The sequence below is a fragment of the Trichogramma pretiosum genome, unplaced genomic scaffold (assembly GCF_000599845.2).
Source record: "Trichogramma pretiosum strain Unisexual culture from Peru unplaced genomic scaffold, Tpre_2.0 scaffold79, whole genome shotgun sequence".
In the NCBI taxonomy this organism is placed as follows: Eukaryota; Metazoa; Arthropoda; class Insecta; order Hymenoptera; family Trichogrammatidae; genus Trichogramma; species Trichogramma pretiosum.
Window position 1 is genome coordinate 582,067 of NW_019641700.1, and position 128,744 is coordinate 710,810.

The 128,744-nt window shown below is 35.0% G+C and overlaps 2 protein-coding genes across 4 annotated transcripts; both read right to left on the minus strand.

Moving 5' to 3' along the window:
- Window positions 1-13,956: 13,956 nt before the first annotated feature.
- LOC106652780 lies at window positions 13,957-99,138 on the minus strand. Of its 3 annotated transcripts, none has more exons than XM_014371918.2 (17): window positions 99,072-99,138; window positions 91,614-91,959; window positions 86,061-86,637; window positions 79,084-79,326; window positions 74,430-74,541; window positions 64,537-64,853; window positions 57,853-58,664; window positions 47,350-47,533; window positions 45,382-45,656; window positions 37,990-38,391; window positions 37,533-37,779; window positions 35,803-36,168; window positions 33,427-33,582; window positions 25,317-25,491; window positions 17,633-17,814; window positions 15,095-15,556; window positions 13,957-14,456 (listed from the first exon to the last, which is right to left on the minus strand). In XM_014371918.2, exons 2-17 carry the CDS (start codon window positions 91,851-91,853, stop codon window positions 14,398-14,400), a joined length of 4,809 nt encoding a protein of 1,602 aa, XP_014227404.1. In that variant the 5' UTR covers window positions 91,854-91,959; window positions 99,072-99,138; the 3' UTR covers window positions 13,957-14,397. The 3 variants fall into 3 exon arrangements, with proteins under 3 accessions (XP_014227404.1, XP_014227403.1, XP_014227406.1); XM_014371917.2 differs by having other exon boundaries at window positions 98,534-99,101; XM_014371920.2 differs by lacking the exons at window positions 13,957-14,456; window positions 17,633-17,814 and having other exon boundaries at window positions 15,410-15,556; window positions 98,534-99,102.
- An 8,142-nt stretch (window positions 99,139-107,280) lies between these two features.
- Window positions 107,281-109,772, minus strand: LOC106652769 (small glutamine-rich tetratricopeptide repeat-containing protein alpha; the record flags this gene model as incomplete). Its single annotated transcript, XM_023462617.1, has 2 exons — window positions 107,281-107,629; window positions 109,294-109,772. Coding segments are annotated over 2 exons (597 nt in total), but the record flags the coding sequence as incomplete, so codon positions are not given.
- Between the last annotated feature and the right edge of the window lie 18,972 nt (window positions 109,773-128,744).

A 128,744-nucleotide genomic window follows, 5' to 3' on the forward strand; every position in this document is an offset into this window, starting at 1 on the left:
CCCCCCACTCGCGTCAACGTCACTTTCACTTTGACAATCTTCGCACAATGTGTTGTTGACCATTACAAGCAGCGCCGAGCAAAATCTTGCCGATGTAGATAGCGTAGTGGGAGATGCGCCGAGCGACGTCGTTTGGAGGTGAAAATTCTGCGCAGATCATGAGATAGGCGGCCGATCGAAGAAAATTTCCTAACCTCGTATTGGTGAAAGCAGGAGTCTTTTATCACAAAAAAGAGCGTATGCAAGGGCGATGCGGCAGTGAGAGTGCGGCAGCGGCCTTGCAAAAAATAGCGAGCAAGATTGAACTGAAAAAATAACTGAAAAATAAGAGAGAGAGAGAGAGAGAGAGAATAAAAACCGAATTATGCAATTTTTTATAGTAACAAAGAAACAAAGATAATCGACACTCGCATTTGATTCCATTCTCTAATTTCGATTGAGACATGGAGCGAGGGAGAGAGAGAGAGACAAAGAGAACGAGAGAGAGTGAGAGAGAATAAAACCTGACATTTTTATTTTTTTGATTAAAACAAAAAGATGATGATGGAAAGAGCCAAAAAGAAATGTTTAAAAAATTACTTACATGTGGTAGCCATGCCGCGACGTCGATTGATGACCATTGCAATATAAATATATGCCCTTATTTTCCTGTTTCTGATATAATAATCAGTGAGAGAAGAGTCGTATAAATAACGACGCGTCGATACTAATCGTGCAACATGAATTGAAAAATGGTCCATTGTGCTGGCTCCGGAGTAACGATGGAGTTGGAGGTTTGCGACGAAGTGCCGCTCAGAGTCAATCGGTGAAGCGACGCGCGAGCAACGCGGCCGCCGCGATCAGTAGAGAGCAAGCGTTTCCGCAGAATTTCCCGTGTCTCGGCCAATCATGAGGCGGGCAGTGCGATTTGATTGGTCGAGAATTCAATGAACGACGATTATGCGAACTCGACGATCTATGCGAATCTTTGCGAAAAGTCAACGTCTGGCCGAGCTGCTATGTTATCCCGTGACAATTAACTGCAGACTCGACGGTGAAATTTTGATCGCGCAACATCGCTGAATATTTTTTTTTTTTTTTTTCGCAACTTCTTTATTATGGCGGATGAATTTGTAGTTCCTCGAGAACCTTTCACGCCGTCCGACAATAATTTAGGCGCTCTGAGAGGTTTCATGGAGATGGGCCTCGACAATTTCGCGATCGCTGAACGTCTCCAGTGTTCCGTTCAAACAGTGCGCAAGTGGAGACGACGTCTAACATTGGGAGTTCTAATGGAAGATGCACGTAGGCATAATGTTGGACGAAATAAACTTTCGGATCAACAAGTTGCCGAAGTGGTTGAAACTTTGAGGACGAATCCCTTTTCGTCAGTCAAGTCTTACCATGAAAATGCTAACATGAATTGCTGCTATCGAACTGCTTTGAATAGCATAAAATCTAGGACTGACATTCGTTTTCGTCGACCAGCAAAAGTGCCTGAACTCCGGGCGATTGATTATTTTCGACGTCTCCAATATGGGCAAGAAAATGTCGGTCGCATGGCGGAGCAGTGGAACCGGACAGTCTTTATGGATGAAAAGACATTTTCTTCCACCAAAGATGGTACGAATAGTATAATACTGCCCTAGGCTGGTATGCTATTTTACATGACCGATGGCCCGAAAGCAATATTCCGTTTAGAGCAGCGGCAGGAAAATGCATTCGGGGCGCTGGTATGTAAATATATTTTTTTGCTCGAGTCTGTCTTTTCGCTCAAAATTGAAGTATTCACTTTCTGAAAACAATTAAATCGTATATATTAATTATGAAGCAAAAATACAGATGTGAGCAAAAATATCGAGACGGTGATTGATAGAGAGTCCCAATTCTGATGTTTTCCAATAAAATTCATTTTCTAGGCCGACTTGGGGTTTGGCGCCCGATAGGTGCTCGATTAGAAGCCGACTACGTGAAAGAAACGTGTGCGAGTGGTCGGCACTCCATTGCATTTTTTGGCTTCATGACAGGAATAGCTGGAGGATCGGGGCTTTACGAAATTGATAGAAAGCTGACATCTCGTGATTATATATCGATCTTAGATACGTTCTTCTTACCAGCTATCAACGAGCTCTTTACCGACGATGACGAAGTGTTTTTCGTCGAGGACAACAGTCCAATTCATACCGCAGGAATCGTCAGGGAATGGTTCGATGATCAGCCGTTTTTGACTCGTTTGAATCACTGTCCGAGATCCCCAGACCTCAACGCAATCGAGCTTTTATGGAGTCAATTAACGAGAGATTGGCTACCAACGGATCTTAGGACAGCTGATAATATGCGTGCCAAACTGAACCAGTCGTGGAGCGAACTCATAATCGACGTGGACAATTTTCAAACTCTAGCCACGTCGATGACGAGAAGATTACAAGCAGTAATCCACAGTAACGTTGGACACACAAAATATTAGAATACCAAGCCATGTGTCAAATATGTTAATAAAAAGTTAATTCCAAGTCAAATTATATGATCGTGCTTCAAACTTCCCTCGTTCCTTTCTTTCCATTATTTCCTGCACCACGGCGCGACTCCGTTTTCGCGGTAAATATTTGTCTGAAAAATCGGCTGCTAGCGGAGCGCAGAGCAGCTTCCGCCATAACCTGCTTCTTCAGTAAATAAACAATCTTTGAACAGAGAGAACTTCAACTCGTCGTGTGCTGAAATTTCTATTCTCTTAATACTCCTCCATATTTACCTAATGTTGTTGAAAACCTATTAACGAGAAAAACTTTGGGCGAGAATGCCAGACAACATCTTGGACATCGTTATGATCTTAATAATGTGTATGGAATTAGTCAAGCAATTGTTGTTAATAGATATGAATCTTATTTTGATAAATGACCAACATTATTTTACTGAATAGGAAATTTTTTTTGATTATGATAAGTATTTCATTTTCCAGTGCGTTAAAACAAATAAGAAATAAAAGACCATTCATTATTTCTGGATCTACTTGGGTAGGTCATGGATCTTAAGCAGAGCATTGGACTGGCGATATTCATTCTTCATGGTAAATATCTAATTTTTAACATAAAAAAAAGATCTCATCACTCAACAATTTCTTTTATTGATTTTTAAATTTCAGGCATGATTTGATAATGAGTATTCCAGAAATATTAGCCTGCAGCTTGTTTCGAATACCAATGGTTGCAGAAGATATCTGTGGTTTTGATGGTAATGTTACTGAAGCTCTTTTTAACCGATGGATGCAGTTAGGAGCATTTTACCCTTTCTCTTGCAACCACAATTCAGATGACACAACTGTAAATAATCTATTGTTGCAGTAATTGAGAAATCGATCAACAGTTGTAATTGGTATGTTCAAATTGACCAATTGTATGTAAAATTATACACCAAGTATTTGTCGCTTGCTGGAATTAGTCGCTCATAAGTTTGCACAAACAATGAAAATGAACAATGAAATTTCAGTTAAATATTGATATTGAGATATAAATATGTGATTTTCAAGTTTTGACTGTAATGCGTTACCTCGCATGCGTAGATTACATTTATATGCTATCGGTACAGATTTTGATTGGTTAGACCACCTTATTTTATCTCTTGAAAAGTTGAAATTATTTTTATTTCATGCTTATGTTTGTTTTTTCTTTTTCAAATCACAATTGTCATTAACTTTTTTAACAAATATAACATGTCATTATATGTGTATGAATTTATTATACTTGATTTGTAATAAAATAAATCAAGTGTACTGATTATAATGATAAATGTATTACTAAAAAAACTTGCAACTTAATAAGTGTATTTTAGGTGATAGTGATACATTAAGTATAAATGATGATAATTTATACGGTTGCTACAAATTTTATATTATTTCAGAAAATTTGACAATCACTTATGCAGATGCAATCTTCATGGGTGTTCAAGCTGGGAGAACATTTATTACATACTAATGCAAGAATTGTCAGGTGGGTTGCATTGTTTATAATTTCTGTATGTAGATTATTATGTAATTCTATAGGGTCAGTTTCTTTTAATAAATTTATTCATGAAATTTTTATGATTACAGGGACTCATGGCTGACATTTTGTGCAATTTCAGCAAAGAAAATGGAGTTATACCTGTGAATAAAAATATGATGTCATTATCATTTGTAATCTGTTCATCAAGCTTTGTCCCATGAACCAACTGGTTGATTGAGATATTTCTAATGAAGCCCCAGAGGAGGCTCCTGATCCTGCAATTGATGCAATCGACGATCATCAATTACAGCAGTAGACTTGATGCGTCTGCATCGTTCGCATGCAAACTGTTGAACAACGAGTGACCAAGATTCTCACACTCAGTCTTTACAAACAATCAGAAATATTGTTAGAGGTATGGTTTTTTAATTTATTTACACATATTTGCAAAATTTTGTGACAAATGCCAATGCTTTGTTGTTGTTGTTTTTTTTTTCTTTTAGTATACGCTAGAAATTTTGGAGATGATGGTCATGTCAAGTGGCTAGACTTTTACTTTACTTGTCTTTAACAAGATTTCCCATGTGCTGTAAACTTCTTTTATTAACAATTAGAGTAAGTATAAACTGTTTGGAATTCATGCGATCAAGTAAAAATTAGTAGTAACATAGCAAATTCATCAACAGGAAAATTCATCTTGGCCTGGATGAAATCATCATATGGCTTGATTTTTATGCATTTATTTTGATGCAAATAGACTGGCCTCAAGAATAGTGCCATGATATCATTATTGCACGATAGAGATTTCGAATGAAAGGTCATTTCATTATGTAGCATGTAGTTACAATAAAGTCGTGCGCGCGAGGCAGCGGCGCGAGGGCTGGCACGAGAGTCAGTCTAGCGAAAGCAGTCGAGCCGAAGCCCAAGCCACGAGTAGTCAGTAAAAGTGCATCATTCGTTTCATTAATTGTTTACCCTTTATTACCCCGAAGCTTGGATGCTACAATTGGCGACGAGGTGAATCATTTGAAACTTCAAGAAACAATAGAAAAGTATAGGTAAGGGAATTATGCTAAACTGAGGAAAACTGAGTGGTGTCTGGCACCACATAACCTCAAACAGCAAAACCAGAGAGCATGGGTAGTTGAGTAATACCGCGAGATTAATGGATGATGAATGGGCAGATGAAAGTGAGCATTGCTCAATTTATCATCAGTGCCTAAATAAATAAATAAATAAAAAAAAAAAAAAAGGAAAAAAAAGCGCATTAAATTGCAAGTCATCACATGGAAATAGCGAAACGTCTGAATAGTACTATGGGTAAACTGTTTATCGACAGTAGGTACCACTAACTACAGGCAGTTCGGCAAATGAACGGTGCCTAGAGAAAAAATTACAGGCAGTTCAGCAAATGAACGGTGCCTAGGAAAAAAAAACTACAGGCAGTTCGGTAAACGAACGGTGCCTAGAGAAAAAAAAAACAGAAAAAAATTAAAATCAATTTTGAACTGTTATGTACAGGAATGGCTCAAATTCCCTCACTGGAAGCGTTTGACTGCGATGGAGATATTGCGTCGGTGGGTTTACGCTGGGAAAAATGGAAACGAGCACTTGGAATGTACCTTGTCGCAGCAAACATTGTGGATCCCGAGAGACAAAGAGCAACGTTGCTACATATGGGTGGTCTATCGCTGCAAGAGATTTTCTACAACACACCAGGAGCTGAAGTGACTGGTGCTGAGCTTTACAAAACAGCGCTTGAAAAGCTGGATGAATACTTCACTCCAAAGCAGAGTAAAGTGTATGAGAGACATTTGTTTAAATCTATAAAGCAAGAAACGGACGAGAAATTTAAAAAATTTGTTGTGAGACTGCGTCACCAAGCAGCTAAGTGTAAGTTCAACAAAATTGAAGATGATCTGATAGATCAAATTGTGGAAAAATGTGCGTCAAACGATTTGAGAAAAAAGATTTTAACAATGGGAGATGACTTGACACTTTAAAAAATTATAGCAGAAGCTAACGCATGGGAAGCTGTTCAGAGGCAGCTCATGAATTATGATCCAAATAAACTGTCATAAACAGCGGTCTTGGTAAACCGAATTGAAACTAAAGATAAAAGAACAAATTTAAAAACATGTACTCGTTGTGGAAGTTTAAAGCATCAAAGCGACTATGAAATGTGTGCTGCTAGAGATAAAAAGTGTTTGAAGTGTGGATTTTTAGGGCATTTTCGTTCACAATGCCGAACCAAAGCAACAAAAAGGAAATCTGATGTACCATCCTACAATGATAAAAGAAAACAATTTAAAACTAAGGATCAAGAAAGTGTAGACTATATATTCAATATAAATGACGATGATGAAGTCATAATCTGTAACATTGGAGGTGTAAACACCGAAATGATAATTGACTCAGGAAGCAAATGCATTATTTTTAGCGATACAGCGTGGGAAAATCTTAAACAAAACAAAGTTAAAGTATTGTGTCAAACAAAAACTCCAGATAGGAAATTCATGGCATATGCAGGCCAGAAAGCACTGACTATACTTGGCTCATTTGAAGCAATCATTGAAGTTAACAATGTATCGAGTAAAGCGACATTCTACGTAGCAAAAGATGGACCAAGAAATCTATTGGGTAAGGTGACAGCAAAGAATATGGGAGTACTCCGTGTAGGGTTGAATGCAACTGCCAACGACAGAGTAGCAACACCTGTAAATGAAATCAAGGAATATGATGGAAAAGTCTTCCCAAAAATAAAAGGTGTCAAACTTATTATACCTATCGACTCATCAATAAAGCCTATAAATCAGTCATATCGCAGAATACCCATACCTTTAGAAAAAAAGTGAATGAAAAAAATCAAAGAGTTGAAAGAAGCTGACATAATTGAAGCTTTAGACAAACCATCCGATTGGGTTTCGCCGATGGTACCAGTTCANCTCATTGCGCTTTTACAGGCACGCGCTGAATCGTCAGCTAAGAGCGAGGCTCGCAGTGGCCCTGGTCTTGCCTCATCTTGACTACGCGGCCGCTGTCTACAATGACATATCGGCCACGTCCGATCTCAAATTGCAGCGTCTTCAAAATGCGTGTGTTCGCTTTGTTTTTGCCTCCATACCAGCTCGTGAACACGTGACACCTTATCGCTTGGCCCTTGGTTGGCTATCGGTCAAAAGACGTCGCCAATACCTGCTCGTCCTGCTCGCACTCAACATACTGCGGAGCGGTGAACCTAGCCCACTTCGCAATCTCTTCAAGCTCTCCTCTGATCGTCAGGTTCGCCATTCATCGCGTAGGCAGGCACCGCTGCTATCTTACAAGACCCCTCGCACATCATCGCTTCATAACTCATTTTTCATCACAGCCTCACGAATTATCAATTCACTCCCATTTCGAATCAACCTCACCAACACATCGATTGATTATCGGGCGCTTCTCTACAATCACTTGTATTGTCTCGACAAGGCGGACTGGATTACTCGCTGCCACTTCGAGAACATTGCCCCGATTCCACCTCCGCTAGTGAACGAGCTAGTTCTTTGGCCATAGTGAGAGAGTGCTTTGTACGACCATCGTGCAATCACTGTTCTTCACTGTTATTTGCTATCGCATTTTGTATATTCACAGCTTATGTAACTGCTATCATACTATACTCTGCTCATTGCTGTATTTTTTAATTGTAAATGTTTTTAAAACATTGATATATGTATTCTACGATCTACCTGGGCCTCATGGGGTACTACCCCGCGGTCCAAATAAATTTAAACTTCAAACTCAAACTCAAACTCTCTCTCTCTCTCTCTCTCTTTCTCTCTCTCTCTCTCTCTCTCTCTCTCTCTCTCTCTCTATGTCTCAATCGAAATTCGAAAATGGAATCAAATTCGATTGCGATTATATTTGTTTCTTTGTTTCGATCAAAAATGGCGAAATTCTATAGGGCGATTCTATAGGGCGATTCTATAGGCGATTATTATGTAATTCTATAGGGTCAGTTTCTTTTAATAAATTTATTCATGAAATTTTTATGATTACAGGGACTCATGGCTGACATTTTGTGCAATTTCAGCAAAGAAAATGGAGTTATACCTGTGAATAAAAATATGATGTCATTATCATTTGTAATCTGTTCATCAAGCTTTGTCCCATGAATCAACTGGTTGATTGAGATATTTCTAATGAAGCCCCAGAGGAGGCTCCTGATCCTGCAATTGATGCAATCGACGATCATCAATTACAGCAGTAGACTTGATGCGTCTGCATCGTTCGCATGCAAACTGTTGAACAACGAGTGACCAAGATTCTCACACTCAGTCTTTACAAACAATCAGAAATATTGTTAGAGGTATGGTTTTTTAATTTATTTACACTGTGACGGGATATGCGACTCTCGCCACACGTCGAACGTACACACTCACGTATCGGCTCGAACACGCGTAACAGACACACACAAACACACACATCTACACAAACACAGACATACACGAAGAGGCAAGACGAGACAGCGGCAACACAGCAACGACAGCGGCAACGCAGGCAAGAAACACGCGTATCGGGGAACGAGAAGGAGAGATCTAACGATCAACAAAGCTCGATCGATACCGAAAAGTTAGAGCTTACCGACAGCAACTTGCAACGCGTGCGCGTGAGATGAAAGGCAAAAGCGGAAATACGAGCGAGAGACACTCTCGTTTTTGCTCGCGACAAGTGAAAGTCCGCGAGTGAAATAACCAAGTGCCCGGTGTGCAAAATCGAAATTGTCGCTGAGACATCGGCGGACGACCTCGAAAAGTCTTCTCGAGAAGCCGCCATCAACGCACCCGAGGACACCCACAGTCGAAATCGATAATTTGAGATCTTGTCGGAGTGACCCAGGCTCGAAGGATCATCCGACAGATCGTGACTGGAGTAACTACTCCGAAGTGCCGCCTGCCACCATTGCCACGTCGACTCCAATCCACAACGAGAGGACCCACGGATCCGACGACACTGAAGAGGCCGGCCGGCGATAAATATAAGTACACACACCCACACCTACACACACACTATCGAGCTGTCGCGTCGCGTATTTCGAAGATTAATTATTATTACTTATTATCACTCAGTGGAACTCGCGCCCTGGGATAGAAAATTGAGTCTGCATGCTTCTCATGCAGTGGCGCCCTGGGCAACATTGTACTTAATTGATTATCAAATCTACAATACATTTCTTCCTATTATTTAACTATTACATGATTGTGTCATCATTATTTATTTCGACCCTCCACCAAAATCCCTCACAACACATATTCGCAAAATTTTGTGACAAATGCCAATGCTTTGTTGTTGTTGTTGTTTTTTTTTTCTTTTAGTATACGCTAGAAATTTTGGAGATGATGGTCATGTCAAGTGGCGAGACTTTTACTTTACTTGTCTTTAACAAGATTTCCCATGTGCTGTAAACTTCTTTTATTAACAATTAGAGTAAGTATAAACTGTTTGGAATTCATGCGATCAAGTAAAAATTAGTAGTAACATAGCAAATTCATCAACAGGAAAATTCATCTTGGCCTGGATGAAATCATCATATGGCTTGATTTTTATGCATTTATTTTGATGCAAATAGACTGGCCTCAAGAATAGTGCCATTATATCATTATTGCACGATAGAGATTTCGAATGAAAGGTCATTTCATTATTCAGCTTTTCAGGTTTATCTTATCAATGTAGTAGATATTTTGCAAGAATTTACATATTTATGGACAGAGCATGAAGAAAATGCACACTTAAATGTTGGTGGAGGTATTGAGAGCGTATAGAGTAGGTTTATTATTATTTATTATTTGGTATACTTTGAGCAACAAATCAGAATATGTTTTTTCTAAAATAAAGATGATAAAGGTTCATCAAACATAAATTTTGTAACATAAACTTTTTGTTACATAAATAGTAATGAACTGAAAATATTATTCATCTTTCACCCTCTATTTATAGGCTTTGACATTTTCATAATCATAATAATAATAAGTAACAGTAATTGTATTATAAATGTTTCATACTCCAAAATTGTATAAAATACCTGATTAGATATATATTTATAATAAGCTTTTATGTATTATCAAGATTACACTGATGAATAACAACGGTACGTCACAAACAAACCAATGTTCAATAATTAATAACTTTTCCTTCCTATTGAAATTGTTGCTTATCGCTTTATTTTACCATCTAATCTTTATAACACTAATCCTACCAAATACTTTTGTTTTTTTCATTTTTATGTTATTTGTTTTTGTTAATATTCTTTGCAACAAAAAATTAAATCTGGAAACAAAATTAGTAGTGGTTCATTCAGTAATTAAAGTTGCACAAATTATAAATGTAACAAAAAAAATACACGCACAAAGTTATCTTGAAATAACAATTTTTATTAAAATGAGTAAACATTCCATTATATAAAATTAAGATTTTTTTTATGATTTTAATGCAGCAAACCTGAAAAAAATTTACGCACTAAATTAATCTTTCTTACCGACAGATCTCGATATTTCACTAGTTTTTTGTAACCGCGCATCACAACTTGCGCAGGCAACCTCATTACGCTATATTTGCGTTTTTTTTTTGGGAAACGAATCGTTTTACACATAGTGTACATGAAAAAATAGTCCTGACTACGGGAAGTTAAGCTCCGATAACGATAGTAGCCTTCAGAATCAACATGGACGTCTATTTTTTATTTTTACGTAGTAAAATAATCGTCACCTTTCAAATTAATGTCGTAGAAATAAAGCGGTAATATAGGCGATGCCAATGTCAATTAAATAAAAATTTACGGTGCATGGAAGTTAATAAACACACACTTCCATTACCTAGTCAACGTTTCGCCGAACATCTTGGTCAGCTTCTTCAGGACTGATGTGCTGACTATTACAGCTCGTGTACATAAGTAGTTCTTTATAAATATATCAAGAATAAATAACAAAAACCGCTGCCAATTTATTGTCAAGGAGCTTCCTCCAAAGATGGTTTTTAGTTACTGTTAAAAATTTTAAAAATTAAATTTTTTTTTCTGCCTTGAAATTGAGTAAGAGCAAAGATTACTTTTAGGAATTGAGAAAACGGCTTGTTTCTTGATTTTGTTATGGTCTTAGGACCGTAAAATAATTGTTAGAAAATTTTTTTTTTAACTTGAAAAAAAAAATAAAAAAAAATGAAAAAAGAAAGAAAAAAAGTGTGTAAAATACTTTATTAATTTGTCAAAGAGAAATTCAGCCAGGTATTCTTGAGAGTTTAAGCAATTCGGAAATACAACAACAAAAAAATTGATTTTTAGACCGAGCTTGATGAGAACCTCCCCTTAATCGAGAAAATTTTATACATTCGACAATAAATGTAATTTAATTCAACACGATTCACCGTACCGTTTTCCTGATAATGCTTTACACATGTTACACACACAAACACACACATATTTTTTGAATCATCGAAAGTGAGCTTCTTGATAGATGTATGGAAAATTATCATTGTTGTTAAAAAATATCCTTTCAAGCTCTCTTGCCGCATAATACATAGACGTCCGATACTAGAGGCTATGAACTAATTTAACAGCCCGGCTTCTCGACTTTTTTCCATGTATTATATATATAAAGCATACAACAATTTCAGGAAAATCCGTGAACCTCATCTGCAGATTTATTTTATAAAATCTGAATTTGACCCACGTATGATTAAATCTCATGAAATTTTAATTTTTTTTCTATCGAAAACCAAAATTTTTTTTTTGGAGCTAACTTCTTTAGATTTTTTTCAGAGACTTACAAGTGATTCAGAAACAAAAAAGGAGTGCTCATCGAATGCAAGTGAGGGCCTTCGAAGATTTAAAAAAGTAAATGTTAAAGCTGAAGCTGATGAAACATATTTTTAAGACAATATAAGCTCCTAAATTTGGTGAAAATATTAATTTTTCGTCATTGAAAGCAAAACTATTGACGTGCAATGCAAAAATTTGATGAAAATGCAATCAAAATAAACAGCGGGCGAGAACAAAGCTCATGTTTATATCATGCATAACTTTTTTAAAAAAAACACGCCTTCCACAAATAGATATACCACTTAACTCTACCATTCAATAACTATTTTTTCCCATAATTTGATGATAATTTGTAGTGGGGCCTTTTGGGATGATAAGATTTTATAAAAAAATCGTTAAAATACGAAAAATCGAGTTGAATTTTGAGCGTAGAAGGCTCGGATACCATTCAGTAATATTTTTCTCAAAAGTACAGTTTCTAAACATTGTTTATTAATGATTTAGATAAAAAGTTGAAAATTTAATTTAAATATTACCAGGAATGGCAATTTTTAAGTTTCTGAGCGTGAAATAAGTTTTGAACTCATTTGATTAATAATAATTATCATTAAATAGTAAAGTAATGTTCAGATATTGTTTGTATTTTACATAAATAATTTCATCATCTTAGGTATCATCTTAGGTTTTTGGATCATTGAAATTTAGAGAACTTACATTATGGAATGGAACTGCTTTTTTGCCTTACCTGATAACTATAAGCGAGAGTTTATACTATATTTTATGGGATCATATTATTTCAGATGCATTTTCAAGTTTAGTGAAACAATGTGAGGGAGTGTGAAAGTAAATCCGTTATAAGTATGTGGCATTTCACGTCAACTCTCCCAGTGCCGCGCGGCGCGGCAGAATTAAGCCAAATCACTAAATTTGTGAATCGCTGTAAAAGTACTAAAATGCACCTATAGAAAAAAACGAACCCATGATTTCGATGGGAAGTCGTCTCGTCTTTCCGATGGTGAGGTTAGATTTTCCGAGATTTACCGCTTTACCCAGGAAAATCTCTGGGAAAACTTTGAAGTAGATTATCTCAAAAACTTCATTTTTAAGATTTTTTTAAATAGTCTAGATCGAAAGATCAAGAAATTTTCCATCGATAGAGACCTTTGCGAGAGAGGCATTTTTTGATTTTAGCGAGATATAGCGAGAGAAAGAAGAAAAAACGTGGTTTTTTGTTAGATTGGTGATGTCCGACCGCCCGCGCGCGCGCGAGAAAACCACGTTTTTTCTTCTTTCTCTCGCTATATCTCGCTAAAATCAAAAAACGCCTCTCTGGAAAAGGTCTATATCGATGGAAAATTTCCTGATCTTTCGATCTAGACTATTTTAAAAAATCTTAAAAATCAAGTTTTTGACTTCAAAATTTTCCCAGCGATTTTCCCGGGTAAAGCGGAAAATTTCGGAAAATCTGACCTCGCCATCGGAAAGCTGAGGCGATTTCCCGAATCATCGAAATCATGGGTTCGTTTTTTCTCTAGGTGCATTTTAGTACTTTTACAGCGATTCACAAATTTAGTGATTTGACTTAATTCTAACGCACCGCGCGGCACTGGGAGAGATGACGTGAAATTCCACGTATATTCTCATAACAAATTAGGGGAGAACCAGGTATTTCGTCATGAAGATGAATTGGCCAAACGATCATAAAAAATTCTAAATTTATTGAATTTTCGCAATATTGGGGTATATTAAAATAGCCGTATCTTCGTGTAAAATACATGTAGGAACAATTTTAGTTACACATTTTTAGAAGTCTAGCGAAAATCTACAAATCAGTAGGCTTATAATGTTTCTACAACCTCTTTAACTAAAATAACAAGAGAAATAGTCAAGACAAGAAGAACCAATATTTCCGATTAGTTAATTGCTGATAATGATAATTTTATATAATTTTAAAGTGCTCACCAAGAAATTTTGAATGGTGCTTTCGAAATTTCGATCCAACCTTTCTAGACTTAGCTAAGACGCTTTGAAGTTTACACATTTTTCGCCAAGGTATGGCATGAGCAATTAACGGACAGTGCACATACACACAAAATTAAACAATGTATTTTTAAGATTTTACTGTTAATACTATAAATATGAAAATTAAAAAAACTAAGTTAGTTTGTAATATTTTTTTCTGTTTTGGAAATAAAAAGGCACATCAGAGTGTAATCAATATTATTTTACTTACAATTGTACAATTTTGACGCAAACATATAATATAAAGTATTCATATAGATAAAATACAGTCTTGACTCACTTTAACAGTGAGCATCATCAACATTGTTATGGTTACATTGAAAATTGAATGAAAATGCAAAAAATTAAATTAAAAAGTATATACTAGTCATCAATAAATGATAAAGTATTTTCTAATTTTTACACCAACTCTAATAAAATTATAAAATTTTAATTTGTTTTGTCAACTATAAGTATGCTAATGAGATCTTTGAATCTCATAAATTTATAATTATAACGTATATCTTTCCAACTCCATTTCTAATCTTTCTGTCAACCAATATTCACCATGAGCTTTACGTAAAATTTTTTCCATTGTGATTAATTTTCAGGCTATAAATTCCATAATCATTATCACAGTCAAAATTACTTATTGATTTGAAATTTATTTTGTATCTTGTTAGAAGCATCACTGCCTATGCATTCTGAAAATAAATTATTCATTATTGAAACAATTTGTAATAAAATGTGATTGAATAGAAAAATTGAAACTGTAATCTTTTTAATTAAAGTAGCAAAATTGTTCTGGCATTTATGCTATAAAATGTGACATGCAACTTGTGTGAATAAGCTTTTTCAGCAAAACTCGTTACAACACTTGCCTTCGGCTCGTGCTGCAATCCCTCATTTTGCAGAAAAAGTATATCCACACTCGTCGCATGAAGTACAATATCAATGTTCTTTTTGAAAGTACATAATTAATTTGGACTCCACTTGGTTTGCTTATGCATTTCATGAAATTCAAACTTATATAAATAAAAAAATTTTTCTAAAATAATTTTTTTTCTTTTGATTTTTGACGTTTATTAAAAATTAAAAATATAACTCATTAATTGAACGCTCATTTTTATCTATCTCTTGAAAATAAATACCACTCAATAAAGAATAATTTCATCGGTACCATTAGTGTCCACTATTGAGATGTTTAAATGTATTAGGGATTTTCTGCCAATAAAAAAACCGAAGGTGTCATAGAGCAAATTAAAATTTTTCCTTAAGAACTAAAATTTTCTTCCACAATTTAAAATATAGTAAAAATTATTTTTGAGTTAATAGTACTTACTTTCTTCAATATGAGCTCCTTCATGTGCTAGAACAGGGCTTATCAAGTTACTTCCACTGATTGGAGTAGAATTTGCTTTGAGTTTTTGGCGAACCTCACGAATTTTCAGTTGTAAGCTCGTTTTGTTAGGAAATATATCAGCGTGCTTTGATTGAAAAACCGATGTAGCCTGAGTAGATGGAAAATATCCATGCTCTTGAAATAACTGCATTACAAGTAATCTTCTATGTTCTAGGACTTTTTTATGTCCACGTTCATGATCTTTGGAAAAACATGACACACTAGTAGATGGCGTTTTGGGAGTTATAGGAGAATTATTTTCAGTTTCAGCATTCGATTCAAGGTGGCATTGATATTCATCTGCGTTGAAATCAGGCCCAAAAAATGTATTCCCAGTTAATTTTATTTCTGCACTGTTATTGCATCCATTTATAGTACAAGCATCGGATTCTAATTTGTTTCCTATGCATAAAACATTACGTAGGGTATTAATAGAGAAATAAATAATTAATATAGAAATAAAATAGTCGAGTTATTTTTTATTTAAAAAATCTAAAAAATCTTTGATTGTATTTCACAAAAGATTCAGGGCTTATGAAACAACTATTAAAAATTACAAACAATTATCAGCGATGTTCTGATTTGAAATGCATAGCTATGCTTTCAAATTAATAACGAAAGTTTAAATCACCTTAAATCGTTTATAGCACTGTGTGGCATAAGTTCACATTCTTGGCACGCTTTTCTGTGGCATAAGTCGCTCATTCTGGCACTGCTGCGTTCGCATCGCAATCGCATACGCTCGTGCGCTAACCTCACTTCGCGCTACCAGAAAGTGCGACTCATGACTCGGAAAAGGGGAAATAAATGTGAAATTAGCACAGTGCTATAAAATGTTGTTCGATACTCGTGCCATGGGGACACTTTTTGGCACAAAAAGTGTTACTTATGGCACTTGTATCGTAAAGTACTAATATTTACTAAAACGCTTCAAGTATATTTTCAAATTGCAATGAAAATAAAAAAAATCGTTTGGTTATTTTTGATGATGGCCCTTGACTCTATGGACCCGGCATTGACCGTGAAAAGAAAAAATTCACGTGTTCACTAGACTCACATTGAAAAAAATTTTTTATTATAAATTTTCTCGTATAATACGAGAAAGCAACTTTTCCATTTAATTTAATGTTAATCAACTCCCATCTTGTGGCACGGGTTTTTTTTAAACCGTATGAGCTGAAATTTGGTAGAGCTCATTTTTTTCGGATTGAAACTTTTGAGGGCACGTCCCGTCGATATAAAAAAAATTTTTTTTTATTGTCGGTCTAATACCCGTCTTGTGGCACGGGTTTTTTTCAACCATATGAGCTGAAATTTGGTAAAGGTCATTTTTTTTGGGGTTTGATACTATTGAGAGGGCATCCCGTTTAAGAAATAAAAAAGTATTGTCAGTCTAATATGCACATTGCAGCTACGAAGGGGAACATGTATCGCAAAAGTTCGTGTTAATTAGGTGTACAGTTTACATCTTTAGCTATTAAATGTCCTACCAGCAATTGCAAGTGAAACGAATTAAGAATGAGAAAACCGTTTTGATAGAGAGACTATATTTATTTTTATTGAGTCTGTTTGAGTTCGTTTTTGGTCTTGCTATCTGCGAATAGATTTCAATCAGATGATTTACTATTTTGTAAATACAAGCTCTGTATTTAATGTATGAGTAAGATGATTTCAGAGCTATTCTGTATTTTCTTTGATCTTATACTTCATCGGCTGGAAGAACAAATTGATAGGCTTCGTTATTGGGGTAATGATGTACCGCGTAGAGAAATAATAAGAGATTAATAATTAGATGGGTGATTTAACCAAGAATTCAATTTAGACTGCTTTGATCAAACCATGATTTGACTCACAGTTAAATTAAAATCAAAACTAACTCATACTCGTGATGCCCTATTTCGAGAAGTGACAGGCGACTATGACGCGAAGAGTTTGCGGTCGTGAGAAAGAGTCGAGTGATTGATACCTGATGGTTGCCATTTCTACTAAACATTACGATATATCATCAGAACAACGGGCGAGAGAGACAAAACTATATTTTTTTTATGGGGCAAGGTGACGTAATACGACATAAAACTTGAAGCGGCTAAATGATCATACAGTGCCTGATTTAATCAAATTTGAGCATAAATCTTGCATCTAGCTATTCCAAGTATTATGTAACGTTTTGTTACTCTCAACCGTGAATATATAGTTCATGTTTATTTTTAAACATTCTACGACGTGCCTCAATGTAAAACCGTATACCAACATGGTTTTTCTGAAAGATGAGGGATTGTAATAGTAGCCGCAGGTAAGAGTTGTAGAGAATTTTGTCAAAAAGTATTTGACACGAGTTGCATGCAATGTTTCAAAAAGAAGCGGAAAAGTTGTAATTAAATTAAAGAGCTATAACTATTATGATATATGATGGTTTCCTGAGTATTAAAAAAATATTTAATTATAAGTTAGATTTAAATATTAATAATTATTCGTTACCAATTACTGGTGATTCTTGAATTTTTTTTTTCTTCATTTTTCTCAAACTGCAGGTATCATTCGATAGATTTTTCAATTTATTCTGAGATTGTGCGCTTGAGCTGCAAGGACTTTGGTTTTCTTCGGGGTTGAATTCCGGTAAAGATGAAAACTTTTCTCTGAAGTTCACTTGTTCCAGAACTCTGATCATAAAAATATATTATTAATTCAAAAGATTGTATAGTTATTAATCTTTTAAGCTTTGCAAATAATATAAAGATATTGCGATAAAAAAACCTTTAAATCTCCATAACTTATTGTTATGAATATATTTTGGGTATTTGAACATTGCAACGCCTGTTATATTAATTGTCAAAGACTGTATTATAGATTGATCACGGTATCAAAAAATAAAACATATTTACAAAGGGAGCCAAAGCTATATATTGCAGCTCTTAAATTTATAAGAGTCTCCTAGAATTCATATAAATGTTCACTTCTCATCAGTACCAAATCTGAGCGTAGTTATGTTGAGCTAGACAAAGTCCTTCGATTATCAAAGCAATGTGACTTTAACCGATAGCATTCAAATATTGATGGAATCTTTTTGTTGATTCACAGATGTGCATAAAATTTTGTGATACAATTTTTTATCGATTTTTTAAAAATGTTTATTTAGTGATTCTGACTAAATTATAAATTACGCCTCAGAAAATTTTGATGAAAAATATAGCGGCACAGTATCAGGAGTGAATTTTTCTTGAAGATTATCGATAAAGGATTCCAAAAATAACTTTGGGCTTTATTTTCCTCCATAGTCCATTGGGGAAACACGATTTGAATATAGGTCAAAATAAAACTTCTTTTAATTTTCGAATGACACTGATCTAGACGCGCTTTTGATATGTTATAGTACTTGGTAAAAAAATCCTAAAGCCAAAATTTTAGACTCCATCTCCCCTCCTACCCCCTCCTTCCCTATAAACGTCCTTTTTCTATTTATATTCATTCTGAAGCCCTGAAGTAATTGAAAAATCTGAAAAAATTCACAATAGTACATATCAAAAAAACTAATCACCTTGAATTTTTTCAGATTTGTCGAGTGCTTCAGGCCTTCAGATAAAATAATTAAAAATTTGGAAAATTTTATATACGGCGATACGAGCCTATACCAAACTCGAAAATTTTTTTCTCTGTTTTATCGCATTGAAAAACGTGACCTTAAATTACTTTGGATGTTTTTAAATTGCTTTATGCACCGTTTGAAGCGAAAAAACCTCTTTTTTAACGAAAATAGGTTGTAGAAGCCAGAGCTTCGAATGCAAGAATTTTGAAAATCGTTTTGCTTCCTCATAGAGAAAGCTTTGTGATGGGCTCCATTTCGGCTTTTTTATAGAGTAATCGTAGGGTATATTTAATGATATTTCTATATACTAGATCGAATTTCTGACACATGTTGGTATGTATGTGTGTGTGTGTGTGTGTGTGTGTGTGTGTGTGTGTGTGTGTGTGTGTGTGTGTGTGTGTGTNTTTTTTTCGATTTTTAAAAATTTTTTTTTACGGGAAAAATTTTTTTTGCGGGAAATTGTCGTTTTCTTCCTTTTGCTCCCTCATATAGGAAGTTTTGTGATGGGATACATTTAGGCTTTCGTATATAATTATCGTAGGATATATTTAATGATATTTCTATATACTAGATCGAATTTTTGACACATTTTGGAATGTATGTGGGTGTATGCGGCTGTATGGCTGTGTAGAGTGATTCCTTGATAACGGTAGCACGTATCGTGACGGGGGAGGGCTTATTTTTTTCGTTATGACATAGGGACGAAGCCAGAAAAATTCATTTATCGATAAACGTAACGTTTTTTTTTCTATTTAAGAAAAAAATTTTTTTTTTTGCATTGTTTGTTTGAGATACCCGATAAAGCTGAGAGGCGCTTTCGTTTCGCTTTCGTAATTAGAAAGATGATATTAATATTTTCAAATTATTTTTAAGTTAAAAAAAAAGTATGAGGAAGCTACTTGCCAATACATTGGCAGCGGTTTTTATATTTCTTGATGAACATTTTAAAACTTTTTAGTAATTTTTTGTTTTGTTCTTCCTAGTCTATTGGGGAACATGATTTGAATTCATAAAAAACACATAGTTTACATTTATTACTCAAAATAGCGCAACCTTTGAATAGACATAGTTTTACTTATCGGGCATCTGCAGACCTGCGATAAGTCGCATTTTGGAGGTCGTCAAATCAACTTTCATGTGACATTACTTATATCATGCCACGCAGAGCCGAAAAATTATATTAAAAATTGAGTTGTAAATCAATTATTTAAATAAAAAAAGAAAGTGTATGAAAAAAATTATTTGTTGAATAATTTATTTATTCATAATAAAAAAAAATTTTTTCATGCAAAATAAATTGTTTATGAAAATTTTTTATAAAATTTATTCACGAAAAAAAATTATATGAAAATCATCATTTATAAAAATTTCATGAAAAAAAAATTTCTTTCAAAAATTTTCAAGTGATTAACGCAGGCTCATCCCGATGTTCAATCTAGCTTAGAATTCTCATTACATAAGGAACAGAGTTCTGGTTGGGCTCATTTTGTTCATCTTTTCAAGCCCTTTTTTAAAAAGGTATATAGGTATAAAAAAAAACAATAGTCCATTGTCAATAATGGAAATATATAGAAAAAAGTCCAAATAATCCAGTACGCGCGGAAAACCTTCTGAGAAATTTCTCATTTAGGAGGAACAAGTTCGGGACAACAATTTTTTTAAAGATTGTGAATAAAGGAAGGTAACATGAAAATTTCAGATCATTTGTTAAATAGTCTATTTTTTAAGAAGCTATCGAAAATTTATTTCACTCGTAGTACGTTTTTTGACTCAAGAGTAAAATCGATTTTCAAACGTGCTATACAAAAAAGACTTGCCACCAAAACGCTCAAAAATAAAAGTGTAGATCTCTCAAGTCTTCTTAAATACCCTGATAAAATTTCAAAACTGTGCATTGTAAATTAGCTGACTTACACATCAGTACGTGCAATTTTAAAAGTTAGTCAGAATTACTCTTATGAAAGCGATACTTCGTGAATTTATGTTTTTTATATGAGAGCGTAATTATTATTATTATTATTATTATTATTCTTTTAAACAATTTCATACGACCTTCCTTTTTAATTTTAATGCAATTATGATGTAGTTGTTCCACATTTTGCTAGTGCAGATATTTTAGTTTTTTTTATATTTGTACTGTGGCATATTTTTCAATGCATATTTACTTTTGACCATGCATCTACATAGGAAAGGCTCAGAATTCTTTAAATGATCGTGCACTGGCGGTTTACGGATTTTCCCGAAAGTTCGGTATATTATAATACACGGATAAAGAGTCCTCAAACCAAGATTCTAGTTTCTTAGGTCCCTTGCATTCGACACTCTGCATAGGCGTCTTTTTTCTATTTTTAATAATTTTAAACTCACAATTGATTTAAAAAATCTGAAAAATTCATAAAAATACATTTTAATAATAATATAAATAACCTTAAATTGTTCTGAATTTTCAGATACTTTAGGGCTTTAGAAATAATTACACAAGCATACAAAAAATAATCTTCAGTTCCAGAGACCGGAATCAGTAGACTTTATGTATTTTGGCTCCTATACAGGTTTTTGAGGATGTTGAATTTAATATTTTTTCTCCCTCTCTTTTACTCCCTGAGAAGTCCTGCAGGACGCTACACGGCAGCCCGTGCGCAGGCGAGATTTTTATTTGCCCAGCCCCGAGGACTTGTTGAGTAAGGGAAACCTGGGGGTATACGTATGCACTACACACTCCTCCTCCATCCTCTAGGAAAAACCCGCCTCGAGACAGCCAGAGCACATTGGGTTTTCATCCCACTGAATGGAAATCGGAAAAATCCGAATGCCCTCACTAGGATTCGAACCCACGGCTCCTCGAACGGACGCTGATTCGATGCCTAGCACGCTACTCACCGAGCCAACGACAGCTCTTTAAAGCAAGATGACCTGTATTATCTCACTTTCAAGGTCATTTGAAGGTTGAAATGAATCACAGAAGCAATAAAAGCAAAATTTGAATATCAACCGTGATCAAATATTTCGGCAAAATGGAGTGTAATATGTCTTATAAACTGTATTCCCTGCATAACTATACAGATCAGTTCCTAGAAAATTGTAGATTTTAGCGACGAGCAAGGAGAATAGATCCATCAAGTCATAAAACATATGGAGCAGTGATATTAAGATAGATGAGATTTGCGATGATTGCTGATTACTGGATGTTGAAGAGAGAGAGAGAGAGACAGAGACAACACAGAGAAATTAAACGCAAACGGTAACCTTTACGCCAATGGTTTGAAGAAAAAAAGGTGCGTTGTGCAAAAAAAAAAGAGTAAAAAGGCATGCAAAATTCTCGCATTCTTGAAATTCTGCTACGCTTAAGTGGAAGAGAATTTAATTAAAAAACTTTTGAGACCTAAAGAAATACAATTGAATAATTGTTGCATTCAAAATCATGTAGTCAAGGACTTAAAAATCACAAGTCAATATATATGAATCCTGGATGAATTTCAATAATAAAAGGAACTACAGACATATTTTTTGTTGTAAAAGGACCTGTAAAAAGATATTTTAACATAAGAAACAAAAAATTTTAATATTAAACCTCAAGTTTTATGTTTTTGCATTTATAGGCATAAACACAGGTGTGTCCCCTTAAATGACCTTCAAATGACCTTAAATCGATCTGATTTTGAAAAACCGACGCCGAATTTCGGATTCAGCGACCTAAAAAACATTGAGTCCACTAGGTCCGGTCTCTGGAACTGAAGATTTTTTTGTGTGCCTGTGTTATCGATAGTAGATAACGTTGTCTAATGCTTTTTTTTTATTCAACTTAAAAATGAGCTCTTATATTTTGACTGCAGTGCCTGAAAAAAGTAAGTTTCAGGTAGAGTAGAACATAAAATATTTTACAATTTTAACGCTACTTTTCAAAACAGACCCTGAAATTTTCCTGACTTTTGACATCCAAAAAAATAATCCAAAATTTTTTAGATTTTCTCTTAGAGGGTGCTGATGTCTAGAGTTAAACACCAAAAGTCGGAGCTTTCAATAAAAAATGTTGAAAATGTATGTTTCTATTATTAAAAAATTTTAAAAACATTATTTTTTTACATTTTTTTATTTTTAGATTTTCTTTTTATTCTACAAAATCAAACGCAATTCTCTTAAAAGACATTTAAAGAACAATTGAAAAATACTATAATTGTTTTATAAAGGGGTTTTTGGCTCTAAACTTCAGTGTCAGTGATAAACAAAATTTTAGGCATTTTTTTAATCGTATCACCATATATGAAGTTTGAAAATTTTTAATCATTATTTTTGAGTTTTTAGAGCATCTACAAAATTTTGAAAAATTCAAAGTTGTTTGCATTGTTGAGGTTAAAACTGAGAATTTAGGTTAAAACTAGGGCTTAGTTTAATAAACGCACAGGCAATTTTCTGTTTGTTGTAGTCAAGTTAGGTACGTTAAATTATATGAGGTTCATTAATAATTATGTCAGACTATTCCCAACGCTCCTCTCTATAATTTGTATTACATTCTTTCAAGACTTTTCGTTTTCATCATGAACTTTGTCTTTATCCATTACAAAAGCTGTAAAAAATTTCAGATAAAAATATTGAAAATTGTAGATTTTCCATCAGTTTTCCTCGGTCATCCTGTTGTCCTGCGGTAGGCAGGATGTTTCCTGACAGGATCATCAAAGACCAAAAATTCGACATATTTCTCAAAGTTTATATCCTTTAGTAGTGATTGAATAAAAGAAAAGTAAAAAAAATAAAAATTGATAATTTAGCACGAGTTTTAATGATTTTTTTATCTATATCGAGTAGAAATACGTACATATTCGGCAAAAAACGTGTTTTTTTCATGTCCAACCGGCGCAGCTCGCACAATATCTATTTCGATGGGAAATTTCCTTAGCTTTCAGTTTAAACTATTATAAAAAATATCAAAATTACTATTTTTCAGATATTTAATGTTGAAAATTAATTATTTAGATTTTTCAAAGAAAATACGAATTTTCGAAAAATCTGAGCACAGTACCAGAAAGCTGGGATAATTTCCGATCGAAAACATATTTTTTTCAAGTAGGGTCAGAGGGTTTTCTAGCGAGTTAGAAATTAGAAATTCATGCACGGTTTTTTACTCTACACACAGGGCTACGAGCGGTGAGTAAATTTACGGCTTCTGCTGTTAGCAAGACGTGGGGCCAATATACTGTTGTCCGTTATTTCGTATTTTCGTAACCAAAAATTAACGGTGGCTGAAAATGCTTATTATCCGATTTGAAATAAAGCTCCGACATGTTCTGGGTTGAACCCAAATACCTGATTTTCATTGATTGAGAAACGGGTTAGCCACTCTACCTGAATAAGTAAGTTCATTGCTTACTATTCAAACAGACGGCTAAAGAGAAGAGATACCTGTGAGCTTCAACGATCTACAGAAGGTAGCGATCAAAAGCCACTTCTACCAGACGATCAAACTTTCAGGCTTAAGACACCTGCAAAGGCACCGCTACCATGTCAGATTCACGATTCCTCATCATCGCACCGACGTGGTCCACCGAATCACCGCTACCTTACGAGACTTTATCTCGTAATTGTTATCCATCCGATAACAACATAGTAAACCCATTTAAAGTCCTATTGAAAGTATTACAGTCTAAAAGAGCATAAAATTGCCTTTAATTTGATAGTACCAAAACCTATCTACATTCATTAGAACCAAAGTTGCAGGTGTTCAAAGGTTCTCTGAAAATTCAAATATCGAATTCGCTTTGAACGGTTCACAGATTTTGATACTTGATTTTTCAATAAACCTCAAATACCTATAACTTTGATTCTAATGAACGTAGATAGGTTTTAGTACTATTAAATTAAAGGTCTTGATTTTTAATTTACGCTGTTATATCTAAAATAATCGTTTACGCTCGTCTTTGCTATAAAACATCGAATAACAATGCTAATATGCATTTTTTCCCCCATTTTTTATCAAATTCCATTCGGAAGGTTCTAATGAGTATTGGTTACTCATAGTGGGAAGTAAAAACCAACGCTAAACCCAAGGTTTAGCGCTTTTAAGTAGTTTAAAACTAGAATTTGCCATTTTTAAAAATTTTCCCATGTTATTTAAATGGGAAAAAGCTGACGCGTGTGGCACTATCTAGAGTTAGCTTATAGAGATTGGACAGTGATTTTCTTTCAATATAACCCAAAAGATGAGCTTTCAAGGGGTGAAAGCGAGGATTTGAACAATTCGGGAAATAACGGGCAATCTAATTTACATCCAGTATCGGTTTGGTATGGGCACAGCACAATTTTCAGCACGTATCAGCACGTGATTTAATTACTTTTATAGGATTTTTGTGCCGTATATACTATGAAATAAGGCATTTATTTATTGACGACCACTTCTTTCAAATAAGGGATTCATGCTTTTTTATTTTTTTATAAAAGTAGGAGAAAGCTCTTTGTCAATGAATTGGCTGTTATTTTTCAAATATTCACGATATCTCATCTCAAAAGAAACGTCTATAAGAAAAAAATGCAACGATAAAAAAAATTGGAAAAATATTTGAACAATTCCTAAGTAAAAAAACTTACTTATCCATTCCATCTTCGATTGACTTCTTGAAAAAAGGACTTTTTTTATTTGGAATCATGTCAATTGTTTGATTATTTGAATTATCCTGCTTTTGATGCATCTCTGAATATACGATGATTTTAGGAGAAGAGACTTCAAATGAGTTGGTTGATTGGTCAATCGTATGTTGAGATCCTACAGAGAATAATAATAAATAGAAAATTTTTCACAATATTAATTTTGAAATGAAATTTATTCAAAATTTATTCAAAATTTATTCAATTATAATTATATAGAATTATATAGAATATATATTTTTAATTTAGTCATTATTCACTGAATTTACCAATTCAATGATACGAGAATCATGAAAAATATTTCAATTTTGCCATAATCTTATATTTTTTGTACACAATTCATACGCGTGTGTAGCGACTGACTTCACGATAGTCGCATTAGTATAATTTAATTAATTGCGGTTGTTAATGGTTAACCGTTTGTTTATCGTAGCGTTGGAGATAAACATATCAATCACGGAAGATCAGTTTAGCTGCTGCCTCCCAGATAAACTGATCTCAATAATAAAACCTCTTCACTAAATAAAATAGTCTGTTTATTCTTTATGATCAATTCGGTAATGTGACGTTGTATCTAACCTAAATGCAGGATCATTATATTTTATTCTCCTGGAAAACTTGCGAAAAATTATTTTTACTATACCTAATTGAATAAGAGCATCTAAACGATTATTTCCATATTCAATTATAATATTTATTAATTTAATTATTGTACACCGAACGAAAAATATGGACTCAGGCTAGAATCGAACCGACGACATTTCGCCTTTAGCCGGCGAGTGCTCTATAATGACCTCTTCTTTATGATAATATCACTCGCCGGCTAAAGGCGAAGTGTCATCGGTTCGACTCCGGCCTAAGTCGATATTTTTCGTTCGGTGTTAAATAATTAAATTAATAAATATTATGATTGAATATGGAAATCGTCGTTTAGATGCTCCTATTCAATTATGTACAGGAGTCCCTCGTTATACGCGGGTTTATTATCCGCGGAATTCGTTATCCGCGGTTAGTCGATTTGCGCCCATCCCTTCGTATCCGCGGGTCGAGTCTTGTTATCCGCGGATCGAAGATCGTGATTTTTTTCTCGGACGTATCTATATTCAGTTTGAATTTGGTTAGTGTAGACGCGTAAATCGAAATTGTCAATTAACCTAAATTTGTTGAAAATTTATAAATTTATTTAAGTATGGCTTCATCTAAAACTCCGTCGAAAACTGCCTCAAAAAACACTGGCAGATCAGACTGATGATGCACCTGATTCATATATTTGATTTTTGATTCAAAACTGATTGTCGAAGTTATGGATCTAGTTATTCGAGCAGGTGAATTAGCAATGACTGATGATCCAATAATGACGCGTAGCTCGACTTTCAAACACTACTGTGATTTAGCTGCACAAATTTATGAAGAAATGCACAAAGATATTTTGAGACGAGCAAAGCAGAAAAAATTAACCGATTACTTTAAAAATTAAACATAGAATTGCATATTTGTATTGTAAATATAAATAAACATATATAAATAGATAAACAACTCAACAAATACGTTTATTTGTAGGTAAAATGTACAATATAAACTGTGCTTTCTCGAGGTTGAGGAACGTAACTCTCTCTTTCCCATAAGAGTAAGGTCTTATTATCCACGGTTTTGTTATACACGGTACTTTTTAGGAACGTAACCCCCGCGTATAACGAGGGACTCCTGTATAATAAAAATAATGATCCTGCATGTAGGTCTCGCCTGTATAGGTATCAATTTAAGGGTACAGCGTCACATTACCGAATTGATCATAAAGAATAAATTGATATTTCGGACGTGTAAAGGTAAAAAATTGAGATTAAAATAGTCTCTGAAGACCTTTAATAGTTCCTACAAATTGGTGACTCACAATATTCATCATAGTTATGGACCGCGATGATGGATATCGTCGACCTGCACTGCAGCAGCAACCTCAGCAACAAATCGAGTAACATCAGATCGAACAAACACGTTTCGAGCAACAGCGTCTGAAGCAACAGCATCTGGAGCAACAGCGAGCATTCGAGGATACAGTGGCTGAAGGATTAGTGGCACCTCAACAACCACAAAATGTCGTGCAGGACAATTTTGGCATCACCGGCTTTCGAACTCCTTAAGTCCATCACTTTGCTGTTTCTCTACCGACTTTTAGGTTGGATAAACCAGCCCTGTGTTTTGCGCAAGCTGAAGCTCAATTTGCCCTCGTCGGAATTACCACCGAACATACTAAGTATTATCATGTAATTTATCAACTCGATGATCGTGCAGCTGCCAAAGTTGAAGATATAATCTTCAACTCTCCTGCTGTATTACCTTATATATCTTTGCGAAGAGTATTGATAGAAAAACACTCCACTTCAGAAGAACAGTGTGTTCGTCAGCTTTTGAACGAATTGTGACCGTAAACCGTCACAATTCCTACGATATTTAACATTATTAGCCGGTCCAACTTACTTCGTCATCTTGAATGTGTTAATTGTGCTTAACGTTTCACATGTATATGACAAGAATAATACTTCTAGCGTTCGCTAGAAAATCTGTTTAGGCAATAATAATTTAAATAACAACTTTTTTGTGGCAATCGACACAATTTTTGTGTGAATTGGGCCAATAAACAGACAAATGACAAGTTATCCTTGTTGATTGACTCAAAAAAGTTATTTTTTAACGTGTTATTGGCTAAACAGATTGTCTAGCGAGCGCTGAATGTATTATTCTTGCAATTTACTTCATCATCTTTATCAACGACGTCTATCTACGCATGCACAAACGATTTTGACAGCTTTGTCTGAACTCTCTGTCAAGCGACTCTCTGTTTTGACCGACAAAATCTCCAAGATTTCTGCGATATCTGCAGTACACGCTGTTACTAGCCCACCGGATCAGATAATTCCTCTTGCTTCCAATGACATTTTGAATGATGTTCAAAACTTGATTCTCGAAGTTAGGGGAGAGCGGAGTGTGTTGGCATGTGAGGTAAGTTGGCAAAAATGCATATTTCTCTATATCCCTAACTTGTATAGAGATAATACTATCAGTAGTGCTAGCACCATAATATGCATTATTTTTATGTAATGGCACCATCTCGGTTCAAGTCATTGATAAAGAGAAATATGCCATTTTGCTAATTTACATCACATGCCAACACACCCCGCTCTTCCCTACTGAGTTACGACAATCTCATTAAAATTGGATATAGCAACGATCGATAAACCGCAATCGATCGAAATTGACAAGTCGTATTCAAGATAACGACAAACCATGCTGGTATTGTCGTCATTCGGACAAAGATGCGAAAAAACAAATCTCACCTTGAAAGAGAAACGGCAAAGATAGTCAGTAGCGCCGACATACTGTCTCTCATCAAACAGCCACCTGTTCGTGACGGATCAATCGACCAAACACCGACTCCTCGTCAACACCGGCCGGTTTTCTGTTTTCCACGACGTCTACTACGTGAGCATTGAACGCCTACAGATTTTCGACTTCATGCCGACAACAGCAGCGCAATCAAGATGTACGGTTTACTTGGATTGACTCTCGACTTAGGTCTTCGTCGATGTTTCCTTAGGTGTTTCATCGTTGCGGATGTGTCTCAGCCGATTATAGGCTCCGATTTCTTCGTACATTACAACTTGCTACCAGATTGTCAACGAAAGCTCTTGATTGACGCATCTACAAATTTCTACACTCCTGCCTCGATGCAATTTTCTTCGTAATGCAGCGTCAAGACTGTTGCAGCCAGCGACGAGTACTCTTTTAGCTTGATGAAAGTCAATAAGCATTTAGCTGTACATCACATACATGCGACTCCTGGCCCGCCGCTGTCATACCGTCTTCAACATTTAGTTCACGAGAAATTTCAAGTTGCAAAGGCCGAGTTTGATCAAATACTGCAAGCTGGTGTGTAACATCCTTCCGAGAGCCAGTGGTCATCGCCATTGCACCTCGCGCGTGAGGGTGAGAATGACTGGCGACTTTGTGGCGATTATTGTGGGCTCAACAGCTGAATATTATTCTCGATTTTGACTTCAAAGAGTAAAAACGCAAGATTTAGAGAAGAGTCAGCCTAGCTGCACCTCTGCCGAGGCATACGGTCAGCTAGTACCTTGTTATCCGGAGACAGCCGACCCGTGTAGAGCTTGTGCAAGTGTCGAAATCTCAGAGTCTTACGAAGATCTAAGTCCAATCCAAAAGTTATTCAGAAGTACTAGAATCATCTTTAAAAGTTAAAGTGTAAATAGTTTTTGGGAATTAAACTCTTTGCTACGCGAGGTGCTCAAGTGGTTCCAGCTTCTCCTCTGAAGATCATTGATTCTCTATCATCCGGGGCAGCATACGAGAGGGGCTTCATCGAGCCAAGAGGAAGCCAGCCTTTTAGTGTGTTTCAAAGTCGAGTTAAATAAATTAATGTAAGTCATTTTAAAAATTATAAAAAATGTTCAACGTCTTATTATTTTAACCCAATCCTAACCACTTCTGTGAGAAAGAATTTAATGTAAAAAACTATGTAATATTCGTTGATTCGGATGTTACAATTGTTTGTTTATCGTAGCGTTAAAGATAAAGTTATAAATCACTGAAGATCAGGAACTATATTAGTTTCTACATGTGTACAGTTATGGCATTTCTGCTAAATCTATCAAACAATCGTATTATATCATATCTTATACATGTACATGCAAATTGCTCCAGATCAAAAAACGATAAGTAATCGAATTTAATTACTTTTTCTTTCAGGGCCTTATTCGATGGCAGTTTCTCGGGAGAGTCGAATCTTCTTGAAAATGATATTACACAATATATATATTCAGACATCAAAATGTGTCATAGAAAATTCAATCAAGATCATGCGATGTTAGTGTATGCTGCGAAGTAGTGGTCTATACAAGTCGCACGCTATGATTTTTCGTACTTTAGTCTGAGATTCATTAAAAAAGCATGATTTTTTTGTTCAGCAGACTTTTCTGTAGCAGGTGCTGAATTAAATTTATGTTCCTATGACTATGTGTATCAATGAATGAGCGGTCATCATATGAATGTAGCGGTAATTTCTTTTTAACTTGAAAAAAACACGTATGACTTTGTTAACGTTTGATTTCATGATTTCTCATATTTCTTCTTTCTAGAGTAAGCTTAGTGAAAGACTAAAGGTTTTTGAAGCGGACGTGGTAAATAATTTGATTCATATATTCTTAAACTACATTAAATTTTTAACAAATGTCTGTATGTGGATGTGTGCGAGTTTGAAAGTCTGTAGGTATTGAATCGGCAAATAAAAAACATAAATATACATTAGATAAATTGATTTAATAAGCATAATCGATTTATTAGTTTTAGAGTTACGATGTACATCGACTCAAAATACGTTTTTTAAGGAAGCGCGTTCAAAGTTTTTGATGTAAACATGTGAATTTTATCATTTATATTTTCAATGTCAATGCATGTACATGGGTCATATCCGAAATGAGTTGATGGGTCCAAAAATGAGCTATCAACTAAATGCATTTCTTAAAAGTACATGAAAAAACAAAACTTTTCATGTGTTTAAAAAGTGCCATGGTTCCTTCCTTCAAAATCTACAGCTGCTCAAAGTTAGAATCTGAAAACTAACTTTTTTCTCCATAGGCCCAATGTAGCTCTGTAAAATAAATTAAACATAGTATTTTTATGTATTTTTTGATAAGGAATTCATTGGTGATATGTAAAAAGTGATTCAGATACTTTTACACCATTAAAAATCAAAAAAATGCATTTTAGGCCCAAAATAGATGTGTTCGTCCTCTTGAATTTGCCTGAAATTAATAGAGTATCATTACAACATCAAATTAAAGTCCTCTACCAAGTGGCATTATCGGTTGGCCAATATCGAGGAAGATATACTATGAAATGTGGCCATCTTTCACTTTTACATCATGATAGACTGAATGTCGACTATCAATACTGCCTAGAGCAATGAACTGCATTAAAAGCAAGCTAGAAACAATAATGTTATTTTTTAAAGTTTAAATTTAATACCACTGTGAATGAAACAAACACCTTATTCTTATGTAATCAATTAATAACTTCATTTATGTTAGATAAGTAATACTAGTATGCACTGTTTGGATTAAATATTACTTTAGCGTTTGTTTCATTCACAGTGGTATTAAATATGAACTCTGTGCAGAAAGTACTTGTGATTGAACTTTTAAAAGATAAATTAGTGTTTCTAGCTTGCTTTTAATGCAGTTCATTGCTCTAGGCAGTATTGATAGTCGACATTCAGTCTATCATGATGTAAAAGTGAAAGATGGCCACATTTCATAGTATATCTTCCTCGATATTGGCCAACCGATAATGCCACTTGGTAGAGGACTTTAATTTGATGTTGTAATGATACTCTATTAATTTCAGGCAAATCCAAGAGGACGAACACATCTATTTTGGGCCTAAAATGCATTTTTTTGATTTTTAATGGTGTAAGAGTATCTGAATCACTTTTTACATATCACCAATGAATTTCTTATCAAAAAATACATAAAAATACTATGTTTGATTTATTTTACAGAGCTACATTGGGCCTATGGAGAAAAAAGTTAGTTTTTAGATTCTAACTTTGAGCAGCTGTAGATTTTGAAGGAAGGAACCATGGCACTTTTTAAACACATGAAAAGTTTTGTTTTTTCATGTACTTTTAAGAAATGCATTTAGTTGATAGCTCATTTTCGGACCTATCAACTCATTTCTGATATGACCCACATATTCTGAATGTCTTCGAAAGGGATAATATTCGCAAAGTTCTGCGAAGGTACAGATTACATATTTTTTAAGCTTGGCCAACTCAGTCAGTAATATCATTGATCATTTTTATCATATGATGTGACAAAAAAAGTTCGAAAAGTGAATTATGTTACGTTCCTATTTATCTCAATGCAAAAGCAAAAGTCGATTTTTAAAAATCTCCATGGCAACGAGAGGTAAATCGCAGCGTTGGTAACAAGGATAAGGAAGATCTTGATTGTTTGAACATCACAAATGTTTTTAATTGGCAATAAATATTTTCTAAAAGAATTTTGGAGTTCATTTACTTCTTTTTAAATACCGAAACTCGAAAATGCTGAAAAATTCGGATTAAGCCGATTGTTTTCAGGTAGAAAAAACATGAAAATTTTATTATAAAAAATAATAGTCGAGGTCTGAAAGTAATGGCGATTTCACTCGTGTAAGAAAACCATCATTGACAAGAAGTTTAAGTATCAACTAGACCCAATACATTTTTGGCAAGTTTTAGCCATTTAACCACATTCTTTCCGTATCATTCACAAGTAAACTCTTCCGTTAAGATGAAATGTTTTTCCTAATATGTTTTTAATCATAGAGTTAAAACAAAAGCAAAAAAACTTGCTCGAAAAACTCGGGTGCCCCAGCCCGTCCCAAACTCTACGGGTCATATAAAAATTTTGGGTAACTTGAATTTTTGGGTAACTACATAACCCAATTTTTAGCTGTCTAAATTAACTTAACGCTACGTAAAGATTTATTTAATTAATTCTAAACCTAACTCATATTGAAGATACTCTATTCTATAAATTAGCATATATTAGTGTTATAGTATATGATAATAAAGAAACACTAGCACATTCCAAAATGTCCCATTTTAAATTATGCTAAAACTAGCTAAAGTAGGGGAGCGGGGTGTGTTGGCATGGGAGATAAATTAGCAAAATGGCATATTTCTCTTTATCAATGACTTGAACCGAGATAGTGCCATTACATGAAAATAATACATATTATGGTGCTAGCACTACTGATAGTATTATCTCTATACAAGTTAGTGATGTGGAGAAATATGCATTTTTGCCAACTTACCTCACACGCCAACACCCCTGCTCTTCCCTAATATAAACGTATAAACTGTAGGAGGGTGGTATGTAAAATTTTCTTTAAAAGACGTTAAGTGCATGAATTATTTTATAACGAGTAAACACTCAAAAATGAAATAAGTTTAAATTGATGGCACTATTAACTATTATTCAATTCATTAACTTACCCATTGATTGTCTTTTTTGAAGAGGAGCTTTTCCGAGTTGTGCAGGTGTTGGAGCAAGAATAAATGGACTTTTGTCTGGTATTTCGAGAGCATCGCAAGTATTTATTGACTTATTATTCATTCCGTCATGATCAAATTTTTCGACTTTTTCTGTACCTGTATGCATTTATAAATGATCAATGAAAAATCAAATAAGATTTTATTAATTAATATTCTAATGAATAAACAATAATTAATAATGTCTTAACAATAAATTTACAATGAAATATACTTTTTATGATCGATTCCTTGAAAATATAAGATTCAAGTATTTACTTATTCAACGTGTGCCAGCGCAGGTTATTAATAGTTGAGCATCGTTTTCTTTAATATATAATGTGTTTCTTTATTTTCACTCAAGGGAAGAGAAAAAAAGACAAACAAGAAAAAAGATGAATGACAGTGTTGTTTGCAAAAAGTGAAGAAAAATCTCGCAATTTAATCTTTACTAACAAGGAGACCTTCTCACCTTCGGGTCATGGATTTGGCCCAAACTTTTTCTGATGATTCAGGACAGTTAGAAAACATACCCTGTTATGTTCGCTTATGTGAATATGCCACAGAAGCCTTAGATAAAAAGTAAAGGGCCAAATAATAAAAATAAGCGTATAAAGTGCAATTAATATTCATTTCCTATCCACAAACTATTATAGTCACTTATTTTAGACACTTGGTACTTGAAAACATTACATTTCATTGTTAAGAAGTTGTTGGATCTCACTCATGACCCAAAACATTGCAATATTGTTCAATTATGACATTATAAAGCGTTCAATTTCAATACGTATGGCCTTAAACGCTTCAAATAATTATTATTTTAATACAAGCAATGGAGATCCAACAAGTTCTTAACAATGAAATGTAATGTTTTCAAGTACCAAGTGTCTAAAATAAGTGACTATAATAGTTTGTAGATAGGAAATGGATATTAATTGCACTTTATACTTTATTTTATTTTTATTATTTGGCCCTTTATTTTTTATCTAAGGCTTCTGGGGCATATTCACATAAGCGAACATAACAGGGCATGTTCTCTAACTGTCCTGAATCACCAGAAAAAGTTTGGGCCAAATCCATGACCCGAAGGTGAGAAGGTCTCCTTGTAAGCGGTTGAATTTAATAAATCACTAAAAAATTATTTACTACGATGAAAAAGTGCCAATAATTTACGCTGAATGTGTATCTGTAACTTTAAGGACTAAAAAAATTGATTCCATTATTCTTCAAGGGCATCATCAATATCACCATGTTACCCTCTAATGATATTTATGTGCACAGTACAGTATGCGACCCCGGCCTACTCTTCTTCCCCTGCTTATGCATGCGCACGATGAATAGAGGATTTTGCGATCGTGCCTGGCTTCAACACACGATGAGTCAGGATTCACAGCAAAACCTCAAGTTCAACTAATAAAAAGACCACTTCATCTATAGGCAACGAATCTTTCCGAAAAAATTTTTATGGTCTCCTGGTAAATAAATATGATGCTTATCACACTTTGTTTGATTGCAAGAGCCTCGAGGCCCATTGGATCAAACGAACAATTTAAAGCATCGGAATCTTTATCATTATGTACCAGGAAACCTCAAAAAATTTGGGAAAGCGCAACTCGCACACTTACCGGAGAGCATATAATTTCTTGGATTGCTACAGAACTTGACCAATCAACGAGTTGTATGTAATTTTTGACTTGGCGAGGGACTTTTTGACTCAATAATATACATACGCTTACCACGCAAGAATTGTCTTGCAAGAATCCGGGTCAAGTTACTTTTTAAAGATTCGCTCGATGCAAAAAACGCCGATTTTTTTTTTATGCAACTTATTTTCCGTGACTGGTCGCTTTAATTATAACCAAATATGGGTTAAATATTGTGGAATATGTGTCTGAATACGTTTCAAAAATTTATTTAAGTACTGATTTATTATGTAGGAATTTATTGAGTACTGTTTGTTGCTGGAAACAATTTTTTACGATTATTTCGAATGAATTTTTTTCGTGGCTGGTGGCTTTAATTAAGTCTAAATGTTCAACTTTTCTTAGATTCAATGATATTTTATACTTAAAACGTAAAAAATCATATTTTTAGAAGGAGGCATTTTGCCATTGGCAACGTTTTTTCAACATTGCTTGCTTAGTACACAATAAAAACAATGAAGTATTTTTTTTTTGTTATAAAGTTTAAGTTTAAGTTTAAGTTTAAGTTTGAATTTTATGTTTCCGTGGTAATGATACGGTTAGAGTTACATTTTAACTTTCCACCACGGCTATACTGTTCTCTCAGTATATAAATTAAAATAAAAAATTATTAGTTTTGATATTATTGAGAACTTACGTGAACTGTTTGAGGATGATGATGTCCGGGCTCCTGTGGGCAAATGATACGTTTCATCTTCATAAAATGATTCCATTTTTGAAATGTCATCATTAGTACCTCGGTTTTCTCTCATGACGTTATCATCATTCAAACCAGTAAGTTCTTCATTTTTTTCTGTATCAAGACATCTTAATGATCCTTTATTTATCATTTTTTCAGACATTGGAACTGTTATCAAAGCTCCACATTTTGGTTGAAATTTTGATAAGTTACTAGGATTTACAGGACAGAAATAAGAATAACTAGGAGAGTGATTTATACTCTCTTTATCGTCTATAAGGTGTTCAACTTGAGTGCTATCTTCGTCGATCGAGTTTCGGTAACCTAAAAATAATTGAAACATATCGTTTTTATGCACGTAATCTTTAACTTAACTTATATTATTGACCCTAAAACTTATAAATAAATTCATTATAGAACAAATTTAAGTAAAATGTTTCAAATGATTTTCTAGTTTTTGATTGAACAGGCAATGAAAATCAAACTTCCATCTTTGCAAAACCTGCTGCACGTAAGTACAGAAGGCTACTTTTTTAAACATTTTGAGTTCTCACGAATGAAAGTTGATGAAAACTCACTTCAGTATTATTTGACAAGTAAATTCATATCTCAATACGAAGTATTCAAAAAATGTAATATAATTGGTATATTGAAATTAAAGTAAGACATTTTTTGGTCAATCAATTCAATTTAAACTTATTTTCATATCATAAAAACTTGGACTATTATGATTAATATGGAAATTTTTAAATTGAAGCTCAAAACAAAAGTCCATCTCCTTTAATTGGATATTTTTAATTTTTAGAACAGGATCCAGATTTGACAATAAGAAAGGCTCAATCATAATGGCGTTAAAATCATGATCAGCAACTCCCGGGTAAATAGCAGATATAATAAATTAAAAAGATTGGATAAATCATATTAATTAAGTTATAACAACAATAACCTAAAATGATCAGATTTTCGTAGCGGAAACAAATTCTTTTCCACATTGTGTGCATTAAAGCGATGAAGTTGTGAATTGAGCCCAAATCATAGCTCAAAGGAAATTAATTTTTTTCTAATAAAATATTTTCTGCTTAGAGTTTGACAATTCTGTGATCAGCCAACTACAAGTACTAAGGGTTTCTCAGTGAAACGAGAAATTTTTTGTGAAAAACTTTACTACAAATCCCTTTAGCACAAGCAAATTAAAACTAAAGCCTGAATTATCATGAGTCGACCGCACTGTTATACAATATAGTATGGACGGGACAAATTGTAGCGAGTCTGTGAGGTTTTGCAGAGATTCGCCAACATCATGGATGTCTAGTCAGTCTTAGCTAAGAGTAGCCTGACAGTCACGAGACACACGAGTGACGAGTGACCCGAATGGTCGATATTGCCTTTTATTCTACAAAGTTTTGCAACTCTACGTTTAGTAAGTTAACTGACTTAGGATGACCGACTTGAGACCATCAACCAGAGCTGATTGACTTTGCCCGAGAGGCACTTATACTAGTACGTGCCGTGGCGTTGCACCAACTGGCGGCAGTGCACGACTGTATAAACCAATAATAAGCTGCATTTTCATGAGACCCCCAAACGATTATGAAATAATTATTAATTTGAAATAAAAATATCGTGTATTTGTTTTGTATACAAATATAAATAATAAACTTATAAATTGATCATGAATATAATTTTACCTTTAATATGGCTTTTACTACCCATTTCTTTGCTTGGAGTAAAATCATTTAATTTATGTTCTTCAACATTAGGTAATGTTTCTACAGAACTATTGACAGAAGTTTTTGAGTATATTTTATCCGTAGAATTCAGAGACATCATACTTGATTTAGGCACTTCTGCGTCTATTGCACTTTTTAAATTTAAAATAACTTGCCGCACAGGATGCTGGATTTTACTTTTGAAATCATCATTGATCGAAAATACCTTGAAAAAAAATATGCATAAGAACTAATATTATCTATATATGAGCGTGCGATTGTGCTTAATAAGATATCTCCTAGCTAATACAATCAGCTAAAGATAAATTAATTTGATATTATAACAATTGTATGATGAACTTCTCGACTATTTTATCTTTATTTCCGTGATTCTTGTTCTTATAAATACATTTAATAATAAAGAAAATATTCTTACATTTGATGGTTCTTTTGAATTTTCAGGAGAGAAATGTGAATCTGATGTCAATTTGGGAACCACTTTAGTATTTGAAGAATTTTCAGTTTTAACAGCACTAGTTTCATCTGCACTATTTGATTTGGTTCGGATATCATTATCTCTCATTAATTGAGAAACTTTTTTCTTGTCTTTATTGCACCATTTCCAGTCTGGGTGAGCTTTAAAATGAGCTTCTTTTACCTCAGAAGCTAAATTATGATATTTTTGTTTTTCTTCTGCTCCCAAAGCATACCACCATTCACCAAGAATTTTAGAAACAGTACGATTATCTTGATTTGGATGTCTTTGGTGAACTACAGCACGATGTCGTTTTGAAAATATCATAAACGCATTCATTGGACGTCGAATTTTATCTTTCATCTGAAATATTATTCGAAAAAATGAGTGATTACTTTTATCAATGGTATTATATTGAAATGTATGTGACAAATTTTCAATGTTTTATGAATCAGAATTGTTTTCGTTTAGTAGAAATAATTCAATGGTGATTATGAAAATAATGTCAGTTCAAAATATGCGGAGAAAAACATACCGATTTAGAATATATAATTTGTGAAACGCATAATGCAAAAGACTTGATTTTATTCAGGAGATACATTATTCTAAAATAAGTGAAATTAAACTTAATCATATCAGTTCAACAGTAGTCTAAGACTAAGACTTATCGCACTCTAACAATCATGAAAAACTCATAAAGGGTCGACCTGACGCGATTCGAGAATAATCTAGTATTTTATCAGAGTATTAATTTTGCGATTCCAGTACAAAAGGGTCAAATTAAAAAAATCAGACCATAAGGTTCGAACCCCTGGAAGATCAAATACCAACAAATTTTAAAGCCTAGAAGGTTAAAAAATTAAAAAAGCACTCAATTATAAAAAATGAGGATTATTTGACGGCGAGTCGTTTAAGGATGCATGTAAAGGCCAAAATCCTTCAGGTATTTCAGAGTGTTGTTTTCTTCAACGTATTCTTCGTACCGTCTCACGATGTTCAAAATCCTATCTTCGACTTCTTGAAACTTTTCTTTCAAGCCCAAATCGATTTGATGCAACATTGTCTTGGCATTGCCTTCTGTCCACCTGTCAGATGCGTTGTTTGTTGATGCCGTGCGCTCTTCTGCCTCTTGCTTTTCTGCTGCTAATCATTTAAGAACGGAACAAGAAAGCGTTCGAGAACAGCTAGGATAAATGGTATAATACTAACCACGAAACTAAATAAATGAAGTTATGTAGCAGATACAGTATGTACTGAACTGTATATTTTTAACATTTTTTTTATATTAACCTTTTGAGTATTTAACTTATCTACAGTGCTGACCTTTTTGTCTTTGACCTTATAATAGTTTTGACACTTTTGCCCGGGTACCAATTTTACTCAACACATATAATAATAATAATAATAATAATAATAATAATATATTTGCCAATTACTCCTTCTCAGTACAAAAATCATACAGAACAGGACCTACAGAGAGCGAGAACGCCCGTACATAGGATTGGTCCAAACAATAAATAGAAATAATGAAGTATAATAAAAAAAAATAATAATGAAAAATAATCGGAATAAAATACAAAAATCCGGAGATTAATTCAAAAGAAAAATAAAAAACAACATAATCACAGTCAAATTGAAAGTATGTAACCTTATAGTGTTACTATATCACAGTACAAAAAAATAAAAGAAAAGAAAAGGAAAGTCATTATAGCTCACTCGGACTATATAGTTATTTTTAAAGTTTTAATGTAATTTTTCACTTTCGCTTTCACTGCACTATCACTTGTTAGGTTCTTTAGAGAGTTTGGAAGTAAATTAAAAAACTTGGCAGCCTGGTACACGTAGCTTCTCTGTCCAATCGTAAGCCTCTGTCTTGGTAGTGTTAAATTCTTGTATCTTGTATTGACCTGTTTATTTATAAATTCATAACTGTGCTGTCGGTACTGTTTTACTATTGCTTTTGTAACGAAAGCCTGCCGCAGATTGGGTGGTTTTAATGGATCAGAATCATTTATTTTGATTATTCTCATTATCCTTGCTTGCAATCCTTGTAGTTTTCTCAATGCAGTCTCGTAGACTCCTCCCCAACCAATAATGCCATAAGTAGCTATAGTAGTAGCTATATAGAATTACTGTTTTTTATTACTCATACGTTTTAAGCAACCTCGACAAGTTAAAGCTATTAGATCGATAGATGATGACAGATTTTGCATAATGATTGAATTGAAACGATTAGATTGAAAAAATACTCATACAAAATGAATATTTTTTCACTTTACATTAATTTTTTACTTAAAATTATTAGCTCACAGTAATGCCTAAAATTCTTTAGGCATTGCGGGTTTTGTCTAAAAAATTGTAGGCATTGCGGGCAATGCCTAAGATTTAGGAAGTTTATATATTTTTGCGGGTATGTCCTAAAATCTTAGGCATTTCTGTTTTTGCCTAGGAAAAAGTCACTTTTCCCTAAAAGCGGGTTGGCCGGTAACATGTACATAGTTACATTGTAATAGCAATAATCAATGTATTTCAGTGGTTATGGGTAAAAATAGTATTTTTTTAAATTTTCGTCCGCACGTATATCACTGATCTTGACACGCTTTTGGTATGTTATAGTACATGATAAAAAAGTGCCAAAACCAACCTTTCGGACCCCCCCCCCCTCCTGCCCCACCCCTTCCTCCCCTATAAACGTCCATTTTCTATCTATATTTTTTCTGAAGCCCTGAAGCAATTGAAAAATCTGAAAATTCCCAAAAACACTTTCTAATAAACTAAACAACCTTGAACTTTTTCAGATTTTTCGAGTGCTTCAGGCCTTCAGAAAAAATCATTGAAAATTTTAAAAATTCGTATAAGGCGTTAGAATGCAATAACCTTTTCGAAAAATTTTTCACTTTTTTTATTTCATTGAAAAAAGTAACCTCAAATTTTTTCAAATTTTTTCAGAGATTCGAACGCACCTTTTGAAGCCATAAACCCCTTTTTGTGACGAAAATAATTTTTTTAAAACGATACGGAGACTCGAAAAATCTGGAAAATTTTTTTTCTTGTTTTATTCATCAAAATTCATAACCTCGAATTTTTTCAAATTTTTTAATTGAAGGCGATAGCTTCTAGAGCCGAAAAATACTATTTTTAACAAAAAAGGGTTCCTAGAATCCTATGGTTCCTATATATTTTGGGTCACGAGTGAGATCCAACAACTTCTTAAAAATGAAATGTAATGTTTTCAAGGTCCAGGTGTTTAAAATAAGTAACCAAAATAGTTTGAGTATAGGAAATGAATATTTATCGCGTTTTATTTGCTTAATTTTATTATTTCAACGTGTTTTTTTTACCTAAGGCTTCTAGGGCATATTCACACAACCTTATATAACAGGGCATGTTTTCTAACTGTCCTGAATTACCAGAAAAAGTTTGGGCCAAATCCATGATCCGAAGGTGAGAAGGTCTCCTTGTTAGTCGAGAAAAAAAATTACGATCTATAGAAAATTTGGTTGATCCTTTGAGAAATCAGCTCAAGAGTGTCTTATGCAAAAAAGCAACGGTTTTCGAAAGTTCAGAACTTTTGTTCATACATTTTTTTTTTTCAGATTTTTTTGCAAAAAACTCTCATCAAACAGAATTAACATCACTTTTTCATCTTTTGGCGCTACCATGCATGGGTTCGATTCTCGTCGAGGTCACTTAATTATTCTCTATGTTCAAATTGACAGTTTTGGGACAGATGGTTTCTGAGTGATGCCTTCGTATTGGGTCACAATATTTTATCACGAAAATAAAACGGAAATACTAAAACCGGAGAATTTTAAATAACATCGATGTTATTTCAATTCAGAACGTTACGTTAAACGATGAATTACTGTGTTTAACCAATTATACTTAATGTACAACTTTGCAGTATAGGGATCCTTAACATACCCACTGCTTGTTTCAACTGCATACTTTCCTTCTTTCTTAGTTGCCATGGTAACTTCTTCTTTTATCACAGGATTGCATCGAAATACACAGTAGAAATTATTTTTTTTATGTTTCGCTCCTCGATTTAATTCAGACGGATAAATATTTACTTTCATTAAACGAAACTTTAGACAAATTGTTTTTAAGAAAAAATTTTTAACAAATATATTAATACATTTTTCTTATGACCCTTAAACTTCAAGTCCTACTTTAAAAATTTAGTGTGTATTATAACATGTAGTTATGGAGAGTCATACACCAATTCACTCCTTTTTGGCATTATTGTGATATAAATCACAGTTTAATGTCAATCATCATTTTCAACATAAAATTGACATCTTTGAGCTATAAAAAACGTGGAAAAAGTTGTAGAATAGATCTTTGCAACTAAAAATAGCTCATTTTTGGTATTGTAGCATTTTGGCACTGTGCGTAAGGTACAGGTCAGAGTTTTATAGGTGGAGACTTCTAGTACGAAGCAAAATCTTCAGGAGAATGCTCTCTATGGATTGAGTTTTGTGGAATTATATCGTGGAAGTTTATATACTATTATATAGATAGATAGATTTTTATGGCAACCGCTTCAGCCTACTTGACCTGGAAGCCGGGGCCACCCACTCACCACCTATGTGTGGGGGTGTATTGCCACACCATTTTCCTACCTCAATTTTTCCTGCGTGCACTGAGTAAACGTCTCCGGTGCTAACCGTGTCAATAAGGCTGACACTCCCTGCGCCTACTGGCGCATCCGTGCATAGTTCACTCCGTACAGTCTCTTCCCGGATATGTCGCCCTGTACACTGGCGAGAATCCTCGCCGGTTAAGCCGACGCTCTCTGCCGCAGCATCGAGTTGAGGCATTTAGCTTCACCGAGCGGCACCATGGGGTCAGCTCTGCGCCGGTAAGGCCGAAGTTCCCTGCCAATGGCATCGGGTCCTCTAATCCGCTAGCTACCTCCTCTTTACTCCCTACCTTCTACTGTCTCGCATTTGCCCAGGTCCAAAGACCTGTGGTGCAAGGAAAAACCTGGATGTGTATACCAGTGGGTTCGCACTAGAGGTATACCCAGGGAAAAACCCGCCCCGAGACAGCCGGATCTCATAAGGTCCTTATCCCGCCGCATGACACTCGAAAAGAAACCGACTGCCCGCACCGGGATTCGAACCCAAGGCTCCTCGAGCGGCTTATTGTTTCCGAGGCTAGCACGCTAACCACTGAGCCAACGACCGCTCCAATTTTATATACTATTATTGTGGACGTATATTCACACAGTTCGAAAATAAATAATTTACTCTAGATCATTTGAAATGATTTAAAAAAAAAAAAACAAAATGCATAATTCAACGTGAAATTTCCCGCTCTTTTCAAATCTGCAATAAAAATGGGAGGTTACGGTGTGAAAAATTAATTTTGGTTCACATTAGCTTTGAGGTTACGTTCAAGGTCAAATTCAAGGTCACTTTTCGATTTTTTATCAAAAAATACGTCGGATAGGAGGTTTTCGATTTTTTTAAGCACCTCTTGTGAGTGATTCTACTTTCTTTAAAATTTCAAACTTACCTATGCGAGGGTCTCTGGTTAATAAACAATTTTTTTTCTGACATCAAATTAAAGGTCTAGATGTCATCTTTCAACCCAATGTATAAGAGTTAATTTTAAGAGTTAATTTTAAGTTAATTTTAGAAAATTCAAAAATCGCCTTGAGGCAAGAATTAAAATTTTTTAAATGAGCCAAAATTTTAGGGGAAGTATTTTTTTGATACCTTGAAACTTTTAAAGGGGCGCCCCGGATAATTATTTTTCCTTTTTTCGATCTTAAAACTACTTATGTACAATCAATACCTGTAATGATAAAAGAAACAACATTTTATGTCTCTACCACGATGTTTCTCGTCTGATATACTTTCACTAACTGTTCCCTTAATCTATCTTATAACTATACTATTTACAACGTTCTCATCCCCACTGAAGACTCTATATAATATTAAAAAAAAAGTATACGAGCGTAGAATTTGTTTTACATATATACTGGGAGAATCGCGATAGATGCCCCAGCGGTGTGCACGAGCGCGCAAAACAGCCAAATCGCGCAGTTTTTGATTCGCTGAACGGACTTCATATTCTATCTACAAAAATACACGGGTAAGTGATTTCGATGTGTTTTTTTCTCAACTTTCCAGTCGTGAGGTCAAAAATGCCAAAACCAACCACCATAACAACAAAAAATGGACTTGAACTTGAAACACGCTGTATCTTATTTGCCTCCAGGTTTAGAGTTTTTTTGAGGGTCAAGATCGAAAAATCTCGCGACTTTTCTTAAGAATCAGTAATAAAAAAAGGGACATTTTTTTATAAAGGCCACCAGTGAAGAAAAGAAGAGCGCGCGGTCGGCCGTTTTCGAGCGCGGCGGACTGTTTTTTCGCTACATTTTACGTTTCTTTACCTTTCACGCGTTAGGCTTTCGCCATCTAAATAAACAAATACATGTTTTTTGTGTATTTTTTTCTCATCTTTCCAATGGTGCAATTAGTTTTTGGAAAATTGGCTTTTTTGATGTGGCTGTTTTGCGCACTTGAACATACTGCTGGGGCATGTATCGCTATTCTCCCCATATGTGGCGACTACATTCAAGAGTGACTTCAATTGTTATTCTTATTAATTCGAGAAGTCAACTACGTAAATGTAATTAGTTACCGACCGACCTCCATAGTTATCGCATCGTCTCTGGACATTTTCAATAAACGATTCGTTCCTTTTACTTGTGACTAATAATTAATATTTATAAACAATTCATTATATTTATCCCATATATATGGCTTGAAACTAGAAAAAATTTCCTATAAAACTAAAAATAATCGTCTCGATACGATCAAAATGGAAAGAGATAGAATCACTTAAAAATTGACAAAAAGTGACAGCATGAACAGTATCCGAGTAATTGAATCAAATGGCGGCTGGTGACAAAGTAAATCAATGGGGAAATTGTGAGTAAGTACAATTTTTTAAATCCTATTTTAAATTCTGATTGATACTCATCATCAACTGCAGAATCTAGAATAATATTCTTCTTTTTTTAGTTAATAATTTCAAAATTCTTAGACCAACTTCAGTTACAATCTTATAAGATACTCTAAGTTAAGTTATAATACACAGTTCGGGACAAAAACACCGTTCCACTATAACTATAGCATGAAGCTATAACTATACAATATTGCATATAAAACGTTTTTCGGAATTTTTATTTCAAAAATCTTCAAAGAAAACAAGCATGATTTCTTGTAATTTTTCGAAATATATCCACCATTTTATTAATCTTGCAATAACCAAAAATCGCTCTAAAAATATGTAATAATTTTTAGTTGTGAGATGAATAAAAATTAAATAACCTACTTTCATGTGACTCGATGGTTCGTCTATCTGTAGAGCACTTAGAGAATGACAGCGTCTTTTACTTGTAGACATGTCCGAGTTCGAAAGAGATGAAATGTCTGACTCAAAAACATCGTCATCATATTCATCATCTGGAACTTCCGTTGAAGTCTTTAAAAATTGATCATTAGATCCACAACTAAATATTGTTGGAACCGGAGGTGCACTCAAAGGTGGACTCAAACTAGAAAATGTTATTTTTGAGTCTAAATTGTTAGTTGTGAGAGTAGAACTACCTGCAAATAAAATTAAAGGTTTAGAATACACCCTATGATTTTAAATAATAATAGTTCTGTAAAAGTTATCCCTTAATCACTCTAATAAATACTGGCAGTTAAAATAAAATAAAAAATATATCAAAAATTATTTTTAATCATTGTCGTCGACGTTGCTTTTTCCGGTATTTTTAAGGGTAGATTCGTTTTTGTTATTTGACAAAAATGGGTGCAGACAATTTTGAAAATAGAAGTGGAGACAATTGAAGTGTATTACGCACCAAATAAGACCAAAAAATCATTTATTTTATGTTTAATTTTGATTCTTGAAAATGTGAGAATTTCCTGACGTTTTAGACCGTAACCCATTAACGAGGGAGGACACGATTTTGATAATCAACTTTGCGTTCTTACAATGTCTAAATCGACACGAAAAAAATAATGAAAACAACTGTATCTTATAGTTTTCAGGGCGTCTTTCGAACCGTGGTGTTTAAAATAGCGTAAATTAACAATTTATAATTAAAAATTTCATATTTACACAAGAAACGTGTTTTTAGGTAAATTTTTTTTCATTTCAATTTTTAAACAACATATCATTGTTACACGGGAGTAAAATACATACAGAACGTGCTTTTGAGTTCTTTCATTTGAGAAACCATGGTTAGTTTTGTCAAACAATATTTATTTCTAAACAAAGAGTCGGCTTGAATGAAAAAATGGACTTTCAAATTTCATTATTTTTTTTCTCATACACTATTGAGTTTAGCAAAAAAAGTTTATGCAACAAAAACATCTTAGAATTGATCAAGAAATATACTTAAATTTTTGCAGTATTTTCGGAAGTGACTTTGGGAAACCGGACTTCCCAAATTTTCCAGAAATTGAAAAATCGACTCGGAAGAACGCCCTCAAAACTATAAAATATAGTAATATTCATAATTTTTCTCGTATCAATTGAGACATGGTAAGAGTGCAAAGTTGAATGTCAAAATCGTGTCTTCCCGGCATTCATGAGTAAATAGTATATTACGTGCCTAGGGAGCGAAAAACTGGAAAGCCTCAGAGCAGGTGTAATTATCGCCCGAGGCGAAGCCGAGGCCTAGATTTAGTGAATGTGCCTTAAGGCCCACTTTAAAAGGGTTTTCTATTTTATTTAAAAAGCTTTAAGATTTTCTGTATCAAGATAGGAGCACTTAAACAAAAAAATTCACCGATCAAAAAATTGGAAATTTTTCAAAGAATCTGTCTGAATTTTTTCAGAATTTTTCAAATCGTCCATTACCCTTTTTCAAAGAAGCTAATTTGAAGTTTTTCTTGCGTAATTCAGAAACCGCAAAAAAATTTTGGTAAAGATCGATGACCCAAAGGTGAGAAAGTCTCCTTATTAGTTTCACCTTTTCAAGTTTGATTATTTTTTGAGTTATTTTGGGATAATATGTCATACAAGGATGAAAAAGATGTAATTTTGAATAGTAAAAGATCAATGTCAAAAGAAGTAAATGGAAAGAGATTTATTACAATGAATAAAAAGTCAGAACAAATAATATAGTTTTCCAGAATTTACGCTCATTTTTTAATAATATTAGCTATGCTCGATCATGTGATTTTACGAAACATTGAGTTTTTTTCTTTCGGCACCTCTTGCATTTTCAAATTATAAAAGTTTACTCGGAACTAAATTTTTACATGATATAGCAGATTTTATACTTACTTGAATATTTATTTTCCATTGACAGGACCTCATTTGGTTTGCCAGAAAGCTGATTATCAGGAAATTTACTCAAGTTATCGGAAAGGTGCACACGGTTAGAATCTCCTGATAATTGAATTGTATTTATGTAGTCAGAATTTATCTGTTTTCCTTTGCTTCTTATAGGTGCATAGGGCTGCATTTCCTTCGGAAAATAAAATTATTCCAAATTACAAAAGTGAAAATTACGCTTCATCGTATGAAATGTTTCATAAAAAATAAAGTATAAAATGAAAGATTTTTAAATTATTGTCATATGAATTTTTGGTAAATTAAGAAAATTTTTTTAGTATTAAGCAGTTTCGAGTCTCAAAGGAATATAGGTCATATTTTGAAAATAAGGCGCAATTTTCAACATAATTTTTTATCAATATGTAAACAAGATTTAATGTTAATTGAATCAGTACAGTCGTGGAATCAAAAACCAATCTTGCAGCATTTTGCAAAGAAAAGCGTTTAGAATACTGATTAGTGCAAAAATGCAGCTATCTAGCTATCAGAGCAGAATATGGACATCACAAGGATGACGGTTTACCAGTTAATGAATAAAATAAGTCATGTTCCAAAAATAAGGCGTATGCATTTTGAAAAAAAAAAAAAAACATTTAAGGCATGGCATATTTTTGGTAGATCACGGTATTTTATTCGGCCTTAAGGAGGCTCTACACCAATCATAATAATAGAACAGCGAGGCATCTGTCTGTCTCTTTCTCGCATTAGGCAGACAACCGCTTGCACTATTCGAAATCAATGATTTTACGCACATTTTCGCACAAATCTGAAAAAATTCATACGCTTTCCTTGACAAATTCTAAGACTTTTTTGTTCTTTTAAAATTTTTCGTAGAGTTCATGCTTATTGAGATAAAAAATCGCAAAGATTCATTGCTTGAAATTGTTTAAATTTGAATCATTTATAGCTCGTTAACAATAGATTTTAGAGAAAATTTGCAAGAGCACTTTTTTGTTTAAAATGACCCTAAAAACCTTAAAAAGTGGGTTTCAGGTCAAAAAATTTTTACTTTTGCAATGTTTTTACATTAACTTTTCTCAAAAACCGTTTGGTTAAGTTTTTCCAGTTTTTGAGCTATGTTTTAGTACATACTGAACAATCATCTCCTAGTTTTTGAAAAGAATTTATCGATGCGTTTTTTTATAATCACACAAAAAAGCGTCTTTTCGATACGCTAGCATAGGGATCTCATGTTAAAGTACCGAACTTTGATTAATTATATTTCGGAAATTGTTTGGTTAAATTTCCTGAAATTTCTCACACATATGAAAAGCACTGTCAATAATATGTGGTTAAAATTTCAAGACCCTTTATCGATAGTCATTTTTTTGAGGGAACTACCTTAATTACTCATCAGTTAGTTCGTTAAGGGGTATTTTTTAAAATACCAATCGAAAGCTTGGAACTTTTTATTTCAGAAAATATATTTTTTATTAAGATGGTTGATCTTTTAAATTAGTTATAAACAATAAAAGACCGCGTCCCAGAAGAGCCCGTGTTAAAATCGCCATTTTCAAACTTGTTTATCTCGAAAGTTTGATCGTCAACCATATGTTTTTTTTTTGGAATCTCATTTTGAAGATCTAACCAATCAATTGACATAAATTTTATCTTGTTGGATGATCTTTTGTATTTTGTGTAGAGCCTCCTTAAGGGGACCCTGCCGGGCTCAAGTGGCAGTGTGACAAATACAATGAAAAATTAGAATGATATGCCATAATAAGCATTAATGTAGCAGTAATTTAGTAATAAAGTAATAATAGTTTAGCAGTAATATAGCAATAATATAGCAATAGTGTAGCATTAAAATATTACCAATAGAAACAAAATCATTATTTCTAAAAAAGGCATACATGACAAAAATTATTCTAGACAGCAGAATAAAGCATAAAATGAAGGCTTGATGAATATACATGATTGGATGAAGCGAAGATGGTGCTAATGATTAGGTGTACATTGAGCAGGATCTCTGTGAGTATAATTAAAGAATAGGTATTACGTGATAGAAGGTAGATCAATTTTAAGGTCATTTTCTGAAAGAATGGCCATGAGTTGGGAGTTGGGTAGCTTTCGAATGAATACGGTGAGGTTACGAACAAATGGTTTGGCATAGCTTAATTCGCAAATCACTGAGAGTGCTTTGGTATACAGCAAATGTATTTGCTTTGGCCAAAGTGGGCGCATAGAGAGTTTTCCCTCACCATCCGTGTTGAAAAGTTTGATTACGACTGCTTGACAGCCTATGAGAGCGCGAGACGATTGTGAAGTTGTGTAGTAAAGTAGACGATGCTGGCGTTTTTATAGTGCATAGTTTAGCAGTGAAGAGAAAGAGTAAGTGAAATATCGTCAGGTATTGCGATTTAAAAGATGAGTGAGAGCTTCTTCTGTTCTTATTGTTATTAGTTCAGAATGTGTAGTCTTACGTATGAAAACTAAAAGATAACGGATAACTGTTCAAGCAAAATATATTTGTTGTGATATGGCGTTGGCTTAACTGAGAAGAATATGCACTTCTTTGAGACACAATAGGCGTAAAGATAGCTTAGTATTACTACCATAGCTGCAAAGGGTTGAAGAATTAATTGTAGAAAATTTGTGTGACTGAGAAATAAAGTGATCGCGAATATTTCGTGAGGAGCATTTAAAAACTAGAAATCTAGTTTTACGCTTATTATTGATGTTGGTGGGGATTGGCTTTTTGAGGGACCATTTTCTTGTTTTTGCGATAAAGTGTGTGTGATTTTTGAGGCCAATCGCGGAAAAGGCTCTGTTGAGTTTCTCCTTGTCGGGGAGATCGAGGATGGCCGATAGACCTGACAACAACACCTCGCAGTCATCTCTTTAATGTGAAGTACCATCCTGAATGTGTATGATACGTGGGTAAGTCGTTACATGAGGGGAAAGGGGAAAAGAAAAAAATAATAATACAAGAATTGACTGCTGTTTGATTGCAGGAGATCGAAAAAAGGTATTGTATGTTCATGATAAAGCGGACTTTATAAGATCAAATTAAAAATAGTTAGCGGCACATAAATTGTATGTGAATTACACTAAATTAAAGGAAAACGTATGAATTTTACGATGGTGTACTGATATAAGCGATTAAAGATAAAAATTTGAAATTGTAAAGGTGAGAAATATAGAGAGAACATTTTTTTTTGGAATTTAGGTTGAAAATTAATCATATCATAAAGTTACTTTTTTTCAACGATGATTTGACTCTAGAAATGAATGAAAAATCGTAAAATTGGTCGATAATAAATTTTTTTCGCTCACTTGGAAAAAAAGATTTTATGCTACAGCGCGAAGAAGAAGACACCCTTAGCAACGGCTTCCAACAATTGACTAATTGCCGTCCGAACGAAATATTTCTTTTCCAAACGTTAAAATTCGGATAGTATAATTTTCATTACAAATTCGTGAAATTCAGCAAAAACAGTAAATCAATTCGCCGTTGATTGAGTATTTGAATAAATCCAAAAAATTACAAGTTTATCAACCAACGACATGAGAGATAAATAAATCTTAATAAAGTAGATTTGTCAACATGTGATCTAATTTGTGTCTGTTACGATAGTATCACGCGACTCAGCTGACTATATAGATCCAATCGCTGTTGATTGAGATTATTAATAAATCCACAACATTTTTTGATTATCTGCCGTCGAATAAACAAGATAAACAGAGTCATCTCCTTCGCGAGTCGATTTGAAAGCGCGTACGCCATTTTCAGCCTGCAATGTCGATTTCGCAAGATTCGGCCCTCTATATAAATTAAATCGTCCTTGAATGAGTTTTTTAGTACATTCACCCAAAAGCAAAATTAATACAGCAACACATTATCGGGAAAAATAAAAAATCTCGGTCTTGATAGTCGATATTTGCAGGTGCCCGTCACGAAGGTTTCACGCGATAAAACCCTTTCGATCGATCAAATCATTGTTGATTGAGTTTTTGAATTAATCGACAAAATTACAACTTTATCCGTCATAGACTTAAAGAAATAAATAAAATTTCTGTCTTTATGGGGTGGATTTGTTAACGCGTATGCTAATTCTTTCCTGCTATGATGGTTTCACGCGATTCAGTAGGATCAAATCGCCGTTAATTAAGATTTTCAGTAAAATTACAACTTATCTATGTGGCATATGCTTGCATAAATCGACTCGCTGTCAATATGAACTTTAACGAGAGAGCGCACACATATGCAAGTGCTGCTCGATGTAAGTAAGATGATACCGACTAAATATTGTTTTTCGGCATGCGCATATAATATGTGGAAAATAAATTGGGAAAAATTATGCTTACGTGAAAAAGCATTATACTAAAAGGTAGACGCAACAATTGTAATAAACATATAAATATATAATGACGCATAGAAATGCATTCTGTAATTCAACAGGAGTTGCAAGTATTAATACGTGTAAGAACAGTATATAAGCTGGGCAAAAATTGTTTGGCTGATCAGATATTACAGTCGAGTAAGGCGAAGCTTTGCCAGTCTGATCCTCAAATCATTAAAATACGACAAACCCTTTTAATTTGTTGATTGCACTTGAACTTATACAAAGTTATATAAATTACTATAAAAATATTTATTACAAAACACTTCCAACCGTTACCACCGGTGAGATTCTGTCCGTTCAGCGATTTAAATTGTACTATACGAATAAAACCAAAGTCCACTTGAGTGTGTTCAAGTGTCACAACAGATTGTGTGGAACTGGGATTTCCAATAAACGAGACATCAGGCCGACATTACCCAAAGTACCTTCATGAATTTTGACAAATTTTTTTGGGCTAAAATGGCGTTATAATCGATACATATAGAAAATAGACGTTTATAGAGGGAAAGGGGGAAGGGGTCTAAAATACTGACTATAGGACTCTTTTACTTCGCAATATAACACACCTAAAGCGTGTTAAAATCGAAGACAAGCATGTAGAATAAAATTTGAAAAAGTATTAATTTGACCCATCTACTTATAAAAAAGAGATGGATCTCAAAGTGAAGCCCCATAAAACGGTCTCTGATTGGCTGACACAGATGGCAAATGTCAACAGACAGTTAGTACCCAAGTAACCCAAGGTTGTATAAAATCCATGGAGAGAGATGGCGCAGCTGTCGAATAACAATGCACATGTATTACTATATATATTATTTTTCGACGGCTGCGCCATCCCCCTCCATGGATTTTACACAACTCGGAAGTAACCTCAAAACACGAGTGAAAAATTTGACGCGCACGAGGAGCGTTTGAAACATACTAGTATACTAATTAATTATGTAATATGAGTTATATAGTAGGAAAGATCGAAACATGAATGCTTTCGAAAATCACTTATTAATAGTAATCAAAGTTATTATTGTGGTATCAAAACAGAGTACCTGCAACTTGGACCCAATCATATCACTATTTCTACTCTGACCTGACGATAGAATCTACTTATCGCTGATATTCGGTAATTTTATTTTTTTGTTTTAATTATTGATTTAATTATTTTTTAAAATTTTTTCTAGCCGTAAAAAGTCTTGAGAAATATCCGAAAAATTTTATTTTAACCGTTACAGAGTTAAAATTTCAATAATAAAAAATTTTTCGATGGGTTTTATCTCGTTTTTTTACTTATCTTTATTAATATAACTATACATTTGAAACAACTGACACAAAGCCATTTTAGAGTCAATTGACAATTGTTGCACATTTTTTTACTTGTGTCAAGGGTATCTTTTGAATGAAGTTTAAATCTTGGAATTTCAAAACTCAGAAAAAATTTTTCACAAGGTACAAATGTGGTCAAATATAAGTCATATTTTCACGTAAATACGGCTACTTGCTCAATTTCTAAATGTCACTGTAAAAGTATTAAAATACTCTTAGAAAAATTAACTAATTAATGGATTCAATAGAAATTTTTTCAGCTCTCCGATGGTGATATCAAATTTTCCGAAATATTCAATTTTCATTGATAAAATCGCCATCAAACATTCAGAGCTAAATATCTCGAAAAACTCAATATGGCAATAGTGACTTAATAGGTTTATTTAGATATAAGAGAAAATAATGAACTAACAAACAATTCCTGAGTTATTGTGCGTTAATTCGGTGGACTCAAAATGATCGGTATATAAAGGCCAACGAAACGAAATAATTTTTTAACGACAACTATTCACGTTACACTTTTCTTCAAGTGTTTAGCGACATTCTCAGTGTTCCTCGGCTCGCTAAAATTGATACTCGCTCGTATAGCATTGTAATTCGACTGAAAAAATAAATGAAAACGTGGTTCCTATATTAAGAGGTGAAAAGTACTTAAAATCTCAAAAATAAAAAATTTTTTTATTGATTTTTTTGATAGGATTCATTGTCAAATAAGTAATAAATATGAGTTAATTGGTTCAATTTCTAATGTGAAATTTTACATATTCATGTGAAAAGTGAGTTTGATCATCAAGTTAGTCACCAGTAGACTACCATTATACAGTCAAGACTAGCGCATACGCGTAGTAGATAAAATAAAGCCCGTTTAAATAAAGCAACAATGGACCTTAAAACAATTCTTCGTGAAAATGCAAATGCAAAAATCAAAAACTATTTACAAAATCTCTCACTCACGGAAGCTATAGACTACTCTTTATGGAAAGCTACAAAATTTTTAAAACGTCCAAAACGTTTCATACGACCCATCAAGACAGGAAATAACTGGTCAAGAAGTGAAAAGGAAAACGCTAAAGTTTTTGCTGATCATTTAAGCAGAGTCTTCGAAACTCCACATAGACAAATAACAGTAATAGAAGAAGAAATATTCCTACAAGCAAACATAGCCACTGAAAATGAGGGAGAATTGAAAAGTGCTACATTACACGAAATTAAAACTCTAATCAAGGAACAAAAAAACAGGAAAGCGCATGGCTACGACGGTATAAATAGCAAAACACTGAAAGAACTTCCCTTAAAAGCGGTGCGATTCATCACCATAATAGTAAATGCATGCCTACGGTTTAAATTCTTCTGCAGCTAGTGAAAAGTTGCTCAAATCATACTGATAGAAAAGCCTGGAAAACCATCCGATCTAGTAACGTTATACAGGCCTATCAGTCTTCTACGGTTACGTTCTAAAATCTTCGAAAAAGTTATACTAAGCCGACTGAAGTCGCTGCCAGAAGAAAGACGCATAATTCCAGAGCACCAATTTGGGTTCCGTGTGTGCCACTCCATCATTGAACAAGTGAATAGAATAGTTGTTGAAATACGTAATTCGTTTGAGAGGAAACATTACTGCTCGGCCGCTTTTCTGGACGTGGCTCAAGCCCTTGACAAGGTATGGCACACAGGCTTACTCCACAAAATCAGACTGAAATTTCCGAACAGTTTTTACCTGCTGCTCAAGTCATATCTCGAAAACCACACATTTCAAGTGAAAGTGAATAAAGAAATCACCAAATTGCACTACATCCATGCAGGAGTTCCGCAAGGGAGTACTCGGACCCACTCATCTACTAACTGTATCTCATTTATACATCAGACATTCCACTAGCTGAAAATGTCACCACAGCGACGTACGCAGACGATACCTCCTTGATAAGCTCACACCCGGACCCAACCATCGCCTCAAACAATCTACAAGAACATTTAACAGCAGTTCAAAAATGGTTCAAAAGCTGGAGAATCAAAATAAACGAAAATAAGTCAGCTCATATCACCTTCACACTCCGCAAGGACTCGTGCCCAACAGTGCTACTCAACGGAACTCCTGTGCGCCAGTGCGACGAAGTCAAGTATCTTGGAATACATCTTGATCGACGTCTTACCTTGAGACCGCATATTTGGACAAAAAAAACAGTTAGGCCCGAAGTCGAGTAAACTCTATTAGCTGCTAGGGAGAAATTCCGTACTCTTACTGGATAAGAAGCTGCTGCTCTACAAAAGTTTAATTAAACCAATATGGACGTATGGAATCCAGCTGTGGGGTGCAGCATCGAAATTCAACATCAACATCATAGAAAGATACTAATCGAAAGTTCTCCGAATATGAGTAAATGCCCCATGGTACTTCTGTTACCGATCAGAGAGAAAGATGAACGCATAAATTTAATACAAGGCATTCGGCAAGACGAAGACAATGAAAGCGAGCTTCAGCTACCCCAAAAAATTGAAGCAGAGCTTACTTTTCCTTTTTTACGTACAATCTTCTTTTTTTTGAAGATCAGAATTAGATATATTTCAGCAACAATTTTTGAATCGAAGAGATGTGCCGACTTCGGAAATTTTGTCTGTTAGAACAATAGCAGCGAAACAATCAACTTCTGGGGGCCAAGGCTTCTTCAAATGTACTGGTAAAAAACTGTTCTACCAGAATTTGCATTTGTTAAAAAAAATAATGTGCTTTGTAACTCAAAATGCCACAATAGCACAACTTGTCTAAATAAGTAATGAATTATCAATAATATGATATTGGCAATAATTGCCTCAAGGTTAGAACTTAACTTTAAATTAGTTTTATGCTAATAAATTGATAATTGATAATAAATTCACGACTTATTATTATTCATTGTTTATAATATATCATTTCAAGAAAATTCGTACAGTCGTAAAGAAAGAATTAGTATTTATGTTCATAATATCACGACCGACCGACGTCTCCGATGGGGATACACGAAAATGCCTAAATTCGGTTAGGCATTACTTGTTTTGCCTGAAAATGTTCAGTCATTTCGGGATTTGCCTAAATTGTTTAGGAATTTTCTATAATTTGATTTCGGTTTTCGGCATTTCGGTTATGTCCGAAAATCATAGGCATTTCTACTTTTGCCTAACCAAATCGGGTTTTGCCTGTAACAATATATGGCCGATTCTCCGTGAAGTCGAATGGTAAAAAAATATTTTTTTTTGCAAATATGAAAAAATTGTTGTATTCGATGTTAGGTTTGTCTGAAAAAAATTTTAGAAAAATTGGGGCCTTCTACGACACTTTTTCGGAGACCCAAAGTTGGCTATTTTAGCGTTTTTCGAAATTCATGAAAAATCACAAATATTCAAATAATTCCTAGATTAAAGTAGAATGAATCAAAAGTAAAAGTGCTCATGAGCTGTTTTGTTAGAAATGGTACAAATTTTCAGAAAAAAATCATTCCAAAGTGATTGGAGCCACCTAAAGACGTATAGAGTGGAGAAGACTTGAAAAAAAAAAACAAAAAATAAGAAATCTAATCGAGTTCGAACCTGATTTTCATTCCCAAAACTATGTAAAAAGCTTCCTAAAGATGTCAACTACTGCCTGATGAAGTTTTGTAATGGGTCTTACAGTGTAACGCAATGTAGACAACGATGTGTGTCGAAAAACGTGCAAAAAAGGTCTGAAAATGGGTGTTTTTGGCGATTTTAGGCATTTTGGACCTATGTATGACCCTTTTTGCACATTTTTCGACACACATTGTTGTCTACATTGCGTTACACTGTAAGACCCATTACAAAACTTTATCAGGCAGTAGTTGACATCTTTAGGAAGCTTTTTACATAGTTTTGGGAATGAAAATCAGGTTCGAACTCGATTAGATTTCTTATTTTTTGTTTTTTTTTTCAAGTCTTTTCCACTCTATACGTCTTTATGTGGCTCCAATCACTTTGGAATGATTTTTTTCTGAAAATTTGGACAATTGTCAACAAAAAAGCTCATAGTCACTTTTTCGTTTAAATCATTCTACTTTAATCTAGGAATTATTTGAATATTTGTGATTTTTCATGAATTTCGAAAAACGCTAAAATAGCCAACTTTGGGTCTCTGAAAAAGTGTCGTAGAAGTCCCCAATTTTTCTAAAATTTTTTTGAGACAAATCTGACACCAAATACAACAAGTTTTTTATATTTGCAAAAAAAAAATATTTTTTTACCATTCGACTTCACAAAGAATTGGCCAAATATTATCTGTCAAATTGTTTATGATTAATGAGGACATCTGGAAATGCGTGCGTTTGTAGCCATACATCTAATGAACGAAATGACACCCCTGTGACCAAGATTATATATATCATCAGTTCTAGCTGGGTTCTACGACACAGGTGTAAAACTCTGGGCTTGATTTTATGAGATAATTTCCATAGAAATAAATTTTATTATTGAAATTTTGACTCTGTAACAGTTAAAATAACATCTTTCGGGTATTTTTCAAGACTCTTTATGGTTTGAAAAAATAATAAAGACATTTGCACGGTATAAACATCAAAAAACGATAAAATTACCGAAAATAAGCGATAAATGGACACTATCGTAAGGTCAGAGTAGAAATAGTGATTTGATCGGGTCCAGGTTGCAGGTATTCTCTTTAGATACCACAAGAATAACTTTCATTACTATTAATAAGTGATTTTCGAAATCATTCATGTTTCGATCTACCCTCAAAGTTTTTGTAATTGATTTATTGAAAATTAAATTTTTGGTAATGATTACAAACCTGTTCGACAATGTCCAACGATGTAGTTTCAATTTCATCTGGAGTATTAGATAATAAAACTTTGCATGGAGGTGGTGGTTGAGTATTTTGCGGCTTTGTTATTAAATAAGGAGTTCTTTTAGTCGTTAAAATATGATTGGTGATGGATGTCATAGATAATTGATTGTTTTCCGAAGGTATCGAAGTCGGTCTTGATATGTGATTGTTCACAAGTGGAGTTGTGTCTTGAATGCATTCTGAAAAATGATCTGGTAAATCTTTTTCTTTAATATCATCTGAGAGTGTACATTTTTTCGATACATCAGCTTTGTTGGGTAAGTTAAAGTTTCCACGAAGACAGGAGCTAGAAACTGCTTGGATCTCTGGACATTGAATAGTAGACGTTTTTTCATAGGTCTTGAAAATAATATTTCTGTTTAATTCTACAGCTTCAGTATTTTTATCTGAACATATTTTTTGTGTCTTTATTGGTGACATCCGAATGACACTCACTGGTGGATTGTTAGTGAAATTATTAATTCCTTGCGGTGACAACCTGTGAGTTTGTTGAATTCTACTGGGTTCAGGCTTAACTACTGGCCCTGTGTTATATTGAATTAAAAATTTTGTATTAATTTGGGACTGTTTCCACTCGTGGGCATATTGTAACACTTGTGATTCATTTTGTTCTGGATTAGCTATAGGCATGAAGACATTTTTTTGACAAACCCCAAATGATGGTATAGGCGAAACATCAACTTGCGGGCTCGCTGAGCCATGTGCAGAAGGCGAAGAAAATGCTGGCGTAGCAGAACGTGAACTTCCCAGAGATACTAAAAAAAGTTTTCATTGTTTAAATGATAATGAAGTAGAAAGTATGAATAAAAAACTACACATTTAATGACTTCAATAAACTTATTTTTAATTTATATCATTAACTATCCAAAACCTTTTTTATTTACTAATTATTATCATTTCACAACACCTATTATAAGTAAATAAAAAATTATTTGAATCTTCATATTGTAACAAACTGGTTTTTATAATTAAATTTCAACGACTATGTGAAGGTTAAGCTCAATGCTTACGGATACTACCACGGTCGAGGCGACCCACATTGCTCTGCATGAACAGTCAAGCACATAACTTTATTCATTTTTGCCTAAATTTGAATCATAAAAAAACTGTTTGTATTGAGAGTGACCTTTAAGGTCAATTGTCTCACCCGTGGTAGTGGCTGTAAGCATTGATGTTCTGAAGAAGTGTACGGGACCCTGATGCTAAAGCTCCATAGGTACTCTCTGAAAGTTACAAAAGATGACCGAAAACACTATTTGCCAGAAAACGCAAAAAAAAGAAAAATTTTAACGGTGTACGAAAAATAAGGTATACGAAAAAGGCTCAGGGAACCATTTGTATTTTAGTGCAAAATCAAAATTTTGAACTTTCGAAACGTGCAATGAAAAGGGGAAGAAAAGCCCCACTCAAAAATTTAATAAAATAGTATAACGTGCCTAGGTAGCAAAAAGATGGAAAGCCTCAGAGTATATGTAATTATCGGCCGTGGCTGATAAACATGTGTTCTGAGGCTTTCTTTTTCGCTTGATAGGTGCGTATACTATTTTTCATGAATCCCTCAGCAGAAATGAACTTTTTCGTTTTGGTTGCCGATATGAAAAAAATTAGTTTCGGCTGGGGTAGCATGAAAAAATTTTGATTGTATATATAAGCCCTTCAACGTGTGAAAACCTGAAGCAACTAGCTTTTATAGAATCAATAGTTTCAATAAAACTGAAATGGTTAAATTTTTCAACAACCTATATAACATGACGTCAGGATAAGTTTATTCGTAGTAGAATCTTTAATATGGATAAAACTGGAATCCAAAAGGTCAAAAAAAAGTGGGACATGGGATCTATTATACAAGGTGTCACAAAAGTATGGAAACCTCCTAAAAGCGGGCTAAATATGCAGAGAAAAAAAACTAAAACCTCATATCCGACGTATTTTTTGATGGGGAATCCAATGGTAACCTTGGATTTGACCTGGAACATGACCTCAAAGCTACAGCGACCCAATAATCGATTTTTCAAATGGAAACCCCTATTTTTTATTGCAAATTTGAAAAGAGCGGAAAATTTTACGTTGAAAAATGTATTTCTTTTTTTTTCAAGGCCACTTCAAGGGCGCTACAGGCTCGAATAAAACCCCGATTTAACCTAAAATTAAGCTCAAGTAAGAACTTCATTTTCTAACTGTAGCGCCCCCAAAATTACCTTGAACAAAAAATAAAATGCGTATTCGAACGTAAAATTTTTTGGAGCAATGAAGACTTATTCTTCAAATACTTAAAATCACTTGTAGCACGCTTGCACCCAACTCCGGGAGATCAGCAAGACAATATTAACAAATGATCACATGCCAACTAAAAATCATATACTACAACCTGCATTGCTGTTAATACACTCGGCAGCAAAATTATCGCAACAAAAAAATTCATCGAAATTTTGTCGATTTTCAAATGCTTCTATCTTGGGCTAGATTTATCGTATCGACACGCTTTTTTTTTAATTTCTTGGAAATTTTGTCCTCTTTAAATCCATATAAATTAAGATAAGATTTGAGTTAATGTTGAGTTACAAGTAGTATTTGAGCGTGACCCTAAAAATTACTGAAAAAAAAATGACTCTTTGAACGTGTACCAGTACCACAGTGATTTTTTTATCGAAATCTAACATACACCATCGCAAAGTGCTCTTTTTAACGAGTAATTTAGAAAAAATGACCTCTCTACGATTTTTTTAACGCTCTGTAGGTCGTTTTGAAGATACCATTTAAAGTACGTAAAATCCCCCGTTTAGCTGAAATCAAGACGATTTTCTGGGCATTTTGCGTACATAAACCGTACCTTCAAATCGACCTACAGAGCGTTAAAAAAATCGTAGAGAGGTCCTTTTTTTTAAATTACTCGTTAAAAAGAGCACTTTGCGATGGTGTATGTTAGATTTCGATAAAAAAATCACTGTGGTACTGGTACACGTTCAAACAGTCATTTTTTCTCAGTAATTTTTAGGGTCACGCTCAGATACTACTGGTAACTCAACATTAACTCAAATCTTATCTTAATTTATATGAATTTAAAGAGGACAAAATGTCCAAGAAATTAAAAAAAAAGCGTGTCGATACGATAAATTTAGCCCAAGATAGAAGCATTTGAAAATCGACAAAATTTCGATGAATTTTTTTGTTGCGATAATTTGGTTGCCGAGTGTAGATAATTACGATAGTCATCACGCTCTTTGGAACTTATAGATTTGTTCAAGATACATAGAATTCACACACTGACACTTCCTCCACATACTTCTCATTGCACACAGCCTTTGGACACTTTTTTGAGCCGTTAGAAAAAAAGTTCTACGAAGTGTGCGACCGATCGTGCAGGAGGATACACCGGGCAAAGCGTGTTTTCAAATTCTTGAAATTCAGAATCGCAATCTGCTGAAAATTGCTCTTCTACCTGCGTGCGAAAATTCAACCAGTAACCCAATCGTATTTTACTGCTGCATCAACAACTTACTTTCGCTTTTCATCGTTCATAATCCTGATGGTCATGAATTTAATTTGGTTTTTTTAATAAAATACCCCTGCCAGATTTGGATAAAAAAAAGCTTCTGCATCGGAAATCAACACTAATCAAGATTCGGGAACACCACTGCCGATTGTTGAAGGGGAAGTTAAACAGATTGAGTCTAAGGAATCGTCAACGATACGTGAAGTAGCTGCAATTATTTAATTGTAATAAATTCTTTTGCTTTTATTGTATGCATTGTACTTTAAAAACAATCTTTTAAATTAAAAATAATTTTTTTCCAGTAAACATCAATGCCGCCGTGAAAATCGGATTTGGACACACGTGACCAAAATTAGTGATAAAATAAAATGTAATCACTGCCAAAAAGATAACAATCTGAGATTCCAACCAAAAAAAAGCAGATCTGCAGAAATTCCTAACAAGTTATATTTTATTTATTAATAATTTGAGCTTTATAAAAATATTTTAAATAAGTTGTGCATGAATAGCTAGATCCAAAACTTTTTTTTAAATTAATATATTTAATAATTTTTTCAGGAAATATCTGCTTCATCATTTAAAGATACCGAGAGCATAAACACCGCCTTCAAGAAAATGCAATCTTTTAAAGGTATGTATTATAACTAGTTACATTTTGAAATTAACAAGAAAATATTTTTTATTAATTCTCATTGTTTTTTCAGATGGAGGTACTCAATGTGACAAAATAAATAATGCCATTTTGTTTTTTATTTCAAAAAATCGTCAGACTATCTCAGTCCTAAAGAATAAACGATTTAAAACATTGATTAAGATTGTAACCCCTTTATACAAAGTGCCATCTGCTAAAACCAAAATCCATTAACATGAAGCAAGATAGAAAGTCATCAAAACTAATTTCATAAAAGAAATTAAGTCCTTATTATATCATTGCTTCACCTGCGACGTATGCACAGATAACACTAATTCAAGTTACATGGGTATAACTATTCATTATACTAAAACTTCTATCTATCTATGGATCGTCACACAGCTAAAAATGTATCTTAACAATTCCGAAGAATAATGAAAAAAATTAACAGCTATAATCTCTGATGGAGCTAGTAATGTTAAGAAATTTTTCCAAGAGTTAGATGAAAAAAAAAACATTTAGTCTGTGTAGCACACACGCTCTCTCACATTATACCAGATGCTTTAAACACCAAGAAGGTGTTTTTTTCCACTAGCGGTAACAATTAACAAGATTTCAAATGTTCACCGAACAGAATCACAATGCATAGATAGTTTGAATAGTATTTTAAGCTGATTGAGAGCTGTTTTAGTACTTATTTTATTGCCAGATAAACTTCGGTCAACACAAGAAAATGCTAATCCAATAGGGTTGGACCTAGAAGGCTGAAACGTTCAGGACTTTCACATTCCAACGTATTCGTTAAAAGTACATGATTAAAGAAAAAAAAATTTTCTGGCCATCATGCTAACTATGGGTTAGCCCATATGTATATCTTATTTTTTATTGTGAATGTAAGGATAATATTCTCAAATCGCCCTAATTTACTGTGTGTATGCTTTAATAGTACATTATAAAACTAATGGCATCTTTCATTGCAAATAGTTAAGTGAAGTTTTATTTCTGAAGTTTTCCAGATGTATAGTATTTACTAAATAACCACGGAACAATTATTCATGAACTAAAACAGAAATACATTTATTATCAAATAATAAATATCATTCATCGAATTTTTAATTCATTTTTTTCGTGTTTCGTCATTTTGTGTGTTCAAACATTAATTTTTTCAAACGGAACACCGCTAACTGTTTGTTTAGGTATCAAGGACGCGATGTTTGCACGAATTCCAAGAGATTTCAAATGGTTTCCATTTGGAAAATTGAAAAATAAAAAAATTTTTTTTTCAAAATCACGTTTTTTTTTTGGATAAAATCAAGTTCACTTTTCGACCTGATCATTTTTTCGAAAATAATTTTTAATCGTGTTCACGATTCTGTCGATTTATACCGATAAACAATTGATTTTTTTTGGAATTATACGAATGATCAGTTTAAGCAGTAATTCAAACTCACAAATTTATGATTATTGATTCTCCACGTTATAATTTAAAATCCGTGAAATTTTTCTACGCTAATTTCAAATCTCTGGAGCTGAAAACATCTAAAGATGACTATATTATCAAAGCCACAATGCAATTTACATCGTACACGAATGAAAAAATTCAACCTCGAACAGGAGTCGAACCTGGAACTCTTAAATCATCATAAGTCTTGAAATCTTCGTCTTATCTTATCTAACGTGGAGAATCAATACTCATAAATTTGTGATTTTGAATTACTGCCAAAACTGATTGTTTGGAGAATTCCAAAAAAATCAGTTGTTCATTTTTTAGAAAATCTGAGATCAGATTCTGAAAGGTCATTAAATTTAACATTAGAATTGGTTACTCTCATATTTTTTACCCCAATTTCACCAAAAATAATGTAGTCAAATAAAGTGTAGAAAAAACGTCCTCTTGAGACTTGATGGGTTAATATTACACTATAAAACAACTAATAAAAATTGGTGTCAGTGTCTGGTAGTAAGGATTGCTTCAATACCATTGTTTCGTCGAGAATTCAGATTAATTCGATTCGATGTGATCGTGGTGGTAGTCAAGGCTAGACTGAATAGTGTGCAGCTCAGAGCCACCGAACGACAGTATCTTAACGACACTGGGAATCACGCACACATATGGCCGTGAGATGGAAGGTGTTAGCGCGCGTACAGTGTATGCCGTACACGTTACGACGCGGGAATCAAGTTAGCGGTTGTAAAAACAAACTACATCGCGTGCCGGCCGGCGTGTCGAATTTTATGCGTAAAATCTTTATGCTAGATAATTCAATAACGCGAAAACAAAATACGCGCGTCTCATTAGCTGCTGCTATTGCCATGTATGTGTAAGTGTTTTGTACATGCTCGGTGAGAACTGAACAACCCTTACAGGGGCTTCATTAAAACTTTGGCAAGACTATAATTAATAGAATATTGTCTTAGAGTCTTCTATACTTTTGATACGAAGAATGACTCGTAGATATAATTAAAATATATGATCAGAAAGCATTCAAATGGTTTTACTTACCTAACATATTTGCTGCTTCCGTTTCTTCTGGATCAAATCGTCCAGTAATACGTCCACTGGCAATACCCGGAGAATCATTTGAATCCCTCGATGTATCTTCACTATCCAATTTAGTATTATTTCGACTGAGAGAGCGCAAACTAGAACCTTTAAGACTCAAATGTCTCGAACAAAAGCCTCGCCTCTGGCTTTCTTTGGTACATGGATCCTTACTGCATAAACGTCGCCATTGTTTACCATTAAATTTTTTGCGGATTCCATTAGGAGTTATTATAACATCTCCTTTCTTGTACTTATGAGGAGTCGCAGTTTGAGACCTTTAAAATATATTAAAAATAATTCATGAATGTACTTCGTAGTAGCTACTATTTCAAGTCTATGTTTAAAATTTATGGTAGGCTTGAAGAGGATATAACATTTAAAGATCTTTAATTATTTTATCGCATTTATGAGATTTGATTTTCTAATGACCTTCTAATGATCTTTGCATGGCCGGATATAGTCAAAATGACCTTTGATCCAGATTCAGCGACCTCCAAAATTTAATGGTGATTTTTTTAGAATTTCATATCGAGTTCTCTTAGTTTAATCTTCAGATAACCTTGAAGGTAAGTTCGCAGAGAACATATGACTTAAGATTTGGATTGAGCATCCTCAAATGACCTTGAAAATGACCCAACCAAGAAAAACTGACATCGGATCCGGATTCAGCAGCCCCGAAAATATAGTGTCCAGTGGGTTTGGTCTCTGGACACCAACTCTTTTTTAGTATGGCTGTGTAATTAATCACTTAGGTGTAATCATTATTTCACCTTTTTTCAAATATCGTGTTTTGGTTCTAGTAGTGCTTGCGACTTTAAGGGGACAAGATGGTGTTTCGAGCTGATATTTAAAAATGTCCATATAAATCGAAGTAGTCGAAGTATATTTTTTTGGACAGTAAAATATGTTTATCTACCTCTGATTGAATGAAAAAACTTCTACCTTCACTCAAAATTTCAATTACATTTCTTTTTTCATAATACTAAATATTGTGATCGGATTGACTCATTACGCGAATATTGATCTATGGGGTCTTAAAATCTTCAGAAAAGTACCACGTTTTATCAAAACGGAGCAGAATGAACAAAAATTGTGTAAAATTCAATGTGCACATCAAAATACGAGAAATTTTAAGAAAATAAATATTTTATCAACGCTAAATTGCAAAGCTTTTGGATCAATTTTTTTTCAAAATTCCACTCTGCTTAGGTGTGAGTGTACTTTTCTAAAAATTTTGAGATCCCATTTATATTAATGAACTCACATCAGAATCGCGAGATTAGTCATTCTAATCACAAAAATGTAGTATTATAAAAAAAGTAACGTAATTGGGATTTCAGAGCTTGGTTAGGAGTTTTTTGTCAATCAGGTGTAGTATAAACCTATTTTACTAAAAAAAAGTTTTCAATTTCGATCTATACGAACATTTTTAACTATCAGCTCAAAACATCATCTTAATCTCTTAAGTTTCGGCGGTGCCGGGTCATAGAGTATTCACTGTGTCGCAAATTGCTTTGTCTTATAATGCAAGGGTCACCTCAGCCTTCAGCAATGAGCACGAACCCTGTACAAAGCAACTTGCGAGCTTTCATCGTACTTGAGTAACGACAAGAAGATGACAATATTAATTACGCGGCCTACAATCAATTGTAGTGGCACGCTGAATACCATCTCATGTCAAAGCGTCTAGATGTGATTCTTTATTTTTTGTGCAAGAAAACGACAGTAATCTCCCGCTATTGTATTGTTACTAACAGCTCCCAAAGCCACAAGGCTCTTCGCATCTGATACCCAAGTGTAACGGTCAATTTTTTTATACTGTTCAGAAACAATAATAACGCCGATCTTCTTATGACGAACAATTCAATGTAGTAGATCTCATCACAGTGGCTTAGATTCATTCACATTTTTGCATATGGACAGTATGCACATCAAAAATAGATGTACCACTCCTTTCTACTACTAAAAAACTATTTTTCCTCATAATTTGGTGATGATTCACTGTATAGCTTTTTGAGATAATAGGATTTTATTAAAAAAATATTTAAAATACTAAAAATTGAGTTTAGTTTTTCTCAAAAAAGTAAAAGGCTCGGGTAACGACGCATGCCATTCAGTAAAATTTTTCTCAAAAGTACAGTTTCTGAGCATTGCTTGGTGATGATTTGGATAAAGAAGCTTGATGGGCTTTCGAATAATTAGAATTTGAAAATAAAAAGTAGGACGAATTGAACTTAAAAACTCATAAAAAACACCATAAATTGCATGATTTTTGTATGAATTCGAGTTTGGATATTATTAGAAATTATTCTCAAGACAAGAGAAAGTTTTCAAGTTTTCAAGTTTCTTCACGAATAGTGTATAGTTAACTCAAATATCAAAATTTCACGAGATTCACTCATATAATGAGTTTAAAACAATTTTTAATTTTTTTTAGCAATATTTAGAGCAATCGTTAATTATTCATGTTTTGTTTATCGTTACGTTGCAGATACAATAATAAATGGCAGATCACCAGTTTGGTTAGAACCTCCAAGACGAACTGGTTTCAAACAAACATGTATGCTATTTAGTAATAATTGTAGTCAATTAATTTATTTTCTACACTAATAAGCAAACTACAGAGCTCTTCCTTGATGGTGACCTTCTCCATGTAATGCACTGGGTCTTCGTTAGGATTTCAATGATTGTTTCGACCCGGCTAACGACTGCCCAATCATTGGTTGATCCTTTGGACATCTCAGAAATTAATGTTCCTTTGGCATTTCTCCGAATTTTTTTAACCTCAGAGCTAAACTCTTTCCGACGTGGTTTATTTTCACTTACGTCATGATGCCCACGTGTGAGAGTGTGTTCGTTAATTTATCGAGGATTGATTTTATAGGTAAGTCCCAGTTAATTTGATGTATTGGCCGCATTTTTATTTTTTAGAAAGGTTATAATATCAGTAAAATTTAGTTTATTCTATATTTATTATAAGTTAAGAAATAGTATTTGTTGCAGACAATTCATTATCGAACTTGTGTCACGTCACCATTATTTTATTATAAACAATTATAATATTCTTAAAAATAATGTATATTCAAATAACGATAAACATGAAATTTCACTCTACGAACGGACGCACCAGCCTCGATCTACGGGATCTGACGACATCAAGCTAAGTGGAAAGCAAAACTATAAAATTGGTCAAAACATCGAGTTCTATGAAAAGAACATCGAAATCGACACCTATTACAAAGGTGTGAAATAGACACGCCATGCAAAGCATTGATTAAATTTGAGGCGATGTCGGTTTAACAGGAAGACCAATAAACTCGTAAAAATTAGTAAAAGCTGTCGTCAGATTCTCACGGATGAGCAGGTGCTGACAGGTGCTTTCTCTTAATTTTGTATGCAAAATCTAGTAGTATATATTGAGGACCCACGGAGGCCTCTGCGCGATTCGACTATCAACTTATTCGGTGGGCAGAGCTCACGTCACTTTGTACCGCGATTTTATATCATTTAGACTTGTATTAAATTGTGCCGCGAGTCCAATGCGGAGTGTAATTGTAATCGAGACTAGTGCAGTTAGTGCAGTGCAGCCAACCAGGAACGCCAGCCAACCAGTTGCAGAGTGAGCCACGATCTACACCGAGAATCGTCCACCAGGCTTATGAATATTATTTTTAATTAGTTGAGTAAGCCTAGGTGTAAGTTAAACTTTTGTATCTGAATGGATGAATGTGTTTGCATTGTAATTTATTATAACAAATAACAAACGACTACTACCACTCCACACAAATCAATCACATCATATATACTTCCCTCGTTGTCACCAGCCAGAATAAAATCAATATATATTATTTATTATAAATTGGCTCTCCAGCCGTAACAGAAAATGGTGCATTCGGCCTAAGGACTCCTATTGGACTACCTTTGCAAAAAATTTTAGAAATTTTTCTGGTAATGATAACGATGGATTGTATGTATGATGTCGATGACAGAGATTTTCGAGAATGCAACTTTAAAAAGACTTCGTAAAGTTTATAGTGATTTGATCGACACGAAAGATTCAGAAAATCGTTATCAGTTTAATTTGTTAAATGATGAAAGAAAACAACTTATAAATGATTTAATGCCTTAAACAAGAAATGAATTAGGCCTCAATGATACAGAAGCTGAGTTCTCAATAATTGAACAAACTAATTTAGACAATTTATATAAATTATCACTGAAATCACCAACACTTAAATTGCACACGAGCTCTCCCGATGTAAAAAAGAAAGTCAGCTTAAAAGTAACATAATTTTTGAAAACTTTTCCAGATCAAGTAGAAGCAATTAAATCAGAATTTGATATTGACGAAGAGAATATTAACAAATCCCTTATCGATACATTTTGTGAAAACGGAGAGGACGATCAAAATATTAAATTTATTGATAAATTGATCAAACCTTTTAAAAATTTCGCTGTGAATAAGAATAATAACAAAGATAGAGTCTCTGAGATAGGGAAAAATAATATTCAAAACCGTGAAGTATTAGAAACCTAGACGACAAAATGACGACTGTATCACAGAACGCGTTGTTCAAACAATTGCTCAAAGGTATTACGAATTTCGACGGTTCAAGTAAGCAAAATACGAGACGCTTTGTAAAGGATTGTAGGCTTGCCAAAAATTCATTAACAGATGAAAACGAAGAAAAATTTATTTTATGTTTAAAAGAGAAAATGATAGGCCCGTGTACCGATATAATAAATCTTGATATTTTTAAAAAAATTGATAAATTTTGCGAATTTCTGGAGAATGCGTACGGTGAATGTAAATCAGTCATTGAATTAACTAAAGATCTCAGTAGTATTCATCAAAATGAAAAAGAGAAAGTTTCGTTATATTACATGCGAGTTGTCGACTTACAACAAGACCTCGAGGCCGCGAAGAGCCGAAACAATAACGCACACATACTTTTGAATAATATTGAAAATCATATTTTAGAAGCTTTTAACGCCGGTTTAATTTGGCAAATTAAATTACGTATGCCAATGGTAGATAATTTAGACAATGCTTACGAAGCAGCCGTAAAGATAGAAAATGAATTAAGAGCGGAAGATGAAAGGCGTAATTCAAATATAAAACAATCTGAATGTGTATTTTGCAATAGTAATGGTCATGATTCAGTGGATTGTATTAAAGTAGCAGGTTTTCGCGTGGATAAACCTTTACCCCAGACCAATAATATGAAATGTTTACTTTGCGGTTCATTAGATCATTTTGCGGCTAATTGCGAAGTACTTAACAAACTAAAACAGTCAGAAAAATGTGCACACTGTGGTGCATTAGATCACATAACGTCGAAGTGCAACAAGTACAGACCAAAAGTATCGAAAGTTGTTACAGTTGATCACATTAATGAAGTATGTTGTGGATGGTGTCGACAAGTAGGTCATATTATGAGCGAGTGCAATAACTTTAGAAATTTTTTCAGTAACAACAATAATTACAATAACGACAACTTTAGTAACAACAATTTTGATAATGGTAGTTTTTCAAATTTCAATAACAATAATTCAAACAACAATTACTCAAATTATAACAATGATTATAGCAACAATGGAAATCAATTTTACAATGACGACACGCAAAGATCGAATATTATATGTTATAAATGTAACAATTCGGGACATATTGCACGAAACTGTTTTTTAGAGGGACGCGATGTAGAGTCAGCACCACCAGATTCAGAAAATCAACAAATGCCGAACTTAAATTAAATAGTAAAATTCAAACAAATAATGTAAATACAGAGAGTAAGAGAAAGTTTAACAATAATTTGAGTCATTCGCGATCAGGTATAGATCATAAAACAACTAGTGAAGTCAAATCGAACGTGAGTCAAATAAATTCTAATAATATTGGAAGAGACATTGATAAACGATTAACAGTTGAGTCAGAAAAATTACATTGCAAAAACGAGGATAAAAGTAAGCTAGCAGAGCAAACTATAAATTGTAATAGTACAATCCATTCAAATTTGAAAGAGCAAAGTAAAAGAGAAAGTGAATCAGACACGAGTTTGCTTCAAAATTCTTTATACAGCGGTAATAACGAGTCAAGTGATAAGTTTGTTATAACATTTATAGAAGATTTTCCTAAATACGAAACAAAAAATGAAGCAAGCAGATGTGATGAGTTTTATTATGAGGGTAGTAGTGCAAAACATTTGACAAATAATAGCGATATAAATACCGCAGAAATGACGGCTAGTTTTGAAAACAAAATTGATGATGAAATTTTGAAAATTGATAAAAGTTTTGATGAAAGTAATGAACAAATAATTTTGGTTGATGATAAAGAAAATGGTATCGCGAAAAATATTGTAGTTTATGAGAGTAAAAATGAAAATCAAGTTATGCCACTTGTTAGTGGCGATGATGATAACGATTTGATGGAAACTGTAACGAATGATAAAGATAAATTCGCCGAAAGAGGCATTGTGAATTATGAAAGTGAATTTGAAAATGAAATTTTGACAAATGAATTGTGTATAAAAGGTGATTTTGCTCAAAGTAACGGTGAAAATAAAGTCAGAATTGACAATTCAGAAATAATATTTGAAAGCGAATCTATGTTAATCAGTAACCAAAATGGTAAGGAAAATGATATCGAAAATATGTGTATGACTGACGGTATTATAGATGTTAAATTTTGTGAAAATGTAAAAGTTTGTGAGAATAAGAAAAATGACGAGTCAAAATTTATGGAAAGAATGATAACGCAAAAAGTTGATGCACATGGAAAACGCCCTAAAATTGATAATAATAATAAAACAATAAGGACTGAATGTGTTGAGAAATCGTATACACTTGTAAAAATACCGAATGCCAAACAAAAGAAATTATTAGGTATGCAAATTCTCAAAAGTAATAATAAAAAAAAAATATACAAAAGTCTTTATCCAAAAATTAAAGAGCAATTTAAATATAAACGCAAAAGAGAAGACCCGTTACCTAAAATAAATCTTGCAAATAAAAAGAAGACTCAAGTGCATGTAAGTAGTATGAAAAATGTCTATGACGCAAAGAAAAGTATGATCAGAAGAAATTGTTGTGTTCAGTCAGAATTAAAATACGATCAAACAAAGCTGACAAAATTATTGAGCAATATATACAATAGTTGTTTTAAAAGAAAAAAAAAAAGAAAATTGTTTCAATTAAAACATATTTTTGTCCGGAGTACAAAAAACTTAGAGCGGGTAGGAATTTAGTTGATCATAAATTACAGCAAGCAAAATTTAAACATTAATTAACCAGATAAAAATATCACATTGATATTTTAAATAAATCTTTGGCAAATTTTCTTTTAAGAAAAAAAATAATAATGAAAATTAATAAATAAAAAAAGAAAACAATGATAATAATACCATTTTATAAACAAAAATATATATTAAAACCAGGATACGTCTTTGCTGAAATTCATGAATCAAAATTTTCTATAACATTGAATGCATAGAAGATACAGTGATTGAATTGTGTACGTTTTACTGTATGTCACTGCGATCATAAAAATGTTGTGGATGTTGCGGAAATTTCGTATTTTTAAGATATTTCTTATTAATTGTAAATTACAAAAGTCAAGTTAACATTTTTACCACCCATTTTTTTCCCTTTTTCCTGTAAAATACTCATTATTATTTCTAAAAGACGTTGTAATGTTAAAATTTAGAAGGAGCTATGAAGTTTTGTAACATTTGTAACAATTTCTGTTTATAACTTTTACGATTATTTTACCATTGCAAAAACTTACAAAAGAAAACAAAAAAAAAAAGCAGCATCATAGAGTTTATATTACAGAATTTTTTTTGTGTGTGAATAGGTTACTGAAAGAAAGAAAGAAAGTGCACGATATAACGTAATATTATGAAAATTCAGAATAATTGTTGAAATGTAATACAAAAACGAAACAAAATTAACGATCACCATTTAAGAAACACAGTTACGAAAACCTTTGTATGTAATATTAAGATATAATAAGTTGTATTGTAAATTCTTTGTATTACTTCATGTATCATCCTAAATCAAAAGTGAGACGAAGCTCTAAGGGCACTAGCCAATGGTCGGGACGACCATTTAAATGGCCGTGGAAATGTCACGTCACCCTTATTTTATTATAAACAATTATAATATTCTTAAAAATAATGTATATTCAAATAACGATAAACATGAAATTTCACTCTACGAACGGACGCACCAGCCTCGATCTACGGGATCTGACGACATCAAGCTAAGTGGAAAGCAAAACTATAAAATTGGTCAAAACATCGAGTTCTATGAAAAGAACATCGAAATCGACACCTATTACAAAGGTGTGAAATAGACACGCCATGCAAAGCATTGATTAAATTTGAGGCGATGTCGGTTTAACAGGAAGACCAATAAACTCGTAAAAATTAGTAAAAGCTGTCGTCAGATTCTCACGGATGAGCAGGTGCTGACAGGTGCTTTCTCTTAATTTTGTATGCAAAATCTAGTAGTATATATTGAGGACCCACGGAGGCCTCTGCGCGATTCGACTATCAACTTATTCGGTGGGCAGAGCTCACGTCACTTTGTACCGCGATTTTATATCATTTAGACTTGTATTAAATTGTGCCGCGAGTCCAATGCGGAGTGTAATTGTAATCGAGACTAGTGCAGTTAGTGCAGTGCAGCCAACCAGGAACGCCAGCCAACCAGTTGCAGAGTGAGCCACGATCTACACCGAGAATCGTCCACCAGGCTTATGAATATTATTTTTAATTAGTTGAGTAAGCCTAGGTGTAAGTTAAACTTTTGTATCTGAATGGATGAATGTGTTTGCATTGTAATTTATTATAACAAATAACAAACGACTACTACCACTCCACACAAATCAATCACATCATATATACTTCCCTCGTTGTCACCAGCCAGAATAAAATCAATATATATTATTTATTATAAATTGGCTCTCCAGCCGTAACACTTGTACGAAAGAGAACAAGAAGCGATCCTGCTGAAAGATGATCCTTTGAAAAAATGAGAAATATCGTTTGATAGGTCGATCAATGCACCCAAGCTCTTCCGAATAAAAACGTTCTATCTGCTAAGGAAAGATTTTTTGTACCGCTACTAATAAGTATGCCGAAATCAAAATTTAAATTCATTATCGAAAAATTTAATTTTAAGGCCAGTTCAGTACTGGACTTATTCGTGTAATTCAAATTGTTGCTTGTTTTCCTGCAACAATACACATTTTTCCTATGAATAAAGAGTTTTTTACAAGATAAAAAATCATCCACGATCTTAAATTTCAGCTTAACTTTTATTTTGTTAATAATAAGTGTCAGCTCTCCTCAAGTAAATTTTTGATAAGGAAAACACATCAGACATAGAACCTATATTGAATTCAAATTTTTTGTAACTTTTATACTGATAAAAAGACTCGTCTTTTTTCATTTGGCCTTGTGGTTCTTGCAAAAAATCAAAAAAAATCTGGAAAAAATCCAAAAAATGAAAAGTAATTTTTTCAGAAATTTGAAACTAACGTACAATTTAAAAAATTTACAAACAATATTCATTTCATAAAGATTTTTTACGTTGAACAACAGAAAATTGACGAAAAGCTGTTTTCAATTCGTACGATGATAAGCTGTCATATTCTAATGTTTAGTATCGGTGGTTAAAATTTTGATTTTACGTAATAGCCTCCTTAAACTAATATTATGAATAAAACAAATAAACTTATCATCATTTATCAGATGAATTTTATGAGATACGAATTATAACTAATAATTACTTTAGCCAAAACTATAATGATGGATTTATAAAAATATATGGACTTAAAATACCTGGGGGTCGCTGCTTGAGACCTTGGTGTATTACTACGATGTTCGATTAAACTACCAGTACTGCCGCGACTTTGCATACTGCTACGCTTACTGCTACCTGATAGTTTAATTTCTGAAAGAAAATTATAAATATAGAATAAGGAAGTAAAATTTATGAAATACTTTAAAATACAAAAAATATTTGAGGTACAAATTGATTTTTTCAAAAAAATTTTTTCCGTGATATTTAAATTCAAAGAGGGTCTATGCGCAATTGTTAGGTGAATGTGCGCATAACACTTGTACACAAAAAAAAACTTTAGCCGTAGTAGGTGCGTGTAAGGACGTTTTTCGCCGTGTTTTTACGGCATGCCTCAGGGAAGGATGTTTTCCGGCACGTTGGAAGTGTCAAAGACTTGTCTTGATGCTAAAACCAAGCAAGCCTGTCTTCTAGCCCTCGTCGTACCGCCCGCTCTGCATGCTGGACACCGCGGGCAAGCTCCTGGAAAGGATCATTGACGCCATACAGAAGGTTCTAAGCACAGTTAAGGCAGCCATCACTGGCAAGAGGTATTACAGAGGTACGAAGAAATACTGCGTCATCGTCACACTAGAAGTTGAAAACGCTTTTAACTCGGCGCGCTAGAATCACATCCTCAGCGCCTTAGAGAAGATTGGAGTGCCACCCTATCTCCAACGAATCATCGCCAGCTACTTCAGCGACAGCGACGCGGAGACCTACAGCGTCACAGCGGGTGTCCCCCAAGGGATCGGTGCTTGGCCCCATTCTTTGGAACGCTATGTACAACAAGATCCTTGGACTCAAGCTTCCCAGAACAGTGTCGATTGTCGGGTTTGCAGACGACATCACGCTTATAATCTATGACAAAAAATTAGAAGATATCAAGGCAGACGCAGACGACGCCATCCGGCTAGTGCGTAGGGCCCTTAGCAAACTGGGTCTGCAGACTGCCGATCAGAAAACTGAGGGTCTGAATGTCACAAGCAGAAAATTGAAGGAAAGCATCATCCTCAGAGTCGGTGACTGCGATATTACGTCCGTTCCCTGCATCCGATACCTCGGTGTGCACATCGATGACAAGCTGCGATTCGATCAGCACCTGAAACTAGTCAGTGAAAAGACCGCCCGAGTCGCGGGCGCCCTGTTCGGCCTGATGCTCAACATTGGGAGCCCGAGATGCAGCCAGCACAGGCTTTATATCAGCGTCATCAATTCAATCCTCGTGTACGGGCCCCAACATGGAGAGAGGCTACAGGGACACACAGCTATGTCCGCAAGGCAGCATCAATCTATCGGCGCGCCTGTCTTCGAGCGATATGCGGCTTCTGCAGCATTTCCCTCGAGGCTGTGCATGTTCTTGCCGGCACTCCACCACTGGTCTTCCTTGTTGACGAACGCTCCAGGCTCTACGAGCATAGCTGCGAGGACGCCAGGAGTGACACAACGAGTGAGGAGCGCTGGAGAAGTGGCATACCCAATGGTCTTGCGCTACGAAGGGTCGATGGACTGGCCGGCTTATACCAAGCATCGCTGCGTGGATCGAAAAGAGGCATGGAAAAGTCAATTACCATCTCCCGCAACTTCTGTCCGGCCACGGCTGCTTTAGGTCTTACCTATGTCGTAAAAAAAACGACACAAGCAGCTCGTGTCCGACCTGCCATCCTGCAGTGGAGGAAGTCGAACATGTCATCTTCCATTGCCCTCGATTCAAGGAGGGAAGAGAATAGCTTTACCGCCTAGAAAACGGGCCACTAGAGCCCGAGACGTTTGTTGGATTCATGCTCGAAAACGAGCGAAACTGGGAAGCAGCGTCCTGCAGAGACGTAGACGGTTAACCTGTATTTACGAAAAGCTAAGCTACATCGAGCATAATCTTCAAGGAAAATCTCATCAACTCGACTACTCCAGCTCATCTCAACAAGCACCCAGTCGTTCAACAAGGACGTTTGTCAAGCTAGTCTCATCGACGTACTCATCAAGGCTCAACTCATCGATTGCGACCAGGTAAAGAAACTATCCAGGGTGCAATTGAAGACCAATAATGTCTACTGCAGGCCTGGTGGGATCTTTCTGTCATCACCTCAACTTTTGGGATTATTTGGCGCATCTCAGTTGCACGAGCGCACGACGAGAGAAAGTGAGGCTACACGTTGAAATGTGCAATCTCACGTGATCTCGGTCCCTCTCAGTTCCGGCTGCTCACAAATGCAGATGAGAGGATTAATATAACCTCAATCGTTGTGCTCCGGTTTTCTCACATATCAAGTTCAACTCGTTGTGAACTCAAGAGAAGCTTTGCACGTTTAAAGTGCAACAGCTCACAGAAGATAAGTGTGGATTAACAAAATCTAGCTTCGCGTTGACTGCTCAAATCATTTGCACAGACTTTTGACATCTCATAGTGTAGAATCAATAATAATATCAGTGTACACAACTTTTGTAATTGTTATCAACTTTCTAAATTTATTGACTCAGTTTTGACTTAATTAAGAGTGATTTAAGTGATAATTAATAAAATAGTAAAAATAGAAATTAATGTCACTTATGCAGTGTTTTATTGTGAGACCTGCGCGTGCACCCATCCTATTAATTATTACATGTAATTGTTTACATAATTCCTGAACAATTAAAAATCTGCTCCACTTAAGTGGAAGAGAACGTTGTCACAAACATTTTTAGACTCTAGAAACAAGAGTGGTCAAAGATTCCATTCACATTCATGCGTCACAGAGCTTCGTAATGATAAGTCACTTAGAGGGGCTGACTGGACTAATTTAAATAATAAAAGGTACCAAAGATATGTTTTCTGATGTAAAAAGATTTGAAAAAACATAATGAATGTGTTTCATTAAATCCCGAATTTGAGCGTTTTCATTTCCTTATCCGGATATTGCTTGGGACGTATAAAATGCCTCTTATAGTGCCTGTAATCGAATTTTAGATTTTTGAAGTTTTGATGGTGCAAAAGATGTGTGTGATTGCCCATTGAAATTTTTTCATTTTGCGATACCCGAAGATTCTAGTGACTAACAAATTTTTTAAGAAATGTAGAAGAAAAAACTATTTTACATACAATTTATCAAAACGGCTGTTTTTGTGAAGGTAAGTGGCATTTTCAAATTTTTGATAAGGCTGTTAGAAAGGGAAGAAAGCGCATTTTAAGGGCTAACACGAGGCTTAATTATTTTTCAACTTTCAATAACAGTACTAGACTGTAAAAGTGAAAAAAATTTTTTTTTCAAGAACACACATGATAATACCCTATTTGAAAGTATTTTGTCCAGTTAGATAGTCATGATGAGTGTGTTGACCCTCTAAAAAAGCTTTAGACACATCCAAGCTACTGTCGTAGAAATCTAAGAGCGAGCATCAATTTATTGTGGCCTGTGGTTTCAATTTGTTCGATAGCCAATTGGCCATGGTCACAACCAAAAGCTAGACATAAGGTGAACTTTAGCTACTCGTGTGAACGATTTTCTAGAATTTAGTATTTATTTTTCATCATTTTCCATAAATTAATTTCACTTTGCTATATGTACAAGTAGCTACAGTTTATCTTATACCTATCTTTTGGCTGCGGCCATGGCCAATTGGCTATCAGACAAAATGAAACTACATGTTGGATTTTGACGACAGGTAGCTTAGACGTGTTTAAAGCTTATGTAGAGAGTCAACACACTCATTATTGTACTACTGTTTCCAAGTATCTAACTGCACAAAATACTTTCAAATAGGGTATTGAAAAGGGTTGTCATGTGTGTTCTTGAAGAAAAAATTGTTTTCACTTCTATAGCCTAGTACTGTAATTGAAAAATGAAAAATAATTAAGCCCCCTGTTAGCCCTTAAAAGTAAATACAATACTTTTTCAAAATTGAACCTGATTTAGCTCTTGAGTAAGGCTTATGTTAGAATTTTCAAATAATCATCCTTCAAGAGCCTTTCAATTTTTACTTACTTTCGGTATAATACAGTATATGAAAAAACAGTCCAGAAGCCAACGTTTAAAGACGAAATATCCCTCGTACACTTCACAAATCTTATGGACGTTTGATTTACATTAAAACCAATTCTGATTTATAGTGATAATACCAATAGTTTAAAGCCCTGAATTGAGACATAAATTTCGGTTGCTTCGAGGCTTTAGAAAAAATAAGAGATAATTTTAATAATTTCTTCCCGGTAATCAGAGTCGAAACGCAGTCAAAATACCTCTTGATTTTACGCAACAATCCATACTCTCAAAATTGTTTCAGATTTTTCAAGTGGAACCAATAAGTTTTATATCCAAAAAATCGGTATTTTGTTTTTAGTTCTTTGTATTTTTACTAACAAAATTTCTCTTAAAACAAATGTAGTTTTAAGAACTTCTAAATAGCCATTAAGTGAGTAAGAAATGTAACGCTAAATAAAAATGCAAGGCGGAGACACGTACTCAAGTACAGTCTACCAATGTAAAATTGGAATGCATCATTTGGTAGAGTATTTAAATGACGGTTCACTTTGCGTTGGTTCGATAAAAAATAAAAATTAACGCACCCACTACTATACACAGGCTTTACCTTTAGACAAACTAAACATTAAGAGGTTTGATAAATGCTTAATGAACTACTGTACTAAATAAAAATGTTATTGATAATGGTACACATTAATACCTGAATCACTAGTGAAAGTAATATTTTCTCGATCTAGATCGTCATCACTTTCATTGTCCTCTCTTGATTTTTCGTTCGCTCCTGTTACTCCAGATCCTTGAACTGCGGCTATAGGTGATGGGCTCGTTCCAGTTGTTCGAAAATTACTCTTTATCCTGTTTTCTGGAATTAGGTGATCACTCATAATTCTCATTGAGTGCATGGGTAAGTCTGATGACTCGAAATTGTACATCATTATTTTTCCTGAAATTTAAATAATATGTTTTTTTAAATAAATTGAATTAAAAATACACTGCAACTACTTAAGAAAAAAAATTTTACGAATAATGACTAATGTTTCGACTATAATGATGGCTCTTTTTTTAACTATTGAAATTCGTAAAACAATAATAAATTGTGATAGCAGTCACATAAGCTAACTAGTGTAATAAGGTGATGCTACGCAAGCGTACTTGAAGTTAAGGTTTGCGAGTCTAGACCGTGTAGCATGGTAATGCGGTATGTATATCGTGTGTCATAAGATTATGGAAGCCCCCAAAAATTTTGCAGAAACGACGTGATAAAAACTCAAAACTCTGTCTAAGACATATTTTTGATCGGGAATTCCATGATGACTTCGCATTTGATCTTAAGGAATTATTTCATTTTAAGAATTATATTAGGGTTTCACTTTTGGGAATTTTTTTTATTGCATTTTCGGATTGTTAATAAATCTGAGATCCACCTCCTAAAATTTGGTACGGAAATTCGAATTTTAAGTCAAACAAAATCAAGATTGAGCACAAGCGTATACAAGGCATTCAATGGCAATTGTTGACTTTAAACTCGGAGGTTTGACTTGTATGACATTTATATGACCCTAAACACCATCAAATTATAAGTAACCTCATTAAAGTTACTTAAATTTAAAATAAATGATCATTAGGTGAAATTGTTTACAATGGGAACTAGCGATACCTAAAATTACATATTTACAGTGAGAAATTATAAGTAAGTATGTCTGCAGGCAATTTGAAATTTGGAAAATTTAGCAATTTGAGTTGGCATAGTTGTGCCAACTTTTCACATTGAAATATAATTAAACTTACTCCTTGAGAATTTCGCGGATATATTTTGCTTAAGTTTACAGTGTCTTTCCTATCACAACTAAGTCTGCTGAATGGCAGTATAAAGAAGGCAGATTAATGAGCACGTGGACAAACAAAAAGAAGATATTTTGTATAAACGACTGTTGTTTAAAGATTAGTGTGACGTTTAATTTAATCATGAGTTATCCACGTTTTTGACTGAGTGGTGCGTAGAACCTTAAAAACTCGAATGATAAGAAAGGCAAAGAAAAAGCAGTCATTGAAGCGACTCCCACAATCGACACATTTTTTTGCAGAAATAAAACAACTGCGAATATTACTTCGTCGAGTATAGCGAGCGACAATTCAACGGATTTGAGAAGAATAAATAATCGAGTAGAAGATATTGAACATTTTTTATCAAATTGTTTTCAAGCATGAAATATTTGACTTGACGGTTATAATAGTACATGCATGATTTTATTCTCATTTGCGTCAGAACTCGTGTGGAAAACGTGAATAACAAAACGAGCGAATTTCTGATTCCTCTTTCTGTGTATCCGACATCCGTGGTTTGTTTACATCGTCAACTCCACCCTGCGACCTGCGCTTTCCTTCGTATTGGTGTAACGCACTTATTTGTACGTTCGTTTTATCATTCGATTTCATTTGTTTTAGAAAACGAATGCTCTTATTTTTTAGTAAAGGCTATCCTTCGTCTTATAAAATTTTTTCGTTGAATTTTATTAAATATGTGCAGGGTATTCTTTACTTCCACGTTTGCAGTGTTTCGTCTCAATATGATTTTTGAATTGTTATTCTATATTAGTTCTCTCATTCTTTTTGTAGCAGTTTATGAAAATGAAGAGGTATGTGAATCTACGTTTGCCGAATCTACGAGTTCTAATTCGTGTAAACAGTCGAAAATAGATAAAAATGTCGAAAATGAGGTAGTTGAGTCTACGAATTCCGTTACGCCCGAAAAAATAAGTGATGACAAAAAATCATTTTTCTTCAACATAATGCAATGGAAGGCAGATTCTTCAAGATTGGCTGATTTATTCCGAAAAACTAAATATAGTTATTTGTGCTACATGCAAGTAATTTGGGAAGGAGTATAAGGTATATGGTGATTGGAGTAATATTTCAAGAGACCTCAAAGATCATAAATTGTCATCCAGTCATGTTTTCTGCAAAGAAAAAAAGTGCAAAGGATGTAGAATCTCAACTCTTATTACAAATAGAGTCAGATATGAAATATTGGAGAAATGTTCTGCGTCGCGTTGTATTGGCTATAAGATCTCTTTCTTCGCCCGGTTTAGCTTTTCGAGAATTTGATGAAAAGTTCGGATTATTGCACAATCATATGATGATATTAGAAATGTTAGCCGATTTTGATTCTTTCTTTTCAGAACATATAAAATCGCATGGAAATCAAGGGCGAGGTTCCGTCTCTTACTATTTACAATATGTGATGAATTTATTTTCTTAATGTCGCAACGATTGAAGCAGAAAATTATAGAAGAGATAAAAGAAGCGAGATATTACTCGATCAGTGTTGATACCACTCCAGATATATCTCACGTTGATCATACCACAATAACGATTCATCAAGGTTGTCGCGAACTGTGGACACAAATCTTGTGCAGATTGTGCAGGGTTGAATCTTGTGCAGATGTGGCTAGATTTTTTGCGATGGTTCAGCAATTAAATAATTTGTTTTCCACGTCCACTAAAAAGTGGCAAAGTCTAGTTAATAATTTAAAAGAGGGCTACACCGTTAAAAGTCTCTCCACACCCAGATGGTCTGAGCGTCATGATGCTTGTAAAAGCTTATGTGATTCGTGGGATGAAATTTTGAATACCCTTCGCAGTATTTCGGAGAATAAATTGGACAAACCTACGACTAAAACCGAATCTAAAAACATTTACACATATTTCAATTCCTTGAATAGTTATTTTATAGCCACTTTTTGGAATGATGTATTGAGTAGATTTAATAGCGTTAATAAGTCTCTAAAACGATCTTTGCAAGAATTAGGTTCTGTAATTTTGCAATTCGAATCTTTGATTAATTCTTGTTTTTAACTTCGTACTGATGATTCGTATAATTTTTATGAAAAAAAAGTATTGAAAAATGTAAAATAAAATATTTCCGAGTCGAGAGCAGGTGTGCTCCCAAGCGTATAGCTAACTTCGATGAAGTCGATCCGACAACTCTTACAGAATTTACTTCGCAAGGCCATTTTTGCGTAAATGTATATTTTAAGATTTTAGATAATTTAATTGTAAATCTGAAAAGGCGCAAGGCTGCATATGGAAAGCCCATGCAACTCAGGTGGAGAGGAAATCAACTAACTGGTCACGTAATAAAGAGACAGAGAATTGTACTATGATTTTCCATGCAGTCGGACTTATAAAAGCACGTGTGTTTCGGTCGATCCACTCAAGCACTCAAACAATGAGTCTCGAATCAGACTAGTCCCATCGCTCTTAAAATTATTGCTGCCTTTTTAATGGAAGTAGCATCAACTTCACGAGGTATACTGCCGAAATAATCTCAATCTGGAGACGTTCATAACCAAACGGTTTCAGTCGCAGAGGAAATATGAGATTTTATTGCATCAATCTCGAACTTAAGTTCCTCGCGTACAGAAGCTAACTCGTAATGACAAGTCACCCAAAGTTGCTCCGTCGCAGATGATCGTCGATTCAGATCAGCTGAATGCTGTGTCTGAACATCCTCAAGCTGCGACATTCGCCGAGAAAACTCCTCATAGCAACTATCGAATCACTCAGAAATTCTGTGCTGAAATTTTTGACAGAATCTTTCTAGCTGCTTTTTCCACTCGATTAGTGCAGGTATGCGTGCGCCAGGTAGGTGATCACACATCTTACAGTGGTAGTCAGAAGAAATGGATGAAATCTGAACTACGGACTCTATATCTCTGTACGGCGAATACGGCAACATTGACAATGATAATAATGATGAAGATGGCATTCATGAGCAGCAGGTATAATCGGTGGCATTTACAGGAACCCAGCGGCGATGAAAACGAGTAGAACAGACGATATAAGAGAAGGTACAAAAGAAACTTACCCCCTCTCACGACGCTGGAGCAGATTGAGCAGTAGGAATCGAGTGGTGATGAAAATTTCATAATATTATGATTTTGATCGGGCGCAGATAAGAAAATTCCAGTGTAGCGCTGAATTTAAGAAGGGCAAAGGGCCCTCTGGGCTGTGCTGCTTCATTGGACGATTTGTAGCATAGTCTTTTCAACAGACACGCAAATGATGTTCGGACAATTTTCGTGGACAAAAACGTGGATTAGAAACGCACCGTGTTGAATACGAGCAAAGAAAAATTGATTTAATATTACCTATTATGAACTGTGAAGTATGTCATTCTATGGTCTCCGTACTCTAAGCTATGCAGCAACTCAACACTGACGAAAGCCCTCATTTTTTTTGGCAGCAACTGCGATTGCCAAGGATAGGTATTGTTCTGATGCAATGGCAATAAGTAAGGGGGTCACCGAACCAGGTGGTGGGGCGAGGTACTCGCAGCTCGAGCGTTGTGCAAAATAAAGCGTCATAAGTCGCAGTAAGAACGTGGATGGGTGACCGCCAGGGAACCCATTTCGTCAAGCACATAGCGCCCTCACGCATCGCTCAGCTGTGTTTACCAGCGTCATCATGTGCTAGCGAGAGGTGCTATAGAGGCACCGACCAACTCCAGTATGGGTTTTTCTCACTGAGTTGTTCCCCATATCACGGGCATAATCCCGGGCAAATGCGGAAATGGATGGATGGAAAGATAGGAAAAGGATAGGTTAAAAATGGTCAAGGTCAAAATGTAAGGTAAAAGAAAGGTTAAGAAACATAGTATAAATAAAAAAGTGATGAAAAATTGGAAATAAAGGTATAGGCCTTTATAGTGCCGTCCACTAGGGACGGCACTTTCCAGGCTTAATAGGCTGATGGTGTCTAAGCCCCCCCAGTAAAAAAAAATAAGTAAGGGGGTCTTATTAATAACCCATGAAGTCCGGGACGGGCTCATTATTGATACTTTTTTGAACTGTCGTAATTTTGCTGAAAATGGGGTCTGGAAAACTTGTGAGTAAGCATGTTCTACGCAAAATTCAATGAACTTTCCGAATCTAGTGTCAGATTTTCGATATAACAATCAGGTCAAAACTTGTAGATGGTATTATAAAAAAAAACGTGATTTCGAAAAAAAAGTTTTCTTCTTTTGGAATTTTCACATGAAAATCTTTTAAATCCTGGCATCTTCGGTACAGATAAAATGTCCATGGTTCCTTCTCTTAAAGTTATGATGGTTACAGTTAATGAAATATGATTTTAAGTACATAAATGGCGACTGGAAAAAAAAATATAAAAGGAAATTTTTGGAATTTTTAACTTAAAAACGATGGATTTGAGGAAAAAATTGTACTGATAAATAAGTTTTTTGATAAATTCTAAGAAGTCATTGTTTTTTTGAGTTGAAAATTCCAGAAATTTCCTTATATATTTTTGTTTTCCAGTCGCCATTTTTTGTACTTAAATCATATTTAATTAATTGGAATCGTCATAACTTCAAGAGAAGAACCTATGCACGCTTTATTTATACCGAAGGCGCCAGGATTTAAAAGATTTTCATATTAAAATTCGAAAAGAAAAAATTTTTTTTAGAAATCACGTTTTCTGGATAAAACCATCCATAACTTTTGACCTGGTTGTTATATCGAAAATCTGACACTGGATTCGGTAAGTTCTTTAAATTTTGCTTAGAATGTGCTTACTCGCTAGTTCTCCAGACCCCACTTTCAGCAAAATTACAACGGTTCGAAAAAGTATCAAAAATGTGTCCGTCCCGGACTTAATGAGTTGAATTGATTCGGTAGCTTTGAAATGAGCTGTTTGTGTAAAATAAGTTGGAGATCAAAATTGCGGGCGTTCAAGGTCCTTCAAGAGATGATGATTGATCAGTATAACCATCACTAAGGAGCAGACTTTTGGTTCTTCTTTTTTCAAATCGTAGACCAAACTTGGCATAGGCAGGCGCTCAATCTATTGATAGACCCGAAGAGGACACGAAGAGGCGTTATACTCTAGCGGTAATGTACATTAGGTGTTCTATACTTTTCGAGTTTTTAAATTGCTGATCATGCGTAAAGGAATCGAAATAAAAGAATCTAACTCGTGATGTTATTCACGAGCTTTATTTAAAACTCGTGAATTAAAAAAAAACAGTTTCTCCGGAAAAAATTCGATTTTGTGGTACAAAGATTTGTTCTGATCATTTAATATAATAGATAATGTTTTGATAGTGTTATTATACATTGACATTGAAGTCACATGTGTTATAATAACTTCAGAATGCCTAAACAAATTTTTTTAGGAAATAAAATGTTTCTTTTTTATACATGCTAGATTTACTAAAATTGATTGACTAAAATCTACTTATAAAAAAGGGAGCGGTCGAAAAGTGAGGCTACGTAGAACGACCTCTGATTGGCTGACACTGACGACGAAGCCCGACGCGAGTCGACTCGATACGAGCGCCTGCGCTGCTAACTGTAAACAGACAGTTTGTACTTAAATAACCTCAAAACACGAATGAAAAAATCAACACACGAAAACATCTAGTAAATTAAACAACAAAACACCCTGATTTACTTACAATGGCTTTGAAATTTTTTTTAAGCTGACAAGTCCCCGTAATTTTTATAATCAAGAATAAAATATGTTATGATAACTTAGACAGTGTACAGCACTAGCAAACTTATGAGTAACTTCGAAATAAAACAGAATTATTGGTTCGGGTTAAAAATATAATGTACATTAATACTATATCATTGTTTATACTATCGAGAATTAAATAATACGATAATTGATTCTCACCTTCGCTGAAAATTTTTTGGTCTTCTATGCTTTCTTCCAATTCGTCCCACCAAGGTGGACGAATTAATCTTAGATCAGCTCGTCTAACAATGTAATTCTCTTTTCTAGTAGTTTCAACTACAAAGCGAGTTGGTTTATTCAAAACCTTGCAAATAATTCCAACAGAAAAAACGTTAGCTAAAAACTCAGAACAATTTGTATCTATAGATTGGGGTTTTCGAAAACACACTTTTGTTTGAACATTAATTTGTTTAGAAGATGGGCTTGCATCACTAATGACGTCAAATTTTCTACTGGTGAGAATACTGCAAAATTTTCTCAATTCTTTTTCTATATCTAGTTCAATAAATAAATTTTCATCCACTGCATGTCTTATTACACCTGGATAGTACTGATCATTACATAACGCCAATACTCTATGTTCTCGCCATTCATTTAAATCTATTTTTAATATCGATGGTCCTACGGCTGAGATAGGAGAATCAGCTTGCTGTGATTTTGCGACTATAGTGCTTTCCCGAACAGAATAATCCACTGCTGCTTTTTGAGGCGCCGCAGACACCGTTTGAAGTGAAAACTAAGGTACAGAAAGTAAAGACAATAATTAAGTCACAAAATATTTCATATATATCAAAAAGAGAAAAATTCCAGAAAAAAATGTGCTTTATTTAAAAATAGTAAAATAAATGAGTGAAATAAGTATAAAATTGTTTATATGAAATAAATTTCATTATAAAAAATTTTAAAAATGGAATTTAAAAATATATTCGATTTTTAAATTTCCGATATTCGTATCAATGTTTAAAAATCAGACGCTTAAGGGGAAAAGTTACCATAAAATCAAAAAAAAAAAAATGATTGAATTTTTGAGTAAGGTTTTTCCTCCCCTTTTCATTGACTTTTTCAAAACTGCAAAATTTTGATTTTTCACGGAGATTCCGTGATTCTTTTCCGTATACTTTACGTGTTAAAATTTTTCTTCTTTCTAGCGAATAGTATTTTTGGTCATCTGTCGTAACTTTCAGAGAGTACTTATAGAGCTTTGGCACCAGGGTCGCGTACACTTCTTTAGAACATCAATGCTACAATCACAAGCACTTCAGGAGTAATCAAACTCATAGGTCACTCTCAAACTGTACTTTTATGATTTAAATTTCGTCAAATAGCGTAAAATGAAAAAAAATGTATGCTTAAATGTACGTGCAGAGCACGCTACGTGTTCGATCACTCCTAAAGTGCTTGTGTTTGTGAGCATTGATGTTCTGAAGAAGTGTACGCGACCCTGGTGCTCAAGCTCAATAGGTACTCTTTGAAAGTTACGATGGATGACCAAAAACATAACTTGCCAGAAAATGCAAGAGATGATAAAATTTAAAATGTAAAGTATACGAAAAAGACTCACGGAAATAGCTGTATCTCCATGAAATATCAGAATTTTGAAGTTTTGAAAAATGCAATAAAAAGGAGAAGGAAAATCTTATTAAAAATTCAATAGAATTTTTTAGGGTATCTTTCTAGCCTATAAACAGTTGGTGTCAGAAACGCTATAATTTTAATCTCATTTTCTGCCTAAATTATTCAACTTTTTCAATCTGAACTTATAATAAACCTCGATGGCCGATGCTTATAGAAGTCACTTTCAGAACTATTCATACCTATTTTTGATTTCCGTTTCGACTATTTACAATATTCAAAATAATTAAAACCAAATTTAAAACATAAAATATACAAATACGCAATAGGTCAACTTTTTTCGAACATTCCTATCTTCTAAACAATCAATCGGAATTGGTATCCAGCTGTCAATGGACTATTATCAAAGGTGTTATTTTTCCACTTACTACCACACTCAAAATCACGCGCTACCAAAAATCCAATCTTACACTGAGCAACGCCTAAACATAGTGCTTTAAGGTGACACATCAGTGTTAAAACCTGATGATTATTAGGAGTAAAATAATGCATAAATCAAGTTTCAACAAATATAGAAATTATTCATGTTTTTTTTACTTCATTTTGAATTTAAAAAACCACAATGGACCCCTAACATATCAATTTAACTGTGAAGACCACTAAAACAAGTTTTCAGCTTCGATGAATACTCACCGCAGGATTCTAAAGTAAGTTTTTAACCAATTTTTATGGTTGACTGCTTAAACTCTTTGTAAAAGTATTCTCCTCACTCAAGTACACTGGGTTAACATCGATTCTGTCTGGTCCAACAGAGTGTGGAACGTGTTTAAGCATAGGACAGAAGTTCCATCGGACAGAATCGATACCCATGGTATAACAGAATTTCGAAAAATGTCATAAGAACATTTGTATTTGCATTTTACAATGCAGTGTAAACATTTATATGCATACGATTTCAATATTTTTTTTATTTTTTGTGCGTTTATAGCCATACAAATGTTCCTATGACATTTTTTAAAATTCTGTTACACCCAAGTAAAATAGAATACACGGAGCAAACAAAAGAGTAATTTTACCCTCCTGCAGGGTAAAGCACGTCCATTTACCATCACGGTACAGCAGCCGCATGCTTAAACAGTAGCGTGACTGTCAGTGGACACGCTTGGACGTTCTTTACCCACTAGGAGGGTAAAAATTACTCTTCTGTTCGCTCCGTGTACTTTTGCAAAGAATTTAAGCCGTCCACCATAAAAATTGATAAAAACTCACTTTAAAATCCTGCGGTGAGTATTTACTGAAGCTGAAAACTTATTTTAGTAGTCTTCACAGTTAAATTGATATGCTAGGGGTCCATTGTGGGTTTTTACATTGAAAATGAAGCTAAAAACATAGATTCATTCCTATATTTGTTGAAACTTGATTGATGCATTATTTTACACCTATTAATTATTTCAGATTTTAACACTGGTGTGTCCCCTTAAACTGCTCACACTGATAGATTAATTGTATCAGAAAAAACGCGTTGAAATTGATCGTTGAATTTGAGTAAGTTGCATGAAATGCATGTAGCGACATGTTCAAGGGTTTTTCTACAGGGAAACTTACTAGAAATTCGAAAAGGGGGAATCTACAAGAAGTAATCGTATTTACTGCTCAATATCTGGATAGGAAAAATTGTCAGAATTTGTGGAATGGCAAAAATTTTACGGTAAAATGGTCTATTAACGGTATCTTTAGCGGTTTAGAGAGTTGATTTTTTTGTATCGATATTTCTTTATACATTTTTCTTTTGGAAATACTTAAATCCTGTTATGACATTTAGGGTTACCGAAGCCTCCACTAAATCAATCGTTATTAAAGTAAAAGTATAATATGTAATGGTAAGTTTTAAAAAAAGGATAACTAGGATAACGGTTGAAAAAGGCCCTGTTACCGATAGGACGTTGCCTAATGCGAGTCGCGGAAGCTAGTTACAATTTTTCCCGGCAAATTTATGAAGAACACAAGATTTATTAGATATTCCTCTAGAATTTATCTTAACATTGTAAGGCGATAATTTTCTTTTGTATAATTCTCTTGACGATTGTAATTAGGATGGAGGGAGAACAATAGTATTAGGTACGAAAGAAATTCTAAGATGTTTATGGAGTAATTCTGTATGGTTCGTGGACGAAACTTGTTTTATTACACTGATTATTTTCTTTCCAATTATTTTCAATACATGGCGGAGTAAATCGACAACCACCCTTATAATAATTTCCGATAGGATCTCGCGAAATTCCTACAGGAGTCCTATAGGATTCCAATAGGAATTTCGCGGGATCCTATCGGAAATTTTTATAAGGGCACGAAAGTCGTACACGTATTATAGGAATACCTATCATGTACACTGAAAAAATTTTGCACTGAATTCGTGTTCACCTGTGGTCTTTTATTGATATCACACTATAGTGTCTTAACTTTATATTCAACAGTTAACTTGAAGAAAGTTCACGGCTACGGTGACAGGAATTTAGGTTCAAGGTGAACGCGTTTTTATAATATTTAAAAATATTGTAAAAACTTTGTTATTTAAAAGAAAAAGGTTTATAAAATATTACAGTAAAATAATCGTGATTTATTGTACTTATCGATATTATTTACAAAGGTAACAAAAATATCGCTTATCAGTTATGCCTAGTAACAACATAATTTTTATTAACTAGTTCAACAAATAACAATGGTGAAGTTTTGGGTAGTGATTGAACCTCTACATAAGTGTGGCGATTTGTTTCAATGACTTGATAAGCATGAATATGTGTATCAAATGATACAGTTTCTAATATGTTTACACGGAAAAAAATTAATTTATCCGTTTTGTGTATGTTATAGCCAGCCAGCTAATAAATAGTGCCATGCGTAGCAGTAATCATCCCGAGTGTTGGCTTTACGGTGGTTCTGACATGTGCATTATCGATATCGCAATTTACCGTCACGCGTGAAGCCAAATTCTTGTCACAGTGACAAATGATTCCCTTCAAAATATTAGTATACTGTTTTGTGTTCACTGTGTCATAAATAGTTATTCATTTGATGAATATAAGATGTATTCACGCTGTAGAGATCTATTATTCAGTGCAAAATTTTTTCAGTGTATGCTCTTTTGGGAAATAAAGCATCATGTTCCTATAAAAAAAGTATTGGAAATTGTTGCTATCTGCTACAAGTTTGATGAGTATAACAATTACGTATCCTCGAAAAGTTATGAGTGATTGTGAAATGTCCATTATTCAGGCCCTTCATAAAATTCTTGGGTGTGAGAAAATTTTAGCATGTTTTTTCATCTTTGTCGAAAGTATGAGAACTAAATATTACTGAACATGCAACTAGATCAATAAAGTGAATGAAAATGGTGTGAGAAAAAATATTCACATGATTTGCACTGAATTTTGTACCCACTGAAAAATTTTTTGAACACTTTAAAGAATTATAAAAAGTAATACCACAAGAGATAAACTGTACTTTTTACTACATCAAACATTCTTAATTAAGTAAATTGGAGCCGACGTTAAAATCCGGATATAAAAATAGGCAACAAGATGTCAATTATTTTCCGACTTATTTGTATTGCTTCTCCCTCTACCTAGATGTCTTCCATTCTACTAAGAAAAGAAAGAGCTAGTGTAAAAAAGACCAAAAGGCTTGAAGTGTACATGTATTTCCAATGGGAAAAATTTGAAAATTTTTTTCATAGCGCTTAATCAAGTTGAGTTTTTTTGAGTAATCGCACACTCTCAATAAAACCAATCAGAATTCTGAGGGGTACCAAAAATTGAGAAAAAAATTAACGCTTTGAATGGGTCATTCATCCAAAACAACGGAAGTATAGCATGGAGGATATAGCAACATTTTTTGAAAAATGTGGGACAATTTTCAAAAAATTTATTGCTCTCACTGCTCAATAAATATAATCAGGGAAATTTATCACAACGGAAAAAATCGAAAACGGTTAATTCTTAGGATCAAACGAAAACGTTTCTTGTTTATAAATATTTAATTGTTAGATTCATTTTGATTAGATGAATTTTAATATAAAAATAAAGAGTATTACGTGTTTTGCGTACACAATAACTAAAAATATATGCATTTTTATTTATTTACCTGATAACTTGGTATTGTTTCATCAATATTACACACTGTGGACTGGAAACCTGCTGTTGATAATTCTTTGTTACAATCAGTACTCATTTGATAGTTATCATTTGATGAACTATTTTTCATCATGTAATCTAGTTCAGTTAGATCAAACTTTCTTTTTTTTGGTAGTTTTTTTGCATTTGTTATTGGATCTGATATATCTTTACTAGTTGTTTGCTTCATATTGAAATTTTTATCTTCCATTGTAAATTATTCAATTACATAAAAACACAATTACACATCAGTATTAAAACGATCAAAACAGGTTAAAATTTGGTCTCGTTAGATCAGAACATTGGATGCACTGAATCTGAAAACAAAACATATGAAACAATGTGGTTAGAAATGTATAAAAGTTCACGGTACTCTAAGAAAAATTTCCTGCATGATCCCTGCAGGTGTCCTGCAGGAATTTCACTGATCCTACAGGAAATTTTTTAAAAAATAGATAATTAATATCTACATTTTCGATATATGTTATTATTATAATGGTAATTAAAGATATAAGTACCACGGGTACCACTAATAAGACTATATTTATTTGAATTTAAAAAGTTTTTTGTGAATAACCTTTATAATTACATGTTATTTGTTAATTTAACAATTGCGAACATTATGTTTGATATTCAAGAGAAAAAATATGTTTACAGAGGTATCTATATAAAGACTGGGCTACCAAATTGCATTGAGTCAAAGTTATTGGATCTTTCAAGCATAAAAAAACATTACGAAAATACAAGAGAATTTTGAGTAATTAGGGGAGACTGCCCTAATGTGGCGTATCACCTAATGTAACTCGTACTTGATAAATTCTTTCAAATTGTTATATTGAAAAAATAATAATATCTCAGTTATTTATCTTAAACAGTAATTTTGCAAAAAAAAAATTATCGAAAAATAAGTTTGAAAAAAAATACAGGCCAGTGAGAAAACAGTCCCCATCTATTATTTTATAGTTTTGAAGCCTAATGCGAAATTAAAAGAACCGAAATCTCTTAGAAATTGTTTGAAAGCATTCTTAAATTTCATCAGAATTTTTAGAGATGGAAAATTGGATTTTTCATATTTTCTGTCTGGTCGACCAGAATGATGAAATAGTAGTTTTCGGTACAAGGGCCATAAGTAACACTTTTTGGCACGGCGTAGTTTAGGGCCCGAGCGCAGCGAGGGTCCTAATTGCTGGGCCGAAAAGTGTCCCCTATGGCCCGAGTATCGAACAACCGAGTATCGAACAACATTTTATAGTACTGTGTAAAGTTCACATTTATGCCCCCTTTTCCGACCCATGAGTCGCACTTCTGGTAGCGCGAAGTGATTAGCGCACGAGCGTAAGCGAGTGTGATGCGAACGCAGCGGTGCCAGAATGTGCGACTTATGCCACAGAAAAGCGTTCCATAAATGTGAACTTATGCCATACAGTGCTATAAAATATATATTAAGGTGTGCGATATTTTCTGACTTCTTTGTATTTTCTCTCCTCCCACTTAGATGTCGTCGCCCCAGCGCAGGAAGGTATCTATTTCCAAGCTGTAGCAAGAAGGATACTTACTCGCGCGCAGAGGCAAAAAGGTATCTAACTCGAGCGCAGCGGCAAAAAGGTATCTAATTCGAGCGAGAAGCAAAAAAGTAGTTATTCAAACGAAGTGGCAAGAAAGTTTTGACGCGCTGAATTTAGGTTGGCAACGGAGCCGTAAATGATAAAATTTTGTTTCAAAATTCAACATTCAACATTTAATTCAAAGTTATGTAAAGCCGATAACTTCTACTTTCCTCTCAGAACATACAAAGTTCTCCATTAGAGGCATATTGAGTCGAAATCGCGGCGAGATTGATTTGTTTGCTCGCATTGGAAATGAATGAAAATCATTACTCTAGCTCAATTGTTTTTTCTCTTTTTTGCTCTAATACAAAACAAAATTTTATCATTTACGTCTGCGTTGCCAACCTAAATTCAGCGCGTCAAAACTTTCTTGCCACTTCGTTTGAATAAGCTACTTTTTTGCTTCTCGCTCGAATTAGATACCTTTTTGCCGCTGCGCTCGAGTTAGATACCTTTTTGCCTCTGCGCGCGAGTAAGTATCCTTCTTGCTACAGCTTGGAAATAGATACCTTCCTGCGCTGGGGCGACGATGTATACTATTCGATTAGAAAATGAGAAGACCGGTATAAATAACTTAAAAAAATGAGTTTAAGGTGTCTCTAGAGCTGTGTAAAGTTTGCTTTAATATTAAATGGAAAAAACTTAAAACTGGACTTTTGTCGCTAAAAACGATGAATAAATCTGAAAAATTGCAAAATCCATGTATTATATGTATTTTTTTATTAAAAGAAGCCTATTACTATTTTAGAATTTTAGTACTGTGTGCAAAGTTCACACCAGAATTCTTAAGATAAAGACCTCTACTACATACCAAATTCTCCAGAAAAATGCCCTTTATGCAATAAGTTTTGTAGAATATTGATATAGACCTTTAAATCAGTTTTACTTTTCAACGTTTGCTCAAAAACATCGATAAATTTTCTCATTTTTTGCTTTTGATCACATTTAAGAAGAACTTTTCAAAAACTTTAATCAAAAATCCATAAAACTCAATTCATAAAGGACATTTTTCTGAAGAATTTGATTTGAATTGAATTTATTGGGTCCGAATATAGATTTTCGAAAATCATTTGATGAGTATTTTTTTTCAATTAAGTAGTAAAGTGTGGAATTTATAAAAAGGAACATTACGCCATGTTCATTTTAAAAATAATGTAGCCCCGTAAATGATAGACAAAAAAAAATAAAAAAAAAACAATATAAGCGGCTAATAATCTTCAGAAACTCTTGATGCTCTAAGATGCTCTTTACATTGATACTTCAGTCACTTTACATTGTGAACATTGCAGTGTTTTTTCACGAGAAATGTGAATTACACAAAACTGCCAATGGTAATTAATGCTAAACAATTATTTTTTAATAATGGCATAAGTTGAAAAATCAACATGCAAGGCTAAAATTTGTTAAAAAAAGAAAAGGTATCTAAAAATAGATCGCTGCGCTAATACAGCATAGTGTTCGGTTTTTGTGTTTATTATCGATGTAACTTTCAGTTATTCTAAGGGCATAAGTAAAAAGATCAGCACATATAATTTGTCACTATCTCCCAGTTTATACTGCTGGAAGTAACTGGATTGTTTCTTTGTCAAGCAAAAAAAATTATAGCCCATTATTCTGCTATGTTATATGTTATTTTCAAGCCCACTGAACAACAACCACTGTTGTACTAGATCTGAGTTTTTTTTTTGTTTTTAATAAAATTAAATAAATCTTGGTTTACTATTCGAAATATGATCCTTATTAGGGGTAAAGTAGGTGATGACTTACTTGATTTTTTACTAGGGGTGTACGAGTACTCAAAAAAGCTCGACTCGATCGAGTCGAGTTTTTTTTTGAGAACTCGCCATGTTTTCGAGTTTCAGCTAAATAAGTTATGCATTAACAAACCAATGAATATCCCCGTGGTCTGTGCATGCATGCTCCTGAGTGTTAGTTACTCGCAGCACTGATATTTTTACAATATGCATACATTGTATATACAATATATCGATGTCCTACGTGAAAAATAACACTTTTCCATTTAAATTAACATATAATCGTTGTGATCTTCGTAAAGAGCGTCGATATATACAAAAATACGAGCACTGCGAGAACATTACACTTCGGAGAATGCACATACAACGGAAACAATCAATTTTGTTAATGTATCATTTATTTAGCTAAAACTCAAAAACATGACGAGTACTCGAATTTTTCCTACTCGAGTCTAGTTCAAATAGAGTAAAACTATATAGGTATTTTAATCAATCCTACAACGAATATTATGTTCTATTCATTGTTTTTTTTTTAATAAATAGTTTAGGAATACCTTTTTTGGAGTGTCTATATTGTACTACTGATGAATTATTTTTTATCCTCAAAAATTATTGATTTTATAGTAAAGTTTTACGTAGAAAAATGGTGTTGAAATTAATCAAAGAATTTTTAGAACATAATTTTTTATTGAATATTTCAAGATGATTTTGAGTTGAAAGTCAGGGATATCACCCCCTACCCCTAAATTGGATCACTTATTGAATTGCACAACTAGACTTTTCCTCTGCATCCTCAAAAACATTATATGCATGCCTTGAAATGCCCAATGCGCTTGAAATAGACCTAAAAACAGGCAGGGTAATGACCTATTAATGCCTTCCAGTGATGCAACCCTTACCAGTCTAATTTTTTAATTGATTACACATGCAAAGCCATTTAATAATCACTCCAACTTAGAATAAAAAACAAGTAACATGTAATCATGTATCTGTATCTGTATGGCTCAATGACGTAATTAATTGCAATCAGCAAACCATGTATTTATGAACCAATCATTGAAATGTAATATATTTCATTTTAATCTCTTATTTACTTTGTTACAAGAATATACTCAATTATTATTCAGACAATATAAATATTAAAGCCTTGTATAGATGTTACGAGAACAATCAAGTAAAGGGATTTACTTGATAGATAATAATATAATTAAAAATTTTAATAGGGAATCATTTAATTTCAAGATATAACATTTTTGTGGCAATGATAAAATGTAATTTTGCGCAACCAAACTAACTTTTAAAGAGATAATTTCATAACTATTTTTTCTGATGATACATTAATTATTTATAATTTTATACATCGTGAATAAACTAAAAATCAAATTATGTTATACCTTTTATTAACCATTGTCATATTTTAGAGTCAGAATCATAAATAAATTAGAAGTAATTATGAGACACTTGCTTCTGCAGTATTATAATTGAGTGCATGAAGTTTTTGCAAAGTATTTTATGAGAAATCAAACAATGTGAAATGTGAGTTTTTCCTCTAATATGAAGTACATATAATTAAGTATTAACGTGAATTTTGGAAAGAAAATTCATTAATTTTTCATCATTAAATAAATTGCACTAGCAAAATAGATTTAATAATTAAAGTATATTTTTACAAATTATAAAAAATCATTGATAGTGTAGTTAACTGAATGAGTCAAATCCTAGAACTTTTAGGTTAACAGTTTTTTCTTCTTAAATGAGCTTAAATTTAGTTTAAGTTTGACTATAGAAATTTGCAAACTAAATCTTTAACGCTGATAAAAATGGGTAAATTATCTAAGGAAGAGATTGAACGGTTCCAAAAATTGTGAAAGATGCATAAAACATTGTGTAATGGTAAATATAAAAGATAATTGTACTTAAGTATTTACCTGAAAACTTTTAATACCCTAAATTTTATTAAATCGATATATATGAATGACCAATTTATTGTTTTTAACTTTCTTTTAACTCTTAATATATTAAGATTTAAATTCTATATATAAATTGCTATATCATACAATTATTTGTTGAATCGCAAGGATTACTTACATAATTTTCAAATGCAATGTATTTCCACTTTTACAGGATATATTTAGATATAAATTAAATTCAATTAAAACTCAATAATTTCAAAAATTATCTGAATTAAACTTATTAAGTTTAATGAAAATTCAATTGTCAGTTTTATTTCTATTATCATTAGAGGGTGGTTTTGGACTAAGACAAAATATGTGTAAAGATATATCATTTTTGACCTACCATTCAGCATGAATATACCATCACTAATATATTGACTTTTAGTAAAATTTTTATCATAATGCAAAATATTAGTATTTTAAATAGCAAAAAATAATGAAATATAATAAAATAGAAGAACTTTGATAGCTATCAGTAACTTTATAATTATTAACATCAAATAAGTTTTATTTTAGAATTAATGACATATTGTGAATTTTAAATGATCTCATCTCACCATTAGAAAAGTGTAGATTCATTTGGTTTAGATGTCAAGAAAAATATTCAATTATTCTACTTTTAAATAAAGTGATGAAATCACAATTAGCTTGATACAGAACTTTTTATTCATTTTGAAATCAAATGAGTTTTTCAAAAATTACTATAAATAATCTTTAGTATGAGAGATTTTTTACTAGAATGCATAATACAAATTAATGATATCTTTCAAGAATTCATCAAAGTCTGGTATCCTTTCTCAGAGTTTACTATTTTTAATTGAATTGAAAGACAATAAATTAACAAATTGTAAGTAAAAACAATTAAGAGCAGCAGGTTATGTCATTATTTTGTATCCGATTAGGTTCAAATATTATGATCACTCTATTTTTGAGTAAATGATTTATTCCATTAGTGAACTATTAATTATAATAATATTCATCGTTATTGCAGCTGCGTTAAGATTTTAGAGTTCGAATACACAGCAAGATAAGGTACTATTCAAACACATTATAATTTTGCACTTTTATTTGCAGGCACAAAGAAAACTGGTATTTTAATTAGATACAAAACATATCTAATCGTTATTATATTTTTAAACTAATTACATTTATTTTATGTAAAGTATAATTAATAATCAAATTTTTCTTCCGCATACAAATGAAAATGCATAATAAGTACTATGTGCTTGAATGATACCTTACTTATACTAATGAAAAAAATATTGAATTACTGTTTATAATTTATGATAATTAATCTGTCCAAATAAATTATAAACGAAAGACAGAAAATTCATTAATCTCATTTTTCTTCCTTTATCCTGTGATTCATAAAACTCAAAATAATAGTTAATGTTTTTCTTTAATAAGATTGTTTTCATAGAGAATTAAATATCTTCAAAGAAAAGACACAATAAAAATATAATTTATCGAGTGATTAATACAAAAGTATTGGCAAATGAATAAAACAATGATTTTTTGGATAATAATTGAGTATAGTTAATACAACTAAGTGGCATTTGTATTCACTATTCATACCTTAACATGTTGAACATTTTCCTTTGCTTTACATGAGTATGCTTGAAGACAAGAACATATTTTAATGCATATGTATGTATGTATATTTATTTGTGTATGTATGCATAAATGAATATATGGATGGATACATATATACATTTGCGTTATAGGTATGAATGTTTTTTTGTGTTTTATGTGTGTAAGAAGTATTTATTTGTATTCATCCATGATTGTTCATAATGACATTTATGATACTCTTCACAAAAGATAATATTCATCTCCTGTATTAGCTCAAATTTAGTTTGAAACACTGGATGATTATGTGATTTTGGTGTAATTACTGATTGTTCATTTTCAAACAGGATTGCAATCAAATACACTTAAATGCACTTATATTATCAGTTCAGTTCATTTTCAACATATTATATGTTTATTTATGAAGAGATGGAGAAATAAAACATATTTATTTCATTAGATGGCACTATGCAGATGTAGAGCATTTAAATAGAGATAAGCTACATTTAGAATATAAGAACATGTGTGGATCTCAAAGGTGCACCTTTTTGACTGTTACATATACTGCAGACAAATTGTAGACAAATAAAACAAGTTTAGCAGTTTATTATATCCTCTTCTGAAATAAAGGCACAATCAAATTATTTTAATAAACAACCGTCTACTCTTCAGACGATCAAAAGGAAGGAAATTAAAAAAATTGTATAATTGTAATTAAGTTTTAATTTGCGCTTTTTGGTAATGTTAATAGCCATATTTGCATATCTTTAGATTATACGAAAAAACAATATCAAAATCAGCGGATTAGGTCACTTTCTGCGTATAAGTTATTGAATATTGCACATCTTGCAATCTGTAATTATTGAAAAATATCAAATTCGCTGTGAAAATTTTCTAGTTTTGTATCTTTTCGTTATTTTTATAATCATTAGGAAATAATTGCAATATATTTTCCGCATAAATGTATTTTGAAATAATTCCGATCATATTTCAGGTGGAAGAGTAGGACTTCGGTATAGGCTACACAATTGCAATGGTAAGTTCGATTCTCGATATAAGCTAGGTAATAAGTTTATATTTTGATTTCGATTGGAAAATCAACATGTCACAAATCCTCGTGGATTCATCGAGAATCGACGAGGATTTCCGTATATCCACGAGAATTTTCGCGGAAAGCCGCGTGGGTTGATCGAAAATCATCGCGGATATCTCATAAATGCACGAGGCTTACGTACGTGGACTCTTTATATGATCCATGTTCGATTAACGTGGAATCAATGTCCGATCCTCGAGGAATTCCTGTATGATCCACGTAGAATCAGCGTAGATAATCCACGTGGACATCCACGCAATTTTTTTCAACTGGGGATGCATCTCTTTGAAGCAATTATGTCGTAATTGCGCGACGTGACCTGTTTTTAAATACAAATATCGGATTATATTTAAAGAGATATTTTTTAAATTATTCGTTCTTATATTATATACAGGTTGATTTTTGTTTTGTTGCTTAAGGGGACACATACACCTTAAACTCGAAAAATTTTTTATTGCTTTATTGAGTAGGACTTTTCCGTCCCTTTCCATTGCTTTTTGCGAAATTCAAAAATTTTGATTTTGCCCTGACATACAGCTGTTTCCGTGAACCCTTTTCCTACACTTTACGTGTTAAATTTTTTCTTCTTTTGCGTTTTCTGGCGAGTAGTGTTTTTGGTCATCTATCGTAACTTTTAGAGGGTACCGATTGAGCTTCAACACCAGGGTCGCGTACACTTCTTCAGAACATCAATGGTTACGGTCACTACCTCCGATGAGACGATCGAACGGGCAGATTGCTCTGCATGAACAGTTAAGCACCCATTTTTTTCCATTTTTCGTATTTACCGAAATTTCAGTCATAAAAGTACTGTTTGAGAGCGACCTACTGGTTCGATCGTCTCATCCGAGGTAGCCGTAACCATTGATGTTCTGAAGAAGTGTATGTACGCGACCCTGGTGCTGAAGCTCAATCGATACTCTCTGAAAGTTACGATAGATGACCAAAAACACTACTCGCCAGAAAACGCAAAAGAAAAAAAAATTTATCACGTAAAGTATAGGTAAAGGGTTCACGGAAGCAGCTGTATCTCAGGGCAAAATCAAAATTTTGGAATTTCGGAAAAAGCAATGGAAGGGCGGGGGGCCCGCGTGTCGCGGTCCGAATGGCAAGTATGCGGCTCACTCCCGATAACATCGGCAGCTTCAGACTGCCGTCCTATGCCGTCGGCTGTACAACTTAAGAAATGTTTATTTTAATATCTATATTAACTGTCTCAATTGATCGATGCGCTCGAAAACATTTCTCAAGTTGGTGGTAGAGCTGACGGCATAGCTGACGGTAGCCCTCGGCGGCGAGCTGCTGACTCTATCAGGAGTGAGCCTGGCAGACGAGACCAGCGTCACTCCACGCTCCTCATATACACGAAACTTGTGATTTGGGGACCCGCGAAAATGACCTTATGTTATCATTTGAAATCTATAAACCATACGATAATTCTGACTCGGTCAATCGATTCCTAGCAAAAAGTGACACAAAAATAGTGTATTCGCACAGCCCCTAAAACGCAATATTAACTAAATACGAGTGATGAAAGAAAGAACCCCCGACAAGAAAGCGGCCTCACACAGAACGTGCGGTCTATACGCGGTCTCACGGAGTCCCACAGTCACGGTAATCTTCATATCATCGATATGATATTTAAGGCTAAATATATGCATGTAGACGCTGCGCATCGAGCAGATGTGGATGCGTTGATTGAATTGAACAATGTACATTGTTATATGCTGCGCTGTTATAACAGCAGCGCACTCTTTTTGTTTATTTATATAATATGTAAACAAACCGCTAGGTGGCGGACTTGCAAAAAGCTTGTAACCCACAAATGAACCGTGGCCGAAAATGCTTATTATCCGAATCGAAATAAAGCTCCGGCATGTTCCGGGTTGAACACAAATCCTGATTTTCATTGATTGAGAAACGGGTTAGCCACTCTACCTGAAAAGTAAGTTCATTGCTTACTTTTCAAACAGACGGCTAAGGAGAAGAATTACTTGAGAGTTTGAATGATCTACAGAAGGTAGCGATCGAAAGCAACTTCTACCAGACGGTTAAACTCTCAGACCTTCAAAGGCACGAACGAGATCACCCCAGCTGACTCCCGTTCGCCTTCACCAGTCACAGCTTCTTCAAGTCACATCTCAGAAACTTCCACTGCACGTCGGATTCACGATTCAACGTCATCGCACCGACGCAGTACACCGAAACATCACTATCATAACGAGACTTTTCTCGTAATTGTTATCCGTACCATAACAACATGTAGATTTTTCTTTCGATAACAACATCAAAATACTCGCAATCATCCTGGGTAACCCACGGTCAGGCCACCAGGTCGAACTCGAAACTTGAAGAAGACTGTCTCCACGAAATTGTGAGTTTTACGCGAGAATATTACCCTATAGAATGTCCGCTCGGCGCGTCAGGTCGATATCCGGACTCGATGAAGACTTTCTTCATGTAGTAACTATTTTTTCGCGAAAATATAATCCTTGTTGGCTCACTTGGAACACAAGGTCAAAAAATTAGTATATACTTTATATATTGCTATAAAATAATCAAAAATCGTTTCAATTATTTTTTCAAACGTCGATATGGGAGCAAGTATGTTAAGTTGGTCCTCATAATTAAATTCTAACTTTAAAATATTTTCCTCGAGTTTTAAATTGTTAGTCTCGACGTGTACACCATTAACAATATCTCGACTATGGTGTTATTGAAATCAAATTAATTTTGTCAAGTATTCGTCAAACTAAAATTTTCATTATTCAAACTAATAGCCCACTGAAATTATTGCAATTGAATAATTTCGAAATCTTAGCAATACTTTTTTAAAAGTATATATTGCAACGTATTCGGCTCTTTGATATTACACGAGTACTCCTCGTATGCGTCTCGGCTTAGTGCTCGGGTCGCTTGCCGCGCTTGCGTCGAAGTGGGCTGTAAGAACTTACCAACGCGGTGAGACTCTGTAGCTCTCGAACTCGACTTTAGAATAATTAATCAGACCCAGGCGAACATTGCACGGTGAGCCTCGGCGGGTCTTTTACACTTAGTGTGTCTTACGCGCCTGAAATTGTATAATTAGGAAGGTGCGTAAGAAATTAGATTCGGGTTTCGGACTGGCAAATGCAATTTGTTGATTTATGAAACAATCAAAATTAAGAAAATCAGACGTCTTTCTTTCTTATTGACGCTGGTTTTAATTAAATAAACAAACAGTAAATTAATCGGATCAATTCGTGAGTTACACGCAGAGAGTTCGCGATAGCTTTACAATTATCGTTTGCTCGACTGAGAGAGACGTGCTTTTACACCGGGGATACAAAGTGGTTTACCAGTGGTAATAAAACGATGTTGAGACGGCCGACGCTGGAATCTCCCTGGAGATGACGTGGACGTGGGCTGCTTGGCACGGCTTGGCTGTACGGGAAACGAGACGGCTGCTGCTGCTGGGCACTCTGCTAGGCTCTTCCTTCCCCCTTAGTTCGCGTAACCTAGATCGAAAACGATGTCGCGCACAAAGAAGGATACGAAAGAAACACTGTTAAATCGCGACTAGGAATTGGGAAATAGGAGAGATTTAACTATGTCTTGCGACGAAGAAAAATCTGCGTCAGTCCCTTTACTCGTACACAACAGTGTCGAGAATTGAAATACCGAGGTATGTTCTCGTAGAGTGAAATACGTAGTGAGAGGACTTCACGCCAAAACTTACGCACTCGAACACAGTTAAGTGGTAGCGGTAGATTGTTTTGTGATGAGGTATTTCTTCGCCACCAACTAGAGTCAGTGGCAAAGAATGATAATGGATAACACACTCTGGGGGGGGGGGGNGGGGGGGGGGGGGGGTATTTGTGTTGTATTCCAATTATCAATGCCGAAATTGTGCCGGTGCGCTCCTTAAATAGGTCAAGGTGTGCCGCTCTCCTTTCCCTCGATCGTCAAGTCGAGCGGCCGTGGCTTTCCCACTGTTACAGCCTGTGATGCAACCTTTTACTATAAAAAATAATTATAAAAGAAACCGATAAAACTGTGAGAAGCAGCTAGCGAGCAGCGACACATGTATTACAATTTAATGTATCTCGCGCATTTTCTATGCATAACTCCGATGACACACGCGGCAATTAAAAAGTAACATCATTTCGGACACGCGCAGCCAGCGTAAACGATGCCGAATTGAGCGGCTTAAAATCCATTACCTATTTATTAGGCCTCTGCTATTAAACTCTTGCGAAAATATAATTCGCACGGCAAAGAAATGAACACGCGCGGCCGCGAGTGTGAATGAATATCTGAGAAAAGCTGTAAAACTGCGGTGACCGCGACTTCACGAATTTCGGGAAGATCGCGGGCCCGGGTCTACTAATATACACGCGCGTACAAGATATGTGTCAATTATTGACCCATATCGAGCTCGCTACATACGCTGCAACCACTGAAGCGGGGGCAACTTTAGGTGTATATAAGCAACAGTAAAAGAGGATCAGTCCTCCTTCATATCTACGAAATCGCACACCGCGTATCGTGAGCTCTGTGGTTCCTCCAATTTTGTGAGGCGCGCATCGAGCCATTATGCGCAAGCTCTGTCATTTCCGATTTCTTATACGGCGTACAGTCAGTCGCCATTCGTTGCTGTAGACTCTTAGATTTTGAATCTTTCGAAAATGTGATTAAACGTTCATAGTCTTTCAACGAAAAGTACCATCCAACACTGTACTTCCGCTCAGGCAGATAGTCAGTAATGAGATATAAAATATTGTTCTATTCAACGGGAGTGACGTGCGATTAAAAATATCGTAACCGCACGGGCAAGTGCATCTGCGCGATCCAGCCATCATCCAGACTTCAACCAGACAAGGAGTATCGCAGGCAGCCAACGACGTCACCAGGCAAGCGACATCGCAGGCAGCCAACGACTCCAAGCAGCTAGGACGCAAACAGTATGAGTATGAGTATGCGTGTGTGATCTGTAGCGAACCATGCTGCTTGTTAAATATCAATAATTATTATTATGGCAAACCATCTCACTACCAAAATAATATATTAACTTCAACCAAAATAATCAAGTCTCTCTTTATTATCACTCCAACTCGGCAACAAGTCTAAGAAATAAATAGCTTATTGTTAAATCCCGACCACGGGATGTAACACCACTATTATCGAGTAAATTGGTAAGCGCGCTGAAATCGCAATTAGTGCAACAAAGAGCGAACTTGTGCGATTTGCGCGGATTGCTGGAAATGCATCACTTGGGTGACGTAAGTCGGTCACTGATGCTGCGTGGGGGGTCCGGCGTCTTCTCTCTCTCTGCTCTGCTGCGGCCGGGCCTCGTGGTGCTGTAAGTGGGAGGCTCGCGTACTTGCTCTCGCGTATGCAAATGAGCTTGACTGCGGGAGGGGAAACGCGAGTGCGTCGGGACTCTCTTCTCCTCTAGTGCTCGTATCAAGTGCTCGTGCGACTGCGTGTTGGCGTGTTTGCCACACTTGCAGGCGCATGCCGAAAAATACGTTGCGATATAGGGGCAAGTATGACGGTCTGATCCTTATAATTTGAGCCTAACTCTAAAATTTTTTTTTTTCAAATTGTTAAAATTGTTAATCTCAATCCATTTTTGATTAATTACTTAGCTATGATAGTAATGAAATCAAATAAATTGCGACAACTATTCAGCATAGCTGAAGTTTTAATTTTTAAAGCTATAAAAAAGTTTGGTCCAGTCCAGGCCCGAAGTGGAGTGGGTACCACTCAAAAAGAAGACCCGGGCTAGGTCATCAGCCTCCGAAGCGGTAAAAAAACCCTGACCACTGTGCGAGCTGGAAGCGAAGAGGATAACCATAAGTAGGAGCCCGAGGCGAGGACTCACAAGGCTTGTGATAGACCACACTCACAAGATGGCACTAGGCAGATAGTTCTAAGTACTTAACTCATGAGGAGATGCCAGCAATGTGTGGCCACGCAGTGGGGAACCACGGCTCCGGAAGTGAGATATGACAATCGAGAGATGGCACCGCGCAGCGTACGGAGGTTTACAAAAAAAAGATGAGTCCCTGAACCCCTGATCGTCGCATATCACTGTGCGATGGATGGGGGATGTATGGAAACGGCTTACATCGAAGAAGCAGAAATGCTCAACTAACCCCGGCCTCACCGTATCAATGCCTAAGCGGCGGTACCGGTGAGTGTCTGAATGGGTTGGAGTAAGAAAAAAAAACACACACATGCATACATCTCAGACTACGTAAAATTATGTGCACGCTCGTCACTCACATACTGCAAAAAACTCGTGAGTACTTGTTCACAAATATCGAGCAACTATAAGTATAAAACAGCTAGCCTGGCAGTTGATGTTGTCAAGTTTATAGCCAAGTTCTAAATGAACTCAGCAACATTGAACGTTAGACCTGACCGTCTGTAAACAATGCTACACTGGCAAGGAGAGCTTTTCAGGTCCGGGTCATGGATTTGCTCCAAAAATTTTTTGCAGTCTCCTGGTACCCAATACTGAAGCTCCTTGTGCTTAGTTTGATCCAATGGGCCCTAAGGCCCATCTCCAGTATTGAGTACTAGAAGACCCCCAAAAAAGTTTGGTAAAGATCTGTGACACTGACCTGAAAAGCGCTCCTTGTGAGTTCGAAATCGATACAAATTAATGACCGTATAACTGGATTTTAATTGTAAATTAGTGGGTTTTTGATTTAAGATATTATATTTTATAGTTTACAAGGCATTAGACAATACAAACTTGTATATATGTCATCAAATGCTCCGTGCAATTTTTTGTTTTTGCGATAAAATGTATGTAGTTTTCAAGACCAATTGCCAAGAAGGTTTTGTCAAGTATCTATTCATCAGAAATATTGAGGTTGGTCAGTGGACCTGTAGAACAAAACCTTGCAGTCGGCTTTTAAATAAAAAATTATCAGGCTGAATGTGTATCTGCGAGTGATCAAGCAATTTAATGGAGCGTTTAACCACCTGAACCTCACTCTGATCGACCCCACATTTCAGGCGGAAATTTCTTCAAGTTCAGTCAGTAGGTTCACAGTTGAAACTGCGTTTTCCAGTTTCGAACTTATAACAATCAATTGACTGGGTAAAGCATTATTTTGCTCAGCGAACTGTTTAGAAGACTAGACTTAAAATCGAAATAAACATAAAAGCAGAACATACATTTGGGTCGTTTACATGAAAACTAGTCCAAGACTTCCAAAATTTACTTGACCCATGCTTTCTATGTTATGACTAGAGTTTGCTGTACGATCCATTGACTTGTAGCAACTCAACCAGACTATATGAGATTATTTTAATATACAAAACTAATTTAGTACATAACGATACGTGTGACTTAAGCAGGCCATTATGGCTCGGAACGGTTAGTACCCGAGCATAGCCAGTGCTATATTCACGTTTAGGCCCCATTTGGCGAGATATAAAGTATTTATAATAGCGTCGCGGTGCAATAATGAGCAACTTAAGTCATGGCAAAGCGTACCTTAAACTTGAACTTTAGCCACGCAGTGCTATAAAATTATCCTGATAAAGTCTCCGGGCGTTTGACAAAATGTCAATCGCTTTATAAGTTTTAATAAAAGTGACTTGATGATTTCTAAATAAGGGACAAAAAATTGTTAAAAATACTGTGTCTATGTATTTTATTGCTGTTTTTTTGGAGTTAGTTGGACTTATTGTTAAGGGTTCACTTTAGATGGTCAATGCGTACATATTTATCGAATTCAGCATTTATTATTTCTTTAATTTCTTCATTCAACTATTGTTTATAATCAAAACATCATTTTTCATAATCACATATTCATATTTTATTTTAATTTTCGACTGATATATTGTACATTATATCTGACATTGTCATTTAATCAACACTTTGCTCCTGCTAAGAATTGTTTTCTTCTACTGAACTATTTTCGTTTGAATTACGACCAAGCTCGTTTAATATAGAGTCAATCAGTTCTGGATTCGCTGTTTGCATTTGCTGTGCGAGTTGTTGTCCTCTGAAAAAAAATTATAATTATTATTATGAATATTAATTTATTTATTGTAGTATCTACAAATAAAATTGGGATGATTTTGATTAAAAGCTTCAAAAAAATCTGTTTAAATTTCGATAAATGATGATTGTTATGTAACAATCTTATTCATAAAGATTTGTATCGAACGTTTGAAGAAAAATTGAAAAATAGAAGACACGTTTGTAGAATATTTTGAAACTTATAGTGTTCACTAACAAAACTCTCAGGAAAAATCGTAGTATTAGTAAATGAACTTTACAACCCTACCATAAATTCGCTTAGACATCTGTAGCAACCGAAATTAACGTCAGATAGAGGGTTAAGCAAACTTTATTTAATGATTACAGGCGAAGGAACAGACGTCTTTTAATCAAAATCGCCTACAATTCAACCTGGGCGACTATTCAACCGCGACAATACATCCTGGGGGACTATTCATCCTCAATAAAATTATACTTTTATTTTATATCATTTTTCTCCCGTTTTCTTTGATTTCGGCATTTGTGAGTGACTATACGTGATATTATGTGATCTCAGCTCACTCCCGAGCAGATTATATACCAGAGTGTGTATGTGTGTGTAAGTATCAACATTATATTATGTGTGATTTCAGCTCACTTCGAGCAGCTTATTTACATATGCCGCTTAGTTTTGTCCTGTGTGTCTGCGTATTAACGTCGTTAAATATGGTGTTGAAATTTGTTTTAAGCCAGCGTAATTCGCCATTGCTCGTGCATAACAATTATATTTACATAAGGTAACATAATAAATCGTGTTCTCTACTTCCACAATTTTTGTATCCAACATTTATTTATACTTATTCACAATTTTTTTTTTCGGAATGATTTGTCGTCCGGATGAATTGTCATAGGATGAATTTTCTTCGGGTTGAAATGTCCCGGATGAATTGTCGGGTTGATTTGTCAAAAGGTTGAATAGTCGGTAACCCGGTGGTGAGTGGGTGGCCCCGGCTTCTAGGCCAGTAGGCTGAAGCGGTTACCAAATAATCTATCTATAATAACTATGCGGCTCCCATACAAGCCCGTGTTAATGATTAGGATAAGTCTTTTCATTTCGCGGTAGCTGTATATTTCGCTTACGATTTCCCAATACTCGTATCATGGGGGGACTTTCTGGCCTTGCTATTAGGACCATCACTGCGGTTGGGCCCCAATAATTTTTTATCGCGAAAACTAATGAGCTCTGAAGAAAGTTTTTAGTACAAAAATGTCTTTGAAATAATGAAAAATTATCCCGAAATTTATTTCAACTGAACTCATCAAATTTTTTCAAGTATAATTATTGTCAAGTATATATCTGTATGCATTTAAATTACATTTTAAAAAAATGGTCAAAAGATTGGAATAAAAAAATTGTTATCGTAAGAACATACTTTTAGAAATGAAATTGCAATTTGTTATGGCAATTTGTTAATTCAATCGATTTTAAATACCATAATTGATAAGAGCCCCTTCAAAAATAGAGATAGACGGCGTAATAGCTCAAAATTACATGCCAAAATAGCGGGTTAAATAATGGGTTCAACAGCTTGGACGTATAAAAAGCAGAAAGAGAAAGATAAAAATGAAATTAGAATATATAAAAAATGTTGACAATAGAAGAAAAATACAGAAGAAAATACTTACACTTCTATAAGAGCTGTCATGCGACCATTGTTATCATGATGCTCATTACTGATTAGGCTACTCATCATGTTTTGCATAGTTGGATCTGACAACATTTGTCTCGCCATATTTCTGAGAGCTGGGTTACTTAAAAATGCGTTAAAGTCAATATTTCCACCGGAAACAGAAGAATTTGGATTCTCAGTGTAAAATTTATCTTGTTCTAATTTTTCTAAGGTTATTTGCAAATTATTTTTAAAACTCTCATTATCAGGTTCTAGTTCTAAAGCTTTTTCATAAAACTCTTTAGATTTTTTAAAATCATTTAAATTAGAGTATGCTAGTCCTAAGCGCCCATATGCTTTGCTATAAGTTGGATCTATTGATAAAGCAGCTTCACAATCTTTTATGGCCAAATGATGATTACCGATTTTACTGTAAACAGCTGCACGATTACAATAGAATATTGCATTGCGATTATCCATTTCTATGGCTCTGCAAAAAAGATATTCGAATAAATAAATTTAGTTGATTGATAATTCATCTGCTATTGAATTGAACTGTGTACATGTAATAATAGACATACAAATAAATGTTAATATAATACTCTAGTGCAAAATCATCTGAAACATGAATTCATGTTTCTATAGGGTTTTTTCTGGCCACTTTTGTAAAAATTATGTGATTATAATATGCATTTGTTAGTCAAACTCTCAGGTGCGTCATAAAATGATTTAACATTTTATTTTGCATAGAATTTCGCCTTGTTTTAGTATTGAAACGTCATTCGTATTTTTGGTACCCGACAGAAACTGTAAGATTTCGCTAAAGTGTGAAGTGAAAAAATTTTATTTGGCTTGTTTTTTACTTTAAAATACAAGTCTGGTACTTTACGAGTTGGATATACATTTCGTCCGGTTCCAAAAAAGATTACTTTCTACTTTTTTCATACTGCAGGTGAAATTATATTGTCATGTGAGAGATTGACCACGATTGCAATTTATAATCATATGATTTTGCATGCGAGTTACTTATTTTTTTATCCCTAATATGATAAACTGAAGAAATCATGAAAGATGTATAAGAGTTAGGAACGTCAGAGGTGTGTCTAGATTGATAGTATATTATGATACGTGTGACTGAAGCAGGCCATTATTGCACGGTACGGTTAGCACCCGAGCGAAGCGAGGGTGCTAGTGCCGTGTTAACCCATTAACGACCAAAATGCTCGATTTTTTTGTTGGTTTTCGCAGCGATTTTTTTTGTAGTTTGAGGCCTCCAAAAAGTTTTGTATAGACCTATTTCGATGTAAAATTTAATGTCCTTTCAGAAACTGAGCTCAAAATTTCGATTCTTTGCGTAATAAAAAAGATATGGCTATTTATACGAAAAAAAAAACGTAAAATTTTTTGCAAAAAATCAAGTTTTTGATTTTTTTTCACCATGTTACCGTTAGGGAATCACGATATAAATATGATCAGGGATGATCACGACCATCAAAGTATCTCAGGGAATTTTTATGGAATTTTTGAACTCCTTTTCAAACTTTGGTTTTTTGCACTTTTTCTCTAAATTCAGTAGTTTTCGAATAAAAATGAGTTATGTTTTATAAGAATATAAGTTATTTTTTGTTTGAAGTAGTGGTTCGAAAATTCCATAAAAATTCCCTGCGATACTTTGATGGTCGTGATCACCCCTGATCATATTTATATCGTGATTCCCCAACGGTAACATGGTGAAAAAGAATCAAAAACTTGATTTTTTGCAAAAAATTTTACGTTTTTTTTCGTATAAGTAGCCATAACTTTTTTTTTACGCAAAGAATCAAAATTTTGAGCTCAGTTTCTGAAAGGACATTAAATTTTACATCGAAATAGGTCCATACGAAACTTTTTGGAGGTCTTAAACTACAAAAAAAATCGCTGCGAAAACCAACAAAAAAATCAAGCAGTTTGGTCATTAATGGGTTAAGAATGGGCTACTTGAATCATAAGTATCTTACGTTTTTTATAACACTGTGCTAAATTCACGTTTAGGCTCCCCTTTACCGAGATATAAGGTGCTGATAATAGCGTGGCGGTGTGAGGTTAGCGCACGCGCGTAGCGAGTGCGATAGACGCGCCGCGGTGCAATAATGAGCAGCTTAAGGGGAGATATACACCAAATTTGACCCAAAAATCGATTTCTTTTTATGTTTGCTTTCCATTCTTTGACATTTGAAGTATCATTTCCCAAATTTTCAGCCCTCAAAACAAATTATTTATTTTACTATAATGTGTGTAAGCCACATCACGTCAAGTCTCGAGCGGATCGCCCGGGCGGCATTATTAGGCGAAATCTCACAATTTCTAACTCGCTGTAAAAGTTACTAAATGCACCTAAAAGAAAAAAGTAACCCATCATTTCGATAGGAAATTACCTCAGCTTTCTGATGGTGGGGTCATATTATCAAAAATTTTCCATTTTCCTCGAGAAAATTGCCGGAAAACTTTTAAAGTCGAATATCTCGAAAAGGGCATTTTCAAGGCGTTCGGCTGCCAGTACTACTGCTGTTAGTGCTGCCTCTGGTGTTCAAATTTGAGAATCAATTTTGTAAACAAAAAGCTAGCCTCTCTTATATAGCAGAATTTAACTGCACCAGCAGAAGTAGCAGAAAAAGATTCATTATGTTGTTCGTGTGAAGATTCAATTGATAAAAATGTCACATGCAAAACTAAAATGTCAACATAAATCAGCTGTGTAATGAGGCTGTGTGAGCGATGTTTTATATTTTGAGAGTTGAAGTTAATTGGAAAAGTGAATTTTTTCATAATAATTTAGAGTAGTTCATTACCTTAGATAAAAATAAAGATTCTTAATTTTAATTAGTTTATATTGTTTGTCAGTACTGCAGTGTAGTGATTGATTTACAGTAAAACATATCTTATTTCAAGTGATACAGTTAAAATATACTTTACATTACAGCATGTTTTATTTTTAGAAAAGACATTTGAAATAATAATGCCCAAATGCAACTTTGAAATCTAAAACATTTGTGCTTAGGACTTTACAACATGCAACACTGAGCAACTGAATGCACGCATGATGCCTGAATTTTATGTGGGTTGAGTGAAGTTTACATAGAAACAAATCAGTGAAATGATGTGAAAAAGCTCACATTAGTCTCAGAATGAGTAAAGTGTGAGTGAGATTTATGTGAGTGCCACTGAGAATGTGTAGTGAAAGATTCCAATGTTTTAAACATAAATTCTTTCTTTTGCTTCTCCTGGAAAGTTTAATTTTTCACATTTTAGTCCAGTATGCGCAGGGTTTCTCAGTCAGTTTTCATCATAGAGAACTCTAGTACGTCTCAAAATCTTCATAAAATTACACTTTATGGGCTGAGTTTTGTGGAACTTTGATTTAAGTTATAAAAAAGTTTTTACACCAATAGATGTGAAAAAAAGCAAAAGTCAAGACAATTTATTGTTGTTTTTGAGCACATATTGAGTAACAGAACTGATATAAAGGTCTAAATAAAAATTCCAGAAAACTCAGCCCATAAAGTGTAATTTTACGAAGATTCTGAGACGTACTAGAGGTCTGTACCTCAAAAACTCTGGTCAGAACTTAGCGCACAGTGCCAAATCCTAAAATAGCATAAATAAGCTATTTTTAGATGCAGAGGTCTATTCTGACACTTTTTTCAACATTTTGTAGGGTCCAAAGATGTCAAATTGATGGTGAAAATATAGGTTGACATCGAACTATGATGTTGTGACGGGAAATATATCACATATATTCCCCGACATAACGATACCTCCGATACTTGTTTAGCTCCGATACTTGGTGTCTCAGCAGCATCTGGGACTCGCACTGCACGCGAGAACGGAGCAAGCCGCTCGAATGTTCCCCCACTCTACCAAGCCTTACGCTTGGCCCACACAGATGAAAATACATCAAGTCTCGTTCACAATAGTCCCAACCATCGGCCACAGGCGAGAGCCACGAGCCTCGGTCCCCGCAATCATGCATAAAATACGCCCAAGCGCGTGTACGCGAGGGGACCGCGATTGCGTAACAACGCATCGGACGGTTACACATAGAAGCAAGAGCGAGCTCTGCACAAGAAAGCAATAATCCCCCGCAGATAGAACGCAATCGCTAGCGCAACAAACATCCAACGGTAAAAAGTCATGCCTACGTGACTTTTACTCCACAGATTTTTGGGAAATAACAACGTATGCTCACCTCAGGCAACTGCCCAAACAAAAAGGTGTCTATATTTCAATCGATCGATGTACATCCGGAGTCCGAAAATTTCCGAGAAGAGGCATCTGTGTACGAAGCAGTACACCGGTACACCGGATTACAAGGTGGATAAGAACCACGCTGGCTATGCTCCTAGTCCGCGCGGATCATAATTTGTTCACCATTTCACACGATTCGTGAAATGAAGAACAGGCATCGATTGTGCGTTTTCAGAGAAATTCGTCACAATCGATCACCGGGCCAGTAGCCCGCGCCTGAGTCAACTGCGCATTACGCTATTGACTTAGGTGAAGAGCAAGCCATGGGATTCCTGGAAGCTGCAATCAGCGAGGAAATTCCCGATCATCGGCCCCCGCACGAATCAATAGAGGGCAGATAAGAAACTCGGTTATATACGGCCCGAAAAAGGAGGGCGTCCGCCAGTTCAGTTCGAGACCTCCAACGCGGCGGAGCTACGCCGGGACTAGTAAAAAATCAGTCGGGTATAGTTGACCGGTTAGAGTCAGTGCAAATTGAAGTGTATCGTAAGCCACTAACAGCAGTCAGCCAGCCAGCACCCAGCACCCAGCAGCAATAATTGTAAGAGAAGTTCAATAAAAAATGTCTTGTGTAATCTAAGTATGTTGCACACATTTATTTCCTCCTACACCCAGCTCTCTTGTACTCATGCTCGCCTGATAAGCGAAGATGAATACAAGAAATAATAGCGATAGATAAATAAACAAATTAAATAATAAATGTTGGGCAAACAAGCCATAACACGAGCTTGCATGTTCCCTTATCATAGGGAGATGACTCGCTTACGCCGCTAGGGTCACCGGGCGACCCGAGTTCCAAGAAGAACTCGCCCAAATATGGGTATATAGAACGGCGCTTGCGTGACCCGCGGGTTAACAAGTGACCAATGGCACACTATTTCGCAACTCGGGAAAAACGCTGTTAAGCTTCCGCTGATAATATGCATGCATGAATTAGTATATAATTGGGGTAAAAATTAGCCTCGAGGCAGGTCGTTGGAGATCATTGAGGGAAGCAGAGCTTTGGGCTGATCATTTAATATTGTTTCGTAGAGCAAAGGTTCGAGCAGACTAATTAATTACGTGTTAGAGCGAAGCTTTGTGTCGAACGATCGAAACTCCGGGTTATTCTTTATACGAGATATATTATACAAAGAGCATAAAGTAGCATCACCGAGTACCGTGCAATTGATACTCCGCGATGAGTAGAGTCAGTGTGTGTAACGAGTTATTATTTGTGCGAATTGTAAAACTCGAAGTGGTGCATTTGTTTGCGACGCGGAGGTAACAGCCAGCAACCAAGCAGCAGCAGCTCAAGCAACTCAGCAACTCGATTGACCGTCATCATCAAGGTCTTCTGACACAATAGTTTGTAAGCTCTTGTGCTAGTTCTGTGATGGCTAGTTTGCCACCATCTATTTATTATTAATAAAATATGCCAGCTGACTGAAAGCTAATGACTCGACTCTATGTCTCTTGTGTGGGGCGTGGTGGAGAAATGAATAAAACAGGGACTTGGATTCATACACACAAGACTGTTTATTTAACCTTAACCCTAGTTACATAAATGTTGCTTACTATGTACCGGTGTTCTTCTCTTCGGCGGCGACGATCGGTGCGGTGGCTGAAGGCGTCGGTGTGCTGTCTGTTGTAGGGCGGGCCCGTGACGGTCTGGCCTCGGCTCGTGCGGCGTCGGTGAGGGTGATCGGCGTCGGCGCGATCGGCTTCGAGGAGATCGGCGTCGACGAGGGTGTCCTCGGTGTCGATGAGGGTGTTCTCGGTGTCGATAAAGCCGGCACGGTGTCAGCGTGCTGGGCGGCGTCGGTGGTTGCAGGTGCACGGACTCGCGTACTTTTCGTATTACTATCTCGCACTGATTTTATCTGCGGAGCCGAGCAACAGGCTGGCTTTCACGTAAACTGTGAACTTTGACTCGAGAGGTAAAGGTGTGTGTGAAGACCGAGCGTCGACGTACACGCTTCGAACCGAGAATGAACACTGAGCCGACGAGCGTCGATGTATACGCTTTGAACCGAGAACGATAACTGGCCGACGAGCGTCGATGTATACGCTTCGAACCGAGAACGATCACTGGCCGACGAGCGTCGATGTATACGCTTCGAACCGAGAACGATCACTGGCCCCGAGACTCTCTGCGTCTCGGTTTATATACTGTTTGTTGCTGCCTTACCCTCTTTGTTTGAGCTAGGGTCACCGTGAACTTTATGTGTCCTCTAGAGCTTGCGGGCTGCGCGTTTTTTCCCATCCGTCGTGTCTGGGATTTTTAGCGGATGCTTGAGCCGTTTCCTTAGTTTCTTTGCTCGCAAGTTGTGACCTGATTTTTGCCAACATCCCGTTTCCTGCCCGAGCCGGTTATCCCATCGCCTTTTTGGCGACGGAGGCATCATAAATTTCGACTTGTAGCTTGCAAGCGCGAGCTATGCTTCACACAAGCTCTTGCCGCTCCACGCGTGTGCGCACTCACACCAGTGCGTACCGCGGCGTACGTGAGTGGGCGCACACTAACGTTTGCTGCTCTATCCGTGTGCGCACTCACACCAGTGCGTGCTGCGGTGTACGTGTGCCGTCGCACACTAGCGTTCACGGCTCTGTCCGTGTGCGCACTTACATCGGTGCGCGCCGTGGTGTACGTGTGCAGGCGCGCACTGACGTTCGTTGTACTTATCTGTATGCGCGCTCACACAATTACGTGCCGCGGTGTACATGTGCGGCTGTACACTAGTATGCCCGTTCGGGACTTGGTGTTGCACCGGGCTGGTTTGCCGCCCCGGTGTTTTATCTACTCGTGGTCGTAGGGATGCTATGACCCTTGTGAATGGGTCATTACAATTGCGACAACAGTTCAATTTGCTGCTTGCCCGAGGTATTGATCAAAGCGGGTCGCAACAGAGTGTTTCGGACTTGAGAGCGAATACAAACACCAGCCACGCAGCTTCAACCCGATCATCGGAACACGGCAACCTAGTTGTGCTGAACACCATCGATCAAGAACACGATCGCTTTCAAGCTTCAGGTAACCCCCAACATTCAAGAGGAACTTTGCCGCAAGAAGATATTCGTCCCCGAAATTTTCAAAATATTGATACATTGAAAATTGTTAATTCTATCGGTGAATTGTTAAGTACATTTGACGGTAATAGCGACAATTATGAGAGTTGGGAAAGACAGGTTAGACTGTTAATGAGAATGTATAATTTGTCTGATGATGCTACTCGTATTTTGATTAGTTCCAAGTTGAAAGGTAAAGCTATTACGTGGTTTCATTCGAGAGCTGAACACATAGAATTGTCGAGTGATAATTTGTTGGATGCGTTGCGGAAAATGTTTTTTCGGCGTATTGATAAAGTAAGACTTCGCAAGCGATTTGAAAGTCGAATTTGGCAGAAGAATGAGAGCTTTAATGAATATTTACATGAAAAAGTGATACTCGGTAATAAGGTGCCGATTGATGAAAATGAGATTATTGATTACATTATTGATGGTATTCCTAACGAAAATTTAAGAGATCATGCGAGGATGCAGAGATTTTCAACGAAAGAGTCTATTCTTGACGCGTTTGACAAAATATCATTGCATAGTAAAAAATATTCTAATTATGATAAGAATGAGAGTCCATTAACTAAAAAGTGTCAAATATAAAGTTGAATGAAAAAAGTGAAAAGTTTCATAAATCTGAAAAAAATAGTGTTTCGAAGAAGCGATGTTATAATTGCGGTGACTTTTCACATTTATCATTTGAATGTACAAAAGAGAAAAGACCTAAAGGCTCGTGTTTTCATTGTGAATCTCTTGATCATACAATTAAAAATTGTCCTTTTAAAAAATCAAATGATGTAACGACGATTGAAAATTCGCAATGTTTAATTGAAGATGATTATCATAAAATTATAATTCTTGAATTTGAAAATAATGAAAATTTTTGCTCGATGAAAGTTTTAGGTCTGCTAGATAGTGGCAGTCCTATTACATTTATTAAAGAAAAAATGATCAATCCTTGTTTAGTACAGCCATTTAAAAATGAGCTTAAAGATTATACGGGAATTAACAAATCAAAATTGAATATTGTTGGTCAAATTCAAGTTAATTGTATTTTTAATGATACTCGGCACGATATTATATTGTATGTCGTTGATGATAATACTATGTCAAGTAATATTGTTCTTGGCAGAGATTTTTTCAGAACATTCGGACTTAAGATTGTTGAAACTAAAACGAGTGACATTGAAACCAGCAATGAAATTTTTATGATCGAGTGTGATGAAATGAATGATACGAGTGAAGATTTGATAAATAATTTGGTTATAAATCCTAAAATATCGTATGTTGTAAAAGAGGAATTTCAAAAAATTTTCAAATCATTTTATATCGAACCCAATAGACCTGATATACCGAGGGTTAAAACTGAGTTCGTTATAAATTTGAAAAGTAATCAACCATTTTTTTTCAAACCTCGACGTCTTTCGTACAGTGAAAAAATTGATTTAAAAACTATATTAGATGATTTGATTAAAAGAAAAATTATAAGAGATAGTCATTCAGAGTATTGCTCTCCTATCGTCTTGGTAAAAAAAAAGAATGGTAAAACGCGACTTTGTGTTGATTATAGATCTCTCAACAAAATTATTGAAAAAAATAATTACCCATTACCATTGATTGAGGATAATTTAGACATGTTGAGAGATAAAAGTATATTCTCTCTATTGGACTTGAAAGATGGATTTCATCAAATCAAAGTGTCTGACGAATCAGTAAAGTATACCTCATTTATAACACCGTTCGGACAATATGAGTACTTGAATATGCCTTTCGGAATTAAAACTAGTCCATCTGTATTTCAAAAATTAGTAAATGAGGCATTGAAAGAATTGATTGATTCTGGAGATGTTGTTGTATATATAGATGATATACTTGTCGCTACACGAACGATTGAACATCATTTTGATGTACTCAAAAAATTATTTCGAATTTTGGTAGAAAATAAGTTGGAAATCAAAGTAGAAAAATGTAAATTTTTATTTGATGTTATTGAATATTTGGGATATGAAGTATCTGTAAATGGTATATCGCCGACGAAAAAAGGAATTGAATCCGTATTGAATGTTGATGTTCCCAAAAATGTACATGAAGTTCAGAGGTTCATTGGATTGTGTTTTTATTTTCGTAAATTTATTCAAAACTTCTCTATAATTGCGAAACCTTTGTATGATTTGACGCGTAAAGATCAACCTTTCAAATTTGGTGATATTGAGATTAATGCGATGAATGAATTAAAAAACGAACTAGTAAAGTCTCCGATACTTACTATTTTCGATCCTCATGCTGAAACAGAACTGCATTGTGATGCCAGCTCTCATGGTTTCGGTTCGATACTTATGCAACGAGGCAAAGATAAGAAATTTCATCCGGTTTTTTATTTTTCCAAACGCACATCAGAGAGAGAAAGCCGTTTGCATAGTTTTGAGCTTGAAATGTTGGCTATTGTGTATGCTGTTCGTAGATTTCGAATATATTTACAAGGTAAATGTTTTAAAATAATAACTGATTGTAATTCTTTGGCTATGGCATTTAAGAAAAAAGATATACATCCGAGTATTTCTAAATGGATATTAGAATTACAAACGTATGATTATACAACTGAACATCGCGAAGGCAAGCGTATGGCTCATGTCGATTTCTTAAGTCGTGCTCAATCGATAATGATTATTGATGATAACTCATTTGAGACAAATTTAATTGTGAATCAAAATCGAGATGAGAACATTGTTAAAATTCGAGAACAGCTTGAAACTTCTGAACATAAATTGTTTGAATTAAGAAATGGCATTGTGTTCCGAAAACAAAGTGACTTACTTTTATTTTATGTGCCAAAAGAAATGGAAAAAAATATCATTTTCAAATATCATGATGAATTTGGGCATCTCGGTTTCGATAAAACTTATAATTCCATTAAAAAAAGTTACTGGTTTCCAGAAATGAGAAACAAAATTGATGAACACATCAAAAATTGTTATAAATGTATTGCATTCAATCCTACATCAGGTAGAAAAGAGGGAATGTTACATACTATACCTAAAGGCGATAAGCCATTCGAATCTATACATATTGACCATATGACTGTGTCTGATTCTAGAGTACCTTCGAAAAAATTGTGACGTTGTAGTCGTACAGCGGCCTGCTGTGACGCGCCGAGTCAACACAGAGTCGAGCACACATTCGGAGCAAGGCTCTCGCTTGAGCTCGGGCCGAAGGAGCGACTCGCGAGTGGGTCGCGAAGAGGGGGAAGCGCGAGCGGCCACACGCAAAGCCGCGATGCGTGTCTAGAGACGAGTCTGCGAGAGACAGTCGAGTCGACCGATTGTGCGAGCAATCGGACCTTAGCGCATTCTAAGCTTATCGCTAGGAATACGTCGAGGAGTTTTCCTTGTGCGAGTGTGTGTGAGAGAAGTAGAGTTTTTGGTGAGTAGTACTGGCTGTGTGATTGCGTGCGTGATTGTAGGTCACGGTACCGCTGCGATACGTGTGTGTCCGCGTGGTGCAAAAGGTGTGCCAGCGGACAGCCTCGTCGGGTGCGTGAGCCTGCAGGACGCAGCACTAGCGAGTGCTGGAGTGGTTGTGTGTGTGAGTCGAGTGCAGACCATATCACCGCTGTGATACGTGTGTGTTTGCGTGGCGCATAGGTGTGCCAGCAAACAGCCTCGTCGGGTGTGTGGGTCTGCGAGCACCTGCACTTGCAAGTGTGAGCGTGAGTGAGTGTGTGAGTGTTAGAGAGGACGTGGTGATTGACCTCGTCGTCTGGGTTCGGCGCGACGCGGCCTCAAGGCCCTCAGGCGACCCGTGCTTCGGCACGACCGGCCTCTTGGCCTCGCGAACGCGAGTAAATTCGTCCGGATTTAGGCGCGAGAGATATCGGGACGCGGAGACAGGCGCGATACATCGGCGCGTGCGAGCAGACCTAGCGTTGCATCGAATTCGCGGAGCCCTGAGCGAGTCGCGGGGTACCGGGGCTAGCCGGCCAGGTACTCGGGTAGGAGCGAGAGTTTGTGGCGCTCGTCGGCGACGACCTCGCGGTCGTCTGGCGCTCCGCACGTGCGGTAAAGCCGACGAGCACACCGAGACGCAGAAGCTAAATTGCGGCGCATCTCCGAGCGATAAGCGAGGCGTACGTCGCCCGCGCGGATGCGCCGTTATAAAATATATATTTGTAATCATTGATAGTTTTACTAAATATGTAAAATTGTATGCGACAAAATCTACATCTACGCGTGAAGTTATAGATTGTCTTGAAACATACTTCAATTATTATAGTAAGCCGAAAAATATTATTTCTGATCGCGGATCATGTTTTACATCGAATGATTTTGAACAATTTGTAAAAGCATATGATATAATCTAACTTATAAAAAAGAGATGGACCCAAAAGTGAAGCCAATCTATTCGGCCTCTGATTGGTCGACTGACTTTTGACTCGAGTCGAAACGTAATAAAGTGACATCTACGGTCATAATAGCAACTTTTTCGAAACTGACTGACAGATGTACGCGCACGAAGCGCGCCTGAAAGTTGCTAACCTCAAAACACAAATAAAAAAATTGATACGCGCGGAGCGCGTCTTAAACGTCTAGTCATATAAAAATAGCAACGGCTTCGCCACAAGCTAATGGCCAAGTTGAGCGTGTTAATCGTACAATTAGCCCCATGTTGGGTAAATTATCTGAAAATGATATCGGTAAGAAATGGCCAAAAATACTTATAGATATTGAATTTGCGATAAATAATTGTGTTCAAAAAACGACTGGGCAAAGTCCGAGTGTACTGTTATTTGGTGTGCAACAAAAAGGAAAATTTAATGATAATATTGCGGAATTTTTAGAAAATAATGTGAATGTTTACTGGAATTTGAGAGATTTGAGTGTAGTACGCGAGAAAGCTAAAAACGAAATAATTAAAAATCAGAAAAAGTGTAAAAATTATGTTGATAAAAAACGTAAAAATGCTCATGTGTATTCAGAAGGAGATTATGTTATGATTCGAAATTTCGATTCCAATACTGGTTATTCTAAAAAACTAATTCCTCAGTACAAAGGTCCCTATTTAGTTGCTAAAGTTTTAAAAAATGATCGTTATATTATTAAAGATATTGATGACTTTCAAATTTCAAATAGAAAATATGAAGGTGTTTGGGAAGCAGCTAATATGAATCTTTGGCGAGCTGCTGCTTAGTTTTAAATTGTTCGCGGACGAACAAGTGTCAGGATTGGCCGAAACTGTAGGAAAATACTTATATACATGCGTTCCTATTTCTGTATTCAGTTGTTTGCGTTGCTATGTTAATGTTGATTGATAAAATAAAGTTCAGATTGAGAAAAACTAGTAACGGATTAACACGTCTTCTCGTATCATTATTGCTACACATTATAAAACATTACCTAACGTACCTTTTGAAGCCAAAAACCGCATTTTTTGACGAAAATAATTTTTTTAGAACGATATGGAGCCTCAAAAAATCTGGAAAAAATTTTTTCTGGTTTTCTTCATCAAAATACATAACCTCAAATTTTTTCAGATTTTTTAATTGAAGGCAATAGCTTCTAGAGCCAAAAAATGTTTTTTTTAAGAAAAAAGGTTCCTAGAACCCAATGTTCCGATAAAAAAATTTTAAAATACTATTTTTTAATTTCTTGTCAAATTTTATTAAATTTTGACCGTTTCAAGTTTTCGATTGAAGCTCCTAGAGCACAACAAAGATTAATGCAAAATTCTGAAGACGTTTCTGAAGACATTAAGGAATGATAAAACTAGTTTGATGCTCTAGACTGAGCTAGGAGGCTTCAATTGAAAACTTGAAAGGGTCAAAATTTAATAAAATTCGAAAGGAATTAAAAAAAAAATATTTTCAAATTTTTTTTACCGGAACATTGGGTTCTAGGAACCTTTTTTGTTAAAAAAAGCATTTTTTGGCTCTAGAAGCTATTGCCTTCAATTAAAAAATCTGAAAAAATTTGAGGTTATGTATTTTGATGAAAAAAACAAGAAAAAATTTTTTTCAGATTTTTTGAGGCTCCATATCGTCCTAAAAAAATTATTTTCGTCAAAAAATGCGGTTTTTGGCTTCAAAAGGTACGTTAGGTAATCTGAAAAAATCTGAAAAAAATTGAGGTAATATTTTTAAATGCGATACAAAACTGAAAAAATTTCTGAGTATTACATCGGCTCATATCGCCGTATCTCGATTTTCAGAATTTTTAATGATTTTATCCGAAGGCCTGAAGCACTCAAAAAATCTCAAAAAATTCAAGGTTGTTTGAATTGTTGAAAAGTATTTTTATGAATTTTTTCAGATTTTTTAATTACTTCATGTCCTCAGAAAAAATATAGATCGAAAGTGGACGTTTATACCGGTGTTAGGTACTGAACTTGCCTTTCCTTGCACGGGCTTCTGCGCAAGCGCGTATCCGATGGAGATGCAGGTCGGTACGGGGGCGATCTTCTGCTTGGTTGCTGCTGTGGGTTCGATTCCCGATAAACGCGTTGAAACGCGAAGAAGTCGTCGATGTACTCCTGGTGTCGATGGCACAAGACGATGAAAATAATGACCTCAGAGAGGTGGGTCGACGTTGCCTCGACTCTCGCGAGGAGGGCTTACGTCGGGGGAGGTCACGCCAACAGAATATAACAGACTCGTTGATATTCGTTGTGCACGTGCTCCGCTCGTTCGAACGGCAAGTCGGAGCTTGCAAGGGAGGATCGAGGACCCGCGAGTCGTGAGACTCAAGTGGCGCGACTCTTTCCTTTAGGTGATCCGGCCCGACTCGCCCGGGTTGACACTCGAGCACGGGGTCGATCGCAAAAAGGGGAAGAGGGAATATCAGCGCTTGGTGTTGGAGCACCGCACCGAGATATTCTCGTTCGATGGACTATGTCCGTTAATTAGTTCTGAGACTAAAATCGCTAATCGTTCTCGAGATCAAGTCCACAAAGCTGCTCCGAGGTCGAGTCCTTCACGGATATTCTCCTATCAAAGTTCAAGTCCAGCGGAGGTCGCCTATATACCTATTTCGCAAGTCGATCAGCCAAGAGCTCTGGGGATGCTCAGGTGGTTGTTCAAGAATGAATGACGATGCGCCAAAAAGCTGCACTCCTTATATACTCGACGGGATATCGGCGGCGCGAGGAAGAAAAGGGAAGGGAGCCGCCGGTCGGGTGATCAAGCCGCCGGTTTTTGGTGGCTGGAAGGCAAGGGAGGGAGCGCCAATGATTGTTTGGTAGGCGGAGTTGTGCCGAGTTCGGAGAAATGTTGTTTTGGTGGCGGCGCCCTTCATCGTGAGTTCGGAAAAGTTGCTTGTCTCGGTACGCATTTGGCGGCGGCGCCCTTCATCGCAAGTTCGGGGAAATTTCCTGTCTCGGTACGCATTTGGTGGCGGCGCCTTTCATCGCAAGTTCGGGGAAATTTCCTATCTTGGTACGCATTTGGTGGCGGCGCCCTTCATCGCAAGTTCGGGGAAATTTCCTGTCTCGGTACGCATTTGGTGGCGGCGCCTTTCATCGCAAGTTCGGGGAAATTTCCTATCTTGGTACGCATTTGGTGGCGGCGCCTTTCATCGCAAGTTCGGGGAAATTTCCTGTCTCGGTACGCATTTGGCGGCGGCGCCTTTCATCGCAAGTTCGGGGAAATTTCCTGTCTCGGTACGCATTTGGCGGCGGCGCCCTTCATCGCAAGTTCGGGGAAATTTCCTGTCTCGGTACGCATTTGGTGGCGGCGCCTTTCATCGCAAGTTCGGGGAAATTTCCTATCTCGGTACGCATTTGGTGGCGGTGCCTTTCATCGCAGGTTCGGGGAAATTTCCTATCTCGGTACGCATTTGGCGGCGGTGCCTTTCATCGCAAGTTCGGGGAATTTGCCTGCATTTGGCGGCGGCGAGTTCGGAAGAATTGCGGCGGTGTCCTTTATCTCGCGTTCAGAAAATTGCCTGTTTGGCGGTGCCGTTTTATCTCGAGGGGCTTTTTGATTTCGATATGCGGTTGTCTACTTTTCTATTTTATCGATCTCCGGTCTTTCCTCCGGTTGGTAAGGTAGGTTGTGTGTGCGCGCGTGTGTGTGCGTGTGTGTGTGTGTGTGTGTTTCGGGTTCTGCGCACGCGTTGTGCTGACTGGGCGGTCAGTACATTACAGCTCCACCCCCTCGAAGAAATAAGCACCCATGGTTCTTATTTCGATATCTCGCCATTACTACGGATTGTAGTCGTCGGGGTTTTGGCGTCGAAAAGGTAAAGATGAGAGAGAAAAAGAGAGAAGAGGAAAGGGTGGTATGCTTTTTCTCCTTCCTTTTTTTTTTTTTTTTTTTTTTTTTTTTTTTTTTTTTTTTTTTTTTTTTTTTTTTTTTTTTTTTTTTTTTTTTTTTTTTTTTTTTTTTTTTTTTTTTTTTTTTTTTTTTTTTTTTTTTTTTTTTTTTTTTTTTTTTTTTTTTTTTTTTTTTTTTTTTTTTTTTTTTTTTTTTTTTTTTTTTTTTTTTTTTTTTTTTTTTTTTTTTTTTTTTTTTTTTTTTTTTTTTTTTTTTTTTTTTTTTTTTTTTTTTTTTTTTTTTTTTTTTTTTTTTTTTTTTTTTTTTTTTTTTTTTTTTTTTTTTTTTTTTTTTTTTTTTTTTTTTTTTTTTTTTTTTTTTTTTTTTTTTTTTTTTTTTTTTTTTTTTTTTGCAGTTCCTGGCTCGTGATAATAATTCACTTGTCCGCTGCGCTGGTCAAGACCAGAGTGCACAGGCGGAAGATCGTGTTCTTCAGGGAAAGGGTCGGCGCTGTCTTCGGGGGATTGTGAGCGAAGGAGGAGAAGAGAGAGAGAGAAAAAAAGGGAAGAAGAAGCCGAGCAATCGGTGATTATTGTGAGTGAAAGGTCTTACTGCTACCTGGCTTGGGTCGTGCCGTTCGATGGCCCTGCGGTGATTGTATTTTTCGGATCTGCGCCTTTTCCTAGGAGATCGAGAATAAAAGGTGAAAGAAGGAGCCGAGCGATGCGATTGGCGACAGAAAGCTCCGGATGCAGCTTCCTTTCCTTCGGATTGGGCTTAATATGCGTCGTTTCCTTTTTTGTTTTCTTCTTTTAAGGTTGGCGGGGTTAATAATAATGAGTCACAATGTAAAATTTAGTTTATTATTTATTATAAATGTAAGTAAGTAGAAAAAAAAGGTTCACAAAGGTACAAAACTAACAAAAATATCTGTATTAATTTCAAAAAGTTTACGAAAGTACAAAAGGAAAAATATTTACGAGGGTACAAAAATAAAAAAACGTGACAGTCCCTGCGCACAAAAGAGGTGTTTTATGTATTTAAAAAAAAATTTTCTTCATCTCACAAGGACGCACTGACCACGGCACTTTTTGCTGTTGAGTTAGACTTGGCCGGCTTCGAACACTATACCTCGAATCATCTTGTAGTGCTCGAAGATGCATATAGGCCCGCACCAGGTGCACTTCGTTGGGGCCTCCACCTTCCATAGGTCGCCGTGACAGAACTGGCACCTCTCAATCATCATCCGGCGGACATCGGTTTCGTAGCCCACCAGATGATGATGCGCGATGTTGTACCCTTGCCACGTGTCCCTCACTCTTTCACCGCAGCACAATCCGACGGTCTCTCCGGCCTCCGAGGAGATGAGCACCGCCTGGGCGTGGACCTTGCCTCGCATTCGCTCGTGTGTTATCCGCATCCTTCCTTCGCGGAGGCGGTGGAGTAGCTCGATTTCCTCGCCCAGGGCGGTGTACAGCGACCAGGTCGATGTCATACCCCGTGGTTGTCCTGCCTGCATTGGGACAGCCCGGAGGTACATCGCTCGCCGTAGTTGGGGAACCACCATGGCCTGCTGCGCATCGGGGTCGTTGAATCGGTTGGCCTGTTCTTGGGCGGCGCCGGCCATGTTTTTTTCGCCTTCCTCCGCGTGAGCTTCCATATTTTCGGCGTGCACTACCATGTCGAGGGGGTCGACGAAATGGCCGAGGCCGGCTTCGATCAGACGGACCTCGTCTTCCTCGTCTGCGTGGCCTATCTCGGCTGCCTGGTCGTCGCCATCCTGGGCCACTTGATTTGCGCCGTCTTCAGCTGCGTAGCCTACCTCGGCTTGGGGGAGCGCACCTGCGGCTTCCTGGACGTTCATTTCGTCGTCGTCCGAAAAGACCACCTCGTCCTTGATCAGTAGAAACTCGAGATCTGAGCTCATGATTTTTCTTACTCTTCGTATATGTGCACTCTGCGAGGTTTGAGGACGTACTGACTTGTCGCGATCCCTTTTTTTTTGCCGGGAAAAATGGCGCGGAGGTGGCGCTTCCGTTCGGCGTTCGGCGGTTCTTTAGGGTCGTCGCGAAAGTAGCGCCGCGTCGCGGAGTAATCGAGAGGCGGGTGTGCGCGTTGCAATTGTAGAAGGCGCTGCTCAGTGTGATAGTTTTCTCTTTGTTTTCACGACTTAGATTAATTAGGTAGAGGCGGGTTGAACACGGGGCTTAATTGAATACAAAAGAATGGGGATGTATCAATCGCGGGGCTTAGAATAGAGGGCGTGTCAAATGTGAGGCCGTGTACAATTAAAATACATAAGGGTATAATTGTTGAGATCAATTAAATAGATACGTGGTTTAAATTAGATTGGGGGAAATGGTAGGCGTATAAACATAAAGGGTAAAATTAATTAAATACTCAAATATAAGGTATTAAAATATATATGGTTTACAATTCAAAATATAGAGGGCGTATTAAAATTGGGGAAAATAGTGAGCTTAAGATTAATAAATATACGGCATGAAAATATATATATGGCTTGAAAATTCGTATTATTAAGGGAGCATAAAAATTTTCTTAATGGTATTATAAGTAGCGAAAACATATGGTGAATATATAAATAGCATATAATATATGGGCATACGTGTATGGTAGCATAATATGGTATAAAATATGAGGTATTTGTAACATAATAAAATTGAACCGTATATACGGGTGTAGGGGCGTCTTATATATAAAACACGGGATAAATATCTTAAATAATTATAAAATTAAATTGTATGAAATATACGGGTATAGGGGGCGTCTTATATATAAAAACACGGGGTAAATATCTTAAATAATTATAAAATTAAATTGTATGAAATATACGGGTATAGGGGGCGTCTTATATATAAAACACGGGATAAATAAAAGGGGTGTTGAAATTCCTTGTATATAATGAAATGATGGAAAGTATTGAATAAAAAGGTAGAGTTGAGGCCCCGTCCCCGCCCCAACTCGGTGAGATTCGCCAAAAAAAAAAGGATGTTAAAAATTTGAAAGTAATCTCTCCCATATACCTTTCTACCCATATGTGTAGCTGTTATAGTCTTAGGAATGCGTGTTTTAGTNGCGTTGCAATTGTAGAAGGCGCTGCTCAGTGTGATAGTTTTCTCTTTTGTTTTCACGACTTAGATTAATTAAACAATCATAATAGAGGGTGGTGCCTACGAGATTAATTAGGTAGAGGCGGGTTGAACACGGGGCTTAATTGAATACAAAAGAATGGGGATGTATCAATCGCGGGGCTTAGAATAGAGGGCGTGTCAAATGTGAGGACGTGTACAATTAAAATACATAAGGGTATAATTGTTGAAATCAATTAAATAAATACGTGGTTTAAATTAGATTGGGGGAAATGGTAGGCGTATAAACATAAAGGGTAAAATTAATTAAATACTCAAATATAAGGTATTAAAATATATATGGTTTACAATTCAAAATATAGAGGGCGTATTAAAATTGGGGAAAATAGTGAGCTTAAGATTAATAAATATACGGCATGAAAATATATATATGGCTTGAAAATTCGTATTATGTAGAGGACGCATTAGAGAAAATTAGAGGGCGTTCTGTAAAATATTAAGGGGGCATAAAAAATTTTCTTAATGGTATTATAAGTAGCGAAAACATATGGTGAATATATAAATAGCATATAATATATGGGCATACGTGTATGGTAGCATATGAGGTATTTGTAACATAATAAAATTGAACCGTATATACGGGTGTAGGGGGCGTCTTATATATAAAACACGGGATAAATATCTTAAATAATTATAAAATTAAATTGTATGAAATATACGGGTATAGGGGGCGTCTTATATAAAACATGGGATAAATAAAAGGGGTGTTGAAATTCCTTGTATATAATGAAATGA

Coding starts and splice junctions, on each gene's coding strand:
- LOC106652780 (XM_014371918.2), bottom strand. CDS start 91,853: ATGGAAGATAAAAATTTCAATATGAAGCAAACAACTAGTAAAGATATA. Junction 25,492..33,426: donor TCAAAAAAGACAATCAATGG/GTAAGTTAATGA, acceptor TATTCTCTGTAG/GATCTCAACATACGATTGAC. Junction 17,815..25,316: donor ATCGAAGATGGAATGGATAA/GTAAGTTTTTTT, acceptor TTTTATGATCAG/AGTTCTGGAACAAGTGAACT.